The 144,179-nt window shown below is 38.8% G+C and overlaps 2 protein-coding genes across 12 annotated transcripts in view; both read left to right on the top strand.

The window, feature by feature from the left end:
* Positions 1–8,559, top strand: part of pard3bb (par-3 family cell polarity regulator beta b) — a 449,216-nt gene extending 440,657 nt beyond the window's left edge. For all 9 annotated transcript variants that reach the window (XM_048193363.1, XM_048193369.1, XM_048193368.1 and 6 more), the window contains one exon: positions 7,111–8,559. In XM_048193363.1, coding sequence (XP_048049320.1) covers positions 7,111–7,465 — 355 coding nt within the window. In that variant the 3' untranslated portion in view covers positions 7,466–8,559. The remainder of the gene's footprint in view (positions 1–7,110) is intronic.
* Positions 8,560–51,728: 43,169 nt separating this feature from the next.
* Positions 51,729–139,553, top strand: nrp2b (neuropilin 2b). 3 transcript variants are annotated; one of them, XM_048193358.1, is made up of 17 exons: positions 51,736–52,574; positions 61,554–61,728; positions 75,964–76,145; positions 86,250–86,477; positions 89,351–89,506; positions 89,667–89,836; positions 93,087–93,242; positions 108,038–108,182; positions 109,888–110,237; positions 111,471–111,615; positions 122,374–122,451; positions 124,432–124,575; positions 127,225–127,490; positions 127,865–127,961; positions 129,537–129,569; positions 136,064–136,123; positions 137,636–139,553. In XM_048193358.1, the coding sequence occupies exons 1-17, from the start codon at positions 52,505–52,507 to the stop codon at positions 137,938–137,940; spliced, it is 2,760 nt and encodes a 919-aa protein (XP_048049315.1). In that variant the 5' UTR covers positions 51,736–52,504; the 3' UTR covers positions 137,941–139,553. The 3 variants fall into 3 exon arrangements, with proteins under 3 accessions (XP_048049317.1, XP_048049316.1, XP_048049315.1); XM_048193360.1 differs by lacking the exons at positions 136,064–136,123; positions 137,636–139,553 and adding an exon at positions 132,274–135,816 and having other exon boundaries at positions 51,729–52,574; XM_048193359.1 differs by lacking the exon at positions 129,537–129,569 and having other exon boundaries at positions 51,735–52,574.
* The last annotated feature ends 4,626 nt before the right edge of the window (positions 139,554–144,179 follow it).

Below are 144,179 nucleotides of genomic sequence, written 5' to 3'. Positions count from 1 at the left end.
GTAGCACCCATCGCATACCTTTCATACAGTTCTCACACATACACACGAACGCCTATTCATTTCACACTCTCAAGGCTGAGTGTTGTAAGAGAGTTAGAGTAAAAGAGTTGCTCATTTTCACTTCTCTTTTGTCAAAGCCATCTGCGATGCGAAGCTTCAGTTATTAAAGCAGTCGATTTAAGGACGAAATTCAATTAGATGTGGCAAAATAAATCTAATATCATTCCTAATTTGTATAATTACATTCTAGGTCATACAATAACATTTCTGATGGATAGACACCTATCTTGTTCACCAAGATTGTTATGAGAGCTGAATGTTTTCTTCAGTTTCTCCACTCCCAATATAAGGCTGGAATTCAAACCAAATAATCCTCCCAGGACTCGGTGGGAGCCTACCCGGTGTTATATGACGGCCAGGGGTCAGTAGGCCATGTGTCTGCGTGTGTGAGGGTAAGGTGCGTGATTCCCGAGGGCAGCTGAATAAACAGCCTGCCCTTCAGATGGTCCACGGTGTTACTTCTGCAGCCAGGTGCACTGTAGGAGCTCTGATGTAATCTCCAAAACATGGCACTTATTTTAGGGCAGCTCCTGTCTAGGATAGCTATGATACTCTGGTTTGAATGTTTACTTGTCAAAAAATGATTGTCAGCTACAAACTCCTCAAGCAAGGAGCTTTTCAGGCAGCAGAACATGACAGTCCTCAATGGAAACACCAAAAAACGAGAAACAGACGTTCTCTAGACAACATTCGCCAATCAGACACTGGAGTTGATGTTCCAGGATGAAGGTTTGAGGAGTGAGCAGCTGGCACCTTCTGTTTTTTTCCCTCTTTTCTCTTTGGTGATGGACGACTGAAGCGTTTATCGTTCATTATTTCTCACTTTACCTATATTGCTCTTTTGTTTTGGTTTCTCTGTCATTAAAGAGTCATTCAGTTGGTAATGAAATCTCATTTCAGGAGGGAAACTTTGTTACCTCAACTTTCATAAGTGCTTAACGTGGTTAGGAAGCCCAAATGAAGACAGCAGTCTCTTACTCGCTTTGGAATTTGGCTGATATGAAGAGCCTGAGAAAGTGAAGATGCCTCCATGTATAACATGCTGGCTTATGGCTGTCATCACCGTTTGAAAGTAATGGTAAAACAGTCCCACAATATAATTTTGCCTGCATCTGCTCACTGCATGATGGAGAACTGGCAGCAGATTTTTAATATACCTTTCATTGTTCATTCGGTGAAGGAGGATCATTTCGTTTTTTAGCTATTACGTTGCAGGAGTTTCCCAGGGGACTAATTTAGTCTGCACTGTTTATCCATGTGGCTATCAAAAGAGAATCATGCCATAATCATTCTGAATGGTTTTGTAAAGCTCAAAATGTATGTAGGTACTGTGTGTGGTAGCTTTTCTAATGCCTTGTCCTTTTTGTGTGTGCAGAGCTTAATCAGGGTGGATGCCGATATTTTTCCACTAAAGAATGATTATTATTCATTTAATTATGTATATTTTATTTGCCAGCTGACCCATCGCTGTGACACAGTATGTCCTATTGAACAGCCTGTACTATCCCTCACAGCTTAATTTTTATTCAATTCATTAAATATGCCGTCTACCCTGACTAAGGTCCATGGTGCTCAAAACAGCTGCTCCCAGCTGTTGAGCCCACAAAACCATTTAAATAACTGCACATCAAGAATGTCTTATAATTCCCTACCAAGCTCCAAAAGCAGTTGCACAGTCTTTAAACCAGGAGGGAAATGTGTCCCAGTGGGCCACATACCACTGTAGCACATTTAGTAGGAAAAATCAGGATTTCACGGACTGAATACTAAATTCACTGCCATGAGATACTTAGAAAAGAACGGGTCTAATGTTTCTAAACTTCTTAACTTGTTTACTGATCCTCAGACTGCATGCCTGTTCCAAAAAACATGAGGCCTCTTCCTGGTTTCCCAGCTTTCTCTTTTTGGGGGGAGAGACATAAGGGGTCAAATTAAAGAAGGGGGGTCAGTATAATACTGTAGACACATTACAGGAATACGGTACACATTGGTGTCCTACTGTAGTTTTAAACACATAAAATGTCTTTTAAAATGGTGATTTTAGCCTGCTCCACTAGGCCTCTACCTTCTTGACTTTATCAATTAAAGTGGCGATCGATATTTTTTTTTTTTTTCAATTCTATAGAATATTAACTAATTTTAAACAAAAATGTCACATTTTAAGCACAACATGTTTGATTCATTTTTATCTTATTTTATTGTAGATGTAATGTTAATTTCTAGAAAATATTTTAAAAACAAAAATATAGAATCTATAATCTAATTATAATTTTTATTTATTTATTTATTTATTTTGCTATCCTCACTTACATAAATGAAAAGTAAAAATATGTCAAAAATTTCTGAATAATTTTTGGTTGGACTTTTTTCTTAAAAAAAGGTTTTATTTTATTTATTTATTTATTTATGTTAATGGATTACAACAGGTTTTCAAAAATGGGAAAACCTATAGAAAATAAAACAGCTTTTTTTGAGGTTTACAATCAATGTTTTCTGAAGGTTAAGCACCTCCTTACACTGGCCAGAGAGAGAGAGAGAGAAGGAAAAGTGTTTCAGGCACTATCTTGTACACCGTTCATGGAAAGTGAATGGACAGTGCCGCTGTTTTCCCCAGCTGTTGATCGTATTCACAGTGGAACATTCTTCACCCCACCAGGCCTCTTGTGTCCTTCCGTCCCTATAGACTCATCAAAACTGTAGGACTCAACATCAAGAAAAGATTAAACCAGAACAGAAGTATAAGCTCTTTGCGTTTTGTATTAGCTTGTTGGAGGACTATAGGTTTGAGAACATGAAAGATTAATTGTTAATGTTCTGGGCTTGAGGTGAGGTCTTGGATAAGCTGGCAGAACCAGGTGCAGGCAACCACCACATGTGGTAAAGCTGATAATCTCCAGCAGTAATGATGATTTTGGCCTTCACTGGCCCCCAATTTGCAAACACACACATACACACACTGCTTATCAGAGACTGTTGAGACTGTGACGTCACAGCCAGTGATACGAGAATGTCTGACTGAGAGGGTCAGGAGGGAGTGCGTGCATCCAGACGCCCAGTTGTCCCGCTGGATGGGTGGTCACAGCTTTGGAGAGATTAAGATGATGCTGATGATTTTTGGAATGCCTGTTTTCTTGCCCTCCAGGTCTTCAGGAAACCCTCCCTTAGTGGGAATCGAGACAACAGCGAAAGAGTGTGCTTTCCGTCAAGGGCATTCAGACTGATGTTTTCCACATTCAGCTGGAGTAACGCAATATGTGTGAAACACATACACAGGCAGTCTTGCGCTAAAAGTAGCTAATTGATACTGCAGAGAGCCATCAGACGGGAAGCTTGTTCACATACATGTCGTACACATAAATAAGTTAATGGGGATGGTCTGGAAAGTCAAACACAACGATCCAGGCCCCTTAAGACTTCTGGCATGCCGAAGCTGTCATTGATACTAGCCTGAGGTATGACGGGAATGGGAAGGAGGGGAAGCAAGACAGCTGATTCGGCACTCCAGTGAAAGCGGACGATCGCACTGATCATTACATATATTATTATATATAAAACTAAAATATATACACTACCATTCAAAAGTTAGATTAGATAAGTTGATCAAAAGTGACAGTAAAGACATTTATAATGTTACAAATAAATGCTGTTCTTTTCAACTTTCTAATCATCAAAGAATCCTGAAAAAAAAGTGAAGTAGGAAGGAAAGACAGCTGATTCAGCAGTCCAGCGTGAGCGGGCGATTGTACTGCCCTCTGTCTGGTTTTGTTTTCGTTCTCGTTCTCATTGGCCTGAATCTGGCTGTCTTTCAGCCGAGGTGTAATGTAACTGCCAGCTAAAGCCTCTGGAACTCTGCATTCAGGGCACAGCAGCGCAAGAGCCGGAAAAATGCGAATTGTGCTATGAAAGGTGATCCACGCTGAATTATTGCGCAGTGTCTCGCCTTACAGTGGAGATTATACCCTAATCAGCCGGTGTGAGGAAACCAGAGATGGCCGTCTGTCTACTGTCTCCAGGGACCCTGACCGCATGTCGGGCCCTGTCCCAGACGTTGTATGTGCTTGAGACGTGTTAAAATGTTTCTGTTGCACGTCCTTGGTATGTCACGCTTGCCTCAGCGCATGTAACACGGGATCATGATATCGGGACTCGCCCTCCCTCCACCCCTTCTCACTCTCCACAAAATGCCACTGGTCGGATTAGGGGTTACTGTATTATCAGTTCGTCCTCAGGCTCCTTATCCCTGCAGCATTTTAGTGTACATCCTGCAGATCCAACTCCTAAAGCTCCTAGTGAACTGACTGGCGGTGTACTGTCTACATACAGTAGCAATGTTCCCTCTAAGCTGCGCGCGTGCGCGGCCACGCACTTCTGATGCCGCGGCCGCGCAGAAAGAATAATTGCCGCGCAGAGGACAAAAATCATGTGTGGGAAAATCGGGGAAAATCCATTCAATTGTAGTTTAAATGAGAAATAAGTGCAGTGCTCTGGTCAACCGCTATAGAGTTATTGTCGCTATAGAGTTAGAACCGGTTTACAGGTTTCATAGAAAGAGAACGATGTGAGCGCGTGTGAGCAGCCGCGGACCTGAGCCAAACCAGTCGCGGTAAGAATACTGTCATGTTTGCGGAGTAAATACTTCAATACGAGAGAGGCAACGCGAAACGAAAAGAAATGTGAAATAAAACGTCATGTTTTAATGAAAAGTGGCGGAAATAACGGATGATGGGCACAGAATGAACAAAACTCTGAGACATTTACAATCACACCCACCACAGGTGAAGCATGCAAACTCAAAATACATCAGTTATATACCTCCGTTTAAATAGATTATTGTGTGTGATAGTGGTGTGGGTTTCAGGGATGTTTAGACAACTATAAAAGAGTTAACGTTCATTTTTCTTAAAAATATTTAGCTATCAGATCTGTTTAAATGCTTCAGTTTTCATATTATAATATATTAAAACAAAATGAAGCATTTAAACTGATATAATACTGTATATCAGTTTAAATCCTTCAAGATTATAATATATTTTATTATATTATAATGTAAGCCTAATAAAAAAATGATCTCACAATTCATAAGCAATAAACATGTAATTTTGATGGTTTAACACTGTCTGTTGCTAATAATTTACAAAACCATACCATAATGTGTACAAAAACACATTATGGTTGTCCCAAACCATCAGTGTAACTGCTTTTATTATTATAAAGAATTTAACTTTCCTTTTTAAATGATTTTTTAAATAGAATTTCTTGGTAAAGACTGGTACAGTTAACAAAGCAATGTGAAAAAATCTCAAGTAACCTAAAATGTGCTTAATTTAGTGACTGAACTGCTTGTTTTCAAAAATATGATTTAATATATCACTATGTTAAACCAAGGGTCAAATAAAATATAAATGGCACATTAAAAAGTTAGTTGCATGATAAAACCTTTTTTTTGCGTGCGTGTGTTTACCTTCATTGTACAGGTCTGATATAAAGTATGTTTTTTCTCAGGTGGCCAAAATGTGCGCTCAACATAGAAAAGTTTTGCTCAGCGAGAAAAAAAATTAGAGGGAACATTGTACAGTAGGTAGCAGTGGTGAGGCTATATAAGGGCCAAGGGGGTATTGGCCCTCTCAGTTTGATGGCTGGTCCACCCAATCAAATGAGACAAAAGAATTTTTTTGTGGGAAAAGAGAGAAAAAAAAATCACGCATACATGACAATAATAATCACTCAATGAATTTATAGGATGTCACTTTGAGCGGTGTGTGGATTCTAACTTAAAGGGTTAGTTCACCCAAAAATGAAAATTCTGTCATTTATTACTCACCCTCATGCCGTTCCACACCCATAAGACCTTCGTTCATCTTCAGAACACAAATTAAGATATTTTAGTTCAAATCCGATGGCTCAGTGAGGCCTCCATAAGGAGCAATGACACTTCCTCTCTCAAGATCCATAAAGGTACTAAAAACATATTTAAATCAGTTCATGTGAGTACAGTGGTTCAATATTAATATTATAAAGCGCCGAGAATATTTTTGAAGCGCCAAAAAAAAAAAAGTGATGGCCGATTTCAAGACACTGCTTCAGGAAGATTCAGAGCATAAATGAATCAGTGTATCGAATCTGCTGTTCGGAGCGCCAAAGTCACGTGATTTCAGCCGCTGGCAGTTTGATACGCGATCTGAATCATGATTCGATACACTGATACATTATGCTCCGAATCTTCCTGAAGCAGTGTTTTGAAATCGGCCATCACTAAATAAGTCGTTATTTTGTTTTGTTTTTTGGCGCACCAAAAATATTCTCGTCGCTTTATAATATTAATATTGAACCACTGTACTCACATGAACTGATTTAAATATGTTTTTAGTACCTTTATGGATCTTGAGAGAGGAAGTGTCCATTGCTCCCTATGGAGGCCTCAATGAGCCATCGGATTTAATCAAAATATCTTAATTTGTGTTCCGAAGATGAACGTAGGTCTTACGTGTGTGCAACGAGCATGAGGGTGAGTAATAAATGACAGAATTTTCATTTTTGGGTGAACTAACCCTTTAAACACCTCTAATTGGCCATTGAATCAACAGACATGTCTGTGATTGATTGCAAAAACATGTTGTAAATAGAAACCTTTGATGTTTTCCAGATACACACTGGATCATTAGCCAAATTGCCAATATGCTATTATTACGGAGAAAAATTGATCCTAGACCACCAGTTATGTGCAGCTTTTCCCTCTAAAAGTGATCAGAAGCATGAGTAGACAGTGGTTTCAGTGAGAAATTCCACGCTTTGATGAATATCCACACTGATGATGCTGAAAATTCAACTTTGCCATTTACAAGAATGAAAGAAAATAAATTAAAATAGAATTGTTTTTAGATTGGAATAATATTTCACAATATTACTGTTTTTTGATTATATAAACCGATAATCCAATATGGCTAAAATGTTTTCTAAGCGAGCATCTCTCTTGGTTTTTCAGCTAAAATCATGCTTGACCATCTCCTTCCAGATCCTAACTGTATTTCCTTTAACATTCCTGTCTTGCAGAAGAGCACCAGTCGAACCTATTGAGTATCCGGTGCAGCCGTGGGCTGGACACAGGGACCCTATGCACTACCCGAACCCACAGTCAGGCTACCACCTCAGCTACCCTCCCAGGGATAACTACCCTCACCCGGTAGACCCTCGGCAGAATGACTCAGGGTTCTATCACCCTCCTCCACAGCAGAGAGGCCCCCTTCGGCAGGATGTGCCCCCTTCTCCCACCATACCCCTCCGAGGCCCTCGCTTCGACACCATGAACCGCGGAGGCTACCGCAACAGCAGCCCAGAGCGCTATGCGTACGGAGAAACACGACACTCGGACCCGAGACAGAAGAGTCCGATGACGGCGGCTGTTTAACCTCACCATTTGTTTTTTACCATGTGTACGACGTTTCTAGAGCAAGCACCAGTGCGCCCACTATCATGGACAGGTGTTTACATGTTTTTTACTAACAATTTTGCTTTGTAATATCCCGTCTTAATAGCCAAAGCTGCGTCTTAGAGTCCTGATGCAGCATTTGCAGGGACAGTGATCCATATGTAACTCAGTCCCACTCAGACGGTCCCTCCATATGCCTGTGTGTCTGTAGGATGAATGCTGGCCTTCGGATGATTGGCTAGATCCAGTTATAAACACATTCCAGCACCACTTTTATTGGCACATTATTGTACAATCTTTGCAACGGCAATTTGAAACTGTGGTATATGTGTACTACTGTGTGTCTGCTTGCATGTTTAAGGATGAAAGGGCGTTATTTTAGAGCACTCCATATACTCTTTTTGAATTTAGCTTTTCTATTATGGAAGGATATTAAGCCACCGTATGAGATGCAAAACGTGTCGCTATGAACAACAGCTTAGAATATTTACTTTTTTACACATAGATTTGGTCATGCTTAACAGAAAAGTATGACTATTTCATACTGAGAATTCTAGTAGTCTGGAATAAATAAATGTAGCACTCATGCTAACTGTCCTGAATGTGAAGTCATATAAACAAACAGAGGAAGATGAAGAAAAGAGGTTGTTTTTCAGGAAAAGGAAAGGAGAGTCTAAAGAACCTCTGACACAGAGGAAGGATGAGAACCGCACGTCTTCCTGGGCTTACAGCATTCCCACCTGAATCCACACCTATGAATGGGCTGCCTGCCATTTTACCCCACTAAAATAGGGTTTGTTTTAAGATTCTTTACTTTTGATAGTATTTCAGTCATGTTTAATGATTTCACATGTATTTTGGTACAAAAACTCTCTCTGTATTCAGAGTTCAGGCAACATGATAAATAAAAGTATTATTGATTGTAGTATGAGATAATCATGTGAACCTCCTATGTAACTTTTTACAAAACAGAATGATCTGTGCACCTAGTATCACTGTATACATTAATAATATGTACAAAATGTTGTCTTTTATATAACACATTTTCAATAAATATGCATTTGAAACAATAAGTCACTATATTAGTCATTTTAAAACTTTGAAACTTCCCTCTAGCTGCGTATCTGAGGAGGAGAATCACTGAACTAGACGAATAGTCTTCCAGTATGATTCAATTGCATCTCCCAGCCCCCTGATAAAAACTCTACCTGCATGTGTGATAATAGATGGCTGCAAATTAACACAGCAGTAATTATCAATTAAGATGAAGAGGTGATATGCATCTGTGATTATGGTCCAATTTTTAAATTTAAAATGAAATTCGGACTATTGGAGAATGAAGAGTTTCATGTGGTAATTACAAAGGCCGCACACCACATTATCTGTTCGGGATTAATTAGAGCTCTGTGCAGAAGAGGAATGCTGAGAGAGAAAGAGACATTAGGGTATGTAACAGCATTTGCTGAATGGAGTCATTTCAGTCCACTAGAGGCATTAAATGACTTGACAAAACATGACTGTTTTCAAGCAGGTTTCACACAAACACCCCCTTTTCTGTCCCAAATTCACAGTAGCCCCTCACTGCAGAACACTCGAGATCCAGGGGGAGGAGTTGGATCCAGATCCAGGGGGTGGAGATGGGTAGGTTTAGGCTAGGTTTGGTAGGATCTATCCAACCCCACCCCCTGGATCTTGTGTTCTGCAGTGAGATCATCTCCAGTATTTTCACTTATCAAAGAAAACAACAAATATGACTTAGTCTTGCACATTAAAATGGATAGACGAAAGTTTTTGAAAAAAATAAATAAATAAAAGTCTTGTTTACTATTTGTTATGGACACGTTCACCTTAAAGGGTTAGTTCACCCAAAAATTAAAATTCAGTCATTAATTACCCTCATGTCGTTCCACACCCGTAAGACCTTTGTTCATCTTCGGAACACAAATTAAGATATTTTTGATGAAATCCGAGAGGTATATGTCCAGAAAGGTACTAAAGACATTGTTAAAACGGTCGATGTGACTGCAGTGGTTCAACCTTAATGTTATGAAGCGACGAGAATACTTTTTGTGCGAAAAAAAAAAAAAAAAAAAAAAAATGACTTTATTCAACAATATCTTCTCTTCTGTGTCATTGCGAGTACTGTCTATAGAAAAAAACGAGCTGGATTGGTGCTTGCAACACGGAGATATTCCAGTTAATGCCCAGAGCTCCACTCAGCTAAAACGGCAGTTTTGGGGGCATTAACATAACGAGTGTTTTTGTGCCTCTTAACAGACGACAAAATGCAATTAAAATGCCTGTCTAACATGTACAGGGCCCTTACATGACAACGAGATGCGTTTAGCCACTTAGATTGTTAAAATTTACCTCAATAGTAGCGATGTGATATCCGCTCGCGAACGAATCGTTCTTCTGAACCGGTCGAACCGGCTCACCAAATCGGACTGAATCGTTCTAAACGGTTCGCGTCTGGAGTCAGCGCTGATCCACAATATATTTCAGGATATTAGTTTTTATGTCATCTGTCTTATTCTGAAATGGCTCAAAAAGGTGATATTTCTTTTGAGTAAAGTCTTAATTAGTGTCAAAAAGTAAAATATTCATATATATATATATTCATATACATTCAATATATATATAATGTATATGTGTGTGTGTATATGTGTGTGTATATGTATGTGTGTGTGTGTATATATATATATATATATATATATATATATCAAAATATCCATCTTAACTCTCTCTTTCTTGTGACCTAAAGAGTGGTATTGGTTTAGTTATGGAGGAAATTGTTAGTTTGGATCCAGCTTGTCATTTTCTTAAAATTGCAAAAATAAATAATTAAATAAATAAAAAGCAAACCAAAAAAAGTAAAATCAGTGCGCTCAGAAATGTGTAATTTGCATATTAAAATCACAAAAAAATCAAGCTTGGGGCACCCCCCACCCCCCGCGACACTGTCACCTTTTTTACTCTGAGGAGTTTGCAGGTCTGCATTCTTATACATTGTTTATGTCCAGCGCTTCCAGGTTCTACGTCAGAACGTCGGCTCATTATTGGCCAGCTGTGTCAGCATCACATGAATGTGTCGTGCTGATCACATGATCAACTTTGGCCAATATTGAGCCGGCAATCACACGTAAACACGGAAATCTTCACTGTGCTTACTGTGGCAACTACATAAGGATAAAGACAGGGAAGAAAAGAGATTGTTGAATAAAGTCATTATTTTTGTTTTTGTTTTTGCGCACAAAAAGTATTCTTGTCTCTTCATAAAATTAATGTTGAACCACTGCAGTCACTTCGACTGTTTTAACAATGTCTTTAGTACCTTTCTGGACCTTGAAAGTGTTGTTTATATTGCTGTCTAAGGATGAGTCATATATACATCTCGGATTTCATCAAAAATATCTTAATTTGTGTTCTGAAGATGAATGAAGGTCTTACGGGTGTGGAACTACATGAGGGTGAATATAATGACAGAATTTTAATTTTTGGATGAACTAACCCTTTAAGATTTTAGAGCCAAGTGCAAAACTGAAAAAATATTTGTGTTGTTTTTGAGTTAAAAACATTATGTATCAAATGCTGTGGCAAAAATCTGAAATTCAATGAAATTCTGTCATTGTCTTCTCGTCTTCAAGTTATTCAAATTTTTCCAGACTTCTCCTGTAGAACACAAAAAGCGTTATCAAAATGGCAATTTTTTAACATTACAGCAGCTCCGCTCTGCTCCGCAGGTAGATTCCCCAATGCAGCAGTGCTGAATAGGCCTAAATATATATAGCTATACAACGTTATAGATTTACAACGTTAATTAAAACGGAAATGCGTCAATTTCTGCTTCTGCTCACACGTTTGTTGATGAGGACATGCAAATTAATCAACAAATACGGACGAGAAGAAAGCTATTGTGCAAGTTCTGATTTGGATATCGAAATGGACATGGAGTTCATGAAAATACGAAGTATGTGTTCTTGATTTTATGCTTTTTAGCTGCAGTGCGATGCAAGCACGAGAAAGAGCGCGAACAGAGAGAACTCTTCTGATTGGCTGTGCGTTGTGATTGATTGTGTTGCGTCGCCTCGTATTTCGCTCTCAGTAATTTGTGTATGCTTTCTTGATGATTTACAAGCTAATGATATTAGCTAATGATGATATATTTATAATTCCTCTGTCTTTATGACCCTGTCTTTTTATGGGAAATAATAGTTTAGTTATTCATTCAAGGTTTGTATGTGGTTTGCGATGAGTTTTCGTTATTCTTGTGTGTGGATGGCTCATTTCTCTCAGAGGCAGAAAGTACGCCACCATAATTGACTAGACGTTCGTCTCTCCCAGAATCCATTTGGGATGTGTAATTATTGAAAATTATTATTAGGCAAAGTTTTAATTAGCATTTGAGGCCGCCGTAATTATACATTTCCATTTAGTGTGGCTGCACGCGCTGTCACGACTGACAGGAGAGAGAGAGAGAGAAAGTCCGAGGTGCTTGTTTTGGTGGTGGAGAAGCGTCTCCCATAGATGTGCTGAGTGACTCTGACACACTGCGATCAAATTATTGTGCTGTCATTCGTGCCACACGTTTAGAGGCTTACGGATCATTTCTTTAACACGAGTCATTAATTTGTTACTAATTTAATTTGATAAAGCAAAAAAAGGCTTATGCGTAATAAGACTGAAGCTTTGTTTTTATTAAGTTCTGTTCGTCCCTCTCACAATCTGTCTCTCCTTCTAATTCAATATCAGACAGTCTCTGGTTTGAAGTATTTGCAACTCAAGCAGTTCTTTGGTTTGAAGATTTTATCTTCTCAAACAGTGGAAATTTTGTGGAGAACTGTTAAAATGTGCCTGTGGAAATGTACTTTATATTGGAAGCAAGAGTATGAATGTTTTCTTCTTTTTGTCTGTGTTTGAATGCATGCTGGGAATCTGATTTATGACAGTTGTGACAGACAGTCTGGAGTTGTTTCCTCTCGTCCCTCTGTTCGAGCTTTACAGCTTAACGGCAGCATAAAAACACTCATTTTAACTTTTCCACGGCTCTGAGCTGAATGTTCAGTGTCGCCAGCGGTGCTTTTGTACTGTAGTTACTGGTGCTTAAAACCTTACATTTGTCTTTTGTGGGATTTCAGTAAATAGAAATGCTTTCAAAAGCCCAAGTCACATTGACTCGACACTGATTCTTGAGTACGGCAACAAAACAGCCTACAAAAAATGACAAAATACAGATTACGTGCATAAGGAATTATTGTGAATCAGTCCAACCTATTCAGAGGTATTCACTTATCTTTGGATGCAACCTCCTGTTTCTTCCATTTTCTCACAGAATAGGTGTTTTGTTTTGTGATTATCCCTGTGTCAGATACAAAAATAATGTAAAATATGTATAAATCTATTCACTTAAGTGAACGAATGAATTGAGACTACAAGCTCTCAGACAGATTTTCAGCCCCATCTGTTGAACTGTCACCACAGTCAGATAGAAAATTGTATGGTGTTAATGGCATATGGTTTTGACAAAATAATCATGTTTTAAATATCACAAATATATTGTATGTAGGCGCTATTTTGGATTCTGGTGTTGCTAGCTGATAATCGGACCTACATAAAATGAGGGATTTATCTAAAAAATCCTAAAAAAAAAATTCTCTTTACAATTTGTGTGATAGGGTTGGCATATCATGTATATGACAGAAAATATAAAAACAATTTCCTAATAAAATATAATATTCACTCAACAGTCAGTGAGTTATGTTGCTGAAAAGGTGAAAGGATTTTCAAGATAAAGATATTAATATCTTAATATTTCCTATCTCATGGTGTTTTCAATAATAAATAAATGCATTTTTCTTCTGACAGAGAAAAAAGTAAGATGTTATTTTTAATATATATGAGTTATGATCTGACGCGAGGTAGTCAGTGATATTGTCATACTTTTGATAAAATAAAGAGAAAATCTAAAGAAATCACACATTTGTTTTAAGAATATTCCAGTAATTATCTCTCGACAATATCAAGTTGAAATGTTGCCTTATTTTCAAAACCAATTTGTGGGACAATTTGTTTTGTTTAAACATTAGACATTGTTTGTCTTTCCTGATGCACATTTGTCCTTCCTTTCCTCTGGAATTAGACCCTAGAAGTCCTGGAGATATGGAGGACACGCGGTCACGGCGTTGGCCCGATAGCAAGCCGATGCCTGCGCTGTAAGACTCACAGGAGTGTAAACCGGTGCTGACGACAGTATCACTGATACCACAGCCCTGAAAATTTATTCCCCATGAAGGTCACAGGCAGAGTATTAAGATGCCTGGCTCAGCCCTAATAAAGCACAGTTGCATCTGGCCGGTATAAATTCCATTTCCTGTCCTCGTATCAGTCTAATGGTGCTTGCAAACACCGGAGCAGCTGTTTCCCTTCTGGCTGAGGTTCCCTGCCATACCCACTCTTGACCCAAACATATTGTGCAGGGAGCAGAGGAATGGCCAGAAAGCAAGAACGAATTAGAGCTTGGGAAAGAGAGAGAGGGAGATTTCTGGCATAGTTTCATTTCCCTCTCTATTAGGCCTTTCAGGAATACAATATTCCCTTTGTCTCTTGAGGTTGGCCCACATTCCTCCAGTGGCTGAAGGCTGTTGTGCTTTTTACTTCCTGTGGTCAGGCTAGCTGCCAGGGGTCTTATGATACAGGTTCACCCAAAGCGTCCCCAGGGTCATGGCCGGGGTTGAGAAAAACCTAAGTAACAGCATTTGGCCAACAACACGCTGATTAAGATTTGAGTGAGTTGACAGTGATTGGAAATGGTCTTTAACTCAAAAGAAGAAATAGCTGTATGAATGTGACATCTTATTTTGGAGTGCATGACATTCTGCATCTAAACCGAGCAAGCTTTCATCACGTCTCACACTTTCATCAAGGCTGGTGTTATTTGTGAGGGAATTTGTGAGTTGATTGCAAAAGAGTCACAGAGGCAAGTTGCTTCATTCACTTCATTCAAATGCAAAGAAACAGGAACAAATTGACCTGTATTCAGAAATCAAGCCTGATCTCATCTAGTTTGTTCTCGGCTGATTCATTCACTCAATCACTTAGTTCACACTTTTCTTCACCTCTCTCTCCCTGATTGTTAGACTGGTAATCCCTCCATTTTCCTGTTTTTGTGTTTTGAGAGGTGTTTCTGTTCTTTGCTCTTCACAAAATTACTAAGATAAGCTCACAATCTTCCTTGTACATTTTAAAAGTGATGACTTCCTCAATTAATTAAGGACACAATGTGCTGGACACAGTCAGTGTAACCTCAGCCAATTAATTTTAAAAAGACCCTGTTAAATAATTTGATTACCAGTTTGATGTATTTTTCCCACATTTTAAACCTTTGCTGCGTTGGCTCAAGAATTATATAAAATGATGTTTTGTGGCCAAAATGTGTAGTTAGTTACCCCAGGTGAAAAAAAAAAAAGTACATTTCTATAATATACTTAAAGTGCTCTATTTTCGTGCACTAATTTTGTACTTAATGGGTCACACAGCATTGTTTTGGATGTTCGGTAAGTTCCGTATCAAAATAGGCAATACGTCCGTCACGTTGTGAATCACGTTGTGAATGTATCCCTATGCCTTAAGGTTGGGTATCTTTTGGTTCGGTGATAAAATTGCCAATCTGAACGCTAATCGGACCAGGACTAAATGTCTTTTTTTTTTCTTCTTCTTCTTTGGTCCGGACCAAACGAACCAAACTACAAGTGTGAACGCACCCTAAGTGTACTCAACTGTGCTATTTTGAGACAGCATGAAATATGAACTAAAATGTGCTTTTAATATACTATCTCTGTATTTAAAAAATGTATTTAGATACCATTTATAGTACATTTGAACCCATGGTGTACTACAAGTGGTAGCTAAATATATTTTTTAAATACAGAGATAGTATATTTAAAGCACATTTTAGTTCATATTTCATACAGTTCATATTTCATACAGTCCGCTTACGCTGAATTTGTTCTCCTATTCTACTTACGGAACGAACGTGGCGCCAGTTTCGTTTTTTTCCGTAACTTGAATAGGGAAGGCGTAGGACATTCAGCGTAAGCGTTATGAAGAATGCGGAAGCGGAAAGTACGTTCAAGGCGATATTTTGTTTATGAAGCATAAACGGTTGTATTTTTTTCGAAAATGACCGATCGATTCGCTAGATAAGACCCTTATTACTCATCTGGTATCGTTTAAAGCCCTTGAAGCTGCACTGAAACTGTAATTTTGACCTTCAACCTGTTGGTAGCCATTGAAATCCACTGTAAGGAGAATAATCCTGGAATGTTTTCCTCAAAAACCTTCATTTCTTTTCGACTGACGAAAGAAAGACATGAACATCTTGGATGACATGGGGGTGAGTAAATTTATCAGGAAAAGTGTATTTAAAAGTGGACTAATCCTTTAAGTAGTACTAAAGAAGAATTTTTTGTATATTAAGTACGAAATTAGTGCGCGAAAATAGAGCACTTTAAGTACATTATAGAAGTGTACTTTTTTTTTCACCTGGGACGACCTGAATTAATGACATTTGTCAGATTTTTGCAGTTAAGAATCTTTTCTAAACTGAAACATTCTTTCAACCAAAGATTTGAAGACTGTTATGTATGCTTTTATTTCAATTGGACTATTGTAATGCCTTATATTTAGGCATAAGTGAATCCTTGGTTGCATGCCTTCAGTATGTGCAAAATGCTGCAACAAGACTTTAAACTAATACAAGGAAAAGGGAACATATCACCTGTGTTGGTATCTCTTCATTGGCTACCCGTAAATTATAGAATCGGGATAATAGTTAACCCAAAAATTAAAATTCTGTCATCATTTCCAAACCTGTATTAATTTATTTGTTCTGCTGTAAACAAAGGAAGATATTTGGAAGAATGTTAGTAACCAAGCAGATATCGGAAATCAGAAATCTAAGGCTTATTGCATTTATAGCAATATTTTGCTCTATATAATCAAAGCATTTCCAGTTTTCCTTTATATTAGCACTCTTTTATTTCTGTTGCACTCAGCAGTTAGCACTAGCTTACATCACTACACTGTAAAAAAAAAATATTTTTTTTAAGATGTAAAAAACTGATTTTTGGAGTAAGTTTTACAAGAAAATTCCATTTCAGATTTTCTACTTCAAAATGTATTGTTTAATTTAATGTATTATTTACCATCTTTGTCATTTTGAAATTTACTAGCAAATACTGAGTAAAAATGCTTCTACACCAGTTTTATTTTCAGTGATGTTTTATTTAATACTGCTATAAATGCATGTATGAACATGTGTTGTGTATGTCTATGATATAACTATGAAATAGCAGGCTAACCAAAACGATTTTTTTACATGCATATATAAGCTTTCTGTTATATGCTTTGGTAATTTGGGCTCCATGTGGATGGCCTCTAATACACTCCAGTTTTGATTTTATGTGATTTTATTTAAGTATCTGCCTCTTAAAACCAGGAAATCCGGAGCAGGACAAAGATTCTTATCCATGTAGGCTGATTGGACATTACTGCCATGATCACAGCACTCTTCTCTGCTCCATTCTGCATCATGCAAGTCACGGTGCAACTAGCAACGCTTCGCCAACTGGAGCCTACAGCTAATTGCTTTGTTTTTGCACCCAGTTACTGCTGTCTAGGGAGCATTCTGTCTGTGTACTCCTGTACTTGGATCTCACAATTACTGTCAAAAAGGCATTCATTTCCAGAGAGGAAATTTTCTTTGAAAAAACGCTTGGAATTTCTTCAGCTGCCAGTGACGGTGTAAATAGTCGGCGTCGGCATGTGCTAGTATTTAAATGGTTTTGCATTAGGGAAGTTGAAGTCTAATCCAAAACCACTGAAGTGTCCAAGCGGAGTGATTTGAAAAGGCAAAGCCATTTAGATCTGCTCCTCACAGATACAGAGCTCTTGAGCAACCCTCAGAGAACTCGCAATTTACGCCACTGGAAGATCGCTTACGTTCTTCACACAGCTATTTGGGTGGAAAAATGCAGAAAAGGGATTTTCCACCACACATAATTTACAGCCTAGATTACCAACATGTGTTGTTTTGTGGTGCCTCGTGATAACGGAATAAATACATATTTAAATAAAAAAATAGGCAAAATAAAAGGGTAAATGCCTTTCACCGGTTTGGCGCAGTTCAAACCGCGGCGAGAACAGGAGATGGAGTCGCTGTGGTAACGGATGGCGTTGACATGTTTCCGTGCGGGAGCCAGACGGCGCGAGTCTCTGTCGCTCTCACGCGCTCACCGCATTAATCCGCTCTGTTGGAGAGTCTTATCCTGCTTGTTAACAGGGTGTAAATTCAAATCCTCTCTGGTTAAAATGCGTACATATACACTTCCTGAGCTGGGTCTGGGGGGTTCTAGCAGGGTGTCCTTAGAAATATCATTGACAGCAATTGCCATCTTGTTATAAACAGTTGCTATGGCAACCTCCCACACAGCAACGTGGGTCAGATCTCTCTTCCCAATTGGTGGTTGAGAGGGCCAGGAACATTGGCCTTCTCCAGTCCTCCTCACAAATAGTGCAGTGAGCTCATGTTGGAACATGGTGTGGAAAACGGGAATGCAAAATAATTGGAGTACAAATGCAGTTTCAGTGTGTCTGAATAAGTGTCGGACTTGCAGAGAAAACCAAATCTCCAGACAGAGTGTTTGTGCAGCAAATTCGTTCCTGCTTACATAAATGCTCAACTGGCTCAAAATCTGAAAAATGTTTATATCCTGGCATACTGAAACGCATTCCTTTCTGCAAAACCAAACAGACAGATCGTTATTGTATTCAGATATCCATTTGCAGTCAATGCCAGCGACATGAAGCTAAAAATAGATTGCGGACACAAATATTTGAGAAACTAGCGTCACTCGGTTTCATAACCTCACTGGTGGAATTTGGTTGTAATGGGCATTCAAGAGGTCTAGTCCACTTAGCCGAGTGTATTTTAAAGCTTGTCTCTCAAAACCCTTTCAAAGAGATTAATAAACGTGTTTGGAGAAGTAAAATGGCAACTTTAAACAATTAGACAGTTGAAGTGAAACACTGTGGGACTGCTCCATCTTGTTGTTGACTCAGAGAGATAAGTGGTGAGAACACGCAGAACCGTGTCCGAGCGAATGTAAACAACATGACACCTAGCACTGCGGCACTTAGACTCACTGGCGTTCTTTTCTCTCTGGCTCGCTCTCTTTCATACTTACGCCACCCGTCTCCCCTGCTGTTAACGTGCATGTTTCAGTTAGCAGGTCTGAGTTGGATGCATTGCAGCACAGTTTATCCTGGATCCCCGGAGAGGGCCCATATGTCGCTGTACTGCAACTCGCAGGGAAGTTTGCTGAACTTGAGTGTACGTGATCCTGTTTTTGTCTAAAAGCTCTTGCAGATCCACAAATAAATCTGCAGTATGGAAGGTCACATGATGGATGGAAATCCCTGTTCTGAAAGTCTAGTCACAAATGAGACTTTCTTTAATTTCTCAGTTGAATTATCCTAGACTCCTGCTCCTGGAGATCAACTGTCCTGCAAAGTTCAGCATCAACCCTGATCAAACACAACTGAACCAGCTAATTAAGAGCCTCATGAGCACTTGATAATTACAGACAGGTGTGTTGGATCAGGGTTGGATCTGAACTCTGCAGGTAGATCTCAAGGAACAGGACTGGGCAACACTGTCCTAGACCATTTTCAGTCCTGGTTCTGGAGGCACCGTTCTGCACATTTAGTTTGTTTCTCTTGTCTAATGCACTCAGTTCAGTTCATGGAGCTCTCACCTAATGAGCTGATGATCTGAATCAGGTGTGTTAAATGAGGGAGAAATATGCAGAGTGGTGGATTCCCTGGACCAGAATTGAAAACCACTGTCACTAATGAGATTAAATGGAGAAGTGGGGAATTAGGGTTACGTTTACACTACAACAACAAAAAAAGTTTTTCCTTTGCATTTTTCAGACAACAACATTGTCAAAACGATCCCTTTTCACACGGATCGACGAAAACGATTAAAAACGCAGTATTATGCTGCCAGGCCAGTAGTTGGCGATTTGGCTTTGTAAAGAAAAACAACACGCCTATATACTGAACACGTGATATGCATGCACATGATGTCATCGTTTTCACAAATTAGTGTTTTTGTAGTTTACACTGAGACAATAATGATGCCGTTTTCAAAAACATGCACTTTGAAACCCGTTTTCAAAAGTTTGTGTTTTAAGCCCCCCAAAACGCTATTGTTATGTAAATGAAAGGCAAAAACGCATAAAAAGTTTTTAGTTGAAAACGGTGTCGTGTAAACAGCCCCTTAAGCCAGGTGCACTCTGTGCGATTTTGGCCACGATTTGGTCGTTTGAGACAAATTTTGAGAATCATAAAGGTGCCCTAGAATCAAAAATTGAATTTACCTCGGCATAGTTGAATAACAAGAGTTCAGTACATGGAAAAGACATACATTGAGTTTCAAACTCCATTGCTTCCTCCTTCTTATATAAACCTCATTTGTTTAAAAGACCTCCGGAAAACAGGTGAATCTCAACATAACACCGACTGTTACGTAACAGTCGGGATCATTAATATGTATGACCCCAATATTTGCATATGCCAGCTCATGTTCAAGGCATTAGACAAGGGCAGCCAGTATTAACGTCTGGATGTGCACAGCTGAATCATCAGACTAGGTAAGCAAGCAAGAACAATAGTGAAAAATGGCAGATTGAGCAATAATAACTGACATGATCCATGATTACATGATATTTTTAGTGATATTTGTAAATTGTCTTTCTAAATGTTTCGTTAGCATGTTGCTAATGTACTGTTAAATGTGGTTAAAGTTACCATCGTTTCTTACTGTATTCACGGAGACAAGAGCCGTCGCTATTTTCATTTTTTAAACACTTGCAGTCTGTATAATACATAAACGGGGAGGGGGCAGGGAGCGCACGATTTACAGGAGCCGCGCGCTGAATCGGTGCATAGTTAATGATGCCCCAAAATAGGCAGTTAAAAAAATTAATTAAAAAAAATCTATGGGGCATTTTGAGCTGAAACTTCACAGACACATTCAGGGGACACCTTAGACTTATATTACATCTTGTAAAAACTGGTTCTAGGGCACCTTAAAAGATTCCTGTAATCCTAGTCTAAAATCTGTAGTCTTTGCTCACTAGTTTGACATGTTCACCGACAGCCGATTAATGACCGTTGCGATCAAATTTTTGTTCCGACGAAATTCTGGCAGTGTCAGAAGATTTGCTGCACAGTCCTGCAGTGTGACTTCTCCTACGACAAAAGTCAAATTGTCGTTTTTCAAGACAAGCCGTGATCAAAATTAACGCTAGATATGTCTTTGTTAGCCACCATTTCAGTCCCGCGTGTAATGCAGCTCACAGTCACCAAATGTGTGTGGGTTGATGATGTAAAACTCCGGACGAGTTTTTATGCGCGCATCCATTTTTAACGTGTCTTGACTGTCGTACAGTCTGACATACAGGACAGCTGAGATCCCACAGTGTGACATGAGGATCATTAGGGCATGAGTCTGACAAGCAACAATCGTAAAGGACTGTTATAAATCGCACAGTGTGCACCCGGCTTTAGGCTTAGTTCTCCTGCTTTTCAGATTCTTCTCCTGAGATAAGAACAACAATATCAGCAAGATTTTGCTCAGATTTAACAGTTTTGGGTTTTAATATGAATCTAAAGATTTCTTATTAAAGGGTTAGTTCACCCAAAAATGAAAATTCTGTCATTTATTACTTACCCTCATGCCGTTCCACACCCGTAAGAACTTTGTTAATCTTCACAACACAAATTAAGATATTTTAGTTGAAATCCAATAGCTCCGTGAGGCCTCCATAGGGAGCAATGCACACTCTCTCTCTCAAGATCCATAAACGGACTAAAAACATATTAAAATCAGTTCATGTGAGCACAGTGGTTCAATATTAATACTATAAAGCGACGAGAATATTTTTGGAGCGCCAAAAAAACAAAACAAAATAACGACTTATTTAGTGATGGCCGATTTCAAAACACTGCTTCATGAAGCATCGGAGCATAAATTAATCAGTGTGTCGAATCATGATTCAGATCGCGTGTCAAACTGCTAATGGCTGAAATGACGTGACTTTGGTGCTCCGAACAGCAGATTCGATACACTGATTCATTATGCTCCGATGCTTCATGAAGCATTGTTTTGAAATCGGCCATCACTAAATAAGTCGTTATTTTGTTTTTTTGGCACTCCAAAAATATTCTCGTCACTTTATAATATTAATATTGAACCACTGTACTCACATGAACCGATTTAAATATGTTTTAGTACCTTTATGGATCTTGAGAGAGGAAGTGTCCATTGCTCCCTATGGAGACCTCACGGAGCCATCGGATTTCAACTAAAATATCTTAATTTGTGTTCTGAAGATGAACGAAGGTCTTACGGGTGTGGAACGGCATGAGGGTGAGGAATAAATGACAGAATTTTCATTTTTGGGTGAACTAACCCTTTAAGACCAAATTAAATGAGTTGTGTTACCCAAATCTCTTGCTGTATTCCATTAAAACAATATGTTGTTATTTGTTTTTATTTTTAGTGCAGAAGAAATTGTTGGAGAAATTATGTATAAAGTTGTTGTTTTATACCGTTATTGTCTTAACTAAGAAGTAACAAGTAACTTACCTGAGATATCACACTGATCTCTGCGACAGCATTAGTCTCCATAAATGGTAAAATTGATTTGATTCAATAAAAAAGTGATTCAGACTCTTTAAGTCAATCAAAAGGCTTGTAAAGCACTTTATTTCTGTCAAGTTGTAAACATAAAGCGTGATAAATTAACTTGCGGCTGGTTTCATGCGTTTTGAAGGTGTGTAATGTTCATGATTTCTCATCTGTCAACAACAGCTTGAAGTTGGTTAACACAAAACATGTTTTTGCATTCCGACGTACTGCTTTTGATTTGTTTTTGTATGTAAAAATGTGCTAGACTGACATGTTTGGCCCGTGTTTTTACCGTGTCAAGGTAAAAATGTGTCTTGAGACTCTGGAAGACCTAGGTGCACTTCATTTCAGGCATTTAAGATTGAATTTGTACAGCTGTTCATCACTGCAGTGAGCTGAGAGCTTAGATGTGCTTGAAAACAGATGCCAAACTTGCTTTGCTTGTGCTCAGCAGGCACAAATACCATGGGTACACCAAGCAGTGGGGTTGTAGAAAGTCTCTAATCAGTGGATAAGTCCTGATGTTAGAACAGAAAAGAAAGAGAAACATGTATGTAATACATTTTTCCTTTGGCTGTTCTTCTACCTGTACAGAAACAAGAGTGTTATTTGTCAGATTATCTCTGTCAGAACTTCACTCACTCACACAGAGCTGTCTCTCAGTCATGAATTAAATGTGTAATGTCTCACTGTTCAGTATGTCTCCCTAGCAGCTCACAGCCGTGGTTTAGGTTTCTTATGTTTCAGTATAATGCCCATGTGGCGTTCCTCAGAGGACTGGATCGTATGGCCCTTCTGTGATGTGAGTAATTACGCCTGAGCTGTGAGAAATGATTATCACCTGGACGCAGATTGCATTTCAGCATCTCGGGTTTCTCGTTTATGAGTATTTTAACTCCTAATGCTGGTTTCTTTCACTAGTTTGATCTGTTTCACAGTCTAAAGAATGTCTGAAACCTCGCTCTCTCTTTTTATCAATGCATAGACAGTCTGCTGATCTGTATTACTGGGTGTTTGGTTACTTTACAAGCCATCCCTAATGCCCTTGAAACATTCCGGGTTTGGAATTTTAAACAAACATTGCTTCGAGAGAGTGAGGGAGAGCTAGAGAGAGGCACAATCCTTTAAGAAAGTGGATATATGTGAGGTTTCCAACAGCAAACACACTGAGAGTTCTTGAGGCGTTAGGCCCTCACCTCTCCAAGTCTCATTAGGTCTGAAAAATGTCACCCTCATTAAAAATGCAATTAGACTTAATTGAGGTCTAATGTAAAAATAAACGACAGGGTCATGTTTATTATTTTACTCTCACCTAAGTCATTTTTTCAGTCCTCACCAATTTTCTCAATTGGATTTCCTTCTTGAGTGTGTTTTTCTTTGCCTGAGTGGCCCTCTCACTTTTATCACTTTACTGAGAGATTGAATTATTCTTTACCAGCCAAATGAGTGATAGCTTCATCATCTGTAATGTTTGAACACACACACCCTGCAGTCCCGTCCATTTACAATGTCTTGCTCTAGTTCAAAGTGTGAACGTTTTTTCGATTTGCTGAAGGTTTTTTTTTTTTTTTTCCTGCTCTGCAGGTTTACATTTGGTGCTGTCACTTCTGGCTTGCTGTTTCAACTTGGCATGCTTTATGCAGATGATTGAATATTGGTCTGTTACCTAATGAACTCAATTTTTATTGAATGACTTCAGGTTTGTTTTTTTAGTTCATTAAGAATTTGAGTCGAAAAACTGAATTAGTATCTTTATGCCATCACAAGCTGCCTTTCTAAATAAATTAATTATGACAATCAATTCACGTTCACATATGCTACCTTTTAAAAGTTTGGGCAAGATATTCTTAATAAATTAATTTTTTTATTCAGCAAGTATGCATTAAACTGATCAAAAGTGACATTTATAATGTTACAAAAGATTTCTATTAATTCTGTTCTGTTAAACTTTCAGTTCTTTGAAAAATATTGAAATTGTTTCACAGTTTCCACCAAAATATTTAGCAGTTTTTCAACATTTCAACTGTTCTGAACATTGATAATAATACGAAATGTTTCTTGAGCATTAAATCAGCATATTAGAATGATTTCTGAAGGATCATGTGACACTGAAGACTGGAGTAATGATCACAGGAATAAATTTCATTTTAAAACATATTAAAATACACTGTAAACCCGGATAAGTAGAATCTACTTTAAAAAAAAAGAGGTAACTCGTTGCCTTCAATTTTTAAAGTAATGAAGCATTAGTTGAATAAGTGAAGTGGACTATGTTCAATGTACTTAAGCCCATAATGGAATGGAATAGAACATTTAAGTTGAATTTACTTAAAAAATTTGAGGAAACTGGTTGCCCTAAAAAAAATTAAGTAATGTTAACTTAATAATTCGAGTTCATTTAACTTAAAATGTTTTGTAATATTAATTACTTTGTAGTTATTACACCTAGTATATTTAAGTTCAATGTAGTAAGCAAGTTAACTTGCCACCAATCAGAATTCATCCATGCCTCCCATCATGCATTGCTGCATGAATAAATTATGAGCTGAATTGTCTTAGTAATTTTCTTTATTCTCACTATTTAAATTTTGCTGTTTTTATGTGACTTTTTAGTAGCTTGTTTTCTAATGTTCAGAGTTGACCTGTTTATCAGAATATGTTGCTTGTCACCGTTGTTGACATTCATACGCTGATTCTTGATGTCTGTGTGTGCCTAAATTTTTGTTTTTTTGTGATAAGGACAACTTAAAAAAAAATTAAAAAAAATTGTATTGTAAAAGTTGATCTTCCGCTGTAGAATCACAGTGCTGCTGTAATCAATAATGTACATCAAACTCAGAGATTGGGCTCTAAATGAGTTCAGTGATTCAGATCAAATAATGATTATGTGAAAACATAACCAACACCACCTGATCATCTTTTAACTTTGCTTGTCTGGATGGTTTTATTGCAGTTAAAACTGCCCAAACAATATTTAATATTAAAAAGTCAAGGGTCAAGAGGTCATCTAAAACAAACCCTGACCTCGATGATGGTAACTTAAAAATTGTGATTTTCTCCTTTAGTGAAAAACTATAAAAAGGTAAATGTTTGGAAAAAATGTCTGTAGAACAGCCAAAACAAATGTTCCAACTGCTCATCAACAGCTCCTTGAATTCACACACACCACGACAAAATGGCGTCATTACCTGCCGCAAACCAGTGTGTAGGAGGCGTGGTCAGGAGAAAAATTTCATAATTTAAGTGCATTTAACTTACATTTATTAACACATTCAAATACACCCACAAATTAGTAGAATATATTTATATTTTATAAGTAATGCAACCAAACTTAAATATTTTAAGTATATTGTAATTATATTTTTAAGTAAACATAAAATCCGGGCTAAGAGTGTAGAAAACATTTATTATTGCTTGTAATGTTTCACAATATTACTGCTCATACTGTATTTTTTGGTCAAATAAATACAGCATTGGTGAGCATAAGAGGCTTATTTCAAAAACATTAAAAAATAATACTGACCCCAAAGTTTTGAATGCTATATGAAGTATTTTATTGTAAACAGAGAAAATAAGTTTGCTGGCGTTGTGCAACACAATATTATACATACAGAACAGTTTATCCATCAACTAAATGTGAATCATATTACCATATTAGCATTTTAAAAAAAAAGACTGTAATGAGAGTAAAATATTTATGTATTGCTTTGTTTTGTGTCGGTCTTGCCAGGTTGAGTTGTTTTTGTTGTTGTTCTGAAAATGTTGCTTAATGGACATCTTATCAGCCCTTGGGCTTATTCAGGTCCTGGTTCAAGGATGCTGATTTTTCTTTACAAGTTCCTCATGATGAATTCCCAGTGCTGTTGGTCCATGCATGTTAAAGATTCCTGAACTATTTCCACCATTGATAAAGTTTTGATTTAGTCTTTCCCATTGAATAACACTCTGTTACACTGTCTGTTTCTCTGACTTCGTGCCAAAGAAAAAAGTTCTGAGGCTTACTTACCCTCTGTCCCAAATCCCCTGCATAGGTTGTGTTCTCTGGCACAGATTCCTCTGCCATTCTGGGCCCTGCACACTGTCAGGAAAGTACTTTATTCTGTGGTGCTATCAGCACTAGAGGAAGACAGCGGTGAAATTTGCCGTGAATCAGCACTGTGCGTGCTAATGTCTCGGATCTCCTCCCGTCCTCATTTCCTGTCCTGAGAGAACCAGGCTGTACTGTGACACTTCACTCCTCTGTAGTCAGCAGACGAGTAGGTCTCTTTCTCTCACTGTCTCTCTTATCTCTCAGCCCAGTCACAGCCTCACACACACAAATCACTTTGCCCCATTTGAGTTTCCAGGGAAGGGCTAGAAAAGACACACTTGACTAGACAAAGTTGGCTTTTCTAATGGAGACTGTGCCACCCTACAGGGGGAAATGGTACATTTTTTCTGGAAGCTTATGGGAAAATAGATTCATCAGTTTTTTTGTTTAAGTCATAGTTTTTGTCTTTCTTTATAGTCATATATAGTCAGTTTATTTCAGTTATTATAAAAAAATACATGAATATATATATATATATATATATATATATATATATATATATATATATTCATGTATTTTTGACCAATTTACTTATTTTGTTTACAGAAGTAACATTTGAATCATTTCAAGTTTTTGAATTGTGAAAAATCTATACACATTTAAATGTATCATGTATCAAGCATTTAAAAGTTTTAAATTTATATAACATATATAAAAAATTAGTGTTTTATTTAAAGAGATTAGTAATAGTATTAATGTCATTAGATTATTAATATTATGTATTTTAAAGACTGCTTATTATATTGTATTATCTGTAGCATGTTGTATTGGCAATGTAGGCAAATTGCCAAAATGTTGATGACAATAGGTTAAATGAATCATGATGCAACCTTTCTGTATCATCTTTCTCAATGAACCCTTGTTTTGTTTTCCAAAACATTTGTTGACAGTATTAACACTGGTTGAAATAAGGTCAGTAATGTTACATGGGAAGTTTCTGAACCCTTCTGGATGGTCAAATAGAGCATTCAGTCACATGGACATCAACTCAAGCACCCATATGTGGTGGTCAGTTCCCATACAAATGGGCTGTTTTCCTCATCTCACGAAATGACCCATGTTGTCTTTCAAAGTTGTTACCCACATGGTCCGCTCTAGCTCATTTCAAAGCTTGCTGTGTAAACCCTCCACAGGTGATGAGTTGTAGAGGCAGTAAAATGCACTGGGCTGTGACCAGTTTGGACCAGTACAAGTCCAACTGGGCCCATTATCAGACCCGCTTCACTGAATCACCAGGAATAACAGAGAAACACTGGTTCAGACTGTTTGCTGGGAAAGGTCAAAGGTCACAGTGATGACTCTAAACCTAAACTGTGCTGACACCAGGGAATTGTGGCAAGACAATCATCCTTCATACCACATCTACACCAACTCATACACTGGAGAAACTGTAAAAACTCATTTTCCTAAAAATATCTAACGTAACGTCCTTAAAACAAATTAAATTTACTTGAAAAGAAAAAAACAAAAATAAATAAAATAAATATATATATAAATATATATATTTATTTATTTTCTTTTTCTTTTTTTTTCTTTTCAAGTAAATTTATTTGTTTTAAGGACGTTTTTTGATGTTTATCTGCTTACCCCCAGCACATCCAAGATGTAGGTGACTTTGTTTCTTCAGTAGAACACAAATGATGATTTTTAACTGCAACCGTTGCCGTCTGTCAGTCAAATAATGGGAGTGAATGGGAACTCTATCAATAAGAGTTGAAAAAACTTGCATAGACAAATCCAAATTAAACCCTGCGGCTCGTGACGACACATTGATGTCCTAAGACACGAAACGATCGGTTTGTGTGAGAAACCAAACAGTATTTATATCATTTTTTACCTCTATGTCCAACTGCGTTCAGCACTCAGTTAGTGAGGTCTGAACGCGCTCTGACAACGGCAGTGATGTCTCCCGCTTATACTTCAATGAGTGTGAGACATCACTGCCGTTGTCAACATGTCAAGAAGATGCTATTTTCAGCGCTGCGAAACTACATTGCATGCATTTCAAAAGGATGAAGACCCGCGGCAGAATTGATACAGTAAAACTGACTCCATCATTACTGTTTGTATCTCTGTGTATCAAGTGCTAAGGAAGCCTCTGGAGCTGAAATTCAGATATGGTGATGGGTGTTTTGTTTCTGACACACCCTGTAAGTGGTAGACCAATCACAACAGACTAGCCCTTCTGGCCAATCAGAGCAGAGTAGGCTCTCAGAAAGGAGGGGTTTAGAGAAACTGAATCTTCAAACTAACAGTTTTCAGACTCTTTGAGAAATTAGGTGATGTGCAATGTATATTATGAGTAAATGAAAGTACAGTAGTCAACATTTGAAGTGGATCAAAACCTGTCATCAAAGTTGTCCTAAAACCTTCTTCTTAGGACAACTTTGATTAACTTTTTGTTGACTACTGTATTTTTTGACCTTGGATGCATGTAAACCTATTGAAGGAAACCTCCAAAATAAATTTAGGAATCTTTGAAATAGCATAATAGGGGCACTTTAAACAGGTAAATGAGCCAGGCACCTCAGTTTCTCTGCTGATGTATCCAGAAGCAGCCTCTCAACACATGTGGGGTTAATCACCCGATTTAGGACCCTGATGTTAAGTCTTGTTGGAATAAGAATATGACCCAGATGGGTCATTCTATTATCTAATAACACAACACCTCAGTCTCAGCTGCCCCCACCTCATCCAAACATCTGCATGTAGCCGCACACAAAATCTGCATAAGCTAATTACAGCTAATCACATTCAGTAGGAGATGGAACTGTTGAAAAGACCTTTAAAATATTGGCAATGTTCTTCCTCCTCGATGTCGTTCATTAAAGAGAAGCTGAGGGGGAGGGCCTGTTGTGTTTTTGTTGCTCAAAGTGAGAGTGTTTCAGTTGGTCTATGTGTGTGTGTGTGTGTTTGAATATGTTTTAATTGCTGAAAGCAAATTTAGGTTCGAAGATTGCTCCCAGTTTGTCCAGAGTTCACCATGGCAACACCAATCAAATAATAGAAAGTGTATTAAGAATCAGCCTCAGATTCATTGCCATTTTAATAAGCCTCACATCTACCGCTGAGGAAAGAGAGGGACCACAGATTGTCTGGCTAATCTTACAGTTATGTAGTGCCTGTGACATTTCTCCAAGACATCTCATATAACCTAAGACTTCCCTTTGCTTTTTTTTTTTTTTAATATAACCTCTACCTAGAGACCTGAGCTTTCAAAATAAATGTTTAAAACAAACATGGGTCAAACTGTTATACTCCTACTCAGACAGTATAAATACTGAATTATATCTTTAAGTATGTTTACACACACTTTAAATGTTTGATTTCATTGAGTGAAAAAACTTTATCATTTTAAATTGTCATGTAAATGCTCGAGTCTTTTTTTTTTTTTTTTTTTGTGAAGTCTGACTTACAGACCTAGAAAATACAATAAGAGAATCAGTCCCTGTACGGTCAAATTATTAGAAAAAAAAACTGTAAACATCGGCACTCAATATGGCAAGATTTGATGATGGAGAAAATCCTGTGATGCCCAAGTGATGTCCAAGTTGCTGCTTCTTTTTTTGTTGTTGTTGAAATGGTAAGGAAATGAATTATTGTGTATGCTCTCTAAAATTCAGAGTCTAAGAATCAGTGTCATTTATTGTACAAAAAATTCAGAGACAGTCATGCTGTTTCACGTCGATAGATAAGTGTATTATAATTAATTTAGTGCAACTTCACATGTCCAACACGGTGCATGGAATAAAAACAAAGCTATTTATGGACAATACCAGCAACCCTTGTGGTGTTGAGGGGTCAAAAATAAAAAAATCAATACTTTATTTTGCCAACGCATTGGCTTCTGACACCATTGTGGTATTTGTAGCCTACTTAAAGTACGCTAACGCTAGCTAAAGAACTATTGAATGAACCTTTAATGTTGAAATGATTAGATGTTTCATGTATCTTCTCTTCAACCCTGTTGAAAATTAGAATTTGTAGTTTTATAGAGATTGACCTAATTGTTGATAATGGTTAAAATTTAAATTTGGCACTTGCCAGGTTACAAATAGTTAGTGACAAGGTGTAAATACAGGAAGTTCCACTTCTTGGTAGCGCCTCATTGCTAATGAATGCATAATAGATTGCTGACCGGTTTTAAAGGATTAGTTCACTTCTGAATGAAAAATTCCTGATAATTTACTCACCCCCATGTCATCCAAGATGTTCATGTCCTTCTTTCTTCAGTCGAAAAGAAATTAAGGTTTTTTAGGAAAACAATTCTGGTTTTCCCCATATAGTGGACTTCACGACTCCAATTTATAAATATATATACTTTTTAACCACAAATGCTCGACTTGCACTGCTCTGTGATCCACCACACATGACGTAATCACGTTACAAAGGTCACGCGTGGCGTATATGAAAGTACCTAGTTAGTGTCTACAAAGCAAACGTGCAAAGATTAAGCCAAAAGACCTTTACAAAAAAAAAAAAAAAAAGGTGAGTTTTTCGCCCAACAACGGTACTTCCGCCTATGTCAAGCATGACCTTTCTGGCAGATCGCAGAGCAGTGCAAGGCGAGCATTTGTGGTTAAAAAGTATATACATTTTATTTTTTTTTACAAAATGACCAATTGTTTCGCTAGATAAGACCCTTATTCCTCATCTGGGATTGTGTAGAGCCCTTTGAAGCTGCAGTGAAACCGCAATTTGAACCTTCCACTCATTGTACCCCACTAAAGTCCACTATATGGAGAAAAATCCCAGAATGTTTTCCTCAAAAACATGGGGGTGAGTAAATTATCAGGACATTTTAATTCTGAAGTGAACTAATCCTTTAAGTTCAGTAAATAGAGTGTTAATGCTAATCACCAGAGAGGGGGGAAGATTAAAACAGCTCTTTTTTGTTGAAAACTGCAGAAAAACCGAAAGACCCTGACAGGTTGATTGATCATCGTTTGATATTGCTGACAACGGAGAGAAGCAAAAGTTTGCCGAATGTGAACGTTCTTTTGATCCAGGCACCTATTACCAATCGTGTTTCAGGATTGTGGGTTTCAAGGACTGCATGCTTTTCAAAGATTCAGCATAGGGCAATGTCGTCTGAGAGGTGAGAATAGATTCCATGTGCTTTCTATTAAGAGGTGGTCATCCAGTTGGAATTGCTTGGGCTTAGACAAATTGCTAAACCAAGAAAGATAAGAGATCTTTTCCAAACACTCGTGGACACAGGCGGCTCTGTTTTGGGTTCCTCTGTCCACACTGCAGCAGACGAGTGACCCCTCCTGCAAACAAACAGCATCCTTGACCCGCCTGGCAAACATGGCTGAAAATTGGCCTTTTTATGCCCGTCTTATCTGGTTCCCCATCCCAGCCCACCCTTCACAGAGCAGCCAAATACACTACTCACACCCGTAGTAGTCGGGGGCACCAAGCCCTGTAGTCAGCATGAATACAGCCATTGATAACAAAACACAAGCTGATGTTGTTCAAACTCCCCGCCGCACGGAGAAAGGCTCACGGCACACATGTTTGGCAGCCGGTCTTTCGAGTGGTGCATGAAAAACGTCTTTTATTGCTAGCTTTGGCTTTTGTCGCAAAACAACATGCAATATTTCCCCCTCTGTGCCTTGGATCAAGATAAGTGCGGCGTGAGTGTGCGTTTGGCTCCGCGCAAGGACAACAGCCCCATTCTGACACAGTGAGAGATTTGGCTTTCGCCCTCAGTGTTGTCTCAGTGGGCCAGGATGTATGTGCCACATAAAATAACACATCAGGGCTGCTATAAAAGACCTCATATCTCTCCATAGACACTAAAACGCAGTCTTGCAACTGTTTCGGTGTGTTTGTGCGTGTGTGTTGGATTTAGGCAGTCGCTAAGCTTCTTAAAGGTGTGTGTTGGTTCCCTGGAAGCTCCAGTCTGAGGGAGTGTGTCAACGCTTTAATATTCCAGGGTAATTCTCCTCAAATATCTCCTCTCATTCCCAGCCACTGAAATCCTCTTAACATTGGAGTCGGCAGGATCTATTCACCACGTTTCCCGTCCTCCTCTCTTTCGTTGTCTCTTTTTCCTCTTCTCCAGAGAAGTAAGAGCTCAAGCAGTGAGTCTTTCTTGACTAAATTATTTGTTTGCGTTTGTTTACCGAGCCGCTCTTCTTTAGCCGCAGATCAATTGTGCGTCGGTCTGGCTCTGTGTTTGAGGGAAAGCCATTTCTCTGTCGCTCTCTGCCGAATCTCAGACAGATCGGCTGAATGTCAAGTGCATATTGATGCAGCGTGGTTATGTTCGGGTCCGGAACGAGTGCCACCGTGACATTTTCTCACACGGGACTATAATTGACTTGTTAGAGTTGCTGTCAGTTGCACAGGTGCTCACCTGGCGGTGTCAAATCAGCAGGTCTCCACCATCCAAACCTGTAGTCTGAGAGTCTGGCACACGTTTACATACAATCTCAGCTTGATTAAAGATAAAACACACCGCGCCGATAGATACCAAAGGTGAACGGCACATCTGTTGCGTATCGGTGCTCTCCAACCTGACAGGAAACAACAGAGTTCAGGTACAGGCAGCTGTGAATTAAATCTGTAATCCCCAACACTTAAAGTCAGTCTGATTCCCACATACATTGGTTTAAAGTTCATGAATTATTTATACGTAAACGCTCTGTAAATATGTACATCAATACCCAATGCACGCGCACACGCACAGCTTGTCAGCATGATAAAATGAGGCTATTCAAGGTGCACATTTTGCTTGTTTATGGCAGGGTGGATGCACTCTGCGCTCAGAATGGCACAATAATGACGGAGGCTCTTAAATTATGAAACAATGGATGGTGTGCATCAATTAACAGCCATTTGCACACACACGCAAACGCTCTTGTCAAAGAAAAGGGGTTTGTCTGTTTTGCCGTTGACGTGTATGTGCGTTAGTTCATTCATAGGTGTTTGTGTATCTTGGTGACTACAGGTGATCTTGAGACAATAGGGGACACTTGATTAATTAGTCATGTTAAAGACATCATCACAGGCAGCTTGACATTAAAATGATCTGCTAGTGTTACAGTAGAGGGGTGTGTCTGACTAACAGCCCCCACAGTGTTGATGCAGTGGGAGGTGTGTGTGTTGCTTTATCTGCTCACAGTGAGAGTGTGTTTGGAGGGAGGTGGTTCTGATCACTGATAAGAGAAGGTGCTCTGTTTATTTTTTTGACCCAGCACCCTGGGTGCTCAGACTAGTGGGGGGCCGTTGAAGTCCCCAAGTTGCTTAAACCTGGAAACACAATTCCATGGACCCTCACCGTATGTGGAAACCCATAGGAAAGAAAACTCACACAAGAGATCTCTTTAATATCTCTCTTGATAGCAATGAGCTAAATTAGAGAACAAGTACAGATGTTTTCATTTCATTCTCAGACTTTTCTCATGCTGTGTCTACTCCAGCATTTCAAATGAGAACTTGAATGTCTCACCCTATGCACATTTGCTAAGATCCTGGAGTATGTAAGCAAAAGAAATTTCAATAAGAGCTCACTCATTGGAGCAACATTATCCGCTTGTGCTGTTTGGCAACAACTGTCTCATTTGTTTCAATTTTAATTTCAGTAACACTTTACAGTAACTTTCAATTTTGCAACATTAAATGCAACATCATTTAATGGTATTTCATTAATCTTAATCAGAGGGGCCCAAACTTTTTACTGGAAATCAAACTTGATTGAGGGCCTTGGGCCAAAAGTAAATATTTCAGATATGCTCTCTTGTGTTATGGAATGGCGGCCACAATCAAACGTAATCACAGGCAATTTTTAAAAAATTATTGTTCATATATATATATATATATATATATATATATATATATATATATATATATATATATATATATATATATATATATATAGGGGCTTTTGCACCAAATAGTTCTAGGAACTCAGTTAAAGGAACTAGCCTCTAGGACAGTTCCCCGAGAACTAATTTCTCCCTTGGGCCATGTTCCTGGTTGCATTCACACCGGGAATAGGAACTCTGAAGCGGCCGACAGCAACGTCTTTAAGCGTGGCTTCGTGTGGGTCTTTGTGATAACAGAGATGGAATGTAAACGCATAATTTACACAACTGAAAAAGCAAAAAGTGGGGCTAAAAGACGAAATCTCCTATGACAACATATCTTTGAGGCGGAGAAAAGAACACAGCCCTGCAGACAACAATGCCGTTATCACTGTTTTCCATGTTCGTAAAGTAAATGTTTACACAGCTTTTTAAAAATGCTGGTGTTTGACACGTGTTTGACCAATCAGCATACACTTATGTCACTGATAGTTCCTATAGTGCTGGTTTAGACCCTACTCTGAAGTAGGAGCTAATTTAGTTCCCCCAAAAGGAGCTCCTAGAACTAAAACCATTCCTAGTTCCTGCGGTGTGAACACTGCAAAATCCGGGTATTTCAGCCAAAAGTTCTAGGAGCTACAGTATGAAAAGGTTCCTCCAGTGCAAAAGCCCCTTATATTGGCCTAATGGTTAGAGAGTAGGGTTGTAACGGTATGAGATTTCCATGGTATGATAACTGTCTGAGTAAATATCATGGTTTCACGGTATCACGGTAGGCTATACAGTATTTAACAATCAATTTTTATTTATATCATCAATTAAAATGACCAATAAATTAATTAAAATGTTTGTTTTCTCTATTCAGATTTCAATACTCAAAAACAATCAAATACATTTAATAAATTATTATGGATTAGAAATTGAACAACTTTTATTAATAATTAAAATTCAGAAATTCTGCTTTGACTTAATTCTTCTGGCTTTTATTTTTTAATACAAATATTATCAAAAATGATGGAAATGAAATTAACTTTTTTTTATAATTATTTTGAGAAGTACATTCTATTTAACAATCATAGTAAATTTCTTCGAGTTAAAAACCGGTCTTTTATTTTGACGGGATGTAGTGAAGAGCTTTGAGTTTCAGTGTGTTTGACAATGGTTTTTCTCAAATAAAATGATGAAATGCTAATTAAGCGCTATCTCTGAGCAACCGTGGATATGTTTGTGTTCATGTCCTCTGATAACGAGACGGCAAACACTTAAAAAACAATAAGAGCGCCGCGCATACTTAAGTATGTAGTGCACGAAACAGCGCAGCTCATTCACACAGGCAGACACGCAAAACAAACAGATATATTTATACAGCAGTCTGTTTGCGTTTAATATTCAAAGACCCCGCCTAGACCATGTCACGATTTTATTTATTGTACAGCTCTGCTTTCGTTTTATTCATCAGTCCAACAAATCGCGCGTTTTTACCTGACATCGCTGCGTTATACTGTACATTCCATTTTCATGACTGGATCCCGGGATTCCCTCTCCATCACGCATATCATACGACCTAAGTTATAAACGGAACATACTGCATCTACACGGATGGTGTTCTCGAATATAGGTCAACATGTTCGATGGTTTCCTCCTTTTGAAGGTAGGCCTACTTTGCGCCCGCATTGTTTTTGGATATCTACACTCGAGGACAGCCCCGCGTTTGTTTTTCTATATCTAAAGTATTCCCATACTGCAAATTGTAACTTATTTTTCAACAGGGCACAGAGAATAGAGATAGCAACTTCTGTCTCTGACATTGTCTGCTGTATGTGTGGGTGTGGAGCAAGTTTAGTGAAGTGGAAAGTTGTTGTCTATGCTCAAGTGAAATTCTGCGTCTTGATTTTTAAATTTTTTTTTTTAATTTTTTACCATACCATAAGTAAGCAAATGTACACGATATGACAATCGTACGTGTTCATACCGTGATATATCGTCATACCGGTATATCGTTACAACCCTATTAGAGAGTCAGACTGGTAACCAGAAGGTTGAGGTTTGATTCTCAATACTGGCAGGAAAAGACTGAGATGCCCTTGAGCAAGACACCTAACCTAATCACTCCCTGGGCGCCACTGCAAAAATGGCTGCCCACTGCTCCGGGTGTGTGTGTCCAACACGGTTTGCATTGTGTGTATGTGTGTGTTCACTACTCACTACTCCTAATGTGTGTACACTAACTGGATGGGTTAAATCCAGAGGACAAATTCCAAATATGAGTTTCACATGTCACTTTCTAGCATAAATTTTCATTATTTAAAATGCTATGGACAGTTAACATTACTGTAGTATATTTATAAATGGACATTAATACATTTACGTATGTTTATTAGTTCATGATATTTAATGCATTAACTAAAGTTACCAAATTGAACCTTATTGTATAGTGTTATCTTACATTCTCCAAATGAATTTAAAGAGAAACATCTTAGATTAAGTTGGTACTTAAATCAAACACATCTAAGAAGTCCATTAAGTCTCCATAGCAGCCTCTGAACAATAACATTTTCCTCTGGCAGTCCTTTTCAAATTCCAGTTAATGCTGAAACCCAAAACATCACTTTCCAACTGGGCAGTACTGTCAAAACACTGTATTTGGGCATCTGCACCGTTATTTCACACTCTGATAACTCTTTTTAGAAGAGATGCCGTTCCACTGAATTCTGCCTTGATGAGAGTAATGAAGCTCAGAGAGAGAGAAAGATGGGAAGATAGACTGATGTTTGACCCGAAAAGCTTCGACATGCTATCCAATCAGGACTCATTAAAGCTGATGGAGTTTGAAAGCCATGTGTGTGCATGTGTGCTTTTGAAGTGAGGAGGGGGGCACTCTTGGATTCGGCTGCTGTCATCTTCTTTTGGGGTTTGCCTGACAAAATAAGCCACCCCTCCCTCTCCTGCTCTGATCATAACCCCTCTCCACTTTACAGTACCCAGTCTCAGCCCACAGGACCGTAGTAATTTACCGACGGCCATTTGTCTTTTGTCTGCCTTTTACAGCGCTGTTATAAAACTTGTGGTGTTGCTTATGCCATCAAAGAATAGAGTTAGAGTGTGCAAAGGCGCTTCATTAAATCTATTGTGGCATTTTGAGAAGCTTGTTCGGACGCTGCAGTGAAAGACAAAGACGGAATGGAATTACTGTCTGCTGTTGGTTTCCTGAGCTCATCAAGCTCTCATTCCCTCCTTCAAATAAATCAGACCTCTTTCAGTTGGTGTATCAGCTACCTGTCAAGTACCTCCCTCTCTACTGCCACCCTTTTCTTATGGAAAATGAGCTGTACTTTCACTTTTGTGACAAACAGCACTGGAGTTCTTGCATCTGTGTCTAATGTTTCCTATCTTTTGCTTTTTATTTGAATTTGCAGCAAACACAGAGACTGTTTTCATGGCTCAAAACCAGGGATTATATTTATTTATGGTTTGCATATTGAAGGGTTGGTGGTTTTGATCTTATTAAAGGATTAATTCACCCAAAAATAACCTTCTTTTACTCACCTTCATATCATTCCAGACATGAATGGCTGAATGACTTTCATCCGTAGAACACAAAAGGAGAAAAAAAATAATGTAGTTGGTTGTATTTTTCCGTACAGTTACAATGAACCGAAACTTTAAAGCTTCAAAAAGGGCACAAAATAAAATAAAAGTATATCATAAAAGAAGACCATGTTCCACGTTTTCTACAGCTTTATGTGAGGAATAACTATTATAATTTTGGATCACTTTTTTTCATTATACAGAAAAGAGAAGCACAATTTTCAAGTGAATTATTCCTGTTTTTATTTTTATTTTTTTGGTTGTGTGTTTTTGAAAACTTAAATGATTTCCATTCCCAGCATTACTATGGAAACCACTATCAACACCCCCCTCCACACACACACTTTTCTAAACTAATAGAGGGACATCAAAGCGTGTATTGAGAACCTCCCCAGGTTCCCTGCTCACCACACTGATTGTTCCTGAATCCATTCACTGAGCCCTCCGTCCACACATCAAAGATCCTTTAGCCAATAATGTGACTATTATGCTTCCTTGCAAAAGAGCACAAAAGCAATGAGGATTTAAACGGAATTATATTGGGATCTGTGTGTGTGTGATTTGTGTGAGCTTGATTGTGAAACTGTGTCTGTGTGTATGTGGAATGCAGAGGCTATATTCTTCACTAATACTCAAATCCTCCCAGGGCTGTTTGAAGAATGACAGGCAAACGCTTCTTGGTTGTAATGTTGGTGTGAGGTTAGTTTGAGTATGTGTTTGTGTGCATGGGTTAGTTAGTGAGTGATTTAATGGGTATGGGAGCAATAGTAAAGATAACTATGAATAGGTTGAACAAAAGGTCCAGTATAAGTGCTTTCATATACAATATGCAATGACATGGAGCCGGTGGGCAGTGCTCCAGCATGCAGAACGGTTGCGCTCAGATACACACACATACACACACATATACTTTCATTTTGACAGAAAATCCCATGGAGTTAAAGATATAAGTTGGCATGAAACGGAAGTTGTGATTGTCTTTTCTTCCCTATTGTGAAGTATATACTTTATTGTGGGGGGGGTTATTGTCAAAACTGACAATAATTGTCAGTTTTGATTTTATGGTAACTTTAAAGGGAAATTCTGTCATTAATTACTCACCCTCATGCCATTCCACACCCGTAAGACCTTCGTTCATCTTCAGAACACAAATTAAGATATTTTTGATGAAATCTGATGGCTTGTGAGGCCTGCATTGACAGCAAGATAATTAACACTTTCAGATGCCCAGAAAGCTACTAAAGACATATTTAAAACAGTTCATGTGACTACAGTGGTTCAACCTTAATGTTATGAAGCGATGAGAATACTTTTTGTGCACCAAAAAAACTATATAACGACTTTTCAACAATATCAAGTGATGAGCGATTTCAAAACACTGCTTCATGAAGCTTTACGAATCTTATGTTTTGAATCAGTGGTTCAGAGCGCCAAAGTCACATGATTTCAGTAAACGAGGCTTCATTACGTCATAAGAGTTTACATAGTTTACATGACTTCCGAACCACTGATTCGAAACAAAAGATTCATAAAGCTTCGAAGCTTCATGAAGCAGTGTTTTGAAATCGCTCATCACTAAATATTGTTGAATAAAGTCATTATTTAGTTTTAGTCCACAAAAAGTATTCTTGTCACTTTATAATATTAAGGTTGAACCACTGTAGTCTCATGAACTGTTTTAAATATGTCTTTAGTACCTTTCTGGGCATTTGAAAGTGTAAATTAACTTGCCATCAATGGAGGCCTCACTGAGCCATCGGATTTAATCAACAATATCTTAATTTGTGTTCTAAAGATTAATGAAGGTCTTACGGGTGTAGAACGACATGAGGGTGAGTAATAAATGACATTATTTTCATTTTTTGGGTGAACTAACCCTTTAAAACTTCTCTTCTGTTAAAAAGCACTTCTAGTTACTATATGGAAAGATAGTAAACAACCCAAACTCAAAGAAGATTCAGAAATGGAGTTTGTGTGAAGAAGCATACCATGAACCGAATCACGTAAACATTGGCGTATAATAAAACGCTGCACATGTATTGATTTAAAGGTGCCATCGAACGTTTTTTTACAAGATGTAATATAAGTCTAAGGTGTCCCCTGAATGTGTCTGTGAAGTTTCAGCTCAAAATACCCCATAGATTTTTTTTGATTAATTTTTTTAACTGCCTATTTTGAGGCATAATTATATATGCAACAATTCAGGCTGCGGCCCCTTTAATTGCTCGTACTCTCCGCCCCCTCCCGAGCTCTCGACTCTATCATTGCATAAACAAAGTTCACACAGCTAATATAACCCTCAAAATGGATCTTTACAAAGTGTTCGTCATGCAACATGTCTAATCATAAACGTAAGTATGGTATTTATTTGGATGTTTACATTGATTCTGAATGAGTTTGATAGTGCTCCGTGGCTAAAGCTAACATTACACACTGTTAGAGAGATTTATAAAGAATGAAGTTGTGTTTATGAATTATACAGACTGCAAGTGTTTAATCATGAAAGTAGCGACGGCTCTTGTCTCTGTGAATGCAGTAAGAAACGATGGTAACTTTAACCACATTTAACAGTACATTAGCAACATGCTAACGAAACATTTAGAAAGACAATTTATAAATATCACTAAAAATATCATGTAATCATGGATCATGTCAGTTATTATCGCTCAATCTGCCATTTTTCGCTATTGTTCTTGCTTGCTTACCTAGTCTGATGATTCAGCTGTGCACATCCAGACGTTAATACTGGCTGCCCTTGTGTAATGCCTCGATCATGGGCTGGCATATGCAAATATTGGAGGCGTACATATTAATGATCCTGACTGTTACGTAACAGTCAGTGTTATGTTGAGATTCGCCTGTTCTTCGGAGGTCTTTTAAACAAATTAGATTTATATAAGAAGGAGGAAACAATGGAGTTTGAGACTCACTGTATGTCATTTCCAAGTACTGAACTCTTGTTATTCAACTATGCCAAGGTAAATTCAATTTTCAATTCGATGGCACTTTTAAATCACAGCCTTTGCATGTGTATAATATCACAATTTCTTTCGATTAATCTTGAAGCCCTAATAGATGCACTCTTTAAAATTCAGATAAAGCATATTTTGACCCTTTTTAGGTGATGATAATGTGAATTTTCTCACATGTGATTACTCTGCTAGGATACCTGTGTGAAAAATTGCCTTGAGATCAGCTGGATAAAAGTGAAAAATGGCTCATAAAAGTTAATTCATCATGTTTGCAAATGCCAGTAGGTTTCAGTTTTGTGGTTTTGACATTCAGTGTGGCTTTTTTAAGTGTCCACTGCATGTCCACCATCACTTATTGCGGTCTTATTTACACTTCAAACAGAACTCTTCATATCAGTCTATATGACTCTAATAATCTCCACAGAGTAATCCAGCACACTCTCCATGAGTCTGACACCGAATGAAGGTCATTTTGTTAAATTTTGTTAGTTTAGCCGGTCAATAATCAATAGCTCTTCATTTCAGCGAGGCTGTGATTTCCTCACTGGGTCACATTAATCACAGTCTGTTTGAATGGATCAAAACCAGAAGAAGAAACAACAATTAATCATGTCTGTTTAAAAATTAATGCTAGCATTCAATTTTCATCATTCCTTCAGTTTTTCCACATCACTTCCTGTGACTGCTGGATTCCCAGTGCAGCGTGTATGTGTTTGAGGGTATTAGAGCAGAGGGTTTTGAGGGGTAATGGGATAAGGTAAAGCAGGGGGGTTTCTGGGAAAGCAGCAGATGTTTGACCCCCTTGTCTCCATCTTAGTTCGCCAGCAGTGTGACGCTTCTCAATCAATTAGCTTGAGTTAATCAGTCACTCATATCAGATGCTCAGTGAACCATCTCACTGACACTCAAATGCCAAATTGAATCTGAGGGCCACGTGCACACACACACACACACACACACACATGCACACAATTACCACCATTATCTCCTGTTTGTTTCAGCCACAAGCCCACACTAACATATTTAAATCAATCCTTGAAGTCCAAAATCTGAAAGCTATGACGTTTAGATCATTGAAGTTACTTAAATTACTCGGTTTCTATATAAAAATACTAAGTCAATCACTCCATTTATCCTTAACGCTTAACGTCTTTTCTCAATCTTTTCCTTTTCCTGTCTTTATCCATTCTGTGTATGCTCAGAGAGCCATAGCACCCTGCTCAGTTTAAACAATGCTGTTTAGTGATTCATTACTTTTAAGTGCCCTTTTATCATGCATCTTCTGTTGTCTTATTGTCATTGGCAGTCTTTCTAACCCTCAATAGAGAGTTTAAGATCGCTGTTCCAGAGAATACAGACTGTGACTGTGTAAGACTGCTTTAATTTCGTTTAATTTAGGGGCCATTTACACCATTTTCAACTAAAAACGGAAAACTTTTAATGCGTTTCGGCCATCCATTTACATGACAACAGAGTTTTGGAGGCCTGAAAACACAAACTTTTGAAAAATTTGGTTTCAAAGTGCATGTTTTTGAAAATGATACTGTTATCGTCTCCATGTGATGGATCCGAAATGGTCAATATTCATATTCATGCACTTTTATTAATATTTATGTTAATCGTTTATGGCTTATGATTTATCAGTTTCACTTTTGATTTCCTATATTTATGTACTCATACTTTATAGATTAATTCTTATCATATTTTCAAGTATTTACTTGTTATTGTACCCTCATGGTTATTTTTATTTTATATGTACGAGTATGCTTGCTATGTTCAATTGTTCTTCAAGTGTCCCAGTGTGACAGCCAGGTCATGCTGACACGTTTGTGGTTAGACATTGGACGCCTGCCAAGTACTGCAGAAGTGGTGTTTTTCAGAATTATTGCTCATTTGAATCTGATCAAAATATGTCTGCTGACATTTGCAAAATTCCCTATAGGGGATAAAACAACTATTTTTGACACTGGACCAGTGGATGACGTAATGGGCGAAATTAACCTTTTAGAACAAAAACATCAGTTTAGAACAAAAACATCAGTTTGTGTGGGTTGGGAATTTCCCTGTATGCTTATGGTATAATATGGACTGAGTTGTTGATAATTCAGCTTTTTCCCTCCTTTTCTCTCCTTGTCTTCTGCTTCTCTCTCTCATCTGCAAATGTATAATGTCTTAATTATTGCTCTTTTTGATCTTCATCTATTAGATACAATACTCTAAATTTTACAATACTCTAAATTTTATTATTAACTATTGACTAATACTTTATGATGGTTATTTTACCTTTTGGTTTTATTAAGTATTTTCATTATCGATTTAAAGTTTGCGTGTGAGGCTAAATTTAATTGTAATGAATAAATAATTTTTCATCAACTTTATCATCTGCCTGGATCTCATTTTCCCAAGTTTCTGCATCACCATGTAAACTACAAAAATGTGAATTTGTGAAAACTGTTATGTCATGTGCATGTGTTCAGTCTATAGGCGTATAAAGTCACGTCGCCAACTACTGGCCTGGCAGTATTGTTTTCGCAGATCTGTATGAACGGTTGTGAATAAAATTGTGAATAAAAAAGGAATGCAATAATTTACATATCTCATAAACTTATATTTTATTCACAATAGAATATAGATAACATATCAAATGTTGAAAGTGAGACATTTTGAAATGTCATGCCAAATATTGGCTCATTTTGGATTTCATGAGAGCTACACATTCCAAAAAAGTTGGGACAGGTAGCAGTAAGAGGCCGGAAAAGTTAAATGTACATATAAGGAACAGCTGGAGGACCAATTTGCAACTTATTAGGTCAATTGGCAACATGATTGGGTATAAAAAGAGCCTCTCAGAGTGGCAGTGTCTCTCAGAAGTCAAGATGGGCAGAGGATCACCAATTCCCTCAATGCTGCGGCGAAAAATAGTGGAGCAATATCAGAAAGGAGTTTCTCAGAGAAAAATTGCAAAGAGTTTGAAGTTATCATTATCTACAGTGCATAATATCATCCAAAGATTCAGAGAATCTGGAACAATCTCTGTGCGTAAGGGTCAAGGCCGGAAAACCATACTGGATGCCCGTGATCTTTGGGCCCTTAGACGGCACTGCATCACATACAGGAATGCTACTGTAATGGAAATCACAACATGGGCTCAGGAATACTTCCAGAAAATATTGTCGGTGAACACAATCCACCGTGCCATTCGCCGTTGCCGGCTAAAACTCTATAGGTCAAAAAAGAAGCCATATCTAAACATGTCTCAACACATCTGGAAAGGCACCATCAATGCTGAAAGGTATACCCAAGTTCTAGAACAACATATGCTCCCATCCAGACGTTGTCTCTTTCAGGGAAGACCTTGCATTTTTCAACATGACAATGCCAGACCACATACTGCATCAATTGCAACATCATGGCTGCGTAGAAGAAGGATCCGGGTACTGAAATGGCCAGCCTGCAGCCTGCAACATTTGGCGCATCATAAAGAGGAAGATGCGACAAAAAAAAAACCTAAGACAGTTGAGCAACTAGAAGCCTGTATTAGACAAGAATGGGACAACATTCCTATTCCTAAACTTGAGCAACTTGTCTCCTCAGTCCCCAGACGTTTACAGACTGTTATAAAATGAAGAAGGGATGCCACACAGTGGTAAACATGGCCTTGTCCCAACTTTTTTGAGATGTGTTGATGCCATGACATTTAAAATCAACTTATTTTTCCCTTAAACTGATACATTTTCTCAGTTTAAATGTTTGATATGTCATCTATGTTGTATTCTGAATAAAATATTGAAATTTGAAACTTCCACATCATTGCATTCTGTTTTTATTCACAATTTGTACAGTGTCCCAACTTTTTTGGAATCGGGTTTGTACATTGTTGTCATGTAAACATACAATTTAACACACTTTTTTAATCCAAAATTCCATATATTTGTATTTATAAATATTTGGCATCTTTCACAGCCAGACTTTTGCTTCACTTAATGAAGAGACTGTAAGTGAATATGGTGTTTTTAATTTTCCAATAGTAAGAGATACAGCAACATTTAGCAGAACCAAAATAATCATATTAGGAAATCGCAATTATTCACTTTATTTTAATTTTGATGCGACTATTAGAATTGACAAACTGCTTTGTAATCTATCAAACACGCAGTGATGTAAAGCCTGCAGCAACAGGCTAAAACTCCATGTTTTTCAATTACATTTCATTTTACTGCATCTCATAATATCAGTGAAAAATGACCCAACAAGAGAAAAATGCAGATGTGTGAATTTTTGTGTTCATTACTCAAATTAATTACCCAAATGGTGACTCGCTTTGATGGCACGCAATGAACACACAGCAGAAATGTCCTCACTGCATCACTCCAACATTCACATGACATGCCATTTATTACGCAATCACATGATTACTGTCTCAGTTTATACTGTATTGTTTTACGTGTTTTCTTTTGATTAATCAAATGTTTACGATCGCGAGGCTTCTTACTGGGAAAGTGCAAGTTTGCAAGCTTGCTGTGCCTGGGGTACCACTGCAAATATTAATCTCAAACAGTAACGCACAATCATCAACTCCCCTCATTTATACTCATAACTCAAAGAATATATTACAAAAGTGCTGATATCAAAGCACTCTGTAGTTCCTGCACTGATGTATGTTGTGAAATAAGACTTTGCTGTCAAGGCTTTTTCTGCCCAAATAGCTTCACTCTATATTCCTCCAGCCAATAAACTCTGATAGGTTCCTCTGCCTCATGAACAGGAACACTAAAGTTTACCAATCAAACAATCAGATGTCTTTGTATTATAACTCCAGATTGTGTTCCTTGAGGTCTGCTTCTGATAAGACACAGATGAGGTGAACGGGGGAAAAGCCTGAAGACGTTGAGGACAATCACCTATTTGTCCACCCTGCTGGCTTCTACTGGACTCTGATATTTACAGTAAACAACTGAATGACCTCAACACAGAAGGGAATGTTATTTCCAAACATGTAATTTGAGAGAAACTCAATAGGGGAAAAAATTGTTGGAGGGCCAAACATCTCATTCATGCTGAGTTGTTAGATAAGCAGTGCCATAGCAGACTGAGTAGAGTAAGAGGGAGGAGACCTCTGTATTTGATCAGTGTACCTTCGCATTCCCTCGCTTAGATCCCAATCAGCTCCGTGGAATTCCACAGACGGCCTTATCAGTGTTAGAAACCCTGACCTCTGACCCCCAGGCTTATCAGTGACCAGTGTTTGAGGTGAGGGGAGAAACCCATCAGCGATTGCACTTACCTCAGGCGTTTCAATTACAGCATGTGTGTGTGAATATGGGTTTCGTGGCACTGAGATACTGCAGTTGTGTAATTAAAGTTAAGATTAAGAGGTATACAACAATTACCTAGAGAGGCACTTTACCTGTTATTTCTGGTTATTTGACAGCTCATTCAGTCCCTTACAAATAATTGCCTGCAGTTAATGTCATATACGTGAGAGATGGGTATATCCAGTTATTACAAAATGAAATCCCAAATCAAAGAAGAGGAAATTGTGTTTACAGATATATACGGTAGGCTGCATTTAATGCCGTATCCTGGAGGAGGGCGTCAACGCACTGAGGAATGAGCTATTGTGAAGATAATTAGAGACGACTGAATATCATTTGTCATCGTGATTCATCGGGTTTAGATATTATATTGTTATTTAATAAGGATGTCTCTCGTTTCTCTGGTCCGTAGTGATTTGACTGAAATTCAGCTGGCTGTTGGTTGAAACTGTGCTGAAATTACACCGTCTCATCGCTTATATGCTTTTGATTCAGCATGAATGTACACATTATCATTTAATTTGATGTGAGTGTTTTATCAATAGACTTTAATTCTCCTGTTTGTTCCCTGATCCTGCCATGCTTTCATCTGTCTCCCTTGGCAGACACCTGCCCCCTCATGGTTCAGAGGTGAACTGCACTGGATACTTCTGAAGACAAGGACGGATGTGGATTTACTGAATCCTGATCAAAATAACTGCATTAATTGCTGTGATTTCTTGAACATTAAACATTATATAAATGTTAAATCTGCCCTTGTTTACAGGTTACAGTATTAGCAACACACACACACCGCTTCTGCTGGTAAGTAGGTATTTCTTCAGGCTGGTGTAAATGAATGTGAGCGTATGGAGACGAAAAGGCCTTGTGGGAGTTGGATGGCTTTGTGGATAATGAGAACTACAGTTTCCTCCACCACTATTCTTCTGTATGAACCCCAGGACACAGCTTCAACCTGCAGTGATAATCACGCCGGAGGCGGCCACAGCTGACACACAGCAGTAAATAGGGGAATAAAAGTCCGCTCCTGCAGACACCAGGAACTAAGATCTACAGCGTTCAGATTTAGGTTTACTGCACCCAGCGCAACTTCTGTACACAAACAGGCAGATCAGAGAGGATAGATGTGATTACTGGATGTGGATGTTTGTGTGTGTGGGCAGCGGGTGAAACAGAAAAGCAGATATAACTCAAAGAGTCGTCTGAACATGGGGACAGGCTGATGAGCTGTGTGTTTGTCCCCAGTAAATAGGCAAAGCTATGTTTCAGCCGAGACACATTAGAGAGTTGCCCGTGTATATGTGCTGCTGATATAATAATTTACTGTTCTTCTGTGCAAAGGTGAGTTTATTGAGAGACAATATCAATGTGCATGCTTTTGTCTCTGTGTGGCTGTATCAGTCACTTAGAAAGACATGAGTAATACAATGGTGTGATTTGTCTTGTTTGCTTTGGATTAATATGAATTAAAGTCTTTATTATGCATTTTGCATGAGTGAATATTAGTGATGCACCAAAATGTTTTGTTTTTTTACTGAGAAACTGAAACTGAAAGTCATTTTTTGTTGTTGTTGTTGTTTTTGCGCGCAAAAAGTATTCTCGTTGCTTCAAAAAATTAAGGTTGAACCACTGCAGTCACGTCGACTGTTTTAACAACGTCTTTAGTACCTTTCTTGACCTTTAAAGTGGTGGATAGTGGCTCTCGGATTTCATCAAAAATATCTTAATTTGTGTTCTGAAGATGAACGAATGTCTTAGGGGTGTGGAACTACATGAGGGTGAGTAATTAATGACAGAATTTTCATTTTTGGGTGACCTAACCCTTTAATTTACCTGAACATGAAACCGAAAAACCGGTTTGGTAATTAAATTTGGGTTGCTGGATAACTCATAGTAAAGTTCATGGGAAACAAGCTGCCTCTCGATATTTCAGTGAACAAAGTTTACATACTGATATTCTAGCATAATTTTTGGTCATGGTGAAGTGCACCCCACTGTCCACACAGCTGATATGTTCATCTCTTGAAGCTTATCCACTTATTAAATCGATGATGCCCTCCAAAAACATTTCTGCTGAACCCAAAAATTTCGGTGCATCTCTAGCGAATATGTGATGAAATGAGTGAACTTTTGTTGATAAGAGTTGTGAGGGAGACCATGGACACCATATTTGCTATTCATCTTCCATGCAAACACTGGTAGCTTCTGTATGTTCATGCTCAGATCCATAGTAAACAAATTTGACTCCACTTCAACTCTGGTTCTACTTTAGGCCTGTCTATCTGTTTTTTCCCCCACTTTGGATGTTTCTCCTCTAGATTTGATGTGGGCAGAGAGCCGGTGCCCGTTCCAGCTGTGGTACACTATTTAGCCCCAGGGCTTGCTTACCAAGGGTAATTGGATCTGGGTGTTAATCTGTGCAATACGTCTAGAGCAGTCCACTTGCCCCACTGACAGTGAGAAACTCATTCATGCATTTGACTGCTGCAGGACTGTTTTGGCTGGCTTACCAAAGAGCTCTGTCAAACGTACAAAGAGTTGAGGAGCTGCAGAAATGCTGACTCGTACCAAACTGCAGAATCACACACTTAAATCCCAGCACTTAAATCCCTTTAGTGGCTATCTTATAGACTGATTTCAGAACTGTCGTATTCATTTTTAAATATCTTCTTAGTGCTACCCCAACATACCATAGCAATATGATTGCGAAATACAGTCTTGATTTTCTTGGTATTTCATGACTTGTGTTGTATAAGCTCACATGTAATCAAATAAAATTTTTTAGTACTCTTTACTTGCTGGTTGTACCACTGGACATTTCCTTTACCTAATTCTCTTCACTCTTCATTTATTTTTTAAAAATATATTACATATTTTGATTGAAATGTGTGATTGAATGCATGTTTTGTTTTGTTTTTTCAAATCAAGTGGACTGACCTTAAACTTTTATTCATGACTTGATATTCTTGTAGTATTATATCATGATCTAATTTGTGTAAACTTGCATAACTGAATTTGCAAGAAAAATGTTTTGTGCTTTTTATTCACCCCAGTTGACAGTTTTTTGGTTTAGAGTATTTTCTTAATGTAATTATATTCTCTCCTTTTAAAAAAATATCACACATTTTGATTACATATTTTTTATGAAAATATGTTTTGTTCAGGTCAAGTGGAGTAACCTTAAAACGCTTTAAGGTTCTTGCTGGTTCTCGAATCTGATTGGCTGAGCACTGGTACCGTTTCACCATTCGTATCACTCTGTTTGCAGCAAATGTCATGGCGGTTGAGCATATTCACCATTATTAGGTGAGAAAGTTTAGGTGAAAAAGTATTGTAATTGTAAACTTGCATGAATCAAGGTCCAAGAAAAGAATTTTTGTGCTTTTCACTTGATGGTTACAGCGCTTGACATTGTACTATATCCTTTATTATTATTATTATTATTCCTTTATGCTTTGTTTGTGAACATTAATACATATATGTCTTCAGTAACTTTGTTCTTGTACTTCCTTCCAGACATCTAGTAGCTGTAAACAAGCAGATGTGTCAGCATTGGGTGCTTTTTGGCTCGAGCGGGACTTAAGCTCAAATGGTGTAAGAAGATGAAGTAGAGCTACTGCTGGGACCGCAGCAGGGACTTTCCTCTCTGTATAGCCATCATGAACCTCAGAGCTCACACACACATGCACACACACACACTCAACACTTCCCCCGTGAGGCTGAGTGTGTGGATAACCCCACCACCACGCACAGAGACTCCACTGTTCTACAGAGATCTCCTCATGCTCAGCCTGGCATTAACCAATAAGATGGATGATCACAGGTCTGCTGTGGGTCGAGGTGTGTGTGGACAGCACAGGCCAGGCCTGTCAACACTTCAAAGGGAAGCTGTTATTTCACCCTGATCCAAGACCAGCCCTCACTATACCCAAACTCTGACCTCATCCGTGATAGGTGACACCACACGACTGGTCTGAAGACGGTGTAAAAAAGCAACCTTTATCAAGCATTGCTGTTGACAGGCCCAAGCCCCCAGGTCAAACAGTGCAGTGGTCTCAAGAGCTGAGAGATGGAGTCAGTACTCTCAGAGAGATAAGAGCATTGAGGTCTTGTCAACTGAACTATGAAACATCTCATTGAGTGGTTGGTGATAATGAAAAGAAGTCCATTGTTGCGAAAACAATCATGTTTTCCGCACTTCCTGTTTTCTCTGCGATTCTCAGAAATAACAGCTCAGGCATGGCACAGCACATGACTAATCATCTGACTTCAATAAGACATGACCTGAAACTGACAAGGCATCAAAGCTAAGAAAAACTTCCCCGTGCTTCCCTAGCTGCCTGGTGTCACAGTGCCGAGCGTGTGCCAGAGCGTGTGCGGGGTGGTTGAAGAGGGAGAAGTTTATTTCGGGATCTGCAAGGTAATGCTGTGTCATTAAAGCTGCCGTAGTTAGTGGCGAACTGGGGCCCTCTTTGGCCCATGTTGGGTGGATATGAAGAGATCTGAGCACAAGAACATATCTGAGAGTTTGGGTTCCTTATTGCACAGTGTGGTTTATTCTAGCCCTTCTCTCTAAACCCCAACCTCCTGCTGCACTTTAGTGTCTTATTTCTGTCCTCATATGTGTTTTTGAGTGCAGAGGGCCAAATTAAAGGACTCTGGATGGGAAGAGCCAGAGGGACATTGGTCTTCCCAAGACCTGCTTTCTCTTCCCCTTTTCTCAGTGTCCCACACATCCTACCACAAACTTCTGCTTTTTGTTCTTATTTTAACTGTGTGTGTGTTATTGTTCATTTGTGTATTTTCAACAGTGCATCAGTCACAAGGAAAGAAAACAGATGTTTTTAGTTTCTGTCAAACATCTGTCGTCATGGAACGTTTACCATTGGATTGTTCAGAGTCTTGTATTTTTGCTCAGTGTTTGACCCCTATACCCTTGTTGATCTTTCCTTGGCTTGCTGTCAAAAACATTTGCATTAATTCAACCGCAGCCACACATTACCATGCACATCGCTTTACCTAATGCATGGCTCAACTCAGCATTTTCACTTTTCCGCTTAAAGTCAACTGGAGGGCATCAAAACTGTTAAGTTTCTAACATCAATCATGCATCAAGCAGTCAAACATGGTAGCATATACATAATGATCATAATTACAAAAGTTTTCCGATGTTGTCCCCTTATGTTATTACCATATTTGGGTCAATTCTTCTTCTTTTTTTTTTTTTTTTCTTTTTTTTGTCAAGATCTATTCTAGACGTATTTTTCTGTTTCTGGGTTATGTCAATTTTTGTAGGATAATTAAAACTGTCTAGGTGGTGTAACTTTTATTAAAGTTTCTATATTTTTTCTATATATATATATATATATATATATATATATATATAATGATTACAACTATGACTTACATGATGGTTACACCACTTGACACACACACACACACATATATATATATATATATATCACCATCACCATATATATATATTACACCACTTGACATTTTATATATATATATATATATATAAAACCAACATGAATACAAAGATTGTATTGCTAAGAACGTGGCACATGTGTTTTAAACTACAATTTTAAAGGCTTTTATTATTTTGGACATCATTATATGTCAGTGACCAATTGTAGGCAGCATACATCGTATACTACCTTGAAGAAACTCTCCGAACCAGCCTGTGGTTTCGCACAGCCACGAGCGTTTGACGAGCCCGTGTGGCTGTGGGCGCTTGTGTTTCCCTCGCTCGCCTTTTTATAGCGTAACTGCGGGACTAGTGGCTGGTCTTTAATCAGAGACTGGAGAGGCGGGCCGAGGTGCTGACTGTAATGCGATAGCTGCGCCCGTCCTTAATGCTATTACATCCACATGCTGCTGCCGCGCAAGACTCAGCGCTCAAACGCAGAGACGCGCAGTGCCAAAGAGACAGCGCGTGGAGTATCTCTATCACAAGACTTCAGTTACGGACCCGCTGCACGGAGGACCTCATCCGAGCTGCACTTTCCTGACAGTTTTCCGCCCTGGCCAGTATTTCCCGTGCGAGCCAGAGCTTTTGGTGGTGGATTCTGTGGGGACGAGACCTGGAAAACGCTTCTTGTCAGTTGGATTTGAAGGCGAGAGAAAGCGCCGCTCACCTCACTCACTCACGCGCTGCTATAGCTCGAGGAAATCAAGCCAAAATATGTTTTTGGTCTGAACTCTGGCTTTTAAAGAGAAAGTTATTTAGTTTTAAAGTCAGACGCTTTTCGTTGTTGTTGCTTTTTTTTAGGATACAACTGGAGATGTTAAACGGCCAGGTCTGGGTTGAATTTACGCATCCAGCATTTTAAAACATATCGAGAAAGCAGGCGGCAGAAATTGTTATCAGACTCAAGACACAAGTGGATACATCATCAGTGGACAAGAACATTTTCAAAGAACATCACAAGAACTTCAGCTTTCACTCTACACGCACTGGGTGAACATTCACCCAGAAAAGATGGATTTATTCACAAAGCTCTGTGGATCTTTACTTGTCTTGTGTGCGGCATTAGTTTATGGAGATGAGGGTAAGTTTATTTTGTTTTGTCTTTTTTTTTTTTTTTTTTTTTTTTTAACTGTATCAGTACATGTTTCCATTTTACGCTTATGCCATTATATGAAATTGCACAAGGCACGGGGACCATATTATTATAAATGTCATTTCGGACATTTGTATTGCATTTTGTTGATATCGTACCTTACAACTGACAAACAAAAACGCAATTATGACATATTTAACACTTATCATTAACTCAAAAAAGAAAAATAGCATCAAATAAGAAAACTAAATGATGAGCTTCTCGTATGCTAGTTTCAGCAGGTTTGTGTGATGATGGGTGAAAGCTCACCGCGTGCGCTGGCAATCTCTTGCCCGCTAGAGGTGACGCGCGCTCGGCATGAGCTCCGTCAAACGCCGCGCTTCATACTGGACTCCACGGCACATTTTCCCAGCACTTCTTTGTGCTTTTTTAATTAGCTGTGTAGTGCAAACTAATGTTGTTGTTTTTTAAGGAATAAGGGTATTCCGTCACAAACGCACAGATAAACTCCGGAGTAAATTACGCAGCAGATTCTCTTCACACCACGAACGGGATCCTAAATTAAACAGCCTATCAGATAAACCCTTAAACATGCAATATTTGTATTTTTTTTTTTACCTTATAAAGTCGTAACCCATCATTTAGGCTGCTTTTCTAGTCAGAGTGTTCCCGTGTCATGGTTACTTAGTCTTGACGACTGTATTTGTGCTACCGCGGGCACATGAGGCACCTCCAGCGACTATCATGAAAAATATTGGCGCAAATACAGAATATAATGAAAATATATGTAGTCTATATATGTTTGCACATGTGTATGTGTAGCCTATACATGTGGTTTTCATATTTTATTAGTCTTTATTTGACATTTTGACACTCCTCGGTGGGGTTTCTCGATTTGAAAGACAGGTTTTGCATGTCAGCTATCTTTAGTGAGAGTTTTATTAACATGCCTGACTGATAAAACTCACTTAAATCACAGATACTTTGAAAAAGCTTTAAAATAAACTGCTGAAATTCTGTAACGTTAAAATATTTTCGCAATTCAGGAAAAATTCGGAATGAAATTACGTACTAACCTCAACATTTGGCATTATGAATGAATAAACATGGGTGTAAATGATAACTTCGCTTTCACGGTGTCAGTATGCTCTCTTGTTTCTGTTTTGGGTGAAAACTAATGCCAAACGGTTTGAAGGGGATTTTTAAACGGGGATTTTTACTCTTGTACTAGTCGTTTTGCTTTCAATGTTACGTATTCTGTGTCAGAGATATTTAGGCTATATATTTCTCATGATTTTTTGTAACTCTTATTTACAGTCTCTGTTGCACATGGTATATGTTTCTATACTCAGTTACTATAAATATAACAATATGCAGTTGCTAGTATCCTCATAAAATAGCCTACTTACTTTTAAAAAGAGTACTTATGCAAATACACAGTAACATGAATAAACTGTGAGTAATTTTCCTATCGGAAAACACATGAGATAACCTACTTATAAGAGGATTAGTTCACCCAAAAATAAATATTGTGTCATCATTTGCTCACCCTCATGTTGCCTTCCTTGGAACACAAAAGGAAATGTTAGGTAGAACATTTGTGTCTGACAGTCTCAGTCACCATTCACTTCTATTGCATCTTTATTCCATACAATGAAAGTGAATGGAGACTGCCAAACATGTCCTTTTTTGTTCTATGAAAGAAACCCATGGGGGTGAATACATTAAGACAGTATTAAGTGTCATTTTGGGCAAGCTATTCCTTTAAAGTTTCTGCTTGGTCATTTTTTTTTTACTCTTTTAAAACATTTTTTCCTCCAGTAAAGTTCTTTTGGACTAGCGTTAGCTTTATTTTCCAACCAAATGTCGATGACAGTGCTGCCAGACCCAGCAGATCTGTGTTAGGATCTGCACCTGATCCAAGAGAGAGCTCTCCACAGGGGTCCTTCTAAAAGCCCAGCTATCTCTCCAACACAACAACAGTGCCTTAATTAGTCCTGTTAAGCTTCAGACGGTCTGAATCAGATGGATGAATGGTTTTGAGAGAGGGAGAATGGCTTAACCATCTACTGCTGGGACAGGAAGCCCTGCTGAAGTGAGCTGGACTCAGCAGCTGATGAAAAGCACACGCTGGTCGATAGGGGGGCTGAAGCCTCTTGTTCTAGTGCGTACAGAATGTAATAAGACAGAACGGCGGAGCTCTAAGTGTCTCGTAACTGCGATTAAATATCAGCTATTCATCAGCAGACGCTAACTCAGTAAAAATGAGAAACCGTATTGACTTCCGCCAGTCAGCTGCTGATATTTTCCAGAGCAGATGAGCCGTGTGTGCCGGTAGCACGCGGATTGCGTGTGAATCTACATGTTTGAGCCTGAAAGACAGCATGTCCGGATGCTATTCCATATTTTCCTGGTGTGCCTACTGGTACGAGCGCAAAGAGCATGTTGTTGGCAAAGCCTCGGCCACCTGCGCCTGGAGGCAACGCTGCGATTGATTACACGCTTATGCAGCTGTGCAGACACACCTGACCACCTGCAGAACCTCAACACGCTCCAGAGAAACTACAGCTACCGGAGCAAACTCAACGGGTAGCCGCTTTGAAATCGCGGTTTAGCACACATCGGTATCCTGATAGAGACCGCTGCGTGTTGTGCTGAATTTCCCAGGGAATATGAGAGCAATTCTCTCCTGGCGCTGGTTGTTTTCCGTGGCGTACAAAGTGAATGGGATCTCTTTAAAGTTTCATCGGATCCCTGCTAAGCCCATTTGTCATGTTCATTTTCTGCTGTTCGGTGGCCTCAAGCTTATTTCATTTTCCATGCGCACATCTTTGGTTTTATAGGCGATTGGTTCTGAGTTTCACTTTTGAGTTGTTCATCCAGCTCTTAATGTGAGTCACCTGCTTTTAGTCTGTTAGAGCTTCACTTTGTATGTGTGTGTGTGTGTGTGTGTGTGTGTGTGTAGCGTTAGGTTTCGTCCAGCAGCACCTCCTCTGAGCCCTTTAGACTGTTGATGCTGATGAAAGGCAGATGTGGACTTCTGGCAACCTCTTTGTGTGTGTTTAGGGTACTCAGTGTACCACAGTACTCTGTTCTCTAACACTGAGTTTGATACCAAAGACACAGATGAGACCAAGGCAATGCATTTCATGTCTAATCTCTTCAGATTGCACATATTTCACTGCCCTTTGCAGAATATGCCGCCTCTGGTGAAACATACTTGATCAGAAACCCAGTGAACCGCAGAGTTCAAGCAGTAACTCATGCTTCGGTTTGAGTGATGGGCTAATTAGTATCACATACGTTTTTGCAGTTTACAATCAGTTTGAATTGGTAAACGCACATGATCTCCACCAACAATGGCCATTATGTAAATCACTGCAGTTTGTTGTCATGTCTGCTCACTGCACTGTTTTCTTCTCTTCTCCGACTCGTGTAATGGGTAATATTAGCACTCCCTCAGCAGAAAATGGGCCTGTAAATCAGCTAAAAGAAGGTCAGATATTTGTATTCGCTCCAGCAAATGCGCCAGCACTCATTCACTCACTCTCGTGTGGCAGGCGCTGGAAAAGTGCTGAAACAGTGCTATCGGGATGAAATTCAAAACAAGCAAGAAACCCATAAATAATGCAGCTCCATTCTCATTCCCCCACCCACCTGCTCAGCACCGTTTACAGTTACTTATGGCCCTAAAGCGAGGGGGCCGGCGGCGGGCCTACCTACCGGCAGCATCCTCAATCCTGCAGGAAGTGAGGCGGGGAGAGACGTCTCATATGTGAAGAGAGGAGAGGAGCGGGGTTGTGCGAATTGACAAAGTGCCGACACCGGAAGCTCTGGCAGGATGAGATCTGTGGCTGTTGTTGTGTGTACTCAGCAGAACGCCAAGCTGACTGGGGATGTGCCGAATAGTGAGCATTCTGGTGCTGAGTCTTATGCTAAGTGAGGATGGAAGATACTATTGATTTGCGCAACAATCAAAGCTATTGATTGGTTCAGCCATGATTTGATTTTGTCAATCAAAGGAGCTCTGTTTGTAGATTTAGTTTCTGTTGAACAGTGTGACGGAAAACCACGGGATGAGATCTTTTTTGGCGGGCCGACACTGTGAGCCCAACTTTTTCAATTATTTATCCAGTTATTATATGTCAATTTACAGTGTACGCAGTAATTTTTTGTTTGTTGCACTGGTTGGTAAGGCAGTTGTCTTGAACTTATACTGACACCTTGTGGCATGGATGTAGGATTTGTGCAATTAGTTAATGATGCATTTTAGAAATACATGTTTAGTTATAGTTAATTATGGATTTATAAATAATTTTTAATTGTCTCATAACTGGGGGTTACATGGTGGTCATGTGATCTCATTATGCCCCCATGAAGCCATCTGTTCCATGTTAAAATAAAAAGCATTTATTAGCTTTTATTATATTAAATTTCTATTGAACAGTGTGGCGTTCTACTGTAGTGTGGGACGGAATATCACGGGATGAGAACTTTTTTGGCGAGCCGACACTGTGAGCACGACTTTGGACAGTTTTTCATTTATTTATCCAATTATTATAGGTCAATTTACAGTGCACGCAGTATGTGCACACAATATATATGTGTGTGTGTGACCCTGGACCACAAAACCGGTCAGAAGTCGCACAGGTATATTTGTAGCAATAGCCAACAATATATTGTATGGGCCAAAATTATCGATTTTTCTTTTATGCCACAAATCATTACGATATTAAGTAAAGATCATGTTCCATGAAGATATTTTGTAAATTTCCTAACATAAATATATCAAAAATGTATTTTTGTGAGTGGAAATGCATTTCTAAGGACTTCATTTGGACAACTTTAAAGGCGATTTTCTCAATATTTAGATTTTTTTGCACCCTCAGATTCCAGATTTTCAAATAGTTGCATCTCGGCCAAATACTATCCTATCCTAAGAAACCATACATCAATGGAAAGCTTATTTATTAATAATGTATAAATGTATACATTTCAATTTCAAAAAATTGACCCTCATGACTGGTTTTGTGGTCCAGGGTCACATATCACGTGAGCAGACATCTTTTTAAACATAAGTACTGTTCATTTCTTTATGTGTTTTTGATGAGCAGAGCACTTTTAAAAAGGTATGTGAAAAAAAAAAAAAATGTTTTCAGCATAAATAATGTTTCCATTCCCCAAGACATCACCTTCATCTTTATTTGGTGCACAGCAAATGCAAATCACCCACAAGAACGGCACAACCAAAGTCACACACACTGTGTGTTGACTTCGGCCCAGTCACCAGGGCTGCGTACTGCTGTGATAGCATGTGGCAGAGACTATAGATGGATAGACTCCTTTAGCAGTACAGACACAATAATTCATGAGGCCACCACACACAGCAACACAACACTACTGCAGTATCTGTCGCTTTCTTTGCTCGGAGTGGAAATGAATCTCTGGACTGTCAGACCGGTTCTGTTGAGGCCCAGTGCTTAGGGAGGAAGAACATCTCCTAATGAGGCCCATCAGAATGTCAACCCTCCTCTTCTTCCTGCAAGAACATGCATACACAAACGAATCAACCCAGAACATATGAGAAAGTGATGATGCTGGGATTGTTCAATTGCAGTGTGTTTGCTGCAAAACTACATATTTCCAAATTCAACTAGTCACTGGGTTGTCTGAATGACTAGTTAGTTTGTTTTAGATTCGGATGGGACGCATTTACATAAAGACACATTGTTGTGTTGGAAACAGCTGGACAGGGCTCAACAGAACAGGAACAGAACACAAGGTTTTGATCTATTTTTATCTTGACATGCTGACTTAAAAATGCAGTGCTTATGATGGGACACTCAGAAACAGCATGAGATCCAGTTAAAAATATAAAACCATAAAATATCAAAAAAAAAGCAAGCAACACCGTTAAAAATATCCAAACTATTAAAAAAAAATCTATAAAACTATTTTTAAAAATATATTAAATGTATAATGGCCAATCTCTAATATAAAACGGAGTATATGCAGGAAAATTTGAGGCATTTTTTTGGTGGTCCATGAAATCAATACATTGATTTATTGTTATTTCCGGAAGTCTTTTTTTTTCTGTTGCCAGTACAGAACTTTACACACCTCCATTGTTGTCATCTTTTCAAATGTCACCACTAGAGTTGCACTGATCGAGTTTTGATCAATTTACAACCATCAACAACCACAACTATCAGCACTTTTGTAACTTTAATAAGGAATAATATGTAGTAGATACAGTGAAGAATATATGCAGTGTTATTTTACATTTGTTTACTTTATTTCTGTACCTGAAAACTACTGTTAAACCTACCTAAAAAGCACAGTTTATTTCATTTGTATCTTTGTTCTGTTGTATTTACGTATTTATGCCAGCCTGCTGAATGTTAAATGGATCCAATCCATGTTCATTAGAAATGATTTGATGCTCAAAACACTGTCTATTTTAATGACAAAACTTCAAATAAGAGAGCAAGAAGTGACAAATATCGAAATCAGCCAATAGTCGTTTGTTTAAATCGGTATCGGCCTGAAGAAATCCTATCGGTGCATCCCTAGTAGTCACCACTTGAAATTCTGTTGTGTTTCGATCACCTGATGTCATCGCCCTATTCATTATTTGACGAGGCACAATGTTAGAGCAGAGGTGAGTGGTCTGCTGGCTTTGAGAATTAGGACGCATTTAGTCAGGTTTAGTTGCAGTGTGCTGAGAATGCAGTGTAAATCTGGAAGGTATGAAGAGGTCGCATCCCACCGCATTCATCTTGTTTTTCGACGGTGAGAAAGTCGGTGACTGGGTGTGAGAGATCAAGTGTGCAATACAGATGAGTTGTAATTGTTCGCAGAAAGTGCCGTGGAAACCAGCCACAGACCTCAAACTGTCAATCAAAGCTCTCACTTCCTCTGAACCCCTTCCCAGCGTCCCCACTGGGCCACTATGTGTGACGCTAGAACATCAGCTCTGTGCATGCCGGTTGCAGTGTATTTGTTGTGAATTTCAAGTAACGGCAGCAGAGTGCGTGCCGTATGTCCCTCCTTGCTGGCGCACTGTAACCGCTGAGCAGGACCACACGGAATCGCCACCACAGAATTCCACAGATTCCCACATTATTTGCCTAGTTTTGGGTGACTGTGCTTTAAACTACCAATATGATTGTAGTACTCTTGGTTTAGCATTTTTAAAGGAACAGTTCACCCAAAAATAATTCTGTCATGTAATTTACTCACCCTCATGTCATTTTAAACCTGTACAACCTTTAAAAAAAAGGTTCTTTTTTAACTTTGATGGTTTAATGAAGAAACTTTGAATCTTTCCATTTCACGAAAGGTTCTTTAGAGTATTAAAATGTTCTTCATACTTAAAAATGGTTATTCTATCTGTGGCATCTCTGAGAAAACCCTCTTTTGGAAATTTTATATTTAAGAGTGTAAGACTTAGGCCCTGTTTACACTAGTGCGTTTTTGTTTTAAAGCGCATTACTTTTGCTACGGTTACGCCTGTTGTTTACACTACTCCAGCGTTTTCGACCCGCGAAAAAGGAGACATTCGAAAATGCTGCAGAGTCCATTTTAGATTAGTCCAGGGTTGCGTTTCAGTGTTAACGGAGAAAAAAACTAAACAAACAAAATGGAGACTTTTGAAAACGATGGCGTGGCTGCCCATGTTCACTCTGCGTATCCTTGACGACCCTGTAAACAATAACATGGAGACTGAACTGCAGTCTTTGCTGGCTTTGTTGTCATTTTTAGCAGCCATTGTGCAGTTAAACTCTGCATTTTTTTAATACTGCAGCTACCTACATGCACAAGAGGCAACTGTTTACACTTGTAAACGCATACCCAGTGTGCATGAACCGCCATGAACCGCGTTTTCGGCCGTGTAGTATAGACGGAGGTAGTTTCTGAAACGCTGTGGAAACGCCAGTATAGACGAAGATTGTTTTCATTTTAAAATGCCGTTTTAAAACGAAAACGCACTAGTGTACTACTTTCTTCTGTAGTACCCAGAGAGAATATATTTTGAAGAATGTTTCAAATGCTTTTGTTCATATAATGAAAGTCAATGGGGTCCAAATCATCACTAGACCCCACTGGCTTTCATTGTATGGACAAAAGCATTTGAAACATTTTTCAAAATATCTTGAAGCCATCTTGAATCATTCAGTGCCTCCGCACTTTAAAACATTCATACACCACCTCCCCTCGAACATGTGTGTTCGGTGCATGCTGACATCGTACCACTCTAGCAGAGGTTAAACAGCTGTGCCTCAATACTATGATCAGAGCAATAATGAATGAGAGTCATATCAATTATTTGAGCTGTGGGAGCCGAGGGCTTGTTTGGGAAGAGAATGGTAAACACAGGCAGGGGAGAGAGCGAATGAGTGCACTATCTATGCGCTTTCCACACTGAAAGGCATCTTTGTGCCTGATCACTACACTCCTCACAGAATTAGGTTGACCTTTGACCTTATGGAGACACACTTCCTGTCACTGAATAGTTTGCCCTGTGTGATAGACTGGTTATTATTCTGAAGATACTATTGAAGATTGTATCGTAATGTTTGCAGATTGCTTGTCAGTGATACAGTTGACAACTGGGACAAACACATTTGATACTAGACACAGCAGATCCTTTGATTTCCTAGTTTGTGTTGATTCGTATTAAACATCAGAACACAGAACAAAGACTTTTAGTTACTAAGTCATGACTGCTTCACTTATTAACTAGCAGAGGTCAGCCATTTCCTTTGTATCCATTAGAATCATTAGTGTCATATTGATTCATGTGTGCTGAATTTGAAAAATGACCATTGAGTAGCATTCAGATTAACTGGTTTTAAGTCAAAATATTATTTAATAGGATTAAATCGATATAAATACGCTAAAGACACATTTTCACAGTGCATTTAAGTGAAGCTTAATCACATATTTCACCTCTCGTCTCCACAGAGCCATGTGGTGGGCATTTGGATGCCAGTGACGCAGGCTACATCACAACACCCGGTTACCCGCTGGAGTACCCGCCCCACCAGAACTGCCGATGGGTGATCACGGCACCCGAACCGTCCCAGCGCATCGTCCTAAACTTCAACCCACACTTTGAGCTTGAGAAACTAGACTGCAGGTGAGCTTCATGGGCTATACGCAGCTGATAATACTGAATAAGAATCTATAGATTAAGAAACTCTGTATTCATAAGCATGTGATGAGGAAAAAGCAGAAACAAAGGGTTGGTGCAGTATATCAAAGTGCATTTCCTACACCCAAGAGGCAACAAGGAAATCTTGTTCTCTTTCTTTTATATAATGGATGATTTTTCTATTAATTCTACCACTTAATATGAGTCATAACTGTAGTAGTTTCTTTAAAATTAGTTGATTTGGAAAAGACTGCTGATGTTTCTTGCCTAGTGATTATTGGAGCCTTCCTGCAATGCCCCGCTGAGTCTGGCTCTAGTCGACGTTACACACACTCCCTTCACTTTAATTAAATATCCAATAAACAATGCTTTGACACACATTTCTGGGAATCATAAAAACGTGCAGACTTGAGTTCTCAGCATGTGTTTCACCAGCAGCTGTGTCGACTCCTCCCTCTATTGGACAGCGGCAGAAATGCACAGAACGTGGTCAGGGTAATAACAGTACAGGGAGTTCTAGTGTATTTTCACAGTTTGGGTGGATTTGTTTTAAAGCGTGTTTCGTAAAGTGGGACGAATTCGGGGGGAATTAACAGCTGCTACTGAAGACTTTGACATTCATGAGTCATGTTTTACAAACCCTTCTCGGCAGAGCCACAAAGCCTGTCACAACCTGCCACTTTCAGCTCTCTCACTCTTCTCACTGAATTTTGCCCTTTGTCCTTTTGGCATTTATTAACATTTTGGATCTATTAATTATACATAGAAGTGTTTTTAAAGAGAGATTTATGGGATGGCTTTGACATTACTTTGTTGAAATTGGAGCATTAATTTTTCAGAAGCTTTTGTTGAGAGTGTCTTCACTGAGCACTTCCAGTGTGCACAGCAACAGAGAGAGATAGAGAGAGAGAGAGAGATCAAAAGACAGAGAAAGGAAAGTCTGATATGTGTTTCATTCCAGCACTTTGCTTACCCCTTAGTGGTTTGAGAACGGGATAGTACTGTTGTTATTTTCGTCTCTCATATTCCCTCCACCCTGGCTTGATTGACAGAAGATGCGGCACGTTCCATTACATCACACATCCTTCTCCGTGCTTTCCTCCCACAGGGGATTTCTTTGCGCGTCCATTAGTAAACAGAACTCCATATTGAATCAGACACATTGCTACATTTGGAAAAGAGGAAAGTGGACAGTTTCCCAGTAGTTCTCAGGTTAACACAACCAGATCTAAGACTTAAAACAGATGTCTCTTTTTTTAACCTTCCATCTTCACACCCATCTGCTACTCCACTATAAATGTTCAGACTAGATTTTTACATTCTTTGAAGAAAATGTGAGTGCTGTTTGTCTTCACAAATCTAAATGCTAGGGTGTTGTAGGTAGTTACCAGGGCGTTACTAGCTAAGGTATATAGATGTGTATGTATATATATATATATATATATATATATATATATATATACACACACACACACACACACACATACATATACATGGGATTTCATACACAAAGAGGGAATTATTTTGTTGCCAAAAACAACACTAAAAAGTAAAAAAAAAAAGACATTAATACATTTTTAAACCTGAAAATGGCAAAAAAACACTGAAATTGACCCTTCACCGAGAGTTTGATTGACAGGCGATCTAACCAATCATAATGCCGTATCTGCCGTTTTGTCCGACAAAGCAATCGGGGAGTTAGTAGATTAACGTCGGTGGACTTGAAAAATGGTGTGCACTGATGTCTTTCCGCCATTGAAACAGCATACCTTCTGATGCTCATTCATGTTTATTTGATGCTATAAATTAACTAGTAGGAAGAGATGATTGGTTCACAAGCCGCTTGAACTGAGGAGCTACAGCGATCTGTCACGACACGATAAAGAGCCATAAAACGGTATTTAATTGTTTAAATTTCTTTAAAAATTAAAAAAATTGAAATTTGAGACTTTCATATAAAAAGTAACCTGCTCTGTCTTTTCTGTCGACACGTTGTCAGTGTCCTCATTGCTCCGCGATGTATTTTTGAACATGATGTGTTGCGTGAGAGCGGCATGGCTTGTCGGACGTAGCAAAAGTAACTTTGCGAACGGTCAATTGTCAAAGACATCCATCTAGCACATATTCACATATAAACAACTGAGCAGCACGGGCGGACACAAAAACGCTTTCGGTATGAATGGCCGCTTATTCACTTGGCACAGCAGTAACCTAGCTGAATTTTCTAAAAAGTTACCTCTCAAAAAGTAGTCTTTTGTTTCAATGTTTGTAGGTGAATATCCAATTCATCCAATGCTTTTTGTTCTCTTGATACTGTCTGTTTCTTTTACTGACTGAGAAATCACTTCATGCTGATTCAGTGAGAGAGCGGTCTGAACGAATGTGAATCCATTCAGACCGCTTTGCAAATGCAGTTGACCAATTCACTAAAAAGAAAGAATGATTAACAAATGATTGGAATCGACAGAAATACGGGACAAAACTGCTGAAATCACCATCCTGACCTTGTTCTCTATACCTATCTATCTCTCTCTGAAGCTCTGCAACCATTTAAACCACATAAAGGTTAAGTATGGTTATATACAGCCTGTGATTTCAGTGATGTACACAAAGATGGTGGAAGCTACTGTTATGCCTGATCTGTAGACCTCATAAATGCACAAATGATATATCAGCATCTTCTGTTTAACACCAAGCCAGACTCTTCTTGGCTAAAATCAGCTCCCTAGCTATTTTGTTTCTTTAAACTCCCTGACTTGTTCCCTGCTGTTTTTCTAGTGATTATTGTTTTTGTCCCTTGGCCAGGAGGATGAATTAAGGACAAAGTTGGGAATATCGAGTTCTGCTGAGGTTCAAAACAGTCACAATTGTTAATGCCGATTAAACACAGGCACTTCTTTAATAAACAAGTCGTAAAATGATCTATCTATTAACGTGCTTAAACACAGCCGCCTCTGATTCTCTCATTAGCTTTGCAAGAGAAAACTGTCACGTGACGCCATACTAGAGAGACGTTACAACAAGTCTTTGTGAAGTGGTCAGATCGTTCAGTTGCGTTGTCTAGACTTACAGACGGAGGACAGGGTGGAGTAAGACAGTTCCACTAGACTAGACTATACAACCATTCAACCCTGCCTTTATACAGCATGATATAACCCATGAATATAGTTTTGTTCTTGTAAACAAATGTACAAAGGATCATTCAGTGATGTGAAATTAGATTTTTGACTTGAATGAAATCAATCAATTTAGATATTACCACATTTTTTCAGTTAACATTTAGTCTTTTCTGATGAGAATATATCATTCCATAACAGTTCTTTATCTGATGTTTTCATGGACGTGTGCGATGTGACAGCGCTGTATGTATCATAAGCTCTCACCCTTCACATATATTGTGGTATAGACACTGCGGGAAGACTATTTATTTGATCTATGTTGATCCCGAGGTATCAGCTCACTATCTTTCCACTGGACACAAACTGGCTCCATCAGCAGCTAAGCGCCATACTTAATTTATTTAACCTGAAGCGTTTTTCCTGTCAGATATGATTATGCTGCTCAGGAATCATATCCAGGCATGCTTCTCAGTCCTAACTGACAGATGTATATTTGCACACATGCTGAAAACTGGCTGCACTACAGGGTTTCTCCTTTGACCTCATGAAGTTTAGTCTGCTCGTCTGCCACCACACCCTTATGTTTCATCTTTCCATTCATTTCTCCTTCAACTCTGTCATAACCTCCCTTTTTCATCCATTCTTTCCTCCTTGGTTTGTAATTCTTACTCCTCCTCCACCCATCTGAAAAGAGCAGCTTATACTTACATGAATTTCCATACTGGTCCAGGCTGGTTTATGCTGGTATATTGTTGGCTTGAAGTTGGTTCACAAAGCATTGCTTTTTCTAGTAAAGCTACTTGACTGAGGACTGGTTCGCTAGTTAAAAATCATGGTAAATATGAAACACAATGATGACCACTGATGTTAGTCTCTCCCCTTCCATTTCCCCTTCTCGTGATCCCTCTTTCTTTCCCTCCATACATTGTGTCTGATTTAAATGACTCATCACTCAAGGCATGGCGCATTCTCAGCATTGCTTTATTCTACATTACCCTAGTCAGCTCTCTCCCTCATTACACACAGATGAGGTAAACAGTGTTGATAGTCCAGCCACACAGTCACTGCAAACACTTCCTCCACAGCATTTCCAGTTCTCCATAGATACTGAAGTTGGGAAAAGTTGTTACTTGTTACTAAAGGAAAGGATGCCACTTTGGAGGCAGCATCTTTGTTCCAAAACTTTGAGTTAGCATGTTGCTAAGCTCGCAATGCTATACTCTAATACAGAGCTCACCCATTATACATTAAAAACTTATTTTTATCAGTGCTTTTTTAGGTAGCACTTTATTTTAGTGTCCTTACGTAGCTTATATGTACTTATTGTAGTAATAACAGTAAATTATGCATAATTTCATGCAACTAACCTTCAACCAAACCTGGTAGCATTGTTTTTTACAGTCCTGTTTTGCATGTACATACTATATACTTATTGTAATAATTAAATAACTAGGTAATAACTAGGTACTATTCCTGAACCTACCCCTAAACCTAACTTTAACCCATGTAGTTACCTTTTATTAACAGTACTTTCTTGGTAAGTACACTGTAATTACATTGAAAGTGCACTTACTGTAAAATAAAGTGCAACCCCATATTAAGTACATGTTGTTATTTAATATTACTCAGTACTTAGATATAGTGTAACCCTTTTTATTCATAATTGTATTTTATTATTTGTTATTATTGTTGCTTATGTAATGATTTTATAGCATTAAATGTATTTTAAGTATATTTATATAAACATTTCTATTAATTTTAGTATATTTATATATAAATATTTATATTAATTTTAGATTTTATTATTCATTTATTTTTTATAGTCTAATGAATTTTAAGTATATTTCTATATTTTAATATTTATTATTGTTGCAGTGCATTATTGGATTGCCTTGGATTGCCCTGTTAAGGATACATGCAGAGATACCTAGAAAGAGGATAAGAGGATATTTTATAAGGCAGCATAACTGTCTTTTTCCCACTCATGAACTGTACTATAGTTATAGTGAGCTGCCTACATAGTCGGCATCATGAGTGCACTAATTATCCTGCCTACCTTTTGAAACAGACTTCATGTCTGTAGCTCATCTTTAAATGGTTTTGGAACAGAGCTGTTAGGTCATGAAATAAATTAGTAGAAAAAGATAGATGTACACTGTTATTCTCCTGTTGCCAGAGAATGTGACGAAATCCAGAGCTCTTTGAAACTTCAGGTGGATGACAAGCAGCAGACCCATGCAAAAGAGTAAATCTATCAGAGTTTACAGGTACTGCTCAGAGCTTACACGAAAGACCGCGTCTCACTTGTCGTATCAGCTTCATTCTAATTCACCAGATTGTTCCACGCCTCCTTGGCACAGCATCAGATGTGTCCTGCTCCTAAAAGTTATAAATAGATTATTGTGGAATAAATATAATAAGCATGGGTTGATTTATCATGATATATCTGTAATGCAATCAGCAAAGCTGCTCTACTGAATGACATGGGTATAGAAACGGGGCTGAGCAGGTTGAAGTCATGGTTCTCTCTCTCCTTTACCACTCTCTTTCTCTATCTCTCTCTTTCATCTTTATCTGTTTTTCTTCCCCACTCTTTACACTCTCTTTTCCTCACTCAGGCACAGTATTCCAGTTTTTGATACTATCTGTAATCACCATATTAATACGTAAGGAATGGATATTCCATTCTCCTCCGTCCCAGGGATTTTATTAATTCAGTAGAGTGATAACATCCCTGAGGCTTCCAGACTATATATATATATATATATATATATATATATATATATATATATATATAGTATAGCAGTGGCACACTTCACACTCATATTTAAGCAAGGGAAGCCGTTCAGTGATTGTCTTCTGTGATGAGGCAGATCCAAACTGACGATCGCCCAAGAGCATTTTTAGACCTCTCAACTCCGGCCACATGCAGAGCAGTGATCACAGACCCTGGGACACCCCACCGTCTCCAGCTGGGGAGCGGAGACAGCTGCCTTTGTTCCTGTAGTAACCTCACGGGGGACAGTAGTGTTACTACAGTATGCTAGCCCTGTGTGTACGCACTAGCCTCTTAGTTGCTCGTGACTGACGTGAATGTCTTTGAAAGGAACAATTTTACACAGCAGTTTCCCTCACTGTCTCTCCACATGGGTCTTTTTTCCATGATAGATTTGACAAATGAATGTGTCTAACCTCACAGCTACATTTCCTCTCGAGTGAGGCCAACAGTAGCGGATGATATCATCGCTCCGTGCGGCTCCCCAGGGGTCCTTCTGATCAATGCCTGTTTTCCGCTTTTAATGAAGAATCGATGGATGGTGTGAAGCCGGACAGGACTCAAGGGGGTCACGCAGGTCTCCCACACATATCACATCATTCTCAGAGTACAGGCATATCTGTTATCACCATTACAGGCTTGCTAGGCTTACAGGCCAAAAGGTCTTAGGCATGAGAAAGATTGGTGTGTTTATTCTTGCATTATACAATATTCCAGTATAACTGGGTGTATAATGGAAGATTCAGTAGCCATTGTCCCAGACTTGTCTCTGAAATTTCAAATTGCAGCAACAACTTTACTTCTATTTCTTCCTTCATACCTTTCTTGGTTTTACAATGAAACAAATGATAGCTCTGAGCACGGTCTGGGAATGCTCTTGAACTATTTTAGAGGCACTTACAGCATTTTAATTCTTCCGCTGGGTAAGATTGAGGTTTTTAGACAAAGCCTGTGATTATTCACTTTTAATCAAGCAGGCGAGACTTCCTTCGCTTGGAGTAAATCTGAATCTATTCATCTAGAGTAAAAAAAAAACATCTGAGATATTTCAAATTTGGGATATCTTTTAATTATATTTCATTCTAGACCTAGTTGTGGGTTTGCTGATCTGTAGCTGTCTAGTATCTAAGTGTTATTAAAAGTGTTACACTGAAAGCTATTGATGAAAATAAAGATGAAATCCAGTGGAGGACTGTTTAACCTAACAAGCCAATTATTTACAGTAAAACATGCCAAAGCAGAACATTTATGGTTTTTAAAATGATTTTGTCCATCAAGTCCCAGATTTTGCTTTGGATATCAACACGGTACCAAACATTACTCATATTTAATGTAGTTTGGGTCTTATTTTAACCTTGCATTTTTTTTTTTTTTTTATTGTTTTAAAGGATGAGGATAAGCTACGCAACCTGTCCATGTTGGCATCTGTTTAATTTTACTAGCTTCTACCAAGTCACAATGAGCTTATACCAGCAAAATACCATAGAGTTTTGATTGGACACACATCTTTTAAAATCAGCAAAACACAACATTTTCTTGTCTTTTATGAAAATTTGTTTCGTTTTATTATATTTAGCTAGGGATGCAATGTAATACAACACAGTACTAACACTGTCAGAGGTAATCTCTAGCAAATTTCAAAATGAATATTAACTTCTCATTCTGTACATTGGATTGTTTGATTTTGTAATAAACATCCAGATTTACTGACATAATTGGACAGCATTCTATGTTTTATCTGGTTAAAAAACAATCAATTTAAAAAGTCAAATGAAAAACAATTCCATGATTCAATTATTGCATCTTAAAGGTGGGGTATGTGATTTCCATTAATGCCTCCAAACAGAATTAATGGAAACAGAAAATAATGACAGAACAAGTTTTAAACATTTATCCCATCTTCTCCTGACGTTAGTTGAGCAAATGTCCGACCCATTTGATCGCTCAAAAAACAACAACAAAAAACTCCCACAGATGGTGTAAAAATTACCTTCACTTTTACTAAAAACTTAACCTGGTCTCATGGAAAGACGTACCTGGAACGTTTTCGTGAGTCGCAAAAATACGTTTCCAACAGAAATGAACACTAGAGGCAGTAAAACTGCTAGCGCTTTTAATCGTTTTAAGCTTTAACCAACTCCATATGTTTCGCTTTTCTAACATATCAAGCTCGCTCCGTAGCTCAGATGATACGGAGTTGGACTTAGGACGAGGAAGCCTTGGGTACGAACAAAGACTATAGAATAACACAAGACGTGTCACTCGTATTGTTTTGAATGGGAGAAAGTGTAATGCGCAATATGGCGGAATAAGTCCCGCCTTCTAAATAAGAGCCAATCGCCGACTGGTAAAGTCATCGCGTCACTTCAGCAGCCGTTAGAATCACCGGTTTCTATAGAAACAATCAGACGCGCGCCTCCAAAGAGACGCGCATTTAGGTCTGCGCATGTGCATTAGCTTGATCCAGCCTGAAAAATAGTTTTTTTTTGTCATGATTCGAGCGTTTAGAAACTAAATTTATGAGCCGGTTGTTGTTAGATTTCATTGGTGATTTCAAATATGAAATTTAATCGTAAGGTTAGCGAACAGTTTTGGAGAATTTGATGTTTCCCCATTCAAAGAGATTGCATGATGCCCAGGATGCCCGAGAGGTGCTTCAAAGATGGCCGCCGAGTGAAATGACTTGTTCCGGCAAAAAAATGAACATGCCTTTAGCGCCACTCAGTGGACATTTCACATTGAAACTGCAGTGATATGTACGTATAGGTATTTTGCAACTCGCAAAAACGTTCCCACAGGTATGTTTTTCTAATGAGGGCAGGCTCTAAAAACTTAAAGGATTAGTCCACTTTTAAATATACTTTTCCTGATAAATTTACTCACCCCCATGTCATCCAAGATGTTCATGTCTTTCTCTCTTTAGTCGAAAAGAAATGAAGGTTTTTGAGGAAAACATTCCAGGATTATTTTCCTTACAGTGGATTTCAATGGCTACCAACAGATTGAAGGTCAAAATTACAGTTTCAGTGCAGCTTCAAGGGCTTTAAACGATACCAGACGAGGAATAAGGGTCTTATCTAGCGAATCGATCGGTCATTTTCGAAAAAAATACAACCGTTTATGCTTTATAAACAAAATATCGCCTTGAACGTACTTTCCACTTCCGCATTCTTCATAACGCTTACGCTGAATGTTCTACGCCTTCCCTATTCAAGTTATGGGAAAAAACGAAACTGGCGCCGCGTTCGTTCCATAAGTAGAATAGGGAAGGCGTAGAACATTCAGCGTAAGCGTTATGAAGAATGCGGAAGCGGAACATACGTTCAAGGCGATATTTTTGGCATAAACGGTTGTATTTTTTCCGAAAATGACCGACCGATTCACTAGATAAGACCCTTATTACTCATCTGGTATCGTTTAAAGCCCTTGAAGCTGCACTGAAACTGTAATTTTGACCTTCAATCTGTTGGTAATGTTTTCCTCAAAAACCTTCATTTCTTTTCGACTGAAGAGAGAAAGACATGAACATCTTGGATGACATGGGGGTGAGTAAATTTATCAGGAAAAGTGTATTTAAAAGTGGACTAATCCTTTAATGACTCTCATTTACAGTATGTTGCTGTCAAACACAAAATAATCTCATTTTACATTGTGTCAGCAAATTTTGTGATTTTGTCCTGTCAGATGCCTGGATCTGCAGGGGACGTCTGATGCTTGATAAGTTTTTGCAAGTGTGAAAAAGTAGATACAACGCGTGAAAGGCAATTAGCATGCGGCTCTGATGGTGGAGGAGGGGTACATCTGCAGATACTTGCTCTGCTGTGGTCAAACACATCATTTAGAGAGCACACACACATACTCAAGCTCAGGGTGCCAAAGCCTGTGTTTACCTTAATTAGCTGGTGTAAAGTAAGAGTGAAAACAAGGCCGATCAAAAGAAAAACAAGTGGAAAAGTGGCCAACAGAGAAAACAGAATCAGCCTTTGATACACACACACACAAAAAATGTGGTGTTTACGTAGTATGGACAATTTTTTAGGTCGGTCAACAATGGCAGCATTCTCACCCCAAACAGATTCACCATGGTAACAATATTCAGAAATAAGATCCATGAAAATCGAATTACCCTCACATCCACAGCAAATACAAGCCAGTGTTTGTGTTGTCATTTGCCGCCCATGTGACTGCAGTGGTCCCACACAGCATGTGTCCTCAGTGCTAGGTGAATGTTGTTTTTGTAGGACGGTTTGTGCCTTAGTTAATTGGTGACTATGATTAATGAGAAAAAGTGAGAGTAACTTTTAACTCTGTACTAATTTGAAATGAAAAGCACCTAAAAGTTCACTAAAAAGAACAGAATAGTGTTTGTGTGGTTGTGTTTTATGTGTCATGACGTTTATTTGAGAGTGCTTGTGTGTGTTTTAGGCTGGTTAAAGACAGCTGCTGGCGTCTGTCACATGGTTCCTCTGTGCTTTCATCTTTCTCGCTGTCATGTTTTCATCCTTTATCACAGAGTGTCCTGTCATTTTGAGGAAAGAGACAGAAGTGCGTGTTGAGGTGGGACATGTTATCAGAGGCACTGAGAAGGGCTGTGCAAATGTTTGATTGGAGAGTGTTTGGTGCCTTCGGCTCCTGAGATATCCTTTTTTACTCTTATAGATTCAGTGAACCTCACAACCTGTCAAATAGAAGGCAAACAGACAGGGTTGAAGGAATTGTTGAAGGAAGATGTTAGTATACTCAATACAAATTTTGAAAGCTGAAAGTTGGAAAGTTTAAAGAAGTTTTTTAAGCTTTACAGTTTTTTATGTAAATTATGGATGAGGATGGAAGAACACAATTTCCCAGAATGCAGTGCAACCTATTGAATTCAGTCGATTCTATTTCCTTTAACCCTTAAATGCATACCTCGGGTCTTTAGTGACCCGGGACTTCATTCACTACCCTCCTCCTCATTCATTTTTTTAAAGTTAGACATCAATCTTCTTGGTATTCCTCAATCAATTCATTATGAAGAATATAACAAGAAAAAAATCATAAAATTATAAAAGAATGCCTATTTATGTATTCAATTTTTGTAAAAATTGTATAGGGTCGCTAACGACCCGAGGTATGTATGAGTGTATGTATATTTTTTCTGCAAAACAATAATTGAATCTTAGATGATGGAATAAGTGTAATTCACCTTTATTCCACAAGATGGCAATATCTGATACACAATGCTGAGGTGACGACTCATTCAGACAGAAAACGAAATAATAAGAAAAACATGAAATGGCTCAGCGATTTACTGCAGAGCAAGTACTGAACACAATCAAATATTACTGTAACTGTTACTGGATGGATCTGGTGAAGCTGTTAGCGAGTGAAATATTGATTTTGAAGATGTTGAAAATTATATAGTTTTAAGAATACATTTGAGATCGCGAATGGGCTCATTTTCGTGACCTCAAACATAAAACTAGCCCATTATTTGCTGAAATTACTGGGAAATGAGCTCTGATGAGGACAGTGATGATGGTATAAAACATCTGCTCAAACGGAGCCCTTTCAAGCTCCAAAAGTTAACAAAACAAGCTTTATTTTATTCTTCTGTAATTGTTACTCTAATATCAAAGGAGTTTTATATTATCGCGACAGGTAGAGATCCTTCCGTGTTAGATATAGATCCGGGTCGATAAAGACCCGAATATGTAAGAATGATTGGTGAAACAGTCATGCATTTAAGGGTTAATTCCAAATCCGATTCTAGTCCAGCTTCCTGTGAATCGTGGCAAGTTTAATTTGAATTCCATTATAGTAAATTCTGAATTTTTCTGCTACTCTGCAGTTTAAAGTTTTGGGGTCAGTAAGATTTTTTGAAAGAAATTGATATTTCTTTCTTATTCAGCAAGGATGCATTGAATTGATCAAAATAAAGTGACCGTATAACATTACAAATTATTTCAAAGAAATGCCTTTTAAATAAAAAAAACCCCCTGGAAAAACGTGTCACTATTTCGACAAAAATGTTAAGTAGCACAGCACAGTTTTCAACATTGGTAATAAGAAATTATTCTTGAGCATCAAATCAGCATATTAGACTGATTTCCGAAGGATCATGTGACACTGAAGAATGGAGTAATGATGCTGAACATTCAGCTTTGCCATCACAAGAATAAATTATGTTTTAAAATAAAAACAGTTCTTTTAAATAGTTGTAATATCACACTATATTAGTGTTTTCACTGTATTTTTATCAAATAAATGCTGCCTTTGTGAGCATAAGAGACTTCTTTCAAAATATTACAGAACCCAAACTTTTTAACGGTAGTGCAAATAAACCCATAAGAAAGAATAATGACCCTATTATCACCTTAAAATGCTCGACAAGCACTCAACAAGGAAACAATGGTGTCTATATTAGAGTTGTCAAAAGTACCGTCTTCCGTACCAAGTCGGTACTGAAATTTAAAAAATGTGACGCTTTGAGCGCTGTTGAGCGGATTCGTAAACACCTCTGATTGTGTTCACAGCTCATCGGATATGTCTGTGATTGGCTACAATGATCAACGCTGTAAAAACATGTTGTAAATAGACATCAATGACGTTTTTTTCTCTGAACGTTTACACAGATACACACGGGAGCGTTTGAAAGTAGCCGTCTATCGTGGACCAGTCCGATTATAGACGCCTGCTTTCAAATGCTCCCGCTTTCTAATTCAAACACTTCTGTGTTCTTTCAAACGCTCCCGTGCGTTGATCATTGTAGCCAATCACAGACATATCAGATGAGCACGTGAACACATTGGCCAATCAGAGGTGTTTATGAATCCGCTCAGCAATACCGATTGGTACCGAAGTTGGTACTTTTGACAACTCTAGTCTATATCTTTTTTGACAGTATTGCTGTATGTCAACAACTGTCTCATTTGTGTCTGTTTTCATGTCTTTTAAGGAATTTTAGGAGAAACCTGTGAGACTTGAGTAGGTACATCAATGAATCATAACTGAGAACTCCATTAAACCTCCCAAACTATGACAGAGCAATGCATTTGTCCTCTAGGAATACACCACACTGAATAAATATGTCAGAGGCGAGAAATCATAGTTTCTCCAACTCAAGGCTCATTGATTTCTCTGTCTGTGCACTCGTCTCTTGAGTTGGAGCAGTGTTTTAGACAATGACTCTCTAGCGCTGAAGGGTACAGATGTTCGGAGGGTCCACAGGCTTGCTGAATTGGTGGTTAAATGAGGCACAGCATGCTGTGTGAAGTCACGCTCTTCTGCTAGTACAGCTACATAAACCTCAGCCTTATTAACACGACAGCGCTGTGCTAAGTAGCAGCACTTTTTACCCTCGCTGCCTGCCAGCTGGACCCAGAATCACTTCTGGCTGTTATGTTGTTTTAAAAAGAAACTCTTTGATTCACCTTTCAAAGCAGATAATATACCTTCTCTTGGATGTTTTTTTTTTAGTCATTCTCTAGCTGTTTTTAATTTACCTACCATCAGGTCAAATTTTAAAAGCTTTTCAGAGAAAGAATGTATTTAGTAACCTGGCAGAAAGTGTAAGGTGTGTATGATTGACATAGTTAATTGAGATTAAACACCTTTTAACCTCAATCCCATTGTGATTTTCTCTTCCAAGGCTGTTCGTGTTTCGAGAGTTAACAGGAAAAAAACAAAACAAAACAAAGAAAGACAAAACTCATTATGTAGAGGTGGCAGAATAGGCGGACCTTTAACACACATTGTGTTGTGTGTCTGCAGTACAGTACAGTACTGTACAGTAATGCAAAAATCTTGGAATACCTTTCTGTAAGGGACTTATATGATGGACTGACCTCAAATTGGGGATGTACAATGTTTTATTTATCGGTATCAGTATATAGTGGATATATCGGCCAATATTGGATTTTCATGCCCATTTCATCTATTTTTATATTTAGATTGCTGTCACTTGAAGCTAATATTTAAAAACACTACTAATTTACAAAAACTGTTAAATGCAATCTTTTGCAAATCTCAAAGTCCATTTTTCATACTCTACATTATAATGTTGTGATGCATAAGTTCACTTGTAGCAGTTAAAAGGACTATTTTTAATTTTTAGTGTTTTATTTATTGGGCAAAATTGTATCCATTTTTAATAGTGGCCATTTATCAGTTATCGACCATAATGGATATAATTATCAGTATCGGACAGTGTTTCTAGCACACAACTGTCAATCTGGTGTCAATTCCAGTTCAGAGAAAGACACAACTTGAAAAAACATTTTTAATTTGTGGTTATATGCATTCGACCTCTTGAATAAACATCTCGGTGTTTGGTTTTCTGCATAGGTATGACTTCATTGAGATCCGGGATGGTAACTCAGAGACCGCGGATCTGTTGGGGAGGCACTGCAGTAACATCGCACCCCCTGCGATCATCTCCTCAGGCCCCGTTCTGCACATCAAATTCGTCTCAGACTACGCCCACCAGGGGGCAGGATTTTCGCTGCGCTATGAAATCTATAAGACAGGTAAGCGTGTGCTACCCAGCAGGATTTAGCTCATCAGAAACAATGCAGTGTCAAAGCCTCACCTGCTGTTTATGCATCTCTCCTGTGTGCTTTAAGCAATAGTTTTCTGTTCTAGCTCTTGTACTAACACAGCGTTTACAGCATGGGAAGAGTTCATGTGGGTCCATTGAGCCTGTAAAGGAAGCAGGATTTTTTTGTCAATGTAACTGTCTCTCTTAACACGTATCACAAATTCTCCCTTTCACACAGAAGCACGTAGCTCATCTCTTCCTTTATCTACCCACTACTTCTTGCAGCATGGGCTGCAATGTGTCAAATCCCACCTGCCTGAGAAGTGTTGATTTGCTGTAGTCAGTCGGAGGGAAGAGTCCCCATTGGTCAGTGTGGCGTCATTGACAGCCCACCAGTTTTATTACTTGGTGGAAAGGTGTGGATTCATTTTTGTAAACTGGAGGGAAAGGTTCTGATTGGAGAGTTCAGAAGCAGGAAGAAAGGATTGCCATTTATGACAAGTTCCAAATGGCTTTTATGGATTGGAGGGAAAGGCTGTGATGGGTTATTGGTTCAAATGCAGTGGGTTACTATAATCTCAGTTTCTGAATTTGAATTTTAATTGATGTTGCAAACAGACAACTTTTTGAATTGAATTGAATTGAATTGAATTGAATTGAATTGAACAGACAGATAGATAGATACAACCCGAATTCCGGAAAAGTTGGGACCATTTTAAATGAGCCTTGGCCCACAGGACACGACGGCACTTCTGGACCATGTTCACATATGGCTTCCTTTTTGCATGATAGAGCTTTAGTTGGCATCTGCAGATGGCACGGCGGATTGTGTTTACCAACAGTAGTTTCTGGAAGTATTCCTGGGCCCATTTAGTAATATCATTGACATAGTCATGCCGATGAGTGATGCAGTGTCGTCTGAGGGCCCAAAGACCACGGGCACAGAGATTTTTCCAGTTTCTCTGGATCTTTTGATGATATTATGCACTGTAGATGATGTGATTAGCAAAGCCTTTGCAATTTGACGTTGAGGAACATTGTTTTTAAAGTATTCCACAATCTTTTTATGCACTCTTTCACAGCTGCCCATCTTTACTTCTGAGAGACTCTGCCACTCTAAGACAACCCCTTTTATAGCTAATCATGTTACAGACCTGATGTCAATTAACTTAATTAGTTGCTAGATGTTCTCCCAGCTGAATATTCTCAAAATTTCTCGCTTTTTCAGCCATTTGTTGCCCCCGTGACAACTTTTTTGAGACCTGTAGCAGGCATCAAATTTGAAATGAGCTCATTTAATGGATAAAAGTGTAAAATTTCTCTGTTTAAACATTTGTTATGTTATCTAAGTTCTATTGTGAATAAAATATTGGCTCATTTGATTTTATTCAAAATTTAAAAAACGTCCCAACTTTTCCGGAATTTAGGTTGTAGATAGATAGATAGATAGATAGATAGATAGATTGATTGATTGATTGATTGATTGATTGATTAACGTTCATAAATTAAGCGGATACAAGTTCATCAATTACGAATTTTGCACAACTGTGGTCGCTAGTAGGCATTCACACTGCCAGGTGCCTCGATGTTACTGGTGGTCTGTGCAATTGGCCGTAACTTAACATAATTTCTATTTTAATTATTACTTATCAAAATAGAATAATCAAATACGTTATTGCTGCTAAAAAATAAAGAGAACAATTTTTGCCGGGAAATCTCTTTGGGTTATTTCGTCGCTATAGTCTGTGTGTCCTCTGAGCAACCAGATTAACTGTAGCTGACCCCTGGTGCCTTCTTATACTGTATGATTTCTCTCTCCTTCATGGAGCCCGGTCGACATGCACCGGCACAAATTCAGATCAAGGCGGCTGCTGGCGGGCAAAATAAACAGCGTGGAGACATCCCTTGTTCCTTTTTCAACCTTCTGAAAGCATTCCGGGAATGTCTCTTTAATTGACTCCTGATCTACCCTCCCCTGAGGCCTGGGGGCAGCTGGGGTTACTAACACAACATGTGTGATGGTCTTTCCTCTTAGCTCACCGCAGTAGTGTACTGGGATAGCCATGCAGAGCAGCTGTCATGAAGCTGGTGGAAGACATTGGTCGGAAATGACCAGTTAGTAGTGTGCAGTTGGAGGGTCCAGGAGTGACAGTTGCTTCTGAGGGGCTGAAATACAAAATCACATCCTTAATGAGATCCACCAGTCAGATGACAAGCTAAACTCGCTCATTAGTGTAGGCATCCAACGCTGAGAGATATCAGCAAACGCTTTATCGTGAACAGAAGCCCCACACCTCCCGCTTTACGGAGGAAGTGATGACACAATCCGTTGAGTGTGATCTGATAGTGTGAGAGCTCCATAGCAACCTGGCTAACACAGCGCAGAGGTATGAACAGAGACAGTGATGAACGCTATAACAACGGCAGGCAGGTCGCAGGTTTTTTTAATCATAAACAAGCAATAATGATGAGACCCGTTGGCGTGTGGAAGCTCGCAGTTGCCATGGCATTAACAAGATCTCATTATACTCAGAAGATGCGTGTGAAAATGTGTGGGAGTGTGCGTGTGGATGTGTGCGTGTTCATAAACAAAGACAAAGAGATTTTTTTGGGGACCGAATTTTGATGAATTTGAAAAAGTGTGTTTGTATATAACTCAATGATTACCTCATAAACACCTCTATTTGTCAGTAATACACATCCTCTGATCATTTGAAGAGTAGTGCTAGTAGAGACAATCACATACTGAGTAGGTACTAGATTTGAATTCGAACTTCACTACCATTAAAAAAGTATGTTCTATATAGTGTGAATATGGGTAGTATGAATAAAATTTGGATATATATCTGCCATGTTGTTACTGTCATGTGACCTATCAGTGTCAGTTGCATCGCTTCAATGCCATTCATAAATCCTCTCCCGTGGCCTCATGACACTGTAAAGTGTTCATCGAATGTGCACTTCAGAATCTCGGCAAAAGTAGTAGCCTACTTTTTGTCTGCTGTTTTCGAATACAATGGCTGCGTCCGAAATCGCATACTCTCTTAAAGCAGGTAGGTAAAGTAGGTAGTAATTACTTCATAACGGCTAAAAAAGAACATTCTATGTATGAATGTGTGTAGTATGAATATAATCTGGATGTACTACATTCACCATATTGTCATTATCACTTGACCTACATTGTAAAAAAGAATCGTTGGTTTAACTTAAAAAAGTTACAGGTTGTCTTAAACTTTTGAGTTCATTTAAATGAAAAATTTGAGTTTAATCAACAGAAAATATGATGTTATCTGAACCACATTAATTATCTAAGTTGATTTTACAAAAGAAAAAAATGTATGATAACAAATCATGAAATTTTTTTTTTACAGTGTACCAGCATCAGTTTTGTCACTTTTACTGTCATTCACAAATCCTCTCTCGTGGCCTCATGGGATAGTAAAGTGTCCATCATATACATACTTCAGAATCTCGTTGGAAATAGTAGGTCATCCGGGTACTTTTTGCCTACTCTTTACTATGAAAGAGTACTGTGAGTCCGGACATACTTATTTTGTCACATACTGTTTTTCACCTATATATAGTTGGATGCAGCAATCATGACTTTGAATCAGACTTGCATCATTTCCCTGATATATATATATATATATATAGATCAAAGAAGGAACATTTAGTAAAAGAGAGGGAAAAATAGAAGGAAAATTCTACAAAACAGAAGCAATTGGAACACATCCCAGAATCCCAGAGTGTAAGTGTTGTTTATTTATATTGGTGAATGTACTGGACGTGTCCTGGCGTGGCCAGGGCAGTTTTCTCTAGCAGTGATAGGGATCTTGGGTAAATACACAGCCTGGAGGTGTGTCCGTCGTATGCTGCACAGCCTGCTGGGAAGAAACACTGCATCAGTTCTCCACCTCCTGCTGCACACAGGAAATCAGTATCTTGTCGCCCTTGAACCGCAAAACAGCTACCTGTGCCACCAAGCTCTGAGATTTCAGCCCTTGCCCTTGAGAGCAAAATGATGTGTTATTTCTTCAGCTGTCTGAAGCTTCGGTCTGGACTCCTATCTTGCAAAATTAATGTGCGCAGTAGGGATGGCTCATGGGAAAACACCCCAAACCAGACACTTGATTTCAAATGGCCAACAACAGCCATCTTTATAATGTTGTTAAGTTGCTGCATTCAGAGTGTAAGAAAGCCCAGTGACCTTACATACTGACTTACATCTGAACCTCATTCATAATAACCACTTAGTTTACTCAACCATACATTTAACCACATGATTCTGTTGCCACGGTTACAATCTAAAAACTCTCAGCCAATCATCTCTTTATCAGTGGAGTTCTAGAATAGCGAATTACAGCTCACAGCACAACTGCCCTATAGCTATAGTGATGGTCGCCTATGACTGCATCCCTTACTGTTAGAATTAAGAGGCTAATGGATGGAGATACTGCCCTACAGATGTTTTGGTGCCCTGGAACGCTCACCAATCAGATCACAGCAATGAAATGCTGTGAAATATCAATCTGTTAAATATCACTAACAAAACCAAGGAAATCAGACAGTGCAGCACAGGATTTGTATTTAACTTAAAGGCATAGTATGTTAAAAATTGAAAAATTCGTCATTATACCCCTCATGCCATCCCATATGCTTTTATGCTTTTAATGGAACACAAAAGTGGAGATTTTATGCTCCACTTTTCCATAAAACGGACAAAATGGCAAACATAATCCATAAGATTTGTGCACTATATTTCAAGTATGATAGATTTGTGAGGAATGCACTAACATATAAGATTAGATTTAAGTTTTATATATATATATATATATATATATATATATATATATATATATATATATATATATATATATATATATATATATATATATATATATATATATATAAACTGTCTTGTATAAGTTTGCAAATAAGTTTTTTATAGAAATTAATACTTTTGTTTCGCAAGGATGCATTCAATTTATCAAAAGTGATAGTAAAGACATTTATAATGTTAAAAAAGATTTCTATTTCAAATAAATTCAAATTGTGAACATTTATTTTAATTATAATATTTCCACAATATTACTGTTTTTACTGTATTTTTGATCAAATACATGCCACCTTGATGAGAATTAGATTTCTTTCAAAAACATTAAAAAACCTTTCTGATCACAAACTTTTGAACTTTAGTGTATATTGGCTGTTAAACTACCATTTGGCTATGATAGAACTGGAATATGGTGCACAAGACATATGGACTATTTTAATGTTTTTTTTTTGTTTTGTTTAGTTCTTTTCCTTGGTTATTTGCCATCAGCGTATTGCTCATGTATGTGTATGGCATTACAGCATAGATGAAAATCATGCCAGCACACCTCACAAATATAATCTCTCTTACACACAGACACACACCATTCACTCATCCATGACAATCATTCCTATTCTACCCAGCAACGCTCCTTAATAACAGCCCCCCGATTTCCCTCCAGCCACAGACAGACCCAGCCACGCACGCCAATCCCGGCGCTAAGCCTCCAACGCACTGTCCAGACGTGGCTTTCCCCTACTGGATGAGGGGTGGGGGAGAGTTTCCCCATCCTTCTGCGGGCTGGCTGTTTTTACCATGCTCACAAACATGAATTAATGAGAGCCAACAAAAATGCTGATGGCGTCGGGGTCACTCATGCATACTGGAGCCCAGTACAGTAGAGGCTCAGCGGGGGTCTGGCATACTGTTTGTCTGTCTGAGGTGGCGTGAGTACGAGGGGTCAGCGCGTGACTGGCAGGGTCTCATACGCTCTAATATACTCACGCACACACACAGCCTATCCGAAAAACAAGCTGTAGTAAAGCATAACGTCACCACTGCAGGGTAAAGGGAGTCTGACAGCACATCTGACCCAGTAATGGAGGGAACACGCCAGTCTGGATGCTTTCACGCAACTGTATTTATCTGGTATTAGAGTGTCAAGGAATGGAGGAAACCAAAATGCGATGGCAAAAGAAAAAATCACAAATGGAATTAATTCTTCACATCTTATATATAGTCTGGAAGCCAAGTGATGTTATCACATACATAATGTCCTTTAGGAGAAACACATATGAAACAAAATTGATAGTTAAATGAAACTTTTCCAAGCCATCTTGTTCTTTACCTTTGTGGAATTAAATTTGGTTTCGGATTTGTATTGTATCATACTTGATGTATGTGATGAGAAAACTCATGGTAATCACCATAAAGACTTTAAAATAGACTCATTGGTGAAACGTTTTGCGGCAGCTCTGTATATTTCTATGGCATCGCTGTCGATGAGTAACTAGCTGGTGAAGAGAATTTACTTATTGTAGAGTTAACGAAAGTTATCACGAGCATTGTAATGTTTGAATCGGATGTCATAACAAATGTCAGTAGACGGGGAAGATTTTAAAACGAGTGGCTCATTCATAAATCTGTAAGATCTTACCTTCATGCTGTGGAAATACAAACCAGAAGACAGAACACAATGAGCACAGTGCTGAAAAGGGGCGGGGCTACATAAGGGACACATAGACATACTGTATGTAATGAGTTATTACTGATCACTGCATAAATGGGAGAAACAATAAGGAAAGAGAGTTTGTGTTGAAGAGAAATAACATTCAACGCATGACGTGTGCAAGCAGGTGCTAGAGGAAATGCATGACCATTTTGCTGAGGATGTGAATCCGACACATTCATACATGCGCAAACATGTAGGACTTGAACAGATGTAGTGTGCTGTATTAGTGCAGGAGGGTGTAACATTAACCCTGGCCTGCTGTCTCTCTGGGACCTGTCTCTCTCTCAGCTGCTAGGGTGCCAGACAGGCCCCGATTTCCTGTGTGCTGCCCACACTGAGCGGGTGCACGAGCATAGGCCATTCTACACCCTTCAGGCATCCTTGTCTATCATCTTAACCTCCCTGAAAATGCTGTCAGCAGGGAATTGTGAGATGAAGTTTAAAAGAGATAAACATTTACATTTATGCATGTGGCAGATGCTTTCATCCAAAGCAACTTATATAGCACCCAAGGTATACATTTCTATCACTGCTTGTATGCGCAGGAAATCAAACCCATGTGGATGGGTTTGCACTACAGGAATGCACTTAATAAAACAAAGCCACATTGTGAGATATAAAGCTAGAATTATGAAAAATAAATGTTCATGTGGTATTCGGATGTCAGGGAGGAAAATAGAAATGCACACTTGAGATTCATTTAAAATTAATAATAATACAAATTAATTTTAATAAATAAACAAATAATTATTAAATAAATAATTATATTAAAAATATTTTTTAAATAATAAAAAAAAATTAAATAACACTTACTATGATAAAAATAAATTACAATTAAATAATCTCAATTGTGTCTTCTAGTAAGCTTTTTTTTTTTTTTTAGAAAAATAAAGTCTCAATTTAATTTTATTTCTTAATCTGAGGTGACCTAAAAAAAATGTACCTCTGAACTGCAGCATCCAGCAGACTCTTGTGCATGAGAGCGTCTTTGTGGGTCTCAAGGACAGGTCTGAACACGTCCACATGGGGTCACTGACCTGTCATTAATGCCTCAGACATTATACTGCTGTCTCCGGCTCTAGTACTTTAAATAGCGCTCTGTTAATTTTGCAATGGGACTGAAGGAAGATATGTGTATAGGTGATTTGAGGTTGTGTGAAACACAGTTGTCACTCCCGGCCTGTGCAGTTGTATGCTGTGTACCCACGCAGCTGCTCTGCAAGCACAGAAATAGTTAAAGCATTTCAGTTATTGAGGAGTTAAGAGTCACAGATCACTGAGTGTTTGTTCTCTGATCCGCTGATGTTTTGCCCCCACAGCCCCTGTCAACTGATCTCTTTTAAGTTCTTTCTCATCTATACTTTTATTTTTTAAATAATCTGAGTGGCACTTCCTGTGCCTCAAACACAGAGAACCTTTGAGATTACAGAAAGGATATCATGGGATTCAATGTGCTTGACTGCATGTGTGTTGAGGTGTGCCTTTCTGTGCATTAGTATGAGCTCTGTGACTCTGCATCCCTCTGAAGAGGTGACATTACACGTGAACGTGCTGTGCATCGTGTCAAAGGCTGGTGTGTAGGACGTGTGTCACAGCTGAAGGTGAAGCATGACTGTGCATGTGTTAGCATACAAGAAGCACTACTAACTCTTGTGATACAAAGCCGAACACTGGCCAGCACAGGCTTAAAACCAGCATGAAACTATACAGGTTTACTAAACAGTCTTAAAGGGATAGTTCACCCAGAAATGAAAATCCCATCATTTACATACTGCTCCAAACTACGATTCTTTGTACTGTAAAACACAAAATGAGATATTTAGCAGAATGTCCAAGCTGCTCTTTTTCATACAATTAAATAGTTTGGTGATTCATACTGTAAAGCTCCAAAAAGCTCAGCAGAATGAGCTTGGAATGTAAAACAAAAAGGTACAGATACAAAAAAGGTCCATTGTTAATTGCGTAGCAATGCATGAAGCACAGCAGAAGTCACTTTCAAACAATGCCGTAAATCAGTGCAACCAACTTAAAACCGTTGCAAAATCTGTGTGGAAAAAACGCATGTGAAATTCCCGATTGCGTGGATTCCTGTTAAATGACCCTATTTCAACTGCGAAAATATTTGTTGAACAACGGCAAATATGACTGCATTTTAAGTCTGATATACAAAGTTTGGATTCCTGAATAAAAACATCTGAACAATACAACAATTTGGCCTACCTTTAAACAACATGTGATCACAGAAAATTAATATATATAACTTGGTCAAAATTATAGTAATTGACTAAAATATGTTATGTAGGGGACTCAAATTGGTGAACCTTTTAATGAGGCTGTTTATTACAAGAACCATCCAAATGAATTGATTCACTAGAATGAATCAGACTTTCCAATGCTAAAATTGGAGATAATGAGATAGTGTTTACTTATACAGCACTGGCACAACATTAAACTGAGATGCATATCATACAACATCATGTCCTAAGATGACACCTTAAAGGGTTAGTTCACCCAAAAATTAAAATTCTGTCATTAATAACCCACCCTCATGTCGTTCTACATCTGTAAGACCTTTGTTCATCTTTGGAATACAAATTAAGATATTTTTGATGAAATCCAAGAGCTCTCTGACTCCTCCATAGACAATTTATCCACCACTTTCAAGGTCAAGAAAGGTACTAAAGACATTGTTAAAACAGTCGACCTGACTGCAGTGGTTCAACCTTAACTTTTAGAAGTGACGAAAATACTTTTTGTGAGCAAAAACAAAACAAAAATAATGACTTTATTCAACAATATCTTCTCTTCTGGTGTCCAGGTTCAACATCAGAACACCGACTTGGTATTGGCGAACAAAAAGTATTCTCGTCGCTTCATAAAATTAAGGTTGAACCACTGCAGTCATGTCGACTATTTTAACAATGTCTTTAGTACCTTGAAAGTGGTGGTTAAATTGTCAGACAGCTCTTGGATTTCATCAAAAATATCTGAATTTGTGTTCCGAAGATGAATGAAGGTCTTAAGGATGTGGAATGACATGAGAGTGAGTAATTAATGCCAGAATTTTCTTTGTTGGGTGAACTAACCCTTTAATATGCTCAGTGCTGCCCTGAGCGCTACTATGTTACTAAGTCTGTCTGTTTCACAGAAATCCCTCCTTTATTAGATGCAAACGTGCAGCATGAGAAACACTGAGCGCTATCTCCGACTGTAGCGGTAAATGAATATTGACAGCAGCTGCAGGGATGGGAAATCATTCTAATTTAGCACTTTTGCAGATGAAGTATTTTTCTGCACAGATTTAAAGCTTCACTTTGATGAATGTTCCCGTTTTCGTTCACATCAATATGTTTTTCTCAGAGAGCTAACCGAGTGTGTCTCGTTCTTTGTGTGCGATTGACACAAGAAATCAAGTAATGTGCTTCTGCTGTCCCTCCAGAACAAGTCCACTCTCTGACATTTTGGTCAATACAAAACCGTCATGTCTCACACATACAGCGTGTTTCAGCTGCTGTCTTCATGTATCTTCTGATTTCTCTTTCCCCCAGGCTCCGACTGTTCCAGAAACTTCACCAGTCCGTCAGGTGTGATCGAGTCGCCCGGCTTCCCTGACAAATACCCCCACAATCTAGAGTGCACCTTCATCATCGTCGTCCCTCCTCACATGGACGTCACCCTCACCTTCCTGACATTCGACCTGGAGAACGACCCCTTGCAGGGCTCGGAGGGCGAGTGCAAGTACGACTGGCTGGAGGTGTGGGACGGCCTCCCGCAGGGTGAGTCTAGATGTTGTAATCCCGAAGAATTCTGTTTGGATTTACAGTCGGGGTTTGGATTAGACCGCAGTTTTCCAAAGTCCAGACCACCCGTGACTTTAAGAGGATTGCATTTCCCATTTCCCTCTGACCTCATTGTCTGCTTCGAGATCATTATGTTGCATGTCTGCCGTACATAATTTGGTCACTTAATGATTTCTAATCCACATACCGTTCACTATCACACTATGGGCCATCTGTTTGGTTTATCCACCGTCTATACAGCTGTTCGCTCTTACCCTGTGACACTCACCACCAGTCCGTTGGCCACTGCGCTAGCTGCTCCGCCGGTATGAAGCTCAGGCGCATTGCTGTCATGCTGTTACTGCGGCTGCCGCTGGAGCTATTTTAGTATCGAGCGTTGGCAGATGAAAGCGGAGCCCAGGGCCTTGCTTTGCCTTATCTGCGCCAGGCGGGGCCAAAAAGCCATGGCACCCTTACTCTTCCGCACGGAGGGGTGGAGGAGACGGGGGACGGGGGGTAACAGCAGCCATGGTAACCTTTATCAGGAAAGTGAAAATGGGGCGTGAATAACACTGCAATAGGATTTAATCCTTGTCTGGAACAGAGCGCTGTGGAATAGGCTCTTTTCCCCCAGCTGTCTTATTAATGCTTTAGCCCTGAGACCCCCATGCTGCCTCCACCCTCGCCCTTCTGCCTCTGGATAAGGCTTCATATTGGAGCATTGTACATGCGCATATAATCATACACATTATAACTGTAGACACTAAAACACAACAGTATATTTAAGTATAACCAGCTTTACCAAGATCATATTCATTATTGTCATTTGAAAAAAAAAGACATTATTTAAACTGTAATGTGTTTCTTTGCCGTGGTGGTATTTAATTCTTAAGCATTACTGTTATGAACATATGGTGGAAATATGCTTAATTGTGCAAAATAATTTTCATTTGCCTTATGAAAAATATATTTGTTTAAAATAGAGTCTTCTTAATACGGAAGAGGATTAGGGCCAAGCAATAATAAAAAAATAAAACCATCTTGAGATTAAAGTTGTTAAATTTCGAGAAAAAACTCGTTAAATTTAGAGAAAAAAGTTGAAATAAAATGTTGAGAATAAACTCATTAAATTAAGAGAAAAAACTCGTTAAATTTCAAGAAAAAAGTCGAGATAAAATTTTGAGAATAAACTTGTTAAATTACGAGAAAAAAACGCGTTAAATTTCGAGAAAAAAAGTTGTTAAATTATGAGAACAAATTCGTAATTTAATGAATTTGTTCTCGTAATTTAACGACTTTTTTCTCATAATTTAATGACTTTATTTCTCAACATTTTATCTCGACTTTTTTCTCGAAATTTAACGACATTTTTCTCATAATTTAACGAATTTGTTCTTGTAATTTAACAACTTTTTTTCAGAATTTAATGACTTTATTCTCAACATTTTATTTCGACTTTTTTCTTGATATTTAACGAGTTTTTTCTCGTAATTTAACAAGTTTATTCTCAACATTTTATCTCGACTTTTTTCTTGAAATGTAACGATTTTTTTCTCATAATTTAATGACTTTATTCTCAACATTTTATCTTGACCTTTTTTCTCGAAGTTTAACGACATTTTTCTAATAATTTAACGAATTTGTTCTTGTAATTTAACAACTTTTTTCGTAATTGAATGACTTTATTCTCAACATTTTATTTCGACTTTTTTCTCGAAATTTAACGACATTTTTCTCATAATTTAACGAATTTGTTCTCGAAATTTAACGATTTTTTTCTCATAATTTAACGAGTTTATTCTCAACATTTTATCTCGACTTTTTTCTCGAAATTTAACGACATTTTTCTCATAATTTAACGAATTTGTTCTCGAAATTTAACGAGTTTTTTCTCGTAATATAACGAGTTTATTCTCAACATTTTATTTAGACTTTTTTCTCGAAATTTAACGAGTTTTTTCTCGAAATTTAACAACTTTAATCTCAAGATGTTTTTTTTTTTTTTATTATTGCTTGGCCCTAATCCTCTTCCGTATCTTAATATTAGAATATTTTCAATATATTTAATATATTTTGCCATGAAAAGGAAGCCTATTTTTACATTTAATTGAATTTATTTATATACATATGAAAAACATGGTAAAAAATGATTTTACGAAATGAAAATATAGTGGAAAAACAATTTAATTTTACTATATATATATATATATATATATATATATATATATATATATATATATATATATATATATATATATATACAGCTATGGAAAAAATTAAGAGACCACTCCAAGTTCAGAAATCAATGTTAAGTGGTCTCTTAATTTTTTCCATAGCTGTATATATATATATATATATATATATATATATATATATATATATATATATATATACAGCATATATACACATATAGAGTCCTTATCAAAGTTGTGATCAATAGCCTCCTGATTCGATCATCAACACCATCAGAGGCGAGAGAGAGAGTTATTTCAACCCACCGTTCGAAAGCACTTGCAGTATTAAAGCCCTTTCCTCTCCAAAAGAGAAGAAAATCAATGTACTTGATTGATACTAGGCTATTTCACCCATCCTCCGACTCCGTGTGTGTGGGGTGGGTGTGTGTGTGTGTGTGTGTCAGGGTGGAGGATGGATTCATTACTGTGAGACAGCAGCCTCTCTACAGCATTAGAGCATGACCAAACTAAATCACATACATCTGCTGACAGACAAACATCCCAGAATTCGGAGAGGTGCTGTTTTATAGGTTGTATGCATATATAAAGAATTACCAGTCTAGTCTTAGGAGCAAAATGAGACCAATTCACATCCCAGCACTGAGAAACCATTTCCTACATTTGTGTGTATTGCAGTGGGACCTCTGATTGGACGACACTGTGGTACGAAAATCCCCTCTGAAATACAGTCGTCCACTGGTATCCTCTCTCTGTCCTTTCATACGGACATGGCCGTGGCCAAAGATGGCTTCTCTGCCCGCTACAACATGACTCTCAAGGAGGTCAATGACAGTAAGTGTTTTTTTGTTGTTGTTGGTTTAGCTACCAATTTGAAAATGTGGTTTGCTAGTAACAAAGAAGTAGGTAAATACATTGAAGCTGTTTAAGAGGGTGTCTTTATAAAACAGACAACATATGAGGACATTCTGAGAAAACTCTGTGTGTTCCTCAGATTTCCATTGCAGTAATGCTCTTGGCATGGAGTCAGGAAAGATCAGCGATGATCAGATCTCTGCATCATCCAGCTTCTATGATGGCCGATGGTCTCCAAGACAGGCTCGACTTAACTTCGAAGACAACGCATGGACGCCCAATGAGGACAGCAACAAAGAATACATCCAGGTGAGGTTTTGCTCATTCATGCCTTCTGCACATCCACATTCTAAGGAACACACTAAGGAACAAGTTCCCGTCCCTCTTTTGCAAACTTATTTGCAGTCTCTAAATGCTTGTGAACAGACAGACGGATTTGAGATTTCTGATTCTGGCAGGATGTCGTTCGGGTTAGGTGCTACACCAGGCCTACAGAATGAGACTGATTACTTTTGGTGTTACTTTAAGTGGTGTGTCGTATTTGTGTCAGGATGCTGCTGAGTTGTGGGCTTCTGGTAGAGCTCACAGCTGTTGTGTTGTGTTAACACCTGACATCGCTCTCAGGGTCCACGGCCCAGACATCCATCTTGACAAACAGCTGTCGTAAATGCCAACATGCCCGAGGACCATACTTCACCCAGACACCTCTGCTCTGTTGTGTGTGTTCAGATTGAGAGGCGTCATTCTGTTTTAGGTGTATACATGTATTTGAGATTCGAGTATCATTGATATTCATCAAATCATCCAGGGTTGCAGGGTAAATTAACTGATCAAGGTACCTTAAAGAAATGCTCTGGAATGACGAAAGTATATGTGGCATGATGTTGTTTACAATGGAAGATACTTTAGACTTGACCCCTTAGAATTTTGTTGTGTTATTTTTATTATACTTTATTTTTTATTTTTGTTTGGTTTGGTTTTTATTAAAACAGGAGTCTATTTTTTTAAAAAAGTTTTTAAAAAGTTTAAAAAATACAAATGGTTTTCAAAATAATAGCCACAAAAAGGGCTGTAGTGTATTATGAGGAATTTTATTTTATTTTATTTTATTTTATTTTATTTTATTTTATTTTATTTTATTTTATTTTATTTTATTTTATTTTATTTTATTTTATTTTAGTTTAGTTTAGTTTATTTTAGTTTAGTTTTTTTTTTTTAATAAGCAAAAATCATTGTTACAGTAAGGCACTTGTAGATTTGGGTTATTATATTATGTTATATTATATTATATTATATTATATTATATTATATTATATTATATTATATTATATTATATTATATTATATTATATTAAAATAGGACTATTGAGATCACTGACCTTGCCTTTGAAAATTTATATTACATTTTTCAGATCAATTTTATGACCGTGTAACGCCGGTAACTTTGGCATAATACAGCTCCAATATTTTTTATTTATTTTTTTTTAACTGAGGGATGGCATAAAATTATCTTCTGTGGTAATCAACATGATTCCATAGATGCTGATGATAGAGTTTAACTTGCATTGAACCCATAACATCTCTTTAACATCTCATCACATCTTCTTCCGTGCTCTTTTCCCATTGTTTTTCTCCCTCTCTCTTTATTACTATTCATCAGGGACTCGCTTCTCAGATGTGGTAGGCTGCATCTTTCTCTCTCTCTTTCTGGTCTCTGGGCGAATGCAGGGGTTGATGATGCACAGCCCGCTCTGATGGTAACAGCCACTTGATTGATGAGGGTCCTTTGCTAGGAATAAATAGTTAGCAGCAGTCCTGGGTTCTATTGATTTTTTTGTCTAGGTGTGTTTCTCTGTGGCCCTAAGCAGCTTTACAGAAGGTACTATATGTGTGTGTGCTTGTATCTGTGTGTGAAAGCCACACCTGTCTCTCTGACAGATAACAAACGCTGCAGTTTTCCCGCTCATGTTCGGATGACATCCCGCTGAGCAGGGAGAGCCGAGGATCATGGGTAACAGCCCTCCTCTAGGACGGGAGCTGAATGCCTGATTAAAGACCTCACTGCGGTAGAGGCGTACGGGCAGAGAGGCGGCTCTCGCGCCGCAATCATCATCATCATCGCGGGGGGGTCCGGAGAGCAAGGGAGGGTGATAATCTTTGTGGAGAGAGGGAGAGTTGAATGAAGGTGGTTAGTATCGATCAGAGCTCAGGTGATTGATCTTAAGGCTCTGATAACACCTTCGCTGCCGCCCATGATCTGCAGGGTGGGGATGCCTCATATTCCCACAGCTCTATCCATCTTTCAGCTCTTCTCTCTATCTCATCCCTCTCTCATCTCTCCCTTTGCTGCCTTTCTTATCTCCCTCCCATCACTCTCTCATCATCCCATTTTTAGTGGAGATAGCTAAGGAAACAAAAGCTAAAAGAAAGCATTTAAAAAAATGAATATAATTGGAAAAGCTGAAACTAAACCAAATAAATTTTTATGACTCCCAAAATTAATTGAAATAAAATTAAAATGGCAAGTTCATTCGGTTTTTAGTTTGTTTCAAATTTTATAACCGGCTTCATTAAACATGAGAATACCACTAAATAACAACAGCAACACTAGATGGCCCTGAGAAATGTAATGATAATTTATTTTATTATTTTTTTAAAATTTAATATTTAATGTTAAATTATATAATTAAACTCACTAACTTAATTTTAAAGGCACAAAAATATTAAAAATAAATTAAAATTATAAAACAAAAAGTAGAGGACAACTTAATTAAAAGTATAAACTGAAAATAAAATCAAAACGAATTCAAGACTGTAAAAACCTTGGCTCATATTTTGGGTTACGGTTTTGTCCTAACCGCTTATTCTAAGCTTTAAACTCTTCAAGCAACAAGCATTTCATCTGTCCAAATCAGTTGTGAAACTGCAGACGCGACATAATAACAACCAATTCAAAGATGCTTGATAGTTAACTGTCATGTGAAGCAGGATTTTGGACCAATGAGATGTCACAGTGGGCGGGGCTAACCAGTTCAACCCGCGGAAATGGAATCCAAGCGATCGACAAAATGTCCTGTCACAGTCCCCCTGTGGTGAAAATCAAGTTTTTAATGTTGTTTATATGTCTATGTGATGTTTTGATGTTTGTTTAACATTAGCTTCATTTATTAGCTGTTTGATAAGGTAGTCAAGCAAAAGGCTAATCATATTAATAATCATATTAATTACTGTGTTGTGTCCGACGTTGTAAAAAGTGATATCATTGTGCAGCGTTTACCACAGTAAGTTGACCGAGTGGATCTCTGAGCTTGTGCGAATGACTGGAGGCGGGGCTAATTATCATATTCATAGATCCGCGTATACTAAATGAGGCAAGGGTGTAGTTACATTCAAGCTATTTTAAGGCATTACGATTTTTTTTTACAGGAAAAAACAATTAAATATGTAATTTTACTGATCAAAGATGAGTTTAAAGGGATACAGTTATTGACTACAGGGGGACTTTAAGACCCTAATCACAGGAAAGATTTGATTGCATTTTTACATTTTTTCCTCCTCAGGTGGACCTGCACTTCCTGAAGGTCCTGACGGGCATTGCCACCCAGGGTGCCGTCTCCAAAGAGACACACAAGTCCTACTTCGTCACCACCTTTAAACTGGAGGTCAGCACTAACGGAGAGGACTGGATGATCTACCGCTACGGCAAGAATCACAAGGTATGATCATGTGGGAATGGCATGTTTGAGAATGTGTGAGAGATAAAGCAGTCGGTGGTTGTCTCTCTTCCTGTGCTGGTTATTTATCAGAAATATTTGAAGTACTCTCACACACTGTGTGTATGAGAAAAGAACTGAAAAGTCAAGAGTTACCTGTATTCTAACCAGTGTCTAGTTGCAATGGTGGGTTAGCTGAAATGCTGGTGTTACCCTCAGACTTATTAACTAGCTTAACTCCCAAGATTTTCACAAGAAAGACTATGCTGGTCATGCATAAACCAGCCTGAACCAGCATGGAAATTCATGCCAATTTAAAACTGCAGTCCGTAAGTTTTGCCTCTTTGTCGCCATCTCTGTTTGAAACCTGCAAGTTATTCGTGGAATTATCATCTTTACGTGGGTTGTGCATCAGGACGGCTCCTCAGCTCGGATGAATCTAATGTTTTGAGGAGCCACCGCACCGGTGTGGATACTTTACTTCAGAATCAAAGATTCTACATCTTGGAAGTATGACCAAAATAAGAATTTTCACCAGAAAATGTCATCTGAACAAGCAAGTAATATGGCAGCCAATTTTGTTCTGACCAACAGAGAAAAAAGCATTACAATAATTCGCCATCAAAATGACACGTTTAATTATTCCAGCTGCTGTGAGAAAAGGCTATAAATGATTCGCCACCTGCAGCATCCGGGACTCCTTCTTTATGCATACAGACGTGACGTAATGACGCAAATGCAAACTCATATTTCCCGCAGAAACCTACCAGTACCACTTAAAATAAAAATAAAAACTTTATTACAAGCTTACTGTTGTGAATCAGGCTAAGGTAAGGAAATAGTTTTGAACACTGGCTGGTTATGTACTTGCTCAACAATCGATTTTGGATCATTTTTAACCAAAAAAAAGTTACGGACTGCAGCTTTAGATTGCAGATGTTCTTTTGGCAGCATCTTCATGTCCAGGCTGATGGGAGAAACTAGACAGGACTCCATTACCAAGAAACCAAGTGAAAAGACAGATTTGAAGGCTTGAGAGAAAGGAAAATGAAGGGAGGTCAGAGAAAGATGAGAGTTGAATGAGAAGGTCTGTGTAAAACGAATCGTCCTGTGTGGTACATGCCTCTAATCTTCATTTATTAACAAATCCCCTGGAAATCCTGTATGGAGTTGATTGCTTGAAAAGGGGAACATGTGAAAGCTCTGATGTTAGTGTGATGGTTTTGGAAGAAGCTGTAAAAAACATCAGCTGCCACTGAGAATAACCTGCCGGATACAACCCGGGGCACCACCAACTGGGTTAGGGTCTTTAGTCCTGGACCCCCTGCTGGAATAGCCTCTGGCTTTAATCTTTCTGAAAATCTCTGAGCTCCGTCCTCCCTTAATGTGCTCTGTGTTTTTACGGCTTTGGTTTCAGTCAGCTAAGCTTTGTTAAGAAGTCTCGCTGTGTCGAAATGGGAGACTCACGCCTTATGGGAGGCGTGACCGATCGGTGTCCATTTAAAAATGGTACTATTAAATAATGCACTATTTATTCATGTGCCTGGAAGAAATATATTTTTATGTCAGCAGCTATCTAGCAAGATGTCTCAGTCATGCAGACTAAATGCGTTCAGGCATGGCTTTTTTAATATCGCAAATACCGAAATATAGATTAACAGGAAATAGTGTGTCGGCATTGAAATGAAAATGTAAATTTAAAATGCTTAAACAGTTTTGCATGTGAGCGTCATGTAAGTCGACTCAGAGTCAGACAGGTTATTACTTTTCAGGGCTGTGTGGTGATCGTTTGGTTTGATAGCACCGCATCGGGCTCTAATCGGTCTCAAATGATGATGGTGGAAGAGTGTGTGTCCCTGGTCCAGAAGACACTGACAGATTGTGTGTTTACGGACAAACAGGAAGAGCTGCTGAAGAGATCACTGTAGGCTGGTGGCTGATAGTCTCATTGTGTGTGTGGTGTAAGTGTGATATCAGCAGAGCTGGGCTTAATTTCTTCTCAAACTGCCTCAGCTGCTGTGGCGGTTCTTTCAGTTCACTACTAGATTACCTGCAGCACACTCATTCAGTCACTGCTAAATCAGATCTGATAAGATCACACACAAACACACACACACACACACACACAAACGTAGCTCTGTTCCAAAACCTTCCTGTGTGCTGCGTATATAGGCAGGTACAGTATGAGGCAGCATCGTAACTGAAAGGTAACATCATAAGTGACTGATTTGAAACACTCTACACAAAAGAAAATAGTTTTTAAAAAGATATTGATCATATCATGTTTTAAAGCTAACTACTAATACACTAATGAGCATAAACAGGTTATTTTAAATGAGCTTGAACATTTTACATACTTTTCAGTATTTAATGAAATATAAACACACTAACATTCAAAAGTTTTGGGTCGGTTTTTTAAAGAAATTAATACTTTTATTCAGCATGGACACTTTAATTTGATCAAAAGTAAATGCAGTTAAGACTTCTATAATGTTACAAAATATTTCGATTTCAAGTAAACGCTGTCCTGAACTTTCTGTTAATCGAAGAATCCTAAAAAAAATGTCAAATCACATTTTCCACAAATATAATAATAATAAGATGAGAAATGTTTCTTTAGCAGCAAATCAGTCTATTAGAATGAAGGATCATGTGACACTGAAGACTGGAGTAATGATGCTGTAAATTCAGCTTTGTCATCACAGGAATAAATGATTTTTTTTTAAATATATTAAAAGGGAAAAACGTTTTCAATTTTTGTTGTATTTTTGAAATATATATTTTCAAATATATATCTTACTGACCCAAACTTTTGAAGGGTATTTACAGAAGAGGATTAGGGCCAAGTAATAATAAAAAAATAAAACCATCTCGAGATTAAAGTTGTTAAATTTCGAGAAAAAAACTCGTTAAATTTCGAGAAAAAAGTCGAGATAAAATGTTGAGAATAAAGTAATTAAATTACGAGAAAAAAGTAGTTAAATTACAAGAACAAATTTGTTAAATTACGAGAACAAATTCGTTAAATTATGAGAAAAAAGTTGTTAAATTATGAGAACAAATTCGCTAAATTACGAAGTTGTTCTCATAATCTAACAACTTTTTTCTCGTAATTTAATGACTTTATTCTCAACATTTTATCTCGACTTTTTTCTCGAAATTTAACGAGTTTATTCTCAACATTTTATCTCGATTTTTTTCTTGAAATTTAACGAATTTGTTCTCGAAATTTAACGAGTTTTTTCTCATAATTTAATGACTTTATTCTCAACATTTTATCTCGACTTTTTTTCTTGAAATTTAACGACTTTTTTTCTCATAATTTAACGAATTTGTTCTCATAATTTAACAAGTTTTTTCTCGTAATTTAATGACTTTATTCTCAACATTTTATCTCGACTTTTTTCTCGAAATTTAACAAGTTTTTTCTCGTAATTTAACGAGTTTATTCTCAACATTTTATCTCGACATTTTTTTTAAAATTTAACAAGTATTTTCTCGTAATTTAACAACTTTAATCTCGAGATGGTTTTATTTTTTTATTATTGCTTGGCCCTAATCCTCTTCCGTAGGTATTGTGCATCCCGCCATAGTGGAGTTTTTCACTGAGTGCACTGCTTTATGGGATTGCCACCTCTGTGGATACATACAATGCTGCCTTAGAATTTGCCTTAGAACATATTTATGTATATTTATACATTTTGGAACAGGTATACATATGCATAAATATTTTTTGATATCTATGATGCCTTAAAATACTGTTTTGGAGCAGAGCTACAAATTCACTTCCCATTTTATTGGAAACCACACAGAAACATATACAGCCAATCCCACATCACCACACACTTCCTCCTGAGAGTGTATCTGATAAAGCCATCAATGTAATGACAGAACTATTTTCACAAACATACTGTTTCAAATTGCACACAGGTCAAAAGGTCTCAATCCTATTTCCACTGGTGGGGAAAATGAGTGGGTCCCTCATGTAAGGTCCCACACCTGCTCCTAAGGTTAACATGACCGTTTAAAGCAGCCTGGTCATTGACCGAGATCATTATCAAGGTCTGGTAAATTCCTTGCTTGTATAACAATACCATCAAGGGGTTTGTATAGAGAGAGAGAGAGCATATGGTATGCTTGTTAACGTGTAGAATCCTGAGGCGAAGCAACCAAGAGTGCTGTCATGGGAGATGACATCAGCTCGGACTTCAAAACAGCAGCCTGACAGATTCGTCCATCTCTGTGCATTCCTCCGCTTCACATGGAGCGTGTGGATAATGGAAGACCGCTGCCAGATCCCAGGAGGAATCCTCTGTTCTTTGGGAGTATACCACTGAGGGTTTAACCTTTAGTGATGTCATAGCCCAGAGAATAGATGCTCTTTGAGTCGGGTCGTCTGCATAAAGCACAGGCAGAATGTGTGACGGAAGGTGTTCAGTGAACTGAGGAAACCGTTTCACACATACTAGAACAAAAATACACAGTTACCTGTCTTTAGTGGGGTCGTGCAAATGTGGTTTTCATTCACTGTGACAAATGGTGGTTTTAGAGGAAACATTTACACCTCTGAGGGTCATAAAATATATCATCTGTTCTTCCAATTACTGTGTGTACTGATTCCAAGTTGACTTAAAGCAGCAGTCTGTCATTTGTACAATGCTATTTTCACCAAAATGGAAGCAGAATTGCAAAAATTATGCATGTTTCCGATCAGGTTTCCTGAACACTCCCTCATTTGCTTATTCCCTCAACAAAAATTCAATTGGATTTTCCCAATGTCTTTTGGATTACTGCAGAACAGGGGTTCCCAAATACATTCCTGGAGCCTTCCCAACACTGCATGTTTCCCATGTCTCCTTAATCAAACACACCTGATTCAGATCATCAGCTCATTAGTCGAGACTCCAAGACCTGAAATGGATGTGTCAGACAAGGGAGACTCCAGGAATGTGTTTGGGAACCCCTGCAGCAGAAAATAATCTCTGTGACCAACAAAAGTTTATGATTTGCTCAAGATCCCAACTTTTGTGAATTTTGAAGCTTAAATACGGTTACCAGAAGCTAAAAGTAGGTTACAAATGAACTATACTATGATTGCACAACTTCAACATCATAATCTCTAAACTTCCAACAATTCTTTCGGTCTTCATTTAAAGTTGGAAAGTTTGATCTAGAATAGTTTGCAAGAGTGTGATTATAAATACAACAAAGCTTTACCTGTTTACCTGTTCGGCTGATGACGTTTAATGTCCCAGACAACATTTTTAGTCCCATTTAGCCACTTGTTGACAACCATTTTTCAAGACAGGTAAAAGCTTACAAAATCACGAGTTGTGTATTACTGATTTATTTAATTGTGTAGAATAAAATATAAAGAAATCTTGTTAACCACAGACCTTATTTCAGGCATTTAACCAAAAAACCCCATTCAAAGAAACCTTTTGGGCCCTATCATACACCTGGCACAATGCGGCGCCAGGCATGATGCAAGAGTTTTTTGCTAGTTTCAGTGCGATGCAGTAATAATTTTCATGTACAGCACCACATTGTTTAAATAGCAAATGCATTTGTGCCCATTTGTTCGCCCATGGGCGTGCTGGTCTGAAAACGAGGTGTGTTCAGGTGCATTGTTGGCGCATTGCTATATTGAGGCAACTGAAACAGACTGTGCCATCGTCCAGCTGAAACCTGGTCTAAAGTCAATGCCGCAATATTTTTAAAGAGTGCGTTAGATATGCAGGTGCACAATGCACACTCTGCTTATTACATACACAGAGATGCGCAGCAGCACACATACAGTACATGCCAAATATTAAAAATAGAAGGATTACAATGTAGAAGATTATTATTGTGTGCATAAAGTTAAAAATGCTCGCTTGAGAAGCGTTCCGTTTTTCCACTTGCAAATTCTGTATTGCATGTTACGCCCAAAAACACACCCATTACTCATTAAGACAACAGGGACAACCTTTTTAGACCATGTGCCGGGCGCACCAACCATTTTTCTCATGGTTAAACTAGCAAAAGTGGATTTGGACACGACCTAAGTGCACTTGCGCCGTGCACTTTAGACCATGCGCTTAGATTGTTAAAATAGGGCCCATTGACTTTGAGACGATGGAACCATAAGTGCAAGAATGCTTATTTCCTGGTTTTAGGACTCACTTCTAGAGCAGATCGAAAGAAAAGGGCTTCTTTACTTATAGTTGTTTGTGTGCATGAAACCAGGATAGAAGAAAGTGTTGTAACAGAAATTTCCAGTGTTTTTCTACTGAGACACAGTGGGAAGGTAAAGCGAAGAGGGAGGGCTTCCACATTCCAATCTCTCCAACTCAATCTCACATACAGACTGGGAATTAAGAGGAAAGCAGGAACCAAATCATCATTCTACACTTTTTCCCTCTGAACATGATTTACTCTATCAGCCATTGTAATCCAGAAGATGAGATTCCACACTAAAGGAGCTTTTTGGAGAGAGTGTTTTAATGTTTATATTTACAACATGTTAAATCACACTCTCGATGTTTTTGATTCATACTTAGTATTCGTCAAAGATATCACCAGCATTTAAAATTCATGACACATCACAAGCCTTTCTAGACAATAAACAGCTGCACTCATATGTCATATGGCAATCAGTGAGAGGCACCAACACACCAAATTTGGCCTCAGGTATCTGAGCCCCTCATTGCTGTGCCACCAGCAGACTATCAGTCAAAAGCATCTATGACAGTAGAGTTTACAGCCAAGGGCTGTCAGGGGCCCGGAGCCAAACTGAATGACACCATATTGACAAAATATGACATACTAAGCTATACCTCATCTAAAGCTCTTTTAAACTCTCTAATTCTTGTATAATTATTCTACATGCAGTTTTTCTGATCTCATATTAATCAAGAGACTACATGGAATATTTGTACTTATAAAATAATTTGTCACAGGACTATTTCTGTGAGTCTCTCTCTGTGTTTCTCCTCCTCTGAGGCTGAGCCTGCACTGGCCTGCAGCCAACTGGAGCCCGGCTGCTCTGTCAACATCTTCATCTTGGCCGTGGAGGTGTGGGAGAGAGCAGGAGAAGGGCAGAGAGAGAGAGAGAGTAATGACTCGAGCAGAGCTGTGAACGCTGACCACATTTCCCAGCGGCCCCATCAGTCTGAGAGAAAAAAAAAAGTGTGGCAGCGAGCCAATGCAAAGCAGCGAGAGATGGAGGGAACGAAAGACAAAAAGACAGACACAGGGAAAGATGGACAGGGCGGGGAACGCAACACCTCTTTCTTCTCCAGCGACCCCAGTGCGGTCGTGTGGCTTTCTGTAACTCAGCCTGAGCAGTCAGGCATTGTGGGAGATCGTGTCCACTTTTATGCGACCATAAATTCTCTCTTCTCTTTCTGTATTATATTAACAGTGACAACGTCTCGCAGGAGGTGTGTGTGTGAGTCCTCACACTCCAACCTCAAAGAGGGTTCACTTTGGGGGTATTTATTATTTCAGTAGGCCGCCCTTGTGCCAGACATTTGAATAATTCAAACTAATTTTTAGGAACTCCTCACTGGGAACCTGCCCTGTTGGCCCCCACTGAGGACCCATTTCACCTCATGAATATTCCCGCACAATATACACATTTTCCTGCGCTGATGAATTTCTAAGGAGTTCGTTCAATATAACTACTCCTGGACTGTCAGACGTAATTTTTCAATAATTCATATAACAGTTAATCTACATCCGCCCTCATTGATCCGTCTATGTGTGTGTCTAGACAGACCAGCAGCAATACGGCCATTTACCCTGTCAACAGATGCCTGTTTTTCCACAGATATGTGGCACAATCCTTTTGTGTAAACAGGTAAAACACATATGAGATCATGGCATGACTTGCTTTAATGACTTTATTGTCATTGTTTCGTGTCAGACTTGATGTTCGACTTGATGTTCAAGTGAACTATAAGAGTGTGAATGAAAATATTATTTTATATATATATTCAGATGCTTATTTTAAGTGTGGTATGATCATATTAGAAGTCCTTTGCATATTCATGTCCTACAGTATTACAATAACCATGCAAATCCGCATCATGTGCGGCAGGTCTTAAAGTGACAGCAGCCTAATAAACTTGCTACAGACTTTTATTAATGTTAATCAAAACACAAAAGTAAATTAAAATCACTCACTGCTCTTAACTGTATAACTTTTGTAGCTTTAATAAAAATTAATCTGTATTTACTTTATAAATTATGCAGTGAAGACTGATAACTTTACTCAATTTCTCAATTTTTAAACATTTAAAATATACTGTTTTTATGTTGTTTCTACATCAATTTGAATGTGAAAGGTAACACTTTACAATAAGGTTCATTAGTTAACTACATATGAACTAATAATGAACTGCACTTCAGCATTTATTATCATTGTTAATGTTAATTTCAACATTTACTAATACATTATTAAAATCGCTTTAACATTAGTTAATGCACTATAAACTAACATGAACAAACAATGAACAACTGTATTTTCATTAACTAATGTTAACGAAGATTAGTAAATACAGTAACAAATGTATTACTAATGCTTAGTTCATGTTAGTTAATACATTAACTAATGAACCTTATTGTAAAGTGTTACCGTGAAATTATTATGATATAAAAATATATTAAATCTTTAATGTTAGGTGTGATTAATCACAATTAATTTCAGTGTTATTAAATATTTTTTACTCAATTGACAGCACTAGTTTAATTGCTTGATATACTAATAGAGCAGGGCAGACCAGTTTTTACTGTGAATGTTCGAATATAAAAACAGTTGGTATATCTTAAGTCAGTGGTTCCCAAACTTTTTTTGCTTGGAGTACCCCCTGAAGGGATTACCATCCTTCTCTCTTCCATTTCGTCTGCAGTCACACCTTTTCCATTAAGGGACAATATTTGCCCCCTAAATTGATTTTCCAGTGCATTTTTTTTTACATTTTATAAAATAAATAATGTTTTAAATAAAAAATGTTCAATAGAGAAATATGCAATGATGGTAAAACTAAGTAAAACTTTTAAATATTAAACTAAAACCGCCATTAGGTGGCAGCAAGTCTCTGTTTTTATGAGTGAGTCATCGAGTCATTCATTCAGTAACGAAGCAAGTGGCTGTGAATGAATCATTGAATCATTGACTCTCACGATTCGTTCAAAGCCGCAGAATTGTTTTTGAAACACAGACGTGTTGTAGTTCTGCTGTGGTTTTCGTTAAAACTATTATTTCATTGCAAAATACAGTAAATAGGCTACTACTGTGTTTAAAATGTACGTTTTATTTTTTGACCTGTTGTATAATAATGTCACGTTTGCAGTCATGTGGATATTTGGGAACAATTGCATTCTTGCTCGTTATCAATATTAAATACAAGAACTCACACAAGGTAGGCCTATGTTTTTGTATCGAAGAAAGTTTGAGTCTTAAATCGATATCAGTCCACTATCTGTGTCTATATTTGTTCTTTGTGCGAATAAGTGCTAAATCCCCACTTTTACAAAGGTGCATTGTCGAGAACGGTAGTAATTTAGCGTGATTTAAGGCAGCAGACTCTGCACGCAATCTATCATATGGATGCTGCTTCTGTGGATGCAGTCGTTTTTGACTGCAAATGATGAGGTAATTTGATTAAATGTTCTGTATTTACGACATTTTTGGCATTTAGAAATACATGCTCGATTTTAATATTATTTTAAGGTAGAATTAAATGAATAATTCTGCATTTTGTTCACGTACCCCCTTTTGTCACCTCACGTACCCCCAGGGGAAACCTCCAGTACGCGTACTCCAGTTTGGGAACCAATGTCTTAAGTGAGTATAAACAGACAGGGCAAAAAAATATGTGTGAAAATGTAGTAAAGTAAGATAACATACAGCTACGTATTTTCTGGAATATATTTCTGGAAATCTTTGAATTTGTATCAATGTTTCTTACATCAGAACAAAATCTGCCATATCCAGCTGACATCAGGTCAGTACTCAGGCATATAACATTCAGGAAGAAACACTTTACTCATGTCAGTCATTTTTCACATGTGGGCACAGAGTCAGAACATAAGAGAGACTAAGTGAGGGAGAGAATGAAATGAGTGCTCACTTTCACACAGAACGGAAAGAGGGAGGAATGCTCTCTACCTCCACCCCAACCCTCTTGTAGATGTTAGAGCTCAACATGCTTTGCTGGTTGTTCTTCTGTGATCAGTTTCAGATCCATCTTTATACTTCAGACCACAAGCGTAACACGTTCTCTTTGGTTTATTCTTCACTACAGCTTTGCTTGATCGTACATGATATATGTAGTTTTCCTCTTTTTAAAAAAGACTGACTTTTCCAACGGAAAGATTTTCTGAAAGCATCAATGCAATAATTAATTTCCTCACATATCCAACCAAAAAAAAAGAAATCAACTTGGCCATCACTACTTAGGTTCCCTTTCGTGGGAACTATCGACGCTGCGTGGTAACGCAGAAGGTTCCCAATGCGTTACCACGCAGCGTCTCGTTCCCTACTCAGGGAACCAGGGTTACATCTGTAACCTGAGACGATTTTCTCCATCATCAAAACTACTCCAACTCGGGCATCAACAGAAGCGGCAGTCAAGGATTTTCTAGGACGTTTAGTGAAACGCTGCGGGTTTTACCTTTTTCCAGACCCTTAGTGTCTCAGTTTTTAATATTGTTTATAATTTGGCTAATTTGATAATGCTTTCATCTGCCAATATGAGCACATTTAGCTTTGTTGAACACATTTTATATGTTTAAATACCCCAGAAAAACTGTCTGCTTGAAGTCTGCTTGTATCTAACACCAAATATACTCAGACCCCCACTCACATACAAAACATCATCACCTGAGACAGACAACACATACCTGATACTCCCCTCAGACTGCATGCTGGGAAACACTAGCAGCCGTGCTGGAGGGAACGTGATATAAGTAACGTACGCAAATGCATGATTCATGAAAGTAATTTAGCATAAACCTTCCGATGACGGCTGTGTCCATTTATTATGTCTCTGGCTACAGGCATGCATGCACACACAGAGAGTGCATCAATCAAAGATTACGCCTAGACTGCATAGTGAGAGAGAAACAACGGAAGAAAAAAAAGACAGTGCGAGGGCAAAAAAAAAAAAAAAAGGAGGGAACGGGTGCGAGGGTGGCCTTGTATCAGTAGATGGCCCGTGACAGCAGGGTTGACAGCAGTTCTCCTGTTTCGGTGTGTGGGAGTCTGTCATTACCAGAACCTGTATGTCTGTCAACACAACACCAGTCAGAGGCCATTGTAGCTCAGGGATGCAAAGAAAACATTAGCAGGTGCGCACGTGTGTGGGAAAAAGCGTAGGAAACAACTAAGGTATAGTTTCATATTGCTAATATATGTTTGGCTAGAAGCAGTATTGGACTCCGCCTCCATTATAGATTGACTGCTGCTGTCAGAATTCGAGACTTTATGTCATTTGTGTCATTCCTCTCGCTTCCCCTTTTCCTCTGTCTTAGAGGACCAGTGGGAAATCACCGTTCTTCAGCTTCATCTCAGCCTGCTCCCTAACGTCCTTGCAGTAATTGGACTGCTCAATCCTGTTATGCCTTTTAGTTTCTTCTGCTTTTTGATCATTTTGGCATCTTCATGGTTAATACTCTCTTCTTTGTGCTTGGAACTTTATCCATAAGGACCAGTATTCCTTCTGTCCCAAATCCCATGTGATATACATCTGTTTGTCAGTTATGAGAGTCTCACAGCTTCCAGTTTCCTGCTGGATTGGATTAAACAGGTTGGCTAATCAGAAGCCAGGAATGGGAGCCGTCCAGTCAGGGGCAACATTAAATACAAACATTTTTAAATAATTATTATTATAGTTGTGATGTTGTGGGTGGTTGCTAAGCATTTGATAAAGAGTTCTTAGTGGTTTTAGTACTATGTGGTTACTAGGGGGTTCGGAGTGGGTGCTAGGTTGTTACTAAAGCCTCGTTCAGACTGTCAGTCCCAATCCGATTATTTGTGTATCCAATTGGAATCTGATGTTAATGTTAATGTCCACACTGTGTATCGCAAGTGTTTAAATCCGATTTGTGTGTCTATGGCGCTTTTTCGTTTTCCGGAATATCTGCATTGGTTTCTATGGCAATGATGTTGTGTTCGTAGATATACGCCAAAAACAACAACAACAACAACCTCAACATGGAGGGGTTTGCATTTGCAATACAGATGTTGTCTTATTTACATTATGACAATGTGTAGCCGCTGGCGCTGGAATACTGTATTATAATGAGGCAACAGAAACATAGGAGGCTGGTATGCGTGCTGTTGTCTCCCCTGGTCTCAAAGCATGTCTAAGTTATAGCCTATTGACGAGCTAATTTCTGCTCGTCCGGCACTTTGCAACAACACAGCCTTGTGTTTCTGCAGCGATTTTTAGCATGTTTCCCATAACAACATCTGACGTTTACATTGCGTGAGAAAGTCACACAAACCACGTGAAATCCGATCAGAGCAGTCAGACTGAAACGGATGTCCAGAAATGCGATTTGAATAGGATTCCAAACCACATATGAATGTAGCTCGAAACGGATTTGTAAAAATCACATTTCATGTGGTTTTTGGCCGTTCAGACTTGCTGAATGTGATCGGATTTCAATCGGATATGCACAAAAATCGGATTTGGACTGACAGTCTGAACGAGGCTTAAGTCAAAAGATATGGCTCAGGTCCTTCCTGCAGTGCAAGTCTATGGGCTATGGCCTTTTTGTCTATCATCCGCCAGGTGAAAACTGTAAGTCCGAGTGGTTAGAAAAGTAATAGCCTGTATGTTAAAGGTCCTCTTCCTTGGATGTTCCTAACAACCACGAGCCAATGTTGTTTTTGTTAACTAAACTATTAAAAAATCATTTTTGTTAGTTGAAATGAAGCAGAAATAAAATAAAATGTAAATATTAGATGAACATCTTAAACAAATGAAAATTGGAAATGTTGCTTTGTCTGCTAACTGAAATAAAGTTTAAGTTGAATTATAAATATAAAAATATAAAACTAATAAAAACTATAAAAACCTATAACTAAATGATTAAAACTTAAACTAAAATGAAAGATAAAAATGTAAAACTGTAATAATAAATAATAAAATACTATATAAATAACACTATATATAATAGTATATGAATAATACTAAAATAACACTGTCATAAGTACGACTTTGGAATATTTCACAGGCTTCTTGATCTAGCTGCGTTTGGTTTTTTCAGAAGTGCTGGGTGTGTGTTAGGTTATGTCAGTGAATCGTGAGAAATAGAACTCTCCCACACACTAAAGAGGTGATATATTACACACTGCTTGCCCCCAGTCGTCACACACACACACACACACACACACACACACACACACACACACACACACACACACACACACACACACACACACACACACACACACACACACAGCACTTGGCTCTCACATACTGTGCTGTGTTGAAAAACTTCAGAGGCAGTGAAGGGGCAAGGTCACACACTCCATCATGAGGTCATTAAACAAAAGCAGATTGCTGCGATGCATGTCTGCATCTGTACTGACAACAGCTTTACACACTTCCTTGTTCTCCTAAAGCATCTCCCACTCTCCTCACACACACTTTTTCCCAAGGTTTCACTTGTCTTTTTCTGTTTCTGCCCCACCTCCTTTGCTCTGTTCAGTTTCCATTTCAATTTAAAATGGAAAAAGTCTATCTATCTATCTATCTATCTAAATAGTTTTATACATATTGCCACATATAAATGTTTCATATACCAAAAGATGGCAGGTAGATTTGTAGTAATCTGTGAGTTATGATGAAATATGTAAAAAAAAAAAAACTGAACGATTACCCCAGGTCTCCTCTGCTTTTAACTAAACATATGCACAATGATTAATGACCACAGGTCCTCAGTTCATAGTTTTCTTCTTTTATTTTATGATATATTGGGGCGATTTACCAAAGGTCAGAAGGTTTTTTTCTTCTCATTTTTCTAACCCGCCTTTAATCTCTTCCTATACAATCTCTGCACAAGCCAGCCTAGGACGGACCTGACCCAGGCCAGCTGGCCCGGATGTCATTGGATCCTGAGATGGGTCAGGTCCTTAGGGTCCAGGCTTTGTTTCTGTGTGTGCAGTGGAGCAGGACTCGCCCTCTTCTAGTCCTTCTTCTCTTTCCTACTTCCTCTCTCTGGAGACAAAGACCCTGACAGAGGCTAACGTCTCTGAGGAAGAAGGAGAGATGGAGATTTGCTATCAGAGCTTGTCATCTTGTCCATCCTCAACATCCCAAGATGCAGTGACTGAAGCGCATGGCATATTTCTATGATACCCTGGGAACTGCTTGCTGAAATACTAATCATCCATCTGACATACCGATGTAAACAATGACGACACCCAAAAACATGTGGTTGCGCTTGGTTTCATGTCTTTATGTGACAACATTCAAGCCCATATAGAGTGATAACTGATTTTCAAACACTCTCACACTATCTCACCCATGTCTGTGAGCTTTAACTCATTCCGGAGGAAACAGCATTTCATGTTTGAATTTACGATGCTAACATTGGCGTCTATGTGTGTACACAGTGGTGTGTGTATTTTGACAACGATTAAGGTCACAATCTCACTTGACCCCAGTAAAGAAGCTCTTACTGCGCAAGAGTTTGTGCTTGTTTGTGAGGTTAGTTTGTTTTGAATGAGTGGCCTCAGCCAAACCACCTCCTGAATAGTTGTAAATCTCTCTCTTTTCTCTCTCTCTCTGTCTCCTTAGGTTTTCCATGCGAACGCAGACCCCTCAGAGGTGGTCCTGAACCGGATCCCTCAGCCCGTCTTAGCTCGGTTTGTCCGCATCCGACCTCAGACATGGAAGAATGGAATCGCTTTACGCTTCGAACTTTACGGCTGTCAAATCACGGGTCAGTAAAACTCACACTACACAACTTTCTCCAATTCTGAAAACAATCTAAAATGTTTGACTAGTCCTTAAGGGAACTGATTTGTGGTTGTTACCTTTTAGATTGTCCTAAAAGTCCCAATAAAATAGCTAGAAAAAGACAAACTTTGAATGTTGGATTGTCTAAACATTTAGAAGAAAGTTGATTTTGCTATAAACTTAATATCACTACACTGAATTTCAACATTTATTCTCCTTATCCAGTTCTGTCCAAAGCATGCTGGGAACTAGAAATTCACTGAATTTCCGAAGTTATCAAGACGATTTCAATAAGTTACGACAACCTAATTTTAAAAAAAGGGCAATTAACGCAGAAATCTGAGTTTAAGTTACAGACGATGTTAAGTTAATGTAATGGTCAACATTATCATGTCAACAGAACTCTACAAAATCATGTTCGCAACTTAAAAGGTTTAATTAAAACAGTAAATTAGAATTTTTAACTTGCAGCCATGCATTTATTTAAGTTGTGGTAACAGGTCTCCTGAGTTACTTTTTAGAGTGCAGGCTGTATTTAAAATATATTTTTTTATATTTCTCCATTGTTTTTAATTAGATTCTAAGTCTTTCCCTCACTATAGATAGATTGATAGATCGATCGGTCGATCTCTGTCTCGTAAACTTTAGTACACAGCAGGCCCAGAGATACTGCACGTGACAAATATTGTTCCAGACACCCACTGTGTCCCTGTCAAGTGAACTCAGATGTGTATTTATCAGAGCTCTTTAGGGTCCTGATTGAGTTTGGCTATTTATGGAGATGGGGAGATAGCAGTCACCTAATTCTGTTAGCATGTCCTGCAGCAGAAGAAAGAGGTGAGCTGCTTTTGCACTGATGTTATCAGAGACATCACACTCCATCATTACGCTATTAAACAGTGATTCGCTCCTATTTTCGTCGACACTGAGCAGGACAAATGTGCTTTTAGAGACAGGGTCTTTTTCAACACTGACACAAACGACGTACGGACATGCCACTGGCCTCCATATTAGACCTGCTGCAGTCCCGTGGGGGCCGTTGTCCCTCGGGCATCCAGCCCAAAACAAGCTGCTCTCAGTGAGGCGTGTCGCTGCCCTTCCTGTCTTTCCCACGAAAGAGTGATGCTCGGCCCGCGGGATATCCGGCAGTGCCGAGCCTATAAAGATGGCCATGAAGCCATCGATCATGTTCGTGCCTCTAGCCTCGATCTGTGTTTTACTGCTCTTTCTGTCGGAGTGTGGGTGTACCTTTGGGTGTAATTCAACTGAGATTGTTAGAATGGGCTTGAACCAGATGCCCCAGCCTGTTTTCCTGTTCTTTTGTTCGGTGTTTAAGCCATAGGCCAAAATCAATCATTTATTTCTGGGAGCTTTTGTATTTGTGGCGTATGAGCCAGAGAATGGCTGTTTTGGGCTGAGTGGGTTTGCTTTTAACTCTGTAGAGGTGAACCGAACAAAACTGGAACACGAAATTCTTCTTGTAATAAATCCTACACACAAACACCCACTCCGGGGGGTATGTACAAATAAAAAAATAAAACGCACCCACATATGCTCTGTATATTTATTATTTATTCCTAAGGCCTCTCTCATGACATAACAACATGAAACATTGATCTCTCCAGCCTTAAAATGTCAATTCCCCTTTGCTTCACCATAACTCATCTGCTTGTCCATCCTCCATTCAGACGCTCCATGCTCCGAGATGCAGGGAATGCTCTCTGGCCTCCTGCCAGACTCTCAGATCTCAGCCTCCTCTATGAGGGACATCCACGGGGCAACAGGTGCCGCCCGGCTGGTGGCCAGCCGCTCAGGGTGGTTCCCCAGTCCCGCACAACCCGTGGCTGGCGAAGAATGGCTGCAGGTAGACCTGGGAGTCCCCAAAACCGTACGGGGTATCATCACGCAAGGGGCCCGCGGGGTTGATGGCAGTACCAGTGCAGAGAACCGAGCCTTCGTGAGGAAGTATAAACTGTCCCATAGCTTGAATGGAAAAGACTGGAGCTACATCATCGACTCCAAGACCAATTTCCCAAAGGTGAGAAGTAAACAAGGTTCTTTCTTTTCTTTCTTTCTTTCTATCTATCTATCTATCTAAATCTGCTTCCATAGGGGCCGTTCACACAGAACGCGTTTTTCTATTCCAATGCGCTTGACGGACGTGCATGACCGTTACGCTCGCGTCTCGCGTCTTTTGCAGTGCCTCACACGAGCGCAGCGTATTTAAGATGCCGGGTCAAGTTAAAAGAATTTCAACTTTTACACGCAGCGCCGCTCATCAATGTCAGTTCCAAAACAGTGGACCAATCAGAAGAACTTGGAGGCGGAGCAAGTGTTACGAGTTGGCATGACAACTGTTTTATATAATGGCAACATGGCGGAGGAGGCGCTCATTATTATCTTATTTGTAAATTCTGCAGTTTGCCTATTTCTATTATTTCCGTTATTGTCGTTATTGCATCACTTCTCAAAGGCGCGTCTCGAGACTCTCGCGTTCTATGCTGCGCTTTTTTTAAAACCACTCCTGAGCGCTGTGTCGCGTTTTTAGACGCAAAGACGCGTTCTGTGTGAATGGCCCCATACTGTGGTCTAATAATCAGTTGAGAAATCAGTTTAAAGGGTGATAATTAATTGTACATAGTTTCTAGCTGGTCCAGTTTGGTTCAGGATGGTTCTAGATCAGGATTGCTCAAATCAGGGCCACTGTCCTACAGAGTTTAGATCAAAACCTGATCAGACTCAACCATTTGAGGAACACTGGTCTAGATGGTTGATCAGCTGCGTGAACCTGGGTTTGACTTGGTAGTCCATTTTAGTCCAGAGCTGGTTAAGTCAGTTAGACTTCCTTGGACCAGTAAAAACCCTGCTTGCCCTTCTTTTTCTATCAGAGGACTGAAGTGAAGAATACGACTGGAGTTGAATTAGGTTAATTAGTTAATCGTGCAAATTTAAATATCGTGGGTCGCTGAAAAGGCTACAGTAATGAACAGTTCACCAGAATCAGATTATTAACAGACTTATTTCATTCTTTCCTGCTCATCTCAGCGACTCAGCATTTCACTTCTAGATTCCCAATCTCCCACTCTGAGAGCAGAATTCAATTATGCTGCAAGCTTTGATAACATTCCAGTGAAATCATCCACAGTTGTGTTAATTAAAACCTGGGCTGCAGAGCTGCGTCAGAGACTCAGAAATACAGAGAATATCCACTAGCTTTCCTCTCTCAATCACACAGCTGTGCTAAAGTGCTTTTGTGATTCTGCTCCTCCAGATTTTTGAGGGCAACACACACTACGACACCCCAGAGATCCGTCGCTTCGATGAGATCGTGGCCCAGTTTATACGGGTGTATCCGGAGAGGTGGTCGCCCGCCGGCATTGGAATGAGACTGGAGATACTGGGTTGTGACTTGCCAGGTAAGACCTGTGTTTTTACATTCTTTACACTATGACTTTTGACATGACACAAAGCAGAATAATAAGAATCACAATAAACTATTCATCTGCTGAGTAATAAAGTTCTTTAGCTCTAGCTGTAGGCTGTTTACATTACCTGTAGCAACTTCACGTTAATAAATAATGCAAATGATATGCGGTCACAGGTGTGTGTATTTATTGGTTATTGGCAGCAACTTCAATGTCATTCATCCACCAGATTTTTACAGTCAGAACTATCAGTTTTAGCCCCAGCTACAGCAGTAGAAAGAAACAGCCACTCTGTCACTTCCATCGTTGCTCTCTGTCCCCGATGTCCTTCATATCTCCTCCTCCTGAATCTTTTACCTGTCACAGCATGACGATCAGCCAAAAGGACACACGACTGCTCCCTCTGGACCTGGCCTGGGCTTTATAAAGCGGCAGGCCGAGGGGCAGTAATCGACGGGCTGTCTTCATGGCTCTGTGTCTGCAGGAGCGCCGGGGGCAAAGGAGCATTAGAGGAGTTGCTAGAAAGGACGATGTGGGTGGAGGCCAGGGGAAGCCTCAGGGCTGAGTGCCCAGGTTTATTAGCATGGCAAGACTGCAGGAGGAAGAAGGCATGATGAAAAGTCAGACAGAGAGCCGGTGCTGGCTCAGGGTTAGTTGGTGGCACTTTGCAGGCAGAAGATGAGATCCGGGATGAAAGCTTCATGTGTCATCGGCGGCGCATGGTGCGATACTGGCAGAGGTTTGCGGAGCCTGTGGACCATAAATGAATGAGAGCGAAAGATCAAGAGAGAGAAAGAGACGATAATCAAAGCGGATGAAAGAAATAAGGCAGGGATCAAAGCCAGTGAGTTAATGAGTGACGAAAAATGGACTGACGGCCGATTGTGTTTGTGTACACACGGTTATGTTTGCGTGAGGGAATGCGATGACAGTGCGGTGAGGCTCCGCAGCGCACAACTGCGCACCAGATGTTCGAGACACAGGGGGCTCAATCTACCCCACTCACTGTTGAAACTACAGCCCAAGTTCCTAATCTCCACTGTAAATCTAATCACATACAGATCCTGAGATACACAAACACACTTTTGCGTTATATACACTTGCATGTGACTTTGAATTTTGTGTATTTTCCTTTCGTATTTTTGTGTTTCCGCCCCTTACACACAACATTATGGTTGTTTCGTTTCCTACCATCTGTCCAGCACATCCGCAGTCATCCATACTAGTACTGGCACTCAAAGGAGTTGTTTGACAACAAAAAACATACAGACCTACGGTTTAAAGGGGTCATGAATTGAGAAATCAACTTTTTCCTGAGCCTTTGATATATAAGAGGTCATCGTATTATAAGAATATCCTGTAAGTTTCAGAACTGAAAACTTCCTTGTTAGTCCAATAAAAGCTTTTATTGACACCAGGCCCAGCGAACGAATCATCCCGGAATGTGCCTATCTATGTCATAGACAGTGTTGGGGAAAGTTACTTTTAAAAGTAATGCATTACAATATTGCGTTACTCCCTAAAAAAGTAACTAATTGCGTTACTTTGTTACTTTTTATGAAAAGTAATGCGTTACTTTACTTTTGCGTTACTTTTTCTCACCGGGGCTGGGCTTGCTTGTTTGTTTGTTTTTTAATAACAACAAAAAAGTTCTATTTTTGGCAAAAAGGCCCTTTCACGCCAAAAGTGAAATCAATAAGCCTTAGGCTGAAGGAAAAGCATATTTACACCTGTTTTTATTCATTTTGAGGAATACTGAATGATTTCGTGCAAGTGAGATGAGTAAATGCATGTTCACATTTAGTCTAGAACTACAATAACCATCATTGCTTACACAGCGCACACAATATCTCTGCACTGTATTCCTCTCAACATGGGGACAACATGTCAGTCAATAAATGTGAAAAAGTAACTTGCGTTACTTATTTGAAAAAGTAACTTAGATATTTTGTTGTAAATTGAAAAAGTAATGCGTTACTTTACTAGTTACTTGAAAAAGTAATCTGATTACGTAACTCAAGTTACTTGTAATGCGTTACCCCCAACACTGGTCATAGATAGGTAAAACATGGCCTTCACAGAAGAAATCAACGCCTACTTCATCATTGCAACATTAGCCCCGCCCACTGGTGTGTTAGTGAGATGATGAGGAGACTCAGGAGAGAAGAGCGATATAGGACTAAAAATAACTACCTTTCAAAGGATCCTAATGCTAGGAATATGGTTATTTATTTTCACAGTGTGAATGTCTCAGTTGAGCATTATTTATTTGTATTTGGTACATATCACTATGGATTCTTTGGTAAATCAATCGCATTTTGGCGCAGGCTTTGCAAACACACTTTTACGATATGAATTCGACAGTAATGCAACAACATGTAAGTAACTGTGTTCATTCTAATGCCTGATCTGATTTGTAATGATTCATGAACAGTCAGATGTTCTTTGTCTATGTGACAGTAAGTAAAACCAGTGACAAAACGGTCAACTTCACGTTGTTTATCTTTGTAGGATGAAAATAATCTGTTATTTAAACGGTGATTAAATTATATATAGAAAGCAACGCTCCCTTTGCAATCACTGGAGCTGTCAATCAAACAGCGCGAGTTTATCAGTGACTGAGTTTTGGACTCGCGCCAAAACTCTTGTTTTATTCAACGAATCTCTTAGTTAGATCGTGTTAGTTATGATGAAAGCATTCGTTAGAGTTAAAAATTGAGTTGCAATGACAAGATCACTGCTTTTATGCAATCAACAGCATGTCTGTGATTGGCTACAATGTTCATCACTGCAACCTTTCATGTCACAATATCAGTATAATCAATATCAACACTTTACACGATTAGTTAACCTTGAAAGCTAAAATAATAAAAATGTGCTAAAGGTTTTTGAGAGTAATACTTAGCTATTTTAAATGTAAATATGTTAGCCAATCACAGCAATGGGTGTTTACACTGAAGTCTCACAGCAGACACACCCCTTAAAACAGAGCGTTCAAATCAGAGGGCTAAAATCAGGGTAGGAAAAATGCCTTTGATTTCTAAATTATGAAAATGTTTGATGTAAAAACATTATAAAACAATGCAGTTCATGACCCCTTTAGGTGTTGTTTTATGTTTTGTGTTGTGTTGTTTTGGGTTTTGTTTTGTTTCTTTATTTGTTTTTACATTTTTTACACTATGACTTTGGACATGTCACAAAGCAGATTAATAGTAATCACGATAAACAATTCATCCGCTGAGTAATAAAGTTCATTAGCCTAGCTGTAGGCTGTTTACATTGCCTGTAGCAACTTCATATGCAAATGATGTGCGTTCACAGTATTCATTGGCTACTGGCAGCAACTTTAGTATGACTCATCCAGTCAGATTTTACAGTCAGAATTATCCGTTTTAAGTGAAAATAATGAACACACCACCCTCAGCTACATCAGTGTTATATATACTTACATGTGATTTTGATTTGTGTGTATTTTCCTTTAGAACTTTCTTCATTTCCGTCCGTACGCCCATTATTATCGCTGTTTCGTTTCCTACCATCTGTTAAGCACATCAACCGTGATCACTACCAGTACCGGTCCTCAAAGGAGCCGTCTGACAACAAAAAACATACAGACCTAAGGTTTGAGTGAGATTCTCCTAATTCGGCGCTCTAAAGCAAACTGTATTTTTGTAAATTGTGGTTGTTTGCAGCTGTGGTGCGAGGGTGAGTGACGCAGGGGCCGGGGCTGCTGTTGTTCTGATTTTGAGGGGCCGTTGGGATTTGCGGAGAGAGAGACACGTTAAATATTCACAGGGCTACATCAGTCTCACTTCACTGCACAGAGATGTTTACGCCAATCACACACATCTGCCACCACGTTCATAGTCATCTACTGACTGAACACACAAATGCACACATTTAATTTCATATAAAGAGAGATTTTTAGAATTTATTATTACATGGCGCTCTGGAATACTTGATTCTGATTGGTCGATTGTGGCATTCTGTGGTCAAGTACTACATAGCTGTATAATTGACCTTTGTCCCCAGCAACCAGTTTCTCTCATACCACAGTCTTTTTCTTCTCACATGCTAAAATATTTAGGCTTAAATCAATATTACTGTCCATTTTTTTGTTAAGGAGTTTTGTCATTAGCAGGATAATGTAAAGTTCTGATCACCCTGACAGGGTTTATTTGATGATAACTATACATTACAAATGTATTACATTATATAATATTACATATATCATACTACTTCTGTATACTGTACAAACTCATACAAACCAAGGTCATACATTCCTGGAGTTATTCTGAGCTGTGGCTAAGCTACAATTTTGTCCCCAAATCCCATCACTCTCCCAGAGGAAGGAAATTTGGAGTGAGGGACACGAGGAGAGAAATAATGAATTGATGAATAAATAAACAGAGGCGTGGCAGACAGACCTTGTGTGAGCAAGACCGTGAAAGACACAGAGGGACTTTAGATATTTCAATCAGGCACCCTTGTCTATTATTCATTACTGGACTCAACATCAAGCCAAAGGTTCCTATCTCCCCGGGAGTGAGAGAGGTAGAAAGAGTGAGGACAGTGACCTCTGCTGGGTGCAGTGCGTCTCAAAATTTAAGAAGCTGCAGGGAGACAACTTCAACACAGTGTCCAACCCTTGAGACTAGGCTAGCCTAGACTTCTCTCCCACACAGTGTGAGCGAAGGTGCTGAGATTCAGGAGAACAGGGTTACTGCAGTTCACAGCAGACTGTAGGGGTTTTAAACAACACCTGTGAATGAGATGGCTACATTGACTGAAGGTCAGTTGATCAACTGCCTTAGCATATATCAGCATATATGTATAAAAAGAATGAGTACAAATGCATCAAAAATCGCCACCTTGAGATATTGAGCTTCAAAGTTTTTGCATTCCATACTCCTTTGTAGATAAAACCTTTTTGTTTTCTAAATAAAAAGTCCCAACATAATGTAAATAATTTGTCAGAGAATAAGAATATGTGAATAACTCAATTTTGACAAAAATGTCTGAGAGAACCTTATAATTCCAAGGTGACAAAATGTGATTTAAAATGGCAAGTGAAGGGTTAGAAATGAAGGGTCAGTATTTTTTTTCTCTTATTCTCACCAAGACTACATTTATTTGATGAAAAACAGTAATATAGTGAAATATTACTACAATTTAAACTTTAAAAAATTTTTTTTTAATATTTTATATATGTATAATTTTAAAAAAGAAAACCCTTATTTTAAATTGTAATAATATTTATTACAGTCAAACCAAAATTGATTCAGACACCTTGAACATTTCATTCATTATTACAGTTTATTCACTATAGTTTAAAAATGGTAATAAAATATGACAAGATCTCAAACTGTGTCAGAAAACATTAATCTTAATTATGTCAGATAACACTTAAGCAAAACATAGTCAGGTCAATGTCTGAATAATTTTTGGTCCCAAATTTTTATCAACTGTATGAAGAATTTTTGGGTATAATATGTCACAGTTTACTTTATTTTGCTATCCTCACTTACATAAATGAACTATAGTGTCCTGCACCCACTAGTAAAAAAAAATAATAAAAAATTATATCTAGTGTCTGAATAATTTTTGGTTTGACTGTGTGTGTGTGTGTGTGTGTGTGTGTGTGTGTGTGTGTGTGTGTGTGTGTGTGTGTGTGTGTGTGTGTGTGTGTGTGTGTGTGTGTATATCTATATATACACAAACACACACATATATATATATATATATATATATATATATATATATATATATCCAGTCTTTAGTGGCACGATCCTTCAGAAATCATTTTAATATGCTGATTTGCTGCTCAAGAAACATTTTTGTGGGACCTCAAATATATATACATATATATTAGGATTTTTTGACTAATAAAAAGATCAAAAGAACAATGTATGTGAAATAGAAATCTTTTGTAACATTGTAAATGTCTTTACTGTCACATTTGATCAATTTAATGCATCCGTGCTGAATAAAGTATTCCACTCAGCTTTAGAAATGGAAGTCCTGCCTTTCAATTAAAAAAGCCAAAAGCCTTCTTGACAGATTTTTTAAACCAGCCTGTTACAGCATAATTTAAGCTTAAGAAGCAAAATTTATTATACCATTGTTGTAATTCCATTGAAAATAATTTGAATTAAAGTATGGTTTGAAATGTAATCTTGAAAGACTTTCTCCATTCAATATATAGGAGCTGTACTTTTATGCCTTTTGCTTAGATATGAAGTAGCAATGGGCTTTACCCCTTGAGGTAGCTGACTTTCCTGACTTGTTGTTGAGTTAGCTGACGTAAATGCACTTGAGTCTCAGTTCTGCTCTAACCTGTTACTCTCGCATGGTACTCATATTTAAAGACAGCGTAAACTCATCACATACATGGGTAAACAAGAATGACACACACCTGAAAAAGAGAGAACGTAAACTCAGGATGTGCAGTGCTCACTGATCACTCTCAGATGTGCGGGAGAGGCCTGTGGCCGTCCGTCAAGGGAACAGTGGGTGTGGTTTAGGACACAGCATTCCACTCTTCGTTCCTTGCCTGGGCAGCTGGAGATGTGATGGAAAATTGTTTCCTGTTCTTCTCATCTTTGACAAGGAGAGTGTAATCACTTCTCTCTGCTCTCTGGCTCGACCTCATTCTCTCGCCAAAACCGAGGGTCTCCCTCACCGTCTTTCACTGCGATCTCTCTATCAGGATGGATGCATGTGAGCTGAAGGACGACAGCTCCCCTCATCTAGTTGAATTGGCGCTTTGAAGTTCTCATCCACATGTTTCTGTTTAGTGTAGTCCCCCTACACAACCCATGTTTGCACACAGGCATTTACCCACAAAGCCCACATGTCATTCTTCATATCCTCCCAGTGTAAATATTTAGGTTAATCTCCTCCCCTCCTCTTTTTCCATACAACATGTCTTCCCTGCTCATTATTATATAATACGTGCCTACTTTGGTCTTTCCAGTGTACAGTACAGCTCTCCTACTGGAAACTGAATGAAAATTCTGCCAAAGCCTGTATGACTTTGTTTCTTCTGCAGAACACAAATGAAGATATTTTGAAGAATATTTCAACTGTTCTTGTCCAAACAATGACAGCCAATGGAGTCCAATATTGGACCCCTTTGACTTTCATTGTAAAGACAAAAAAATATAAATTTGTCAGAATATCATCTTTTGTGTTCTGCATAAGAGATAAAAAGATATGCAGGTTTGGAACGACATGAGGGTGAGCAAATGATGGCAGAATTTTCCATCACACTCTCATGACAATTCATATTTTGCATTTTTTGTATGATCTGCTTATGCCCCACAGACTTAGTTCATGCTTTGTATTTTTTTTTTCTTCTAAAAATCATATGAATCAAATATATGAATTCATATAACATCACCAACTTGTATCTTGAAATCTTTTAATCTCTTGAAATCTTATGAAACATAATTCTATATAATACTGTGTTGTAATCACTCCAGTTATTGGTTTTCCATTGTTGTTTAACATGATTAACCAACGCAACACAACTGCATATTAATATTTAATGAAGCAAGCTTTAAGATTGGTTATCTGGTGCTAAACAACTCGCCGTAGCATTAAGTTATGCAGTGTATAACCTTAAAAACTGTTTTGAAGATGACTCTTCTTTATTTTGTAAGTGTTTATTATTCTTACATTTGAATAGTTTGTGATAAGTATTCACTCTCTATCAAGCCAGTTTTTTTTTTTTTTTTTTTTTAATAGCCGCTGTTGTTTTGAAGCAAGGTTCTCTGAGGACATCTGATGTGAATATTAACACTTATGGCTTGAATATTTCTAGGCATGTGAAGCATATTTGATATTCATCACCTGGAGATGATTTGTTGGTTTAACTGCGCTCATGAGGAAAGTCCTTATCAGAGGCCAAGCACACAGGCCTGTCTGAACTCAGTGTATCTGTGCGTTTGTATTTGGGGAATTTACTAGCTGAGAGATAAACATGATAAACCTTCTGTTACTTTCTGTGTTCAAAAGACACAGAGACAAAAGCTTTAATTAGTTCAGTGCCGCTGGAAAACGGCTTTGTTATTGAATTCTGGAGGCCAAAAGCCTCGTCTTTCAAGTTGGAAATGTTTAATTAGTTTGCCTTTGAATAAGCATCAGTGTTTGTGTGCGTGCGCATGTTTGGAGCATGTTTAATATTTCGGTTAATGTGGTTGTGTACTTGAACACATTGTTATAATTCGCTCACATCAGCTTTTGATGATCACTTTCACAGTTGCTGATCCGATCTGACTCCCGTTCTCTGTTTGTTACTCCACACAGTCTCCCAAATGCAAATCATTCTTTGTTTTTCCTTGTTATGCAGTCTCTGCTCAAGATCTCAGTCAGGCGCTGAAGTATGGCCGGTCTGCCTGCCAGGGGCACATTTACTCCAAGGCTTTCTATGTAATTGAACATTTTTTCCATCTTGCTATGAAAATGCTGAGTCAGAGATTGCCGAGGCTCAGCGGGGCCCATGAGGTAGGAAACAGGGCTAACTCCGCTCTGTGCCCTGAATACAGAGGTTAAAAACAAGGTAATCCTTCAGGGTGTGGAGGACTGACCCCAAAACTAGCCCTTGCTTGTAAATATCTGGTCTGTCTTTGAGACTTGGAAACATTTCATGGCCTTAATGTGTTATCAGGCTGTGAAGGAAATCTCAGGCGACGCCCAGAGAGTTCTGGGATCCAGATCAATTGGCTGCATCAGTAGAGCTTTAGAGCATATTGGAAATCTATTGCCGTGTCTTGCTCTGATCCATAGCTGGAGCTTCAGGTATAGGGAGAAATTAGCAGCATATATCACATAGGGTAAATAGAAATCATGTTAAGAGGAATATTGGGTGTTAGTCCAAGAAAAAAAATGTGTAAATAATATTAAATATTGTTAAAGATTATGCTAATTGAGAGGTACATGATAAGACTTGTTGAACGAGCCTGTGATACTATGATGGACCACTTGTGCTCATATCGGCTGTTTGACCTCCCTGTTAACAAACCTTTAATGGATACATATATATATATACTACTAATCACAGACGGATTCGATGATGGTGAGATCAGATATCCATGTGGAGCACCGGCTGTTAGACTTATTGTGCATTCAAAAATCTTTCTGGATTATTACAATTAATGGCAAAAGGATTGTTTGGAAATATGAATTGATATTTCCTACTAGTACACAACAGCAAAAGATATAAATAACTGCTTAGAACCCTTTTTTGGGAGGGAAAATACTGACGTGCCTAAGAATTTCAAATAAATCCTGTTCTTTCGAACTTTCTGTTAATCAAAGAAGCCTAAAAAATATGTTTTGAAGGATCATGTGACACTGAAGACTGAGTAATGGTGCTGAAAATTCAGCTTTGCCATCACAGATATAAAGTCATATTTCACAATACTAATGTATTTTTGATCAAATAAATGCAGCCTTAAAAAGCATAATCAAAAACTCTTTGCAAAAACGTACAGTCTTACTGACCCCAGACATGTAAACAGTACTGTACATTAGATGGGACACAAATGTGTCATACTTTATGTATGTGAAGCTAAAGAATGAAAGGTGTGTTACCTGACAGAGAGTTCTCAGTTCCCAGATATCCAGGACTTGCTGGGAGGTTAATTGCATTTGTAAAGGGCAGAAAATTAATAGAGTTTAATGTCAGAAGCAGCCAGCTGGTGCATCCCTTTCATGTACGCACCCGCTTATAGAAATTAATAACATATTAATATTACAGTAGGCCTCTCCTTTTCATGTTGTGCTAAAGTGTCTACATGATTAGTGTTACGCCACTCACGTATTTGCCAATTAAGCAGGGAATTGTTAAGAGTAATGACATTAATGACTTTAAGAGCTGACAATCATTACTCATTTACGCCTCGTTGTCTCTAAATCTTCATTCGCTTGATCCCCCGCAGGGAACAAAGAGAGATGCAACGGCTGATTTAACATTTTCTGTCATCACAAATGATCACCGCAGAAACCATGTAAGAGTGCTGTTGCAATCACCGACACTGAAAGTTTTGTTGCCGTCTCTCTTGTCATTTTGGCCAAAACTCACATCGCTTATAGGTGAGAGATGTGAAGGGAAAGAACAGAAATAAAGCTTAAGGAGTCAACTATGTTGCTGTGTAAAAACGAAAGCGAGCGAGAGACAGTCAGAGGAGGGAATGTCTTTAGAAATCTTGTGACTCATGGAAAATAGCTGTGGCAGCAATGGTTTCACTTTTAAACGCATTGTGGGTAACTGGTACAGTAACTACAGTTGTCTGAGGTGGAATGGCAGTGGTGATGGGGCTATCATCTACAGAATATGCTCTCTCCACCGTAAATAGCTCTCAGATGCTCAGAATTTTTTTCTAGTTGTGGTTTTCTAATATTCCTCTTATTGTAAACGCACAATGTGCACATGTGGTGCATGTGCACATTTTTAATTGTCTCAGTCTGGTTTACGTGTGTCTGGTGGTTGTGGCCACTTTTTGGGGGGACAGATGCTGGTGTGCATGCTTGCCTGTGTGCAATCATGCATGATTATTCTGTCATTTCGTATTTGAGGAGTGTTTGCCAGACACTATGTGTGTGTGTGGGTCTGGGTTAGGGAGATTTCCGTATTCATCAGCACTGGTACAATGGTCTTCTTTGGAGAACATTAATTGTGCCTTACACATTTTTCTTAGTCTCAGGCTTAGTTCTAAAATGTACTGTTTTTTTACTTTCTTTTAGAATCTACCACCATTCCTGACACTGCCACGCCTACCCTTTCCCCTCAGGAAGCGACAAGTACCGCCCACAGGACACCAGGTAATCAAACAGAGCACCTTACTTGCAGAATACATTACTAGTGTACAAGATCATATCTTGCTGTATAGAGTGAATATCAATATATACAGTCAGATCAATAAATATTACAAAGACTCAGTACTTGGCTGACATGTAATGGGAATATCTAGTAGAGCATATCTAATTAACGAATGTTTATATAAGCAATTTCAGTATATCACACATGCACTTTTATTTACAGTACTCTGCTGTGTAATTGCAGCCTTGCTTTTCCCAGAGCTCTAATAACAGATTGCCGCCCCTCCATTTCTACACACTTATGTGTTGATGAGTAGAGGCTCGCAGCATGAACGCTAACATTATGATAACTAGCATAGCAGCATGCCTTTGGATGGATGGCTGATGGAGGCTCGCTAAATGCTGAGACACGGCGCTCCATGTAGATGAGACTGTCAGTGTCTGCATGTTAATAAAGCAGCAACAGCAAGGCCAATCTGTGCACATACTGTAAGGCTGAAATCTGTGCACATACAGTACGGTGAAACAGGAATCTGTCACATACAGTGAGACAGACAACAGTCTCTTACGTAGAATGAAACTGGAAACTGCAGTGTACAGTGAGACAGGAATCTGTCATGTAGAGTGAGGCAAGAACCTGTGCACATTCAGTGAAATGGCAGTCTTTCACATACAGTGAGACTGTAAACATTCATGTGTAACCCCTCAGGTCCTACTTGCCATGCTCTGTGCGGGCCTCAAACCCGGGTCTCCGGTGTGGGAGGTGGGTGCGCTAACAAGGAGGCTAAAGACCGGAGCCAGGATTCGAGGCCCCCACAGAGCAGGGCGAGTAGGACCTGAGGGGTTACACTGGTGCTGTGACTAGTGAGGACAGTGGTGGGAGTGAGTGTAAGGGAGGCCAACTAGTATAAGCTGTGCAGATAAACCTCACTCCCTTCCCTCAAGAGGCACACTGGCGACTGACGCTAGCCCTTAAAGGCTGTAGTTTGTAGTGCGCCTCTTGAGGCAAGGGAGTGAGGTTTATCTGCACAGCTTTTACTAGCTGGCCTCCGTTACTCTCAACCCCCTAAACCTCACTCACATCCGGGTCACGGCACCAATGTAACCCATCAGGTCCTACTCGCCATGCTCCGTGCGGGCCTCGAACCCGGGTCTTTTGTGTGGGAGGCGGGCATGCTAACAAGGAGGCTAAAGACCAAGACCACAGCCCACACTGGAGACCACGGTTTGAGGCCCAGACAGAGCGGGGCAAGTCGGACCTGAGGGGTTACACTGGTGCCGTGACTAGTGAGGACAGTGGTGGGAGTGAGGTTTAGGGGGGTGAGTGTAACGGAGGCCAGCTAATATGAGCTGTGCAGATTAACCTTACTCCCTTGCCTCAAGAGGCGCACTAGCGACCGACACTAACCCTTAAAGGCTGCAGTTTTTAGTGTGCCTCTTGAGGCAAGGGAGTGAGCTTTATCTGCACAGCTTTTACTAGCTGGCCTCCATTACAAACCTCACTCCCATCCGGGTCACGGCACCAATATAACCCCTCAGGTCCTACTCGCCCCGCTTTGTGCGGGCCTCGAAACCCGGGTCTCCGGTGTGGGAGGTGGGCACGCTAACAAGGGAGGTTTATCTGCACAACTCTTACTAGCTGGCCTTTATTACACATGTACTGTGAGACAGGAATCTGTGCACATACAGTGAAACAGGAATCTGCTATGTACAATGAAACTGGAAATAAATACAGTGAGAGGGGAATCTCTGTTTGTAAAATGAGACAAATTGTGACACAGTTTTACACAAAGTATTGCTTGGATATAAACAGCACTGGTTAGGTTTAATTAAATACGCTGTGCAGTTAGACATACAGTATGTATAATGATTTCATGAAGCAGGAAAAGAGGACACATATAGTATGTGTGTGTTATTGGAGAGCCTGCAACAGGGTCTGAGATCATGGAAAATGAGTATGGTTTGCTCTTTCTTTTTTCCCAGCTCCCACCACTCTGTCATCTCTGGGTGGTCTGTGTGACTTTGAGCAGAGTATGTGTGGATGGACCCACGACCCCATGTCTGATTTGAAGTGGTCTCTCTATAGTTCCTCTAGTCCTAGTCTGGATCTAACACTGGGATCTGACAGTAAGTACATCTTTATAAAAGTTATTACATAGCTTAAAACAAACTAACAAATGTTTGCACCAATATCTTCAAACATAAACAAAAACATTGTGAATATTTTAGGATAGCATTGGGAATATCAGGAACTTTAAGAAGGCAAATGTACTTGATTAATAAGAATTGTTGAGAAAATAAACAGGGACTGCAGAAGAAGGATTAAAAGGAAGTCTTGTGATGTATGCTGACCTACTGTGACCGTACTGCACAAAATACATTTTTAGACCTTCCTTTGCCCTTGTCCTCTTTATGAATCCACACACATGCACTTACCTCTCTTTTTCCATCCATCCATCTCATTACTGGTGTGTAATTAATGTGATGGTTGAAATCTGGGAATAGTATCTGTCACTCTCTCAGTCCATCCTCGTTCTTCCTCTGGGAGTTTGTTCCTCTCTTCACATCCCTGAGCTTACCTGACCTTTATCAACCCTACGTGAAAAAAAGATGAGTGCTTCACTAATTCTGCATGCACACACACACACTCACTCACGCACACACAAACAGGTTAGTTTTGCTATCAAAGTGAGGACATTCCATAGGCTTAATGGTTTTTATACTGTACAAACTGTATATTCTATCCCCCTACACTATCCCTACCCCTAAACCTACCAATCACCGAAAACATTCTGCATTTTTACATTTTTAATAAAACATTGTTTAGTATGTTTTTAAAGCTATTTTAAATATAAGCACTCATAAAATGTGCTTTCATGTTTATGTCGTAATACCAGTGTAATATCCATGTCATTATATAAATTTGTGTCCTCATAAATCACAAAAACCAACCATACACACACACACATTCACACACACAGTTCTCCATGTCCTCACTGCTTTCCTGGAGTACTCTGCCTTGTGAGGCTGTTAAAACAATCTTGCACTGTTTTCCATATGTCAGGATTTAAAGAGAGTTCCAGTAGTCAAGAGGAAAGAATCCTCTCCTGTTTTAACCATTCCCAAACCAAGTGAACCCCCAAGCCTAAGGTTTTCGCCTCTCTCTCTCACACACACACTCTCTCTCTCCCTCTTTAACACCAGGGGTGTCACGTCACATTCCTCACCTTCTCCAAACAAACTATGTAGATCCCTTAACACAAAACTTCTAGATACGCAAACTCGATTTTACACATAATTGGTTTCCAAAATGTGTCTGAATGTAATTCATAACACAAGCACACATTGTATTCTTTAACTAATGCTTTAGTACTGTATCTACAGTCTTTAAGGTCAAAGGGTCAAGGTTTGGTTGGTAAACCCCAGCTCGTAGATGATGTACATACATCATCTGGGGCCAAAAAGCAACTTTCTCCATTGACTGCCAGATTCGACCAGATGTTTTGTATGGAAGCCTGTTTCTTTTCAGTAAAGGACAGAAGTAAAAAAACAAATAGATATAAAGTCACATTAAGAATTACAATTACAAGATAAACAGTCACAAAGTCCAAGGTGGAAACGGACTTCCATAGTATGTTTCTGGCTTCCCACCATCCCCGGACAAGAGCTGCTCAACTCATTCACTTTATAGCACAGCTCACTCCCATAAAACGATCCAACATCACAGTAAGCCGTGTAGATCCCATGGCTCCTGGAACAGATCTCTGAGCATTCCAGAGTGTTCATACCCCAGTGATTTAACCAGGAAACGGAAAAACAGAGGACCAGAAAGGGTTAATACGCAGTCAGCCTAATTAACTTTAGGTGTAGAAGGTTCCACTTAAAAAACAATAATCCCAGAAGTGCCTTTCCCTGCCCTCTGGTTACCTCACAGGCACATCTACCTAAGCTAAACTGCGTCTGAGCTACGGTGAACTTTCCCTGTGAAAGGGTAATTCATTTTCCTATATGTATACCCAAGATTAAACAGAGGAAGTTCTTTTGCTTTAATTAAGTGCATAATCTATTTAGGCATCTCATAAAGGAACACCAGCGACAGCCCGATCTGATCTCTGATTTCAGTGCTGTATTTTCAATAAGTTTGGGATGAGAAATGTGTCAAAGTAGGGCGAACGGAAATGACTATGCCATTTCTCTATACATCAGTGGAAGGTAGGAGCATTCGAATTATAGCTGAGGGAGCATGGGTAATGATGATCATTTCTGGTGCCATGCTGTCCAGTCAGATCACTCACAGAGTGTTTCCCAACCTCCTCTTTGATTGTTGTTTTCCGCTCTTCCTCTCCTCTCCCATTCATTTTTCTTCCGCTTTACTGAGACATCCACAGTGGGATCTGACAGAGATTGTTGTAAGGACTCTTTCCTCTGAAAACAGGGGGGGATGTGCTTTTATGTCTGAGCTTATTTTCTGCTTCCTTCCCTCCATTAAAAAATAATGGTTCAATTATTTATTACTTAGCAACCTAAAAAAACATACCAGATTGTTCAGTGCAATGTAACGGCGAGAAAGAAACAGAATTAAATTTGGCTTACAGTGAGATCTCTAAGTTAAGGCTTGTTCCTGGATCTATATCCTGGTTAGTATAGGGTTAAGGTTTTGGTTTAGGGAAATGATTAGGGTTGGGAAGTTGTTGGAACATGTTTCTTTGACAAGAATGTTGTTCCAGGACCAACAAAAGATGTTTAACATCAGCACTTGTTTCTTTCTCTCTACAGATTTTGGGAATTTCCTGTACGTGGAGGCGAGTCCCAAGTCAGAGCCGCAGCGCGCACGTTTAATGAGCCCATCGGTGGGACCCGAGCGTCGGCCCGTCTGTCTGCTCTTCTACTACCAGCTTCAGGGTGAAGGTCAGGACAGTCTGCGTGTGCTGCTCCGGGACGATGACCAGGAGGAGACACTGCTCTGGGCACTGAAAGGAGACCAGGGGCCCATGTGGAGGGAAGGCCGGACCATCCTGCCTCAGTCCCCTAAAGAATATCAGGTGCATAGATACTCATCCGTGATGTATATGGTAACACTTTATTTTAGGGTCTTTTAACTAGTTGCTTATTAGCATGCATATTACTAGAATATTGGCTGTTTATTAGTACTTATTAAGCACTTATTATTCTGCATGACCATATTCTACAATGTTAATCCTACCCAATACCTAAACTTAACAACTACATTACTAACTATTAATAAGCAGTCAATTAGGAGTTTATTCAGGGAAAAGTTGTAGTTAATAGTGTTGCCATGTATATATAATGATAAACATTGACTTGAGAGTAATACAGGATGTGAATTGACACCAGTAACAGTGCTGATGGAAACGTACAGTCTTTAAATCTCTTTCTTTTGCTTTAAATTTGCAAGGTTGTCATCGAGGGCTTCTTTGAGCGAGGCAGTCGAGGGCACATCTGGGTCGACAACATCCATATGAGCTCCAGCATGGAGCTTGAGCAGTGTACACGTAAGTATCAACATCTGGATCTTTCTTTGTCTTGCTTTATTTCTCTCTGTCAGCCATCATCCACCATATTTGTCACCAGGGACCAAAATGCCAAGCACCAGATGCAAGCAAAATTTGCTTTGACAAGTAAACAAAGGGGAATTTTCTTTAAATTAAGCCTAAAATGAAAATTAACTTAAATTACAAAAATAAAATAGAGAAAAAAAAGTCAGATTAAATTATTACATTTGTCATAGGGATTTGCATTTATTGCTATATTTTAAATATTTATTTTTTTATTTAAAAAAACAGCAAAATAGTTTCTGTTTTTGGTAACACTATTTTAGGCTCTTTTAACTAGTTGCTTATTAGCATGCATATTACTAGAATATTGGCTGTTTATTAGTACTTATTAAGCACATATTATTCTACATGACCATATTCTACAATGTTAATCCTACCCAATACCTAAACTTAACGACTACCTTACTAAGCAGTAAATTAGGAGTTTATTGAGGGAAAAGTCATAGTTAATAGTGTATATGTGTTCCCCATACTAGTTTTTGTCAGATGTGACAAAAACTATATTTTGGACCCTGCCTGTCACCAAACGATCCATTCTTACTGTAGCTTTCCATGCCCATCCCATTCAAGCCCAAGAAAAAAAATTAATCACATAGAAAGTGTTTTTCAAGTGCTCGGCTCACACAAAAAGCTGAAAACTAGGCCACACTCACCCTGTGGGCTCTGATCCCAATCTATGTTTCATTAGTTTCTTTTCCTTCTCGTCTCTTATTTGTAAACAGAGCTTTCCAGAGCCATGCCAGGGAATAACCAGGCAGGCCTGCTCTCGACGGTGTAGCTTTTCACAAACACAGAACAGACATTAATGTCGAACAAAGCTCTTCGCTACATGGCCAGTCACTCACAATGCCGTGAAGGTTATTTACTGAGCAAAACATTGCTTTTCCTCTGAGGTCATATGACTTATTATACTTAAACAATGATCAGCAAAAGTAAGATTAGTTATGAATCAAGATATTGATGCGAGCTGTCATTCAGTGGCTCACGTACACGCTTCCGCCGAAGGCTTTGGGACTGCTCTTATTAATTAAAGCTGTTCGGTGTGCATGCGCCAGCCCCTGCGTCGCTGCCAAATCTGTCCCCTGCCTCTCTGCTGAGTTCCCTTTTAAAGCGACTGCATTCCAAACATTCTGAACTGCCATTCTGTTTCTCTGGCATTCTGAGTGTGTGCGCAGCAAAGTTTGCCAAATGACAAACAGCCCAATCCTATTCTCCTCCCTTCTTCACTCTGTCTGTCTTTTTTCTTCTCCTTAACCTGTGTTTGTGAATTCAGACCCCTCTACAAAAATTGTCTTTGTAATGAGCTACAGTGTTGCTGGGGAGTTCTATTAATAATAATTTACATGTGTAGTTAAAGGGGCTATAAGAATTGTAATGAATATCATGCAGGAAATGTCCTTACCTGATAGATATCACTGAGATATCAGGATATATATTAAGCCAATCAGAAGGGTGGAATTCACAGCACCTAACAATTCATTCTGTCAATCTTTTTTTTCCTTCTTGTTTCAGAACCCTTCGCTGCATTCCCCCCTGAAATGACTGGTGAGTTTCTGGCATATTGTCATTTCCTGTGCCAATGTTTGTGCTTCCTGCTTGTTGCCTAGCAGCTTGCATCACCTAAAGTGCTTTTGATAATCATTGTTAATTTGATTAAGCTTCACACCAGCAGCACACAGGGATTCTGTAGAGTCTGTTTCCAATCGCACAACAAAGTTTAAATGAGTCAGATTCAACACCGATTTTGTGTGTTTAGTTGTTCGTTCATTGACGTTGGTGTCTTGATGTCAACCCATTACCGTCATCATGGTTATTGTCCTCACCATCATTATTGTCATATGGACATTTGGAGCATGGGCTGTATCCCAGCATGCATCTGTAGCCTCACATCATGTGCTGTGTTACTGTATATGGTGTTGTCATGCTAAACATCATCAAATGTGGCCTGTAGACTCAGTTGGTGTATGTCACCCCTTGACATTTCAAAAACATTTCTCACCAAGTTCTTCCTAAACCAAATTATCTAAGCAATGCTATCCACATAATTAGCTCTGTAATCATTAAAAATGGTCTCATTATTATTATTATTATTAGTAGTAGTAGTAGTAGTAGTAGTAGTAGTAGTAGTAGTAGTATATAATGCCGATTACATAGTGTCTTTTTATACTAAGTGCATATAGCATCCCTTTTAACACTATTTACACTTGCTCCGCCCACCAAAGTCTGGTTGGACCACGCAAGTTCTAAAAAAGTCATGCAGAATTCATCAACTTCAGTGGTGCAGCAGTAGCGAGTAATGTTCGCAGACCTGGCTTTTAACGCAATTGACGGGTTTGAATCCGCCTTTTGCCGAGCTCGGATTTATTTTCAATAAAAATGAAAATAATGTTCTAAAAGTGGAAATAAACTGCGAACAAGTGTTTAATAATATTAAAAGTGTTTATTGGGTAGGGTTAGGGGAAGGTGTAGGGAGGGTTTTTATTCTCCCAATAAGACAGCATCCATTTAATAATTTTAATTAATATAATTATTTACACTTTATGATATTATTGCATCCTGTTAATGTACAAAAATACTGAGGTGGAAATTGTATCTGCCAATATAAAGTATAGAAAGCATCTAATTGATGCATCTCAAAGAACTGATACTTTTACATGGTGTGAATAGAATATATCGCTGTTTTCACCTAGTGTAAATAACATATCGCTAAGAAAATGCTGCTATTGTCACTTAGTGTAAATAGAATATATTGCTATTTTCACTTAGTGTAAAAAGCATCTAATTTACACTTAGCCGCTGCCTAATTATTATTGTTGTTGTTGTTATTATTATTTGTTTTTATTAATATTATTATTAGGAAATAATAATATTAATATTATTTTTTCAATAGTAGTAAATAGTAGTAGTATTATTAATAATAGTAAATCCCAATTATGCTTTTTTTTTTTTTGTATTGCATCTTAAATACATAAATTGCTATTCAAGGTGCTACACAGGTCAGAATATAAAATGAAAAAAAAAAATAGACAAATAATTTTCCCTATGGAATTTTAAGAAACATCCGAGACAGTTGATACAAATCATCACTGTGAACTCTTTTAGAACTATTTCAGTCTGCTGAGCTATGAAAGAGCAATATCTGAGCAGTACCATGTTCTTCTGGGGTGACATTGCACGAGTTGTAAACTGGTGAAAAAACATTCACAAATTTGCTATACTGACAACACTTAAATGAGAAAAGCAAAGCACTCTAATATGGATGGTACACCTTATCCTTGTAAAAGCATTGTTCTGGCGGTGTGTGTGAGCTGCTGTGCTGCTATGGATGTCATATGTTTATTCCCCAACAGCTGCATGATTGCGGTCAATCAGATTCAGCTGCAGTGGAATAATCCTCATACACTCCATTTTAAATGATTGTGGAGCTCACAAGCCCACTAATATCCAATTCCTTTTGTAACTAACTCCCCTTTTCTTAATTGAAATGGAAATGATTCCCAGTGTAAGTAGATTCGTTTTCCCATAGCAGTTCCCATAGAGTCAAAATTCCTAGATTACATGCGTGTTTATGCATAGACGAGGGGAAGAGGACATAGAGGGAATAGAAAGAGAGATTGGTGGAGGTTTGTGTGTGTGTGTGTGTGTGTGTGTGTGTACACATGTGGTGGGTGAGCAGTTTTCATGCACTGCTGGGTTGGGTTCATGGAAGACTTTGGCTTGAGGCAGATGAAGCTGGCACAGATCCATGCATGCAAGAAAACAGAACTTTCCCCCTAGATTGAAAAACTACAGAGCACGTGCACAGACACACACACACACACACACACACACACACACATACTTTATACCCTGAATATACCGCATTACAAAAGAATGGCTGAGAGGAGGTGCTGGTGTCTTATGACACAATATGCTTTTATGACCTTCACATTTGATTGCATAAGAAATTAGCACAGATTCCACCATGCATCAGCACATTTCAAGTGAACTGTATCATCTGTTCACACCCCATAAAACACATGTCTGCATTCTTAATGTGATTTAGAAGGACAAACTCTATCTGAATAGTTATCGAGTCCCTGCGAAGGGGCCACTGACGTGCATGTGCATTTGCGTGTCTGTGTTTGTTTTGTTTGTATGCAGCACCAAATCAGAGCAAAATCATTCACATACAATCCAAGATGGCTTGAAGCTATGCAGTCTGCATGCCTCTCTACCCCAAGCCAATTCTTCTGTGTCTCTCCACCAGGGGGAGCCTCACCTGGCTGGAGCGACCCCACTGTTGACACGACAGTGTCCCTGCAGCCCATGCCCACCTACTGGTATTATGTAATAGCCGGAGGTGGCGCCATTTTCCTCCTGGGCTGCGTCACGTTGGTCATGGTGCTGTGTTGCCATCGCTACCACCTGGCGGCCAAGAAGAGCCAGCACTCTGTGTCCTACCAGAGCACGTATACAGGACAGTACGGAAGCGGTGGCCCCGGGAATCTCGCCGGACCTGGGGTGGAGCCGATGCTAACGATTAGGTTAGAGAAGCAAGAGCCCTGCTCCCAGTGCTGAGACGACACCGACGAATCGCTTCCTCTCGCTATTTCACAAGGACACCTGCGTGGTGCCCCTTAAAGTTGAGGATGAGGCGAAGAAGATGTGGACTGATATAAGCACCAGAGTTGTTGAGTTCTCTGTGACTCTTTTGTGGAGCTCCAGTGCTGGGAAGGAGGGGATCTGCTGTGCCGAAGGGACATCCAGCCAAAATCCTGACTGGCAGGGACCCCCTTTCCCTCTTCTCTCTCTAGCTGTATGTGTGGATGGGAACCTTACTGTGAAAGCTCTAATCTCCTGTTCATGACCAATCCTATTGTACAGTCAAAAGAACTCGGAAGCATTGCCAAACTCCGAGGAGAGCCTGCGAACAGCAACTGGAGAGAGGCGTCAGAACAAAAAGGAAAACCGGCAAACATTTCCTTGCATGTGTGCCGCATCTTATGTGCACATAGGAACACGCAAGGAGTTCAACAAGAAGCTTCAAAGAGACAAAAGCATGAATGTCAAACACTCTGGGACAAATGTTCTTGCTGGAGAATCAGGATATGTGCGGAAGGCTTAGGTACCACGTAATGTACTGAATTTTTAAACTCCTGGTACCTCCTTTGACTATTGAATGAAGCTTCTTAAAAGCATTTTGAGGGCTGTTTGCCTTTTCAGAGAGTTCATTTTGAGTATCTGTCAATGTGTCTATATATAAACTCTTCTTTTCTGAAAGTCACTGGGGCTTTGGCACTTCGAATACGTCTGAAGAGATACAGTATGTTTTCCGCCTATATGCAAAGGTCACATGACCCTGCCTTAGCCAGCCTATTCCTCTGATTGGCCGACCGACTGACACAACATTGGCCTTAAGACGCTTCAGTGGCATTGGGCTAGTTCAAGCCGATCACTGTTCTCATTTATTATTTAATCCTTTCGTATTCATGCTCAGCCGAGATCAACTTAAGTGTATATGCAGCTAACTGATGCACTGACTTTATTTTTATAGCTAACACTAAAGCAGTGTGTGTATTTGTGTGTTGTTCCCCCAGAGATTTTGATTTACACATAGTCTTGTAAAAGAGCAGAAGTGGAGAGCTTTGTAAATCTGCCAAATGTTAGACGGTGCAGGAACGCTTCGCTAGCTGATTTTGCTTCAGGGAGTGAGTTGGCACGTTAGCATGATAGCTGGAGCCCATCTCCAAGTCCACCTTCTATAGTGTCACTCAATACTGAATCATTAACCAACCTCTTATCTGTATTTTTGGATGTTTTTTTTTCCGTTTTATCAGTTGAGTTTGATAGCAGACAGGGAAAAAAACAATTAGCATTTTGTTTTATTAGCATTATTTGCATATGACAATCTTGCTACAGATTTTTTTGTTTAATGTATCAAAACATATTATATATGCAGGAGAACGTTTTAAAATGCACATAAAAAATTGTCCCTGTGTGCTGCGAGTATTCGCTTCATCTCTTTCATGTGCTACTTGAAACGTAGTGGTATACCTCTAAAAAAAAACATGCTATAGTCTGAGATGTTCTGTCCAAGTACATAGTGTTCAATGTTTTCTTCTGCACCAAACAAACACACAAAATAGGCGCCATCAGAGCTCAGGATGGAAATTCCCCCAACAAAACATTTTTCTCTTTACACATAAAGAGTCTGAGTCTTCATCCATTACTGAAAGCATCTGTCAGGCAGCCACGTCAGATTTTGGCTTCATCTAAAGCAACTGGGATGAAAGGAGAAAGTAAATCCTGATATCTTGTTATGTCCTCCATCTGGCAATAGGTGAAAATAATCCCCCATCACGGACGGGCTGGCCCTTTTCTCGCCCGTTTATCTGCTCTTCGCGAAAGAATGTGTGGGGAGATGGAGGGCGAGATCAAAGAAAAGCCTGCTTTAAATATAGACCTTCTCTGCAAAATCCAGGGTCTGAAGGGGTTTGTTTGAAACACAAAAGCACATGAAAGATCCTTGCAGACAGCCAGAGAGACCATCTGACCCAGCAGGCACATTGTGGAGCATTGTCTCCTCTTTTCCAACCTAATCCTCTATACAGTAGAGTGTGTTCTGGGGAGATGGGACACACGGCAGCTTTTCATGCGAGACATCAGTTCAGTTCAGTTTTGAGTCATGCGGTCTCCGATGCGCAGCCAGAAACCTCTTACTCATTTAAGGCAGAATTTTATACGATATGCAACACGTTTCTTTGAGTTTCTGTGGCCCACCTGCCCCAATTGAATGTGTAACAAAATTGTCTTGTCTCGTCTTGAGCAATTATACCGTTTGATTCCTTACATTTAACAAGCGTTCTGGTTTGTTTTGATCAAGATGCATTTTTCTGTCCTGGATGTTTCATATGCCTGTATGATTAATGTATGAATTTATATCAGACTTTTAACTCAGACTAAACAATTGTGATTCTGGATGTTGTTTTTAGTCTGAATGTATTAATTTAATTTCATTCTCAGTTTTTCTCTTTACTATTTATTCTGAGTTGCTTAAAAATCATAGCTGATTATATTATGTTTTTAAATCTATTTTGTTTTTTGAGGGTTTCTTTGAACCATTTCATATTTCTAATTAGGTAATGGACCAGATTACATTTTCTTAAGCCTGTCGTAAGCATTCTTTCTTGGAGTTTTTTTTTTTTTCTTCTTCTTTTGCCGTCTCTCAAAAGATATTAATGAGCAAAAGCACTCAGAGGGGCCCCATATGATGCCAAAAGTCTGTCTCTGATAGTACCTGCACAAAACAGCATATGCTTTCACCCCTCCTCAGAGACAGAGACAGGAAAAAGCGGTAGACGTCTAAAGTGTCTGTCTGGAGAAACTGAATTTTAATGTGCAAAAAAAAAACAAAAAAAAACCCTCCAGGTTGTATACTCTATATGTTTTGCTTAAAAACAGGTGAAATATTCCACCTACAGAATTTGAACTTGATTAAATCAGTTCGGTCTATTGAAGTATTTACTCATGTTTACTGAACATGAATTTTTGATGTTCATTATGTCGACATTATGCTTAATTTGCATTACGTTCTGATGGGTTTGTGGTTTTGTGCACTTTTTTGTCCTTTGTGAATGTGGGGCTTTGACCCTGCCATCTATATAAGCTTTTTCTTTTCTCTCTACAACACAGCATTTTCAGCCTGTTTAAATACATACAGTATGAGGTATATTTTAGCCTGTTGAATTTCGTGGTCTTGGAAATGTTGTATGGAATGTTACAATAAAGTGATATTTTTCTACAAACTGCAGCTAAAGTGGTTTGTGTTCTTTTTTATGGGTATTTGATGATTTGATGACCCAAGTCTGTGTGATCATCAGTGTACAGTTTTTGCTATTTATGTTGGCCATTTTGTGCTCACACTGCTGTTACTGGCTCATGGAGCAATAATGCACATGTTGTTTTCTTGGAATGTACCAAAAGAGCTTGTTTTCATGTAGCCTCAACTCAATTTGACATTGAGTGTTTCATTTGGGTTGTGTTTGTCTTCCAAACAGAGCGAAGACCCGAAGACCTTGGAAATAATCAGAGAAATGGCAGAGAGCACATTGGTCAAGGTAAATCTATTCATCAACCTTCAAGCCTTAGACTGGTGTATTTTAATAATAAACACAAATGGAGTCTTAGACCAGCAACAGAAAGTACACAAATGTGGATGTGAATGCCTGGCCAATACATCGTAAGCTCACATATTAAGACTTGATTTCAGGGAATATATCTCAAATGAAGTTTATTTTGCCTGCACATTGGCAGATATATATTTATTTCTTGTTTTTGGCATTAATCTAACAAAATTTAGTGAGCTATATGAACTATATGCCAGTGGAATAAACAAAAAAAAAACTTTTTTGGTTTTGGTTTAATATAATATTTTAATATAATTAAGTTTTATTCTACAAGGATGCATTAAATTGATCAAAAAAGAAAATTCTGTTATTTTGAAGAATCCAGATTAAAAAACTGTATCACAGATTCGCTAAAAATATTAAGCAGCACAACTGTTTGATAACACATTGATAGTAAGGTTTTTTGAGCAGCAAATCAGCATATTAGAATGATTTCTGAAGGGTCATGTGACACTGAAAATTGGAGTAATGATGCTGAAAATTCAGCTTTGTCATCATAGTAATAAATTACATTTTAAAATATATTAAAATGGAAAACGGTTATTTCAAATTGTAATAATATCTCACAATGTTACTGTTTTTGATTAAATAAATCCAGCCTTGGTGGACATAAGAGATAAACATTAAAAAATCTTACCAACCCCAAACTTTTGAATAGTAGAAAACAAGTCTTATTCAATACAATTTCACTACTCCAGTAAATTTAACTCATTTTAAGTATGTATAGATATTTTAACTTGTCTGGCTATCACCAGACCAAGCTCAATTTAAAATTGAACATTGGTCTGGGGAGTCTGCTATGTATTTTCTACTGCACAAGAGGCGTGATCAACGAGCATTATTCACGCAATTGGATAGTCCTTCAACCAATCAGATCAACGATCCGGGTGACGTACTTTGCAGAGCGACGCGAAAACTCCAGACAGGTTTAGTTTGTATTGGTTTGTAGCATTGATCAGCGGTTTGCAGAAGCAGCAATGGCATCAAGCGATTTTTGCAGGTTGTGCAAAAAAAAAAAAAAAAACACGAAAGTGAGTGGTATTTACACCCACTCGAGCGATTTGTTTGCTAAACTAAACATCGTCGAGAGGTTAAAAGGAATTGGATTGACGGTCATGCTTGCCGTCGCTTCTCTATCGTCATCGTGTTATACCCGCCAATAGCGGTTCCCAATCACAGACTGTTCCCAGAAGCAGTAGAAATGAATGTACGGGTTTCCAGACTGAGTTGCCGGGCGAAATCAAATCGCCGGCAGATCAGGCTGGGTTTACCCAGTCTATATGTTAACTGGAATACAAGCCAAAACTCATGTTTTGCAGTCAATGGCATGTGAAGTCAGTTGCATTTATTTCAGCTCTTACTGTTTTTTATCCAAAAGCTATTTAGGTCACATTGTTACTTGCAAAATTCAACGACTGATAAACATTCTATTCCCATTTCCAGCGTTCCCATTCCCTGACTGGACCACGCCCAACCCCTCACGAGAACCTCCGGTGACACGGTTCTCCGAGAAAGACAATGCCTGGCTGTACACCCTTGATCCCATCCTGGTCACCATCATCGTCATGAGTTCCCTGGGTGTTCTGTTGGGGGCGGTGTGCGCCGGTCTCCTGCTCTACTGCACCTGCTCCTACAACGGCCTGTCCTCCCGCAGCACCACCACACTGGAGAACTACAACTTCGAGCTGTACGACGGCATCAAGCACAAGGTGAAGATCAACCAGCAGCGCTGCTGCTCCGAGGCCTGAAGGGAGCCGATCCAGAGAGGCGCTCTGTCAGCTCGTGAACTGGTGCCGGCCTGATCCAAAACTGTGAATGGACCTCGTGCCGCTAATATAGGGCTGATCTCTTTGTGGAAGGATCACTGGGAGCGTAGAGGCTTCCTGTGGACAGCTCAGCGGGAGTGATCAACACATATCAACCTAATGACTTTCCCCCCCCTTCAAAAATGAAAAAGAACTTTAAAGAAATGTATATTGCTATAGATTTGTAAAGAAAAATACAATCTAATAATGCTTAATGGAAGTTAGAAGAGAGAGAGAGAGGCACTAGGACTAGAAGACAGATCGCTTGTGAAATCTCGGTCTCTATTGTGTGAACGCTGTGGCCTAGAATATTGTGGACATTTGCTTTAGTTTAGACTCGTGTCTTTTTGCTGACTTGCTTAAGTTCCCATCCCATCCCGTCTTTTGCCACTTTCTACAACTGTTTTGAAGTGTCAACGCCTCTTATGAATGTTTTATACATAAGTTCAATCTGTAGCATAATGTTTTTGTTGTGGCCATTAGACAGTGAGGAAAGAAAACACGCTGTATTACATTCAGAAAAAATCCTTTTAGATTGAAGTATTAGGATTGTCTTTTGTGTCTTTTTTTTCTCCTTTTTTTTTTTTGCTTTTGACTGTTTGATTTCTAAGCATAGCGTTAAAGACCCTGTGCTGACAATTTCAAACTTATTTATCGCAACCTATGGATTGCTAAGGATTCAGAGCCACTGAGCTAAAGAGTGTTAAGAGAGTGGAAAGAGAGTGAGAGCTTCTTCTCTTCTCTCCTTCTCTCTTTACCCTATTCTTGAAGGAACAAAGACTCAAGCTGGCAGAGCGACTTTGGTGAAGGAGCTGGAAAATCCCCAAGCCACTTTCATGTACAAACAATCGAGCCTTAAGCAAACTGTTTTGGAGGAGAGCCATTTTGAAACACCAGTCCTTCGGTTTAAAGCCACTGGGGCCTCGGAGGAGTCAGGCCTTATGCTTGCTTTCTTTCATTTCACCTGTCTGTTTACTCCATGGTTTATTTTGGGCTGCTGAAAATGAAGGCTAACAAGACCAGGTTTGGTGTAAGCCTGGGAGAAGGGTGAGAATTTCACAGTACGTTTCACCTCTAGGTGAAGAAAGCGATAGAGCGAGTATGCGCATGGGGGAAGAGTGTGTAAATTTCTTTATTGTACCTCGACTGGCCTCTCGCTCCCCAGAGCCACGCTGGGAGTTCTGTTGACTTGTGGGTAAGCGGGGGGGTGAGGGGCCTGTCTTATTAGGGAGTGCGGAAAGCAGCCGGAGACATGGATTGTTCAGTTGTTGGGGGAGAGAGCGATGAAGAGGGAGAGATTGTGTGTATTCAGCTTGGTTTTCATTGGACTCTGTTGACTCTTTTCCAAGTGCCTTGGAGCTCTGGCCTGTTTTGGCTTTGCTGCAGAGCTGTGATAGTATTACCTCGTCTGTCTGGGACAGGAGGCCAACACCAAAAGACATGGAGATCCCGGCACTGGTCAGAACATTCAAAAATTGTTGTTTGTAGACTTTGTACAGAAAAAAAGTTCTTTTTTATTGTTATTATTATTATTTAATAAAGTATGATTAACGATACTTGTGACTGGTGTGATCTGTCTGTCTATCATCAATCCATTTATTTGTCTGTCTGTTTATCTGTTTGTCTGACAGCCTATCAATTTGTCTGTCTGTCCATCCGTCCATCTATCCATCAACTGTCTGTCTCTCCCTTTGTCTATCTTTCTCTCTGTCTATCAGTCTGTCTGTCCCTTTGTCTATCTATCTCTCTGTCTATCAGTCTGTCTGTCCCTTTGTCTACCTATCTGTCTGTATCTATTCAATTCAAGGATTCTATTCTATTCTATTCTATTCTCTATCTATCAGTCTCTGCCTATCAGTATGTCTGTTCATTTTTCTATCTCTAGCTCTCTGTCTGTCTTTCCCTATCTATCTATCTATCTATCTATCTATCTATCTATCTATCTATCTATCTATCTATCTATCTATCTATCTATCTATCTATCTATCTATCTGTCTATCTATCCAGTTCTCAACCTGTCTGTCTCTGTCTCTCTATCAGTCTGTCTGTCCCTATTTCTATCTGTCTCTATCTCTATCAGTCTAGCTGTCCATTTGTCTATCTGTCTCTATCTCTCTGTCTGTCAGTCTGTCTGTCTGTCTCTATCTCTCTGTCTATCAGTCTGTCTGTCTGTCCCTATCTCTATCTATCTGTCTCTGTCTATCATTCTGTCCATTTTTCTATCTGTCTCTATCTGTCTCTGTCTATCATTCTGTCCATTTTTCTATCTGTCTCTATCTCTGTCTATCAGTATGTCTGTCCCATCTCTATCTATCTGTCTCTGTCTATCATTCTGTCCATTTGTCTATCTGTCTCTATCTCTCTGCCTATCAGTATGTCTGTCCATTTTTCTGTCTCTAGCTCTCTGTCTGTCTGTCCCTATCTATCTATCTATCTATCTATCTATCTATCTATCTATCTATCTATCCAGTTCTCAACCTGTCTGTCTCTGTCTCTCTGTCTATCAGTCCGTCTGTCCCTATTTCTATCTGTCTCTATCTCTATCAGTCTGGCTGTCCATTTGTCTATCTGTCTCTATCTCTCTGTCTATCAGTCTGTCTGTCCCTATCTCTATCTATCTGTCTCTGTCTATCATTCTGTCCATTTTTCTATCTGTCTCTATCTCTGTCTATCAGTATGTCTGTCCCATCTCTATCTATCTGTCTCTGTCTATCATTCTGTCCATTTGTCTATCTGTCTCTATCTCTCTGCCTATCAGTATATCTGTCCATTTTTCTGTCTCTAGCTCTCTGTCTGTCTGTCCCTATCTATCTATCTATCTATCTATCTATCTATCTATCTATCTATCTATCTATCTATCTATCTATCTATCTATCTATCCAGTTCTCAACCTGTCTGTCTCTGTCTCTCTGTCTATCAGTCTGTCTGTCCCTATCTATCTATCTATCTATCTATCTATCTATCTATCTATCTATCTATCTATCTATCTATCTATCCAGTTCTCAACCTGTCTGTCTCTGTCTCTCTGTCTATCAGTCCGTCTGTCCCTATTTCTATCTGTCTCTATCTCTATCAGTCTGGCTGTCCATTTGTCTATCTGTCTCTATCTCTCTGTCTATCAGTCTGTCTGTCTGTCCCTATCTCTATCTATCTGTCTCTGTCTATCATTCTGTCCATTTTTCTGTCTGTCTCTATCTCTCTGTCTATCTGTCCCTTTGTCTGTCTGTCTGCCCTGTCTCGATCTATCTGTCTAACTGTCATTTTGTCCATCTGTCTGTCCCTATCTCTATCAATTCAATTTCAATTCAAAGTGCTTTATTGGCATGACAATTGTTACAAAGTATTGCCAAAGCATTTCTATCATCAACATACAGTGAATCACATGTACATATAGAAAAAAAGCAGAACGATTAATCAATCAACGTTTAGAATTCTATGAACAATTTAGAATTCTGTGTGTGTGTGTGTGTGTGTGTGAGTGAGAGCGCATTACTGATTAGTCGACTCCTCCCTCTTTTTGTGACAGGTATCAATGTATCTTGCTGCTAGTAGGATACAATCTCTTTTTTCACCTAATAAATGTTGAAGTTGTGTTTTATTGTTTACTTTTGTGAAGTTAGGGCAAAGTATTTCAAATTTTGGATAAAATATCCTCATAGTTGGGGCAACTGGTGAGGAAGTCTATCAGTCTATCTGTACCTTTGTCTATCAGTCTGCCCCTATCTCGATCTATCTGTCTATCTCTGTCTGTCTCTCTGTCTATCAGTCTGTCTGCCCTTTTGTCTATCTATCTGTCTGTCCCTATCTCTATCTTTTTGTCTATCTCTCTATCAGTCTGTCCGTCCCTATTTCTATCTATCTGTCTCTATCAGTCTGTCTCTCTGTCTATCATCAATCCATTTATTTATTTATCTGTCTGTCTATTACCCTGTCTGTTTATATATCTGTCTAATATCTACTCATCTATTCATCCGTCAGTTCATCTATCATCTTTATCATATCGTATCATATCATATTTATCCACACACACATTTCTCTTTACTCCAGCTCTACTGAGTTTCACTACACATCGATCCTGCAGGAAAAACTCAAACACTGGTGGGGTAAATTTCACATCAAGTCCATTCCAGTCCCATTTAAGTTCAGCTCATCTCATCTCAGACAATCCATTGAAATCTGTTTGCAGTCTTAATTCAGCGCCTGACCTCGCTGTGCAGCTGTGTTGAGGGGAGACAGAGGAGAGGTGAGCGTCCCGTCTCCAAAACACTGTCAGTTTATAGACAGCCCTTCTGACTAGACCACACACAATCCAATCCAACGCATAACCTCCATACATGGACAGAGATTCAAAAATAGCGTGCCTCCATGACTCATTAAATATATCACTGTGATCTTGTCTTTCACTTCAAGCATAAACATAGCAAATACTGAACACAGAAGTAGAGAAACAGCATCACACCACATGAATGAGATATTCAGCTATGCATACATTCAAAACTCTCATTTTAGAGCAGCTTGCTGTGCATCACAGAGCAGCAGTGGTCTCCGTCTAAACCCAGATCCCTGCAGATACAAGGGCACATTTGTTTGTTTCCTGTTTGATGTTGACTTGACTAATGATCCATGTGCGTAATTATTTTGTTCTGGATCCTGACAGCCCCAAAACCAAATAATATCATGAAGTGTCAGTTATGTGGCTCGTTCAGGAATGTGCTGTCATGTGGATGCTTGCTATCTTTCCTCATTAACAGTAATGCCACGTTTGAGAAATGCAAGTCACCATCCATCAAGGAAGAGCAAGGGGCACAGAATGTCAGTGATCAGGGCTGAAGTCTTTGCTGACTCAGTGTTGTGGTTTATCTGATAATACGTGATGTTTGGGTTTGTTTGGTTGAGAAGGCCTTGAATTGGACTCCGAGCGCTAGTGTTACTGGGTGGGATTGTTTCTCTCTGCCGTTTCTTGTGACGGCCTTTCAAGAAATCCAAGATGTCCTGAGCCAATACTCTCATTACAGCTCACGTTAGGTTCTGTTTAAACAACCCTGCTAAGATCAATGAAATACATTAAAAATGGAATCGTTCAATAAAACAGTAGAGGACAGAATAAATTATCTATAAATGATCTAATATTCTTTGTAGCTCTGGACATTGAAAGCAATTTTTCATTAAAAGTGGATGTGTTGGGAAGTGTAGCTTTCTTTCTGGTCTGTGTTGTATATATATATCTGACTCTATATTTAATTTAGCTTATATTCTGATGATTTTGCCATAATCGCAGATTCTGTTAATTTGTTCTTGTTCCTGGCCCAGCATGTAATGTTAAAGATTTTTAAAGCTGTTTTTTGCTGTCATAAGAGCTTTCATCTTTTTCATAATAGGTACAATCTTTGCATGGTCTTCTTGCCAAAAGTAAAGTTCCAGAGTAAAGCTCTCACGAGTCACAAAAGCTGCTGATGGGAATGAATGTTTTACTATAGACAGACCGGGATTGTAGAGAGCTGTCAGGAGCGTTTGAATCAGATTCAAACATCTTCCCAGTGGCAGATGGCTGGAGACGGTCTGAGCCGTCAATGACAAGAGACCTGCAAAGGGGACAGATGCTCTGTTTGTATGTGAAAATGACGAGGTCTATCACCAAAACTGTATAACTGTCATGTCTCTCATATTACTCCACAGTCTCTTTCATCTCACATAAATGTTTCAAATCAAATCAGTATTTAATGTCCATTTTAAATTTATTTAGTAAGTTACATAATTGGTAAACCACATCAAAGTGGGATAGAGAGCAGTCAGACAGTCATTGATGCAAAATCAATGCAAGCTATGCTTTATGTTGGGCTTTATTTTGTGATAGTGATGGCTGAATGTACATATAATTTCATTTTATTCTGTATATGCTTATGTAAAATAAATAAATCAGTTTAATTTCAACTTAAATTTTTAAAAATTAGCTGAAATTATTTACAATATAGTATTACCCATAATCCTAAAAGTGACATCAGCTAATTAGAGAAGCACCTGAAAATGGGTATTAGCTGGACAACAAAAGCTAGCAAAATGGTGTCAGCTTATATTAGCTAAGACAGTTGTTAGACTGTTTTCCCGTATAAATACAAAGTTCTGTCACAAAACTCTATATGGCGCAGGCTGATAGGTCTTTAACTCAATCTGCTTGCAATCAC

This window comes from Megalobrama amblycephala, linkage group LG6, assembly GCF_018812025.1.
Source record: "Megalobrama amblycephala isolate DHTTF-2021 linkage group LG6, ASM1881202v1, whole genome shotgun sequence".
In the NCBI taxonomy this organism is placed as follows: Eukaryota; Metazoa; Chordata; class Actinopteri; order Cypriniformes; family Xenocyprididae; genus Megalobrama; species Megalobrama amblycephala.
This window is presented reverse-complemented; position numbering and strand designations above follow the sequence as displayed.

Excerpts from the sequence above, each read along its gene's own strand:
- nrp2b (XM_048193358.1), top strand. The coding sequence starts at position 52,505 with ATGGATTTATTCACAAAGCTCTGTGGATCTTTACTTGTCTTGTGTGCG. Across the intron at positions 76,146-86,249 it reads CTATGAAATCTATAAGACAG|GCTCCGACTGTTCCAGAAAC; the intron begins GTAAGCGTGTGC and ends TCTTTCCCCCAG. Across the intron at positions 129,570-136,063 it reads ATTCCCCCCTGAAATGACTG|AGCGAAGACCCGAAGACCTT; the intron begins GTGAGTTTCTGG and ends TCTTCCAAACAG.